The sequence below is a fragment of the Trachypithecus francoisi genome, unplaced genomic scaffold, assembly GCF_009764315.1.
Source record: "Trachypithecus francoisi isolate TF-2019V2 unplaced genomic scaffold, Tfra_2.0 Lachesis_group8, whole genome shotgun sequence".
Lineage (NCBI taxonomy): Eukaryota > Metazoa > Chordata > Mammalia > Primates > Cercopithecidae > Trachypithecus > Trachypithecus francoisi.
In genome coordinates, this window is record NW_022681473.1 from 100349672 (window position 1) to 100493850 (window position 144179).

At 40.7% G+C, this 144179-nt stretch overlaps 1 protein-coding gene across 4 annotated transcripts; it reads right to left on the minus strand.

The window, feature by feature from the left end:
* Window positions 1–17270: 17270 nt before the first annotated feature.
* RDX (radixin) lies at window positions 17271–119320 on the minus strand. 4 transcript variants are annotated; one of them, XM_033204414.1, is made up of 16 exons: window positions 118939–119320; window positions 101695–101770; window positions 93829–93912; window positions 85805–85900; window positions 84974–85248; window positions 79565–79648; window positions 79220–79366; window positions 76737–76833; window positions 75064–75227; window positions 62676–62806; window positions 51747–51907; window positions 50400–50492; window positions 47506–47748; window positions 46145–46305; window positions 21592–21689; window positions 17271–17876 (listed from the first exon to the last, which is right to left on the minus strand). In XM_033204414.1, exons 2-15 carry the CDS (start codon window positions 101704–101706, stop codon window positions 21623–21625), a joined length of 1815 nt encoding a protein of 604 aa, XP_033060305.1. In that variant the 5' UTR covers window positions 101707–101770; window positions 118939–119320; the 3' UTR covers window positions 17271–17876; window positions 21592–21622. The 4 variants fall into 4 exon arrangements, with proteins under 4 accessions (XP_033060305.1, XP_033060303.1, XP_033060306.1 ...); XM_033204412.1 differs by lacking the exons at window positions 17271–17876; window positions 21592–21689 and having other exon boundaries at window positions 40642–46305; window positions 118939–119086; XM_033204413.1 differs by lacking the exons at window positions 17271–17876; window positions 21592–21689; window positions 118939–119320 and adding an exon at window positions 118504–118865 and having other exon boundaries at window positions 45903–46305.
* Between the last annotated feature and the right edge of the window lie 24859 nt (window positions 119321–144179).

Sequence of the window (144179 nt, forward strand, 5' to 3'; positions counted from 1 at the left end):
CCAAGGATGTAATTATCATTCATTTGAATAATTCTTTCAAATATGCATGTGAAAAGATGAAGGGAGATGGCAAATACAATTTGGTAACTACATGAAAAGCCATTCAATAAACCCTGGAGATTTATGGGTTTGCTCTGTATGTTGCCAAATTAACAAGACAAGAACAAAGCACATTGTGCCATAGTGAATGCAATACACGTTAAAACCCTGCAAATTAGACAAGGAGGATTGGAGCAAGACGCCTGTTCTAGTCCAAGCTCAACTTCATTGCCTACATTGAAGGGAGGTGGGAAGCAGTGGGAGAGGCGGGAGTGGGGACTACAGGCGGCCCCTGGGCCAAGGCGGGTGCGGGTGAGGGCGCACCAGCGCCAGCCATTTTTTCTTTTTTTTTTTTTTTTTTCGAGGCAGAGTCTCACTCTGTTGCCCAGGCTGGAGTGCAGTGGCACGACCTCAGCTCACCGCACCCTCTGCCTCCCGGGTTCAAGCAAGTAACTGGGACCACAAATGCATGCCGCCACACCCAGCCAATTTTTGTATTTTTAATAGAGATGGGGTTTCACCGTGTTGGCCACGCGAGTCTCCAACTCCTGACATCAAGTGATCTATCTGCCTCAGCCTCCCAAGGTACTGGGATTACAGGTGTGAGCCACCGTGTCCGGCCTAGCACCAGCTTTCACAAACCACAGAGCCCATCCAGGCAGTACCCCTCCTGGCTCCTGCCTTCCACACCCCATCATCTCCTGGCTCTGAGTCATCCAAAAAAGTAAACATTCTCAACTCTGCCTCCTGCTCCCCACAGCCACGCGGTGCCTGGGGACATTGCGATCACCCTGTTAGCAGTGACTGTAGGCAGATGGGGAAAGAGGAAGATGGCAACTGACTTTAAAAGATCCTTCTCCATCTCTCTCACAACTTAATATACAGACTTGTGATACTGCTTTCCAGATCGGTAGCAGGAAATGCCAAATGGTGAGAGGGGTGGCACAGGAAATATTTGAATCAAGGATTACAATGATTGAGCAACGCCAGGCTCTGGAGGCCTAGCAGGAAGTTAGAAGGGGATTGTCAGGCCACAGCTTGTGCTTCTTGAACTCCTAAGGAGCCAAGGGCAGTGGGTGTGTCTCCTAACTCAGGCCTATCCTGCAGGGCTGTAGTTCTTCTGAACAGGTGGCAGTATCACCAGGCCCTTTGGGAGTCCTCTCTGCTGACCTGAAGGGACCAGAGCAACATTGCACAGTCGGCTGGCCTGCAGCCTGCCGAGAGCCAAGCGCACACCACCTCCCTTGCCACCATGACTAAGACTTTGCCCAAAAGACCCTCTGAGAGGCCTAGAGTTTCTGGGTCCAAATACATCTTCCAGAGAAAAGAAACACATTTCCAGAGACATTGGTTCTGTCAAGCTGTAAAGCACAATGCCTTGGGGCAAAGTAGAAAAAGCCAAGGCAAGGAGAGATGCTCATGGAGAAGAATTTCCCACCTCCCCCCTGGGACAGGAACGGTGAGACTCCAACCACTCCCTGGCTGAGGCCTGAGGCTGTGACAGCGCCAACTCCTGTGGGAAGCAGTGAGGTAGTGGGGTCCAGATCCAGTTGCTAATCTGGTGCCCCCATTGCCGCGCTGCACAACTTTGAGCAGGTCCTTAATCTTGAAGCTCAGCAACTTCCTCTATTGTGAAAGGGGATCTTTTAATCCACCACACAGGGTTGTGGTATGTCCAGCTCCAGAGTCCAGGACATGAGACGTGTCAAGGACAGAATTCCCTTCCCAGCTGGAGGCCTGCACCTAGGCTCCCGTTCTTCCCTCTCCCTCCCAGAGCACATACGCAGGCCCCCAAGTCCTCCATTCAGCCTCTGAATAGATCTCACTTTCATCACCTTTGCCTCACCTTCGTCCCTCTCTATGGCTCTGGCTGGGCCTTGGCGTGGCCTGGGAGCAGCTCTTTTGTGTGTATGTGTGTGTGTGTTTGGTAGAGACGGGTTTCGCCATGTTGGCCAGGCTGGTCTCCAACTCCTGACCTCAGGTGATCCGCCTGCCTCAGCCTCCCAAAGTGCTGGGATTACAGGCATGAGCCACCACTCCTGGCCTGGGAGCTCTTGTTACAGCAAACACTTCCTATCCAGTCTCCTTTCTGCTCCACCCTGCCTCAAATCCTTCTACCCTGTAGCTAGAGTTAACCGTCTCATGATATACTTAGAAACTTTGACCCATTCCCTGTGCCCTCCCGACACTCCCCCTCCTACCTCCCCAGCACACTCCCTGCCTCTCTGATCAGGCTGGGATGTCTGACCATAACACGCAAAACTCCCCACAGTGACATCTCAGGTCCACCATCTGCCTCCCCACCCACCATGGCCTCTAGACCCTTGGCCCATCTCACAGTATGCCTGGCAAGCACTCTCATTCCTCCAGGGTGTGTCCTGTAGACTCCTCTGCCAGGGATAACCTCCATCTCTGCTTCACCAGCAAAGACAAAATCCTTAGCTCCATGTAAATGTCATCCTCTACCTTCAGCTCTCCCAGTCTTTCTAACAAAAGCAAGCGGGGGGCCTCTCTCCTAGTGCAGAAGTCAACTGCATCCTGATTCTGAATTTGGGTTCAGTACTTTCCCCCTTTGCCCAAATCAGAGGTGCAAAAACAGTGGCTGTGTTGGGTTCATTTTCCCCTTTGACTGATCGATGCAGTTGCTAAGTTACATGCTGAACAAGAGTGTGGGGAGAGAACTAAGGATCACCACTGTCTACGTTACGTTTAGGGCTATGCTGTGGCTATTCCGTCCGTTGGCTTCTGCCCTGGAGAACACCATCTGAGTCAGGGCAGGGGGACTCACGTATGGTGCTTGCAACTAACGATCATGCTGTGGGAAGACGGGAGAGGTTCACAGAGAAGGTGGCCTTGGACCTATGTCCCAAAGGTTGATAACCTGAGTACAAACATGGCTGGAGGCATTCAGCGAAAAGAGAAACAAGTTGTGCTGGCCAAAGCAGACGCATCTGTCATCAAGTCAAGCCCTGGTGTTCCCTCTTCATAATCTGTAAAGGCCCAAATCCTGAGCTGCTCAAACAGCAGCCTCTGCAGCCTGGCCTCAGTGTCTCTAGCTTCCTCTCTGTGCACTTAGTACTTCGGCCGCACTATACCTCTGTCCCTGGAAGGTGCTCTGTCATGCCTCCTTGTTTCTGTACCTGGTTTCTTCTGACTTTTATATTTCACCATGTTGGCCAGGCTGGTCTCGAACTCCTGACCTCGTGATCTTCCCGCCTCGACCTCCCAAAGTACTGGGATTACAGGCGTGAGCCACTACGCCCGGCCACGGCTGCATCTTAGTGCTCCTCTAAGGTCGTGAGCTTCTTGAGGTTGGCCCCTTCTCAGTATCTTAAACTGCCCTGTGCCCTGGTAGGCAAGAGGTCAGGGGGCCTAGATGAGTTGGGCAGCAGAGCCTCAGGGCTTGGCTAAGAATGGGGGAATGGCCCGTGTGCCTTCATTTTACAATGTGTGGCTTTGAAGGAGTTCCCAGAAATGGTAAGGGACAAAGGCTAGTCCCAGGCTGTACAGTCTGGAGCGTATCTACCAACTTCCAACAGAGCAAGGGAAGAGAGGCGTCCAAGGCCATGTTATCACACACACACACCAGGTGGTTTACCAGGGCAGAGCCATTTTAAATCAGCTTCACTGTCCCACAGCAGCGGCCTGGAAAAAAAAGGGGGCAGCTTTTATTCTGAGACATTGTTACCACCTCAGACTCAGACTCAGACACACCCTGGAGTCACCAGCAACTCAGTCAACTCCTGATGACTTGGGTACAAGCACCCCCTCATCTGGCCATCTGCACACCCCTCACCCCTCCCTGTTCCTCCCTCGGCCACCCTCTCCCATGCCTACTGTGCTCCAGGGTCAGCACGAGAGAAGGTGGGGGAGAGACACCCAGCAGCTGCTTTAGCAGCTTTCTGAGTGGAAAAAGCTGAGACTTCCAATTCTACCCTTCTCCTTTGAGCGCTCAGCAAGTGAGGACTACTGAGCTCCACGGAGTCCTCACCCCAGTGCTGGGTGCCAAGGGAGATGCGGAAGAGGCAGGACTCCAGGAGGGCAGAGACGCCACTCATTCTGCAGCATCTCCAGTGCCCAGGACTTTGAGGAGGGTCAGAAATATTTGTTGAATGAATGTGGCCGGGCATGGTGGCTCATGTCTGTAATCCCAGCACTTTGGGAAGCCAAGGCCGGTGGACTGCTGAGCTCAGGAGTTTGAGACCAGCCTGGGCAACATGACAAAACCCCATCTCTACTGAAAATACAAAAACTAGCCAGGTGTGGTGGTGCACACCTGTAATCCCAGCTATTTGGGAGGCTGAGGTGGGAGGATGGCTTAAGTCTGAGAGGTAGAGGTTGCAGTGGGCTGAGATCTTGCCACTGTACTCCAGCCAGGGTGACAGAGCCAGCCCCTGTCAAAAAAAAAGAAAAAAGAAAAAAGAAAAGAAAGAAATACTTACTGAATGAATGAATAGGAGAATGGTATTCTCTTGGGTAATCCTGTTCCTCATTGCCATGGGCAATGGTTTCTCAGCACTTGTACCAAGTCTCTTCATTCCTGGCTTTAGGGCACCTTTTGACAACCATCCCTTAGGGCCGGGTCAGCAGGCTGTCCAGGGTGACAGGACATATGAATAGCATTGCTGCATTTAATTAAACCAGAAGGAACTGAAGATGGGTGCTGAGCATCTACAGATTCTATGTATTTGGGGAGGAATAAAACAAAATATATATGTTACAGAGAGCAAATCATTCTTTTACAGGTGTCAGAATTAAAATCCAGAGAGGCTAAATGATTTGCCCAAAGTCACGCAGCAGAAAATGGCAGAGTTGGCCTTAGAATGCGACTCATCTCAAACCAATGCTAGGCACAACCAGACCACAGGAGTCAGCACGCTGTGAGGACAGTGAAGGGCGATGATTCAAGCCTGTCAATGTGTGTTACCCACGCCTTGGTTCAATCACCAACTAAAAAGCAGGCACGGATGAAGAAATATGGTGGGTACAGGGTGCAACAGGCCTGAGTGTACACACTTAGGACCTGCCAGCTCCTCTCAGAGGTGGCGATGCAGCCCAGTGTCCAGTCAACAGGGAAGGAGGAGCACTCCAGGTGAGAAGCTCTACTCGGCTTGCCATCTGCTATTAATATATGTATATCTATATCTATAGATATTAGAAAAGTTCTTGCTCTGTCACCCAGGCTGGAGTGCAGTGGCACAATCACAGGTTACTGCAGCTACAAACTCCTGGGCTCAAGTGATCCTCCCACCTCAGCCACCTACATAGCTGGGACTACAGGTACACGCTACCAGCCCAGCCAATTTATTTTTCTGTAGAGAAAGGGTCCCACTATGATGCCCAGACTAGTCTCCAACTCCTAGTCTCAAGCGATCCTCCTGCCTCTGCCTCCCAAAGTGCTGGGATCACAGGCATAAGCCACTGCACCCAGACTACTTGCTGTATTTTTAAGGCTGGTGAAACCATTATAAATATCACTCAGATGACCTATTTTCTTTGCCACTGCTCCATAACCTGGTCACTTCTGTCCCTCATTTCTCCTGGAGTCATCAGGCCCACTGAAGGGGCCAGGGCAGCAGGCCACAATCCGTCACCAAGGCTGGCTTTAGGCCACCATTATTGTTTTCCCCAGAGCTGCAGTTCAGCAGGAGTAGGCAAGACCTACACCAGGTAAAATGGCACCCTGGACTACAGGGCTCTGGCCACGCTGCTACAGATGCTTAGGACTGGGCCATGCTTTGTGTTGGGAGGGCTGTCCTGTGCATGGATATTTTCCAACATCCCCAGCCTATCCCCACTAGATGCCAGTGCCACACACACCCAAATCTCAGCAATCACAAACGTCCCCAGACACGTGCCCTGGAAGACCACTGTTGTGCAAGGTATGGATACTGTAGAATAACGGGAGAGAGAGGGAGCACGTGAGAGCCCAAGTGCAGAGGGGATGATAGAACATAACCTGGCTTTGGAGACAGAGTTGATCTGAGCACTGTGGCAGCGACAGAGATGTTCACCAAATCTTCCCTCTGCTCCCCTGCCTTTCCCATCCCCCTTTGTAGCCAAGAGCTCACCACATGACTAGTTCTGACCATGAAATATTGGCAGAAGAGACAGGTGTCAATCCCAAGCCGAGGCGGTGAACAGCCCTGTGGGGTTCTCTAGCCTCCATCTCCCTGACATGGTGCCTAAGAGGTCGTGTGTTCCTCCTGGTCCAGGGAAATCCAGGTCCCTGAGGGACTGTGCAGAGCAAGATGCCCCCAGATGAACAGAGAGCAAGGCACGGGCCTCTAAGGTATAAACCTTGAGGGGTGAGTAGTGGAGCCTCAACTGTTCTGACTGAATGAAATGGGCAGAGGGGAGAAGGGAAAGCCCTTCTGATGGGGGTGGGAGGCCTGAAGGAAGCCCCGGAGATGGGAAAGCCCAGCTGCTGACACTTCTAGAGGGAACTGGCTCTACCGAACAGCCACACTGTGCCAGGAAGTTGCAAAAACTTGTGGCAGGTGGGAGGCGGGCTGTGCAGTGGGCAGCCCACTAACAGAGGTTGGAGTGAAGGATGTATGGCCAGCAACAAGGCTGATCAGAGAAGAGACATTTTTAGGAATTCATGCCTTTATGGAGTAAAAGAAAGCAGACATGAGATAGTACCTGCTGAATGATGTCAACTTTATAACGCGCCAGCCAGTAAAACATATCTACCTGTTAGAGTTTAAGATGGTGCTGACCTTGGAGGGAGGCCTAGGGCCTGAGAAAATCACTAGGGATGTCTGCGGGGATGCACACTCTGCTCTGGCCTTCTCCCGAATCCACTGAAATTCATCACACGGTTCCCTCACCTGCAAATGTTTGTACTTTTACACTTCAATGACAAGTCATTAAAATCCACCGGCTCCGTCATTATTAAAAAGTCTTTATTTGTGCACAGTGCTGTACAAGGTTTTATCCAAGGAGAACTGAGCCTGTCTCCAACTCTGTTTTAAAATAGCCACTTCAGGACTGACGTACAGCTGCCGTTGACTCATCTTGCTTTCCACATAGAACAGAAATGAGGATAATCCATAACCATTTGTTTCTCCCCAAGGCCGTGGGCTAGAAGAGGATATTGATTTGTAAGAATTAGTCATGCTGACCGAGGACTATTTGCCAGCCCCAGGTTAGCAAAGGAGGCCCAGCTGACTCAGACAGCTTTGAGAACATTGGGTTCTTCTGGTGTTTGAGGGAACAATAACAGAGCACCTTCTCTTAGCCAAGTGTTCCTTGGGTCTTCAGTGTGGTCTCCAGTCCAGCAGCCTCCGTTTCACTTGGGAACTTGTCTGAAATGTAGATTCTTGGGCCCCACTCCTGACATGCTGAATCAGAAACGCTAGTAGCAGAGCCCAGCTTGTGTGTTTTCACAGCTCCGGCAGGCAGTTCTGCTGCACATTCAAGTGAGAACCACGGTGCTAAATCCATTGAGAAGCAAAGCAAAAGAGTAAGGCAGTGAAGCTGTCAGACCACCTTCATCCTTGATAAAGCCAGCACTAGAGAATGTGGGCTTATGCCTGTGGCAACTGGGCGTTCTAATACTGAAGCCCAGACTTGCCCCTCCCAGGTGGGAGCCTGGCCTCTGTGAAACTATGGCATGGAAGAGCAGACTATGGCATGGAGGAGCAGACTATGGCATGGAGGAGCTTATGCTTCCTGCAGACAGCTCCTTCCCCAAAGGAAAATCTGGGAACAGGACTGGGCTACAAATCCACCAGTCACACAACTCATCCCACCTCCTTAAAACGAATGGGCCACCAGGGAAAGGGTATGGTGCTGACTGATGACAGTTGCATCCACGCGGGAGGAGGGAAGCCCCCAACCAATGCATTTCCTAAGTATTAGTGACTAGCTTCCCCGCTTTGTGTTGCTACGCCCATCAGCTTTGGGCTTACATAGTTGGGAATAGAACTTGACCAGGACTGACACCCAATAGTTACAGAAGCACTCTTCGTGGGCCACTGCCCAGCCTGACGGGTGTGGGGAATTCGTGGGTGAAGAGAAGTGGGTTCTTATTCTGAGGCTTCAGCTTCCCACCAGAGCATCCCCATGACAAGTGCATACCGCGGTCTTTCTGCCCTGTGCGGAAGATAGCCAAGAAGAAATCCAGCCAACAGGGCATGAAAAGTGAGAGCTGAGTATGTTCTCTTTCCTCAGAAAGGGTTTGACTAGGTGGTGCTTTGATCTGTCATTATCTTAATGCATCTTTTGGTATCTGAATATAAGCAATCTTCATCACATTTTTTTTTCCCCACAAGATGGTGAATGATAGGCTTCTAGCATGCCTCAGCCACTTGGAAATAGCAAAATAGTACATAAAGATCAATTCTGTGAACTTTAATTTAAGATGGAAAATGGGAATCCATCAGCATAACAAAAGACACCCCAGATCCCAAGGAGAAGGTAGGCAGGTAGCCTCCATGATGGCATCCAGTCAACAGAAGTGAGTGAAGGCCCCAGAACCTAGGAGGGTCAGAGAGTCCCTCATGGCCCATCTTTCCACAGGGGTTCCAGGCAACCCAGGCCAAGGGAGAGCATTTCATGTCTCCCAAGCCCTGGAGCTAACTTAGGGAGCAGCTTGGACACAGAAAAGTGGCAGATATTTTCCCAGACCTGGGATCAAGAGAAGGATGCCACTTTTAATCCGGGCTCATACAAAGTCAGTCATTTCTTGATGACCCTGGCAGTGTAGCCATGCAGGCATTTTAGTCTCAGGTTAGATATGAGAGCATTGCTCTGGAGCAGGGTAGGGCCCTCCATAGCCAGAACTGGGCAGCAAATGTGGAAGGTGTCCCAGCAGCAGGCACTGGAATTGTGCTCTCCTCTGTCACACGCCTGGAAGGGGAGGAGAGCTGCCACTGCCACAGTTTCTCCTGGGAAAAAAGATTTGTAGTCAGAGCCAACTTGGCACCCTGGAACTGTCTGCATGTGTCATTGCTTGGTGCCTTAGAGATCGTGGCACACCAGGGCCCTCTCCACCCCCAGACGTATCTCCAGACATTTGGAGCACCTGCTCACCTGAACTAACAGCCTGAGCTGCTCCACTCTTCCTGTGTGAATCCTCGGTGTAGTGGGGTCCTCTTTGCTCCACACTCAGGGAGACCGCCAGCCATTTGAAGCACCTGCTCCCATGGATTAGCAGCCTAGATCACCCCACCCTTCTTGTACGGAGTTCGTGGTGCAGGGGGCGCTCTCTTTGCTTCATGCCCAGGCAGATCTCCAGGCGTATAGAGCACCTTCTTACCCAGATTGATGGCCTGATTCACTCCACCCTTCCTGAGCAGAGATCATGGTGCAGGGGGCCATTTATGATCCTCCAGGCAGATCTCCAGCCATCTGGAGCACCCACTCGCTCTCCTGGAATAGGAGTTTAGGCTGCCCCCACTCCCTGTGCAGAGAACCTGGAGCTGAGAAGTTTCGCAGTTCCACACCTAGACACACCTCTGGGCGCTTGGTGGCTGCCCATCGGACCTCTTCCTCTGCACCGGTGCTTATGCTTGCCATTAGGGGACCTGTACGCAGTCCTTCCCCGTCCAGCCCCAGTTATCTTTGCCCCCACCCACCCACCCATCTTGGCTTCCCCCTCGGGGGCTGAGCAGGGAGGTCGGACCATGGCGCACTGCACAGATCAGCCCATTGCCTGAGGAAAAAGAGAGCTTCTTCCAGTAACAAGGATCAAGTATACGCCCATCTGTGTTGGCTGCAGTGGCTTTTACCCATAAGTGCCATCCACTGGCTGTAGGTCAAACCACACTGCCCAATATAAAACCTGCCAACAGAAGTGCATATGGCTATTCATAAAAAGAACAAAAGAATGGCACGCCTGTGATCCCAGAACTTTGGGAGGCTGAGGCAGATGGATCACTTGAGGTCAGGAGTTCAAGACCAGCCTGGCCAAGATGACGAAACCCCGTCTCTACTAAAAATACAAAAATTAGCCAGGCATGGTGGTGCGCCCCTGTGATCCCAGCTACTCAGGAGGCTGAGGCAGGAGAGGTTGCAGTGAGCCAAGATCATACCACTGTACTCCAGCCTGGGCAACAAGAGGGAGACTCTGTCTCAAAATAATAATAATAATAATAATTTAAAAATAATAATAGCGGCATCGCAGCAACCTGGATGGAGCTGGAGATCATTATCTTAAGTGAAAAAACTCCGGAATGGAAAACCAAACATCGTATGTTCTTACTTACAAGTGGGAACTAAGCTATGAGGATGCAAAGGCATAAGAATGATACAATGGACTTTGGGAACTTCGGGGGAAGGGTGGAATGGGTGCAAAGGATAAAAGACTACATTTTGGGTAACAGTGTACACTGCTCAGGTGATGGGTGTACCTAAATCTCAGAAATCACCACTAAATAACTTATTCATGTAACCAAACACCACTAACAGGCTAACAGGGAACTTCTCAGCAGAAACCTTACAAGCCAGAAAAGACTGGGGGCTCCTTATGGCATTCTCAAAGAAATTCCAACAAAGATGCTATATCCTGCCAAACTAAGTTTCAGAAGCAAAGAAGAAATAATCTCTTTTATAGACAAGCAATCACTAAGAGAATTTTTTACCACCAGACCAGACTTACAAGAGATCCTTAAGGGTGTTCTAAACATGGAAATGAAAGAACAATACCTATCACCACAAAGTGCTCTTACGCACATGGCTCACAGACCCTGTAAAGCAACTGCACAAAAGAAACTACAAAACAGCCAGCTAATAACTTCACAATCGGATCCAAACCTCACATATCAACATTAACACTGAATGTAAATATTCTGAATGTCCCACATAAAAGGCACAGAGTGACAAGTTAGATTTTTAAAAAAACCACAAGACCCATACATCTACCATCTTCAAGAGACCTACTGACATGTAATGACACCCATAGGTTCAAAGTAAACAGTTGGAGGAAGATCTATCATGCAAATGGAAAATAAATAAGAGCAGGAGTCACAAGTTTTATATCAGATAAAACAAACGTTAAATGAACAATAAAAAAAAAAAAAGGACAAGGGCATTACATAATGACAAAGGGATCAATTCAACAAGAGACTTAATTATCCTAAACATATATACGCACCCAACATTGGAGCATCCAGCTTAACAAAACAAGTACTTCTGGACTATGAAAAGACTTAGACAGCCACACAATAATAGTGGGGTCCTTAACACTCCACCAACAGCATTAGATCATCAAGGCAGAAAACTAAAAAACTCTGGACTGAAATTTGACATTTGACCAATGGGCCTAAGAGACATCTACAGACTATTCTACCCATCAATCACAGAATGTACATTCTTCTCATCTACATACAGAACATAATAGAAGATTGACCACACGCTCAGCCAAAAAGCAAGTTTCAATAAATTAAAACACCTGAAGTCATGCCAATCATACTCTAGAACTACAGTGGAAGAAAAATAGAAATCAATACCAAGAAGATCTCTCAAAATCACACAATTACATGGAAATCAAACAACTTGCTCCTGAATGACTTTTCAGTAAACAATGAAATTAAGGCAGGAATCAAAAAAAAATCTTTCGGCCAGGCGTGGTGGCTCACGCCTGTAATCCCAGCTACTTGGGAGGCTGAGGCGGGTGGATCACCTGAGGTCAGGAGTTCAAGACCAGCCTGACCGACATGGAGAAACCCCGTCTCTACTGAAAATGTAGAATTAGCCAGGTGTGGTAGCGCATGCCTGTAATTCCAGCTACTTGGGAGGCTGAGGCAGAAGAATAGCTTCAATCCAGGAGGCGGAGGATGTGGTGAGCCAAGATCATGCCATTGCACTCCAGCCTGGGCAACAAGAGCGAAACTCTGTCTCAAAAAAAAAAAAAAAAAATTATTTGGAATACATGGAAACAGAGACACAAATACCAACATTTCTGTGATGCAACAAAAGCAGTGTTAAGAGGAAAGTTTATAGCACTAAATGCCTACATCTTTGGAAGGCCAAGTTGGGTGGATTACTTGAGGTCAGGAGTTCGAGACCAGCCTGGCCAATACGGTGAAACCCCATCTCTACTAAAAATACAAAAATTAGATGGGCATTGTGGTGTGTGCCTGTAATCCCAGCTACTCAGGAGGCTGAGGCAGGAGAATTGCTTGAACCCAGGGGGCAGAGGCTGTGGTAAGCCAGAGGCTGTAGTGAGCCGAGATTGTGCCACTGTACTCTAGCCCAGGTGATAGAGAGCAAGACTCCATCTCAAATACATAAATAAATAAATAAAAATGCTTACATCAAGAAGATAGAAATACCTCAAATTAACAATCTAACATCATACCTAGAGGAACTAGAAAAATAAGAACAAACTAACCCCCAACCTAGCAGGAGAAAAGAAATAACTACAGTTCAGAGCAGAACTGACACTGAGAGCCACAAATCCATACAAAGGATCAATAAAACCAAAAGTTGGTTATTTGAAAGAATAAAAGTGACCAATAGACCACTACCTGGATTAACAGAAAACAAAAGAGAGAATATGCAAATAAGCACAATCAGAAATGAGAAAGGTGACATTACAACTGATCCCACAGAAATACAAAAGATCTTCAGAGATTATTATCAACACATCTGTGAGCACAAACTAGAAGATCAAGAGGAAATGGATAAATTCTTGGGCACACAGAACCTCCCAATATTGAATCAGGAAGAAATCAAAACTCTGAATAGAGCAGTATCAAGTTCCAAAATTGAATCAGTAATAAAAATCCCAGCAGCCAAGAAAAGCTCTGGACCAGATGGATTCACAGTTGAATTCTACCAGATGTACAAAGAAAAGTTAATACCAATTCTACTGAAACTATTCCCAAAAATAGAGGGAGAGGGAATCCCCCCTAACTCATTCTATGAAGCTAGCCCAACCCTGATACTAACACCAGGCAAAGACACACAAAAAAAGAAAACTACAGGTTAATATCTCTGATGAACACAGACACAAAATCCAAAACAAAACACCAGCAAATCAAACCCATTTAATTCACCATGATCAAGTCGGCTTTATGACTGGAATGCAAGGCTGGTTTAAAATACACGAATCAATAAATATGATTCACCAGATAAAAGAAATAAAAACAAAAACCATATGATTATCTTAACAGATGCAGAAAAAGTTTTTGCCTGTTCAGGTGGCTTACGCCTATAATCTTAGCATTTTGGGAGGCCAAGGCAGGTAAATCACCTGAGATCATGAGTTCAAGACCAGGCTGGCCAACATGGCAAAACCCCATCTCTACTAAAATTACAAAAATTAGCCAGGTGTGGTGCTGTGTGCCTGTAGTCCCAGTTACTCAAGAGGCTGAGGCAGGAGAATCACTCAAACCTGGGAGATGGAGGTTGTAGTGAGCCAAGATTATGCCACTGCACTCCCAGCCTGGGTGACAGAGGAGACTCTGTCTCAAAAAAAAAAAAAACAACCTAAAATAAATCGTAGATGATTCAAACAAAGGGAAAAACATTCCATGCTCATGGATAGGAAGAATCAGTATTATTAAAATGGCCCTACTGCCCAAAGCCATTTACAGATTCAATACTATCCGTATCAAACTAACAAGGTCATTTTTCACAGAATTAGAAGAAGCTATTCTAAGATTCATATTGAACCAAGAAAGAGCTCAAATAGCCAAAGCAATCCAAAGCAAAAAGAACAAAACCAGAGGCATCACATAACCCAACTTCAAACTATACTGCAAGGCTGCCATAACCAAAACAGCATGATATTAGTATAGAAACAGACACACAGACAAATGGAACACAGTAGAGAAACCAGAAATAAAGCTACACATCTACAACCATCTGATCTTTGACAAAGTTGACAAAAATAAGCGGTGGGGAAAGGACTCCCTATTTAATAAATGGTGTTGGGATAACTGGCTATCCACATGCAAAAGAATGAAACTAGACCACTACCTTTCACCATATACAAAAAGTAACTCAAGCTGGATTAAAGATTTAAATGTAAGACCTCAAATTATAAAAATTCTAGAAGAAAACCTGGCCCTAGCAAAGAATTTATGGCCAAGTCCTCAAAAGCAATTGCAACCTTGGCCCTAGCAAAGAATTTATGGCTCTTCTCTTCATTGGCCCTAGCAAAGAATTTATGGCTAAGTCCTCAAAAGGAATTGCAGCAAAAGCAAAAATTGACAAGTGGAACCTAATTTAACTAAAGAGCTTCTGCACAGCAAGAGAAACTATCAACAGAGTAAGTAGACAATCTGTAGAATGGGAGAAAATATTCTCAAACTATGCATCTGACAAAGGTTTAATATCCAGAGTCTCTGAAAATTTTAAATCATTCAAGAAGCAAAAAACAAATAACTCCATTGAAAAGTGGGCAGAGAACATGAACAGACACTTCTCAAAAGAAGACATACAAGCAATGACAAACATGAAAAAAATGTTCCACATCACTAATCATCAGAGAAATGCAAATCAAAACCACAATGAGATACCACCTCACACTAGTCTGAGTGGTTAGGTATTGAAAAGTCAAAAAAAAAAAAAAAAATCAACAGATGCTCGTTAGGTGTGGAGAAAGGGAATGCTGATACACTGTTGGTGGGAAGGTAAATTAGTTCAGCCGCTGTGGAAAGCAGTTTGGAGATTGCTCAAAGAACTTAAAACAGAACTATAATTTGATCCAGTAATCCCATCACTGGATATATATTCAAAGGAAAAGAAATCACTCTACCAAAAAGACACATGCACTTATATATTCACCACTGCAGTACTCGCAATAGCAAAGATATGGAATCAACCTAGGTGCCCATCAACAGTGGACTGGATAAAGAAAATGTGGTACATATGGACCATGGAATACTATGCAGCCATAAAGAGATCATGTCCTTTACAGCAACATGAATGCAGCTGGAGGCCATTAACCTTAGGAAATTAACATACGAACAGAAAACCAAATACCATATGTTTTCACTTGTAAGTGGGAGCTAAACACTGAGTACACATGGTCATTAAGATGGGAACATGGACATTAAGATGGGAGAGAGGGTCGGGGGCAGAGGCTGAAAAACGACCTATTGGGTACTATGCTCACTGCCCCGGTGACAAGATCATTTATACCCCAAACCTTAGCATCATGCAATAAATTCATGTAACAAACCTACACATGTACACCCTAAATCTAAAATAAATATTGAAATTATAAAACAAAATAAACTCTTTTCCCCTCTCAACTCCACATTTTTGCCATCTAATGACTTACCCTTTTAACATGAAAATTATGCTACTCCTTTCCCTTTTCCAAAGAAGAGACTCTAAGAGCAAAAAGAACCTTAGAAACCATTTAGTCCAAACACTTCATTTTTACAGCAGAAGAATCGGAGGCCCTGAGAGTTGAAGTGACTTGTCCAAGTTCCAACTACGAATTAGTGGCAGAAATGCAACAAATGCCCAGGTTTTAACACCCACAGGCTGAAAACTCTCAATCCCTCACAGCTCCATAAACTAAACTTTTGATTATACAGCATTATCTCTAATTGGGATTCTCTCTTACTGCACTATAAACCGAAGCAATTGGTAATTTGTCCCATATATTTTCTAATACTGTCCCTTCGTATCACCAGTCCTGGCTAGAAAAAGCCATGTGTAGAAAAGGTTTTTGCCCAGTGCATTGCACAGGAATTAGCTGTTGAATGCAGCGGTCCACACTGTGCTCTCTTTATCTTTTGACCTGAAGGCTCAGGTTCCCTAATATATCCATTAAAAGGTAAGAATAAGAACAGACGTGGCACAATTGTTCAGAGTTACTTGTTCAATGTTTTAAAGAGCTTGACAGATGATTTTCCTCAATTCTCTTCCAGACTATATTTTTTATTACACAAAAAGTAATCTCGCAAGTGCCGTTTGCCCCTGCCATGGGATAACAATAGGCTGGAGTGCAGTGGCGCACTCCTGACACATAGTAACCTCCGCCTTCCGCATTCAAGCGATTCTCCTGCCTTGGCCTCCTGAGTAGCTGGGACGACAGGCACCCGCCACCATGCCCAGCTAATTTATGTATTTTTAGTAGCGACGAGGTTTTGTCATGTTGGCCAGGCTGGTCTGGAACTCCTGACCTCAACTGATCCACCCACCTCAGCCTCCCAAAGTGCTGGGATTACAGGGGTGAGTCACTGCACCCAGCCGGATATTACAACTTTTCATTTCATTGCATTCCCAGGTCTTATGACTGAAAGATTTTATGCCAACTTCCACTTATCATCAAGGAGAGGCCTGAGAAACCATAATTTGATAAGAAACCACAACTATGTGGTTATCCTCTAAGTTATAAAAGTGCCTGATAACCAAAGATTTCACAAGAAAATTACAAGAGACCACTTTGGGAATAAATATTCCTTGATATTAGACAAACAATATTGTATCTGCCTAGTGAAAGGTTATTTTGTTTATGCGTCCCCTGTAGGAGGAGGTTGTCTCTAAAATAACTAGATTTAACACCCTTGAAAACCATCAGTGACAGATGGAAAATTCTATGTCATGTTGGTACATTTTGTGGGGTTTTTCTGAAAATCTTTAACGGGTACCTTTGTGCCCAGCAAGTACCAATCAAATAATCACAGCACAACATGCTCTTGAAGGCTGTAAGAGTGACTTTTGCTTTTTGTTTTGTTTTGTTTTTTGAGACAGAGTCTCACTTTGTCGCCCAGACTGGGGCGTAGTAGTGTAATTTCAGCTCACTGCAACCTCCACCTCCCGGGTTCAAGCGATTCTCCTGTTTCAGCCTCCCAAGTAGCTGGGACTATAGGCATGCACCACCACGCCCAGCTAATTTTTGTATTTTTAGTAGAGACAGGGTTTCACCATGTTGGCCAGGATGGCGCGTGACCCGCCCACCTCAGCCTCCCAAAGTGCTGGGATTACAGGCGTGAGCCACTGCGTCCGGCCAGAGTGACTGTTAATGCAGCTGACTCGTGTCACAAACTGTCACTCAATCCTCTAAGCTTCACTCCTTGGACATTCAAAACACCTCAAAGTGCTAGGACTAGTGCCATCTTATGAATTAATAATGCTGCTTCACGTCCCAGCTCTGCCACTGAACTCTCCTCAACACTCTTTCTCCAAACACTGGCCAGGTCTGAAGTAACTGTGAAATCAGAGAAGATGGGAACCTGAGGTGGGGCAGGCAAGCGATATTCACGATATTCACCGCCTACCACCAGGATGCAGAATCAAGTGTGCAGTAAGGCTCAGGCTGATGGTAGAATATATTTATTGCTACATTTATATACAATTATACAAACAGCCCAGACAGGAAAGAAATGTTGCATCGATTTCTGTAGGTTCCACCAACATGTGCACAGAAATGGAGCTGTTCACCACTGAGTTTGCTCTTGGATTGAAGCCAAATATAAGTCACATACATTTTTTGAAAAAGTGGGAAATTCTTGGAAATCCTCTCCATAGATTCGTCCATACAAGCTAGTCATGCAGAAAAAAAGTGGGTTCTCAGCAGCTGATGCCTTCCAGCATCTGTTTGGGGGATAGAGTCTTGAAGATGGGGTGCAGTAGATGCTGGCTTGGGACTGCAGGGTGCCGTGCGAAATCCCAAGTCCTGGCCCATCTTGCTAAGGTCTGTCTTTAGGAAAGGCCGTTGAGAGGGGTTTGGAGAGAAAGAGAATAGCAAGAAAGGGAAATCCAACAGTAAACTGAGAAGAGGAGAGACACGAGCCAGGGCCCTGGGTGAGGGAATACTGGTCCATCCAGTTCCAGCTGAGATTGCAGACTTTGGGGGATACACACATTCAGAACACCAGGTATGTCCTTATCCTAAAGCTGCCCGTATGTCAGTAGCCAGAGGCCTGCATGAACACACAGAAAGTGAATAGGAAAGTCAGGCAAGAAAGAAGAAAACTCAACTCAAATACTCGTATTATCAGCATTCAGTTGAAAAGGCATGACGCTGAATGTCTTTCCACATTTTGTAAGTTAACATTTAGTCACGGTTAGTTGATGGTTGAGTGATGAAGGGGAATGGAATGCCGCTGAGGAAATGCAATGATGTACAGATGGTACCAAAATAAAGGTGCGTCCACAAACGCTACACTCTGACCTCAGCCTGGCTAGAATTACTTTTGGCCGCAAAAGGAGTCTAACATATAGATTTTGCAATGTTCTGATCCAGAATTATGATGTGGATGTAAGATCATGGTATAAACACTCTCTCTTTCACGTCACAGTCACATACACCTTAGTGACGTGAATCCCAAGAGAAACTGTTGAGCAGCCACGGGGCGTGTGTGCTTAGGGAATGAGTTCATCTTATTTATACCAGCTTCATCTGACACACCTCAGGCTCCTTCCCACCTCGGGGATCCAAGAGGGAGGACCTGCAGACTGGGTCTAATCTGGTCTCCTCAGCTAAAATCAGCCCAGAGCCTGAGAGAGGTCTGAAGGTTGAGAGCAAAAAGCCCATGAGTCTAAAAACACCACACTGTGCCAGCCTTTGGAGTTGATTAACAATTTGGGTACAGTCTGGTCCCAAGGCTATAGGGATTCTATCCATGAGGAAACCAGTCAGTTCTATCTTGTTCATGGCTTTATTTTGTTTTTGAGACAGGGTCGCACTGTCACCCAGGCTTGAGTACAGGGGTATGATCTTGGCTCACTACAGCCTCGACCTTCTGGGCTTAAGCAATTCTCCCACCTCAGCCTCCCGAGTAGGTGGGACCACAGGCATGCGCCCCTATGCCCAGATAATGTTTTGTATTTTTTGTAGAGCCAAGGTTTTACCATGTTGCCCTGGCTGGTCTCAAACTCCTGAGTTCATGCAACTCACCTGCCTCAGTCTCTAAAAGTGCTGGGATTACAGGTATGAGACACAGCACCTGGCCTGTCCATGGCTTTAGATGTCACCTTTAATTCCTTAGTGTCACCATAATCCTACAGGTCCCTAGTCACGAGGAAGATAGGATGACAGTGCTGTGGAGAAGCCCTGGGGGCAGTGGGAGAAGGACCAGAACATCACTCGGAGTCTCTGTTCTTTCTCTTGGGTCAATAACTTTATAATCAACTCTGGAGGGGCCCAGCAGTTCTTCCAAGGCTGCCAACTATGTGATACCTCAAGCTGGAGGACGTGGCAATCACCAGCTCTACGGATCCCTGCATAAATTCATGGCTAGATAATTCAAAATCTCTTTCTGTCATTAGATCTTGACTTTTCATGCAGAAGCTTTCTTTTCCTGCTTCTGACAGCAATAGCTCAGAGTCAAACTCACTCAAAGGATTTGCTCTAAAAAGAACACTAACAGATGAAAATCAAGGAGGAAAAATTATAGAAGATCAGGTAGATTTTACTTTGGGGAGTTTTACTAATCAACAAACAAAATGCAAGAGTTATATCAATGAATTTCTGCACTGGAAGAAATGGCTAAAGATAAATAGCTAAGAAGAGTATTGTTTGCAGCAATCTATGGCACATTAAGAATGTGCTTTAACCCAGGATTTTAGCTCAAAGATCAGAAATGAGACCAGCTGGATTCTCAGCTAGACCCCTTTCGAAGCGAGTGAGAGCAAACGATGATGGATGTGTCGTAGCATTTCAAGTGGACTTGGAAACAATGAAAGTGCTTTGGTAATGTCATGACATATCAGAGAGAATATTGCATGACCTTAAACTCATTTCAGAGCAGGCCAAATTCAAGGCCAAAGGAGCAAATTGTTTCTAAAAGTTCTCCACCTTACATAACACATGTGACCATTTTTTGCCACATAAATAAGTCTAAAACATCATATTTCTATAAAGAACATTGGTTCTAAGTTTTTAAGTATTATCTCAAATATACTGACATTTAGCTAGAAGGAGGTTTAGAGAACTTTGGGAGGCTTAACCAGCAAGTTGGGGGAACTCAAGATTTACAACATAAACAACATTGTTGTGGTTTTATTCAGAAATGGGATGAGTCAAATAGTCTCTGCCAAAAAAAAAAAAAAAAGAATTTAAAAACAACCTGTTATGGTAATCATATTGAAAAAATGATTTTTAAAGTACATAGTACTATATTAACCTAGCTTATGAACCAATTCTTTACTTCTTCTACCCCAGGAATCCCCAACCCCTGGGCCGAAGACCAGTACTGGTGTGGCCTGTTAGGAACTGGGTGGCACAGCAGAAGCTGAGCGGTGAACAAGCGTCACGGCCTGACCTCTTGTCAGATCAGCAGTGGCATTAGATCTCAAAGGAGCGAACCCTATTGTGAACTGCACATGCGAGGGTTCCACGTTGCACGCTCCTTATGGGAGTCTAATGCCTGATGATTGGAGGTGAAGCAGTTTCACCCCAAAACCATTCCCTCCACCCCCCAACCCCATTCCCAGCCCATGGAAAATTTGTCTTCCATGAAACCAGGCCTTGGTGCAAAAAGGTTGGGGACCACTGTTCTACTCAATGTGTATGTATAGAACTTCATTTTTTTTTTTTTTTTTTTGAGACGGAGTCTTGCTCTGCCACCCAGGCTGGAGTGCAGTGGCCGGATCTCAGCTCACTACAAGCTCCGCCTCCCGGGTTCACGCCATTCTCCTGCCTCAGCCTCCCGAGTAGCTGGGACTACAGGCGCCCGCCTCGTCGCCCGGCTAGTTTTTTTTTTTTGTATTTTTAAGTAGAGACGGGGTTTCACCTTATTAGCCAGGATGGTCTCGATCTCCTGACCTCGTGATCTGCCCGTCTCGGCCTCCCAAAGTGCTGGGATTACAGGCTTGAGCCACCGCGCCCGGCCTAGAACTTCATTTTAAAGTAAATCTGAATATGTCTTTTTTCTTTCTTTCTTTCTTTTTTTAAATCGCTCTGTCATCCAGGATGGAGTACAGTGGTGCCATCTCGGCTCATTGCAACCTGTGCCTCCCGGATTCAAGCAATTCTCCTGCCTCAGCCTACAAAGTAGCTGGGACTACAGGCATGCACTACCACGCCTGGCTAATTTTTTTTTTGTATTTTTAGTAGAAATGGGGTTTCACCATGTTGGCCAGGCTGGTCTCGAACTCCTAACCTCAGGTGATCCACCTGCCTACACCTCTTAAAGTGCTGGGATTCTAGGCATGAGCAACCGTGCCAGGCCTGATATGTTTTTTTAAAAAATAAGAAAAGCCTCCCAGCAGAACATAAGTGTCATATGAGAACCTGCACTATAATACTTTCATTCTTAATGCTCCAGAGGGCTCTTTCTAAAGGTAAGAGAATGCTCTAAAGTAGCAGGTCCAATCCGCTCCCAAGATTACAGGTAAAACATCATTTTAATAAATTCTAACTGACCTCAAAATTATTAAATTGGAGGATGATGTTCTTGATTGGCAAAGAGCCCAATAGATGTAAACTATTGAGAAAGAACTCGGAGGGGATGCAATCAGAGGCTGTAAAGATAGAGACTGCTCTTGATCAGTTCCTTTGACTTGAAACCCACAGGTCCTGTGGATTAGCAGGTTCAGTTTTATGAGGTCCCACCAGCATCCTGGCAGTGGAAGGTATGGCAGGTCTAGGGGGCAAGTGGGCTGGCCCTGGCCATGGCTGCCAGTTGTACTTACCTAGTGAGGGAGGGAGCCTTCTTCCTAAGGGTTACATTTGCTTTATGCTGCTTTGGCAAGAGCGCATCTGGAACAATGCATACAGTTTGGGTCCCCACCTTTCAAAAGAGACATTAAGAGGTTAGAAAGCATTTAGAAAAAAAAAAAAAAACAGTAGGAAACTGAATGGGCAGGTTGACTGTTTGCTCAGCACACTATAATATCAGGGTGCCCTTGTCAGCCTGGATTATGTAAGGGCTGTTATTGTCAAACCGTCTGCCTAATCTTTAACTTCTTTTTTATTTTCCAGTCCACCTTCGAAACTCCATGATTAGAATGTGGAAATAAGAATAACTTTAAACCTTCCTTTTAAATAGATGCTAGACTTCAAATAGTGCAGCAACTCTACACAAGCTAACTAGTTTCTTTCAATAATAAGACCTATTATTTAGAATAATAGGTCTTGTCTTAAAGCCATAAACATCAGAACTTCATGTCATTCAGTTATGCATTCTACCAGATTTTATATTTTATTTGAAGTTCTCTTTTGATTAATCTAGACATGGTTATTTTCAGGTAGCAACTGGAGTAATGGGTCCAAAATACTTTGTAGTGCCTACTCTGAAATCAATAGTTGCTATGTTTTTGAATAAGCAAATTCTCAGTACCTGCCTAGTAAAAGACTGGATAGGTTAAGACAAACAAACCAGGAAAACTACCTCCTCTGCAGACACGTTGGCATTGCAGGAATTAAAGAGGTCAATTTCAGCCCTACTCTCTCTGGGCTGTCTTCCTCAGCTGACTTACCTGCCATTCTCCGATATATCCCTTAGAGATAAAACAAAGTCAGAATTAACTCAACAAAGAAACCGCTAAACTGGCCAAGCTTATCCATGAGTCATTTCCCTGACTGGGGAGAATACTGGTTACAGTATTTTCTAACCTTGTGAGTAAAACAATTAGAAATGCAGTTACTAGCAATCTCTATGTTACAAATGAGTTATGTACCAAAAGGGCAGCTGTGGTGGGCTGTTTCCCATGGAAAACACGTCATGAACAGTGATTCTGTTTCTAGGCAATGTAACTCATAATGAAAAACTGAGTCTTTGCAGTAAAATAAGTAGAAACTCCAAATTTGTCAAAGGTTGTAATTAAGGAACATAGAAACAATGACATTTATTAACAGTTTTATAATTCTTCCTTAATACTTGAGCTTGATGTTAACTTGGACAGAAATAATTAGATGGTTCAATAGTACCTGAAATTTAAGAACATTTTAAAGGGAATTTTAACTATTTTCAAGGACTTTGAAGGTTAGTCTAGCCGGCACTTTATTGTATGAAATGTCATTTCAGGCCAGACGTGGTGGCTCATGTCTGTAATTCCAGCACTTTGGGAGGCCGAGGCAGGCAGATCACCTGAGGTCAGGAGTTCGAGACCAGCCTAACCAACATGGTGAAATCCCATCTCTACTAAAAATAAAAAAATTACCGGGCATGGTGGTGCATGCCTGTAATCACAGCTACTCAGGAGGCTGAGGTAGGAGAATCGCTTGAACCTGGGAGATGGAGGTTGCAGTGAGCCGAGATCGCGCCATTGCACTCCAGCCTGGGCAACAAGAGTGAAACTCCCATCTCAAAAACAAACAAACAAACAAACAAAACAACAATAAAAGAAATGTCCTTTCAAAATATATAGCTGTAGTTTTTCCATAGTCGCTAGTAGTAGTATTCTCACTGTGATTAACTAGTAGTACTATTATTCATGTAGATTTAGACTCATAAAGGAGCAGAGAGAGCAAAGGAAGAGAATTACTTTTCATGAACATAATGAGAAAAGAGGATTTGGGAGTAAGGTTAATAGATGAAAGGCACAAGAGAAGGAATAGAACTGAAGGAGACAACTGCACGTACGAGTTTCCGTAATAGGGAAAGAAAGGTGAAGAGACGTCGGAAATGTCCAAGATTTGCCACCAGGTGGCGCCATGAGATTAGATGACAGTACTTTAGTTGAAGGCGGCAACAACTGAAGGGGAGTGAGGGTGATACATAAAAATCACATGGGCTGAATATTCACAACACAGGAGGCTCAGGAGTTGTGAAGCGGTAAGCCATGGGTTAGAATATATATCAAGTTATATTAAGAATATATATTAAATTATGGGTTAGAATATATAACAAGGAACGCAAACCTAGTTGAATAAGATGTTGTCTCACTCTATCACCCATGCTGGAATGCAAAGGTGCCTTGTTGGCTCACTGCAACCTCCGCCTCCAGGGTTCAAGCGATTCCTGTCTCAACTTCCCAGGTAGCTGAGATTACAGGCACATGCCACCACACCTGGCTATTTTTTTTTTTTTTTGTATTTTCAGTAGAGTTAGGGTTTTCCCATGTTGTCCAGGCTGCTCTCAAACTCCTGACTTCAGGTGATCTGCCTGCCTTGCCCTCCCAAATTTCTGGGATTAGAGGCATGAGCCACTGCGCCCGGCCTAGTTTAGCATCTTAAAGAATCGATTTACCTAGTACAGGCCATGGCTCACACCTGTAATCCCAGCACTTTGGCAGGCCGAGGTGGGGGGTGGATCACCTGAGGTCAGGAGTTTGAGACCAGCCTGGCCAACATGGGGAAACTCCATCTCTACTAAAAATACAAAAATTACCCGGGCATGGTGGCCTGCACCTGTAGTCCCAGCTATTCCGGAGGCTGAGACAGGAATCGCTTGAACCCCAAAGACAGAGGCTGCAGTGAGCCAAGATCATGCCACTTGCACTCCAGTCTGGGTGACAGAGCAAGACTTCATCTCAAAAAAAAAGAATCTGTCAGTTTAGTATATTAAAAATTTTTTTTTGACACGGTCTTGCTCTGTCCTCCAAACTGGATTGCAGTGACATGGTCATGGTTTACTAAAGTCTCAATCTCCGAGGCACAAGCAATCCTCCCACCTTAGCCTCTTGAGAAGCTGGGACCACAGGTGTGCTTCACTATGCCTGGCTAATTTTTTTCTTTCTTTCTTTTCCTTTTTTTTTTCGTGGGCAGGGAGGGGTGGAGATGAGGTCTCACTATGTTGCCCAGGCTGGTCTTGATCTCCTGAGCTCAAGCAATCCTCCTGGGATTATAGGCATGAGCTGCTGCACTCAGACAATTTTTTAAAAAAGTAAACACATACAAATGGCAGCAGACATATGAAAAGGTGCTCAACATCATTACGCATCAGAGAAATGCAAACCAAAACTGCAATGAGATGATCATCTCACCCCAGTTAAGATGACTTTTATCCTACTAAGACAGGTAATAACAAATGCTGGTGAGGATGTGAAGAAAAGGGAACCTTTGTACACTGTTGGTGGGACTGTAAATTAGTACAACCACTATAGAGAACAGTTTGGAGTCTTCTCCAAAAACTAAAAATGGAGCTACCATATGATCCAGTAACCCCACTATTGTGTATGTGCCTCCCAAAAAGAAAATCATTATATCAAAAACATACCTGCATTCCCATATTAACTGCAACACTACTCACAATAGCCAAGATTTGGAAGTAACGTTAAGTGTCCATCAACAAATGAATGGATAAAGAAAATGGTGGTACTTATACACAATGGAGTACTTACTCAGCCACAAAAAAATAATGAGATCCTGTCATTTGCAACAACATGGATGGAACTGGAGACTGCTAATGTTAAGTTAAGCCAGGCACAGAAAGACAAAAATTGTATGTTCTCACTGATTTGTGGGATCTAAAAATCAAAATAATTAAACTCATGGAGATAGAGAGTAAAAGGATGATTACCAGAGAGTAAGAAGGGTAGTGGGGAAGCAGGAGGTTGGGAGGTAGAATGGTTAATGGGTACAAAAAAAAAAATAGAAAGAATGAATAAGACCTAGTATTCGATAGCACAAGGTAACTATAATCAATAATAATTTAATTTTACATTTAAAAATAACTAAAAGGGTATAATTAGATTATTTGTAACACAAAGGAGAAAAGCTTGAGGGGATGAATACCCCATTTTGCAGGATGTGATTATTACGTATTGCATGCTTGTATCAAAATATCTCATGTCCCCCATAAATATATACACTTATGTGCCCACAAAAATTAAAACTGAATTTTTAAAATAAAATTTTTAGTAGCATCTACAAAAGTTTTAAAAATTAAAAAATTAAAGTACACACACATGATTACCTCAATATACTCAGAAATTGCATTTAACAAATTTAAAACCTTTTTTATTTAAAAAGAAAAAACTCTTAGAAAAATACGTATATGTATGTAAAAGGAAGTTTCATTAATCTGATAAAAATCATGTACTAAAAATTAGTCAGGCTGGTGCCATGCTCCTGTATATTCCCTGTATAGTCCCAGCTATTCAGGAGGCTGAGGTGGGAGGATCACTTGAGCCTGGGAGACGGAGGGTGCAGTGAGCCGAGATAGCGCCACTGCACTACAGCCTGAGTGACAGAGTGAGACCCCGTCTCAAACAACAAAAGAAAAGAGACACCACTTACATTCCACGTGGGACTGCAAGTTGCAGCCAGTCAACTCAGTAAGAAACAGAATAAAAGTTTTAAGAATGGAGAAGACTGAAAACTATAATTATTTGCAGAAAATGAAGAAAGTCTATGTAGAAAGCCCAAAAGACTTCACAAATTATTAGAAACGGTGAGAATGAAACAAGGTTCCTTAACTTAAGGTGAGCAAAAAAAAATCAACTGCATTCTCTACATCAGCCAGAAATAGTTTTCAAATGTAACTCTGAAAACGACAGCAAAAAATAAGATGCTTAATAATAAAACTAACAAAATAAATTCATGATCTTAATGCAAAAATTTAAACAACTTTACTGAATCAAGGAAGACTTGGTGGAAAGACATTGCATATTCATGATTAGGAATGCTTAATATTGTACAGCTGTAATTTTCTTTCTTTCTTCTTCTCTTTTTCTTTTCTTTTTTTTTTTTTTTGAAACAGAGTTTCACTCTTGTTGCCCAGGCTGGAGTGCAGTGGCGTGAACTTGGCTCATTACAACTTCTGCCTCCCAGGTTCAAGCGATTCTCCTGCCTCAGCCTCCTGAGTAGCTGAGATTGCAGGCATACGCCACCACGCCGGCTAATTTTTGTATTTGTGGTAGAGACGGGGCTTCACCACGTTGGTCAGGCTGGTCTCGAACTCCTGACCTCGTGATCCGCCCACCTTGGCCTCCTAAAGTGCTAGGATTACAGGCATGAGCCACCACGCCCAGCCGTGCAGCTGTAATTTCTTACCAAATTAATCTGTTAGTACATTTCCAAGCAAAACTCCCCAAAGTCTTGTTTCCCATACAGGTTACACAAATTTATGCAGAAGAACAAAGAACCAAAACTTGTCAGGAGCTTATTTTACAAACAAGGTGTAGCAACTTTTTAAGAAAGCTCAACCAGATATCAAGACTTGTTAAAAAGTAAAGGCTGTAGTAATTAAGACAGAATACTGTTGACACAGGGATAGAAATATTGACCAATGCAACAGATGAGAGTATAACAGAACAGAGTAAGAAACATGAAAGAAATGGCAATGGGATCAATAGGAAAAGGATGAACTGTTAAATTAAGTATCAAGACTAGTCATCCAGACAAAAAAATAAATAAAATCGGATCCATACTTCATACCATGCACAAAAGTTATTTATAGCTGTACTAAAGATTTCAATGTAAAAATAACCAAACTTTTAGAAGAATATATAGGAAAATATCTTCATGACAAGTGAGAGAATAATTTCTTAAAACAAGACACACACAGGAAAAAATCCCCACAAATTATGAGGAGAATAATTTATAAATTAAGCTACAAGAAAGTGTAAAACATATACCTATCCAAAAAATTTTTTAAAAACCACCATAAAAAGGCAAAGAAGGTAAGCCATGGAAGGAAATATCTCTAAAACATTTAAATGTCAAAAGATTAGTAACTACAATATAAAGAAATTCTCTGAATCAACTGGATCAAGATAAACAATCTAATAAAAAGCAGGCAAAAAAAGTCATTTCAAAGAAAATGAGACATGAAAGGCCTTTAAAGAAAAATTATCAGCTATATTAGTAATTAAGAAAATGTAAATTATTAATAAAAGCACAATATCATCTTAAACCTACCAAATTGGCAGAAATTGAAAAATCTAGTGATATGAAGTGTGGTGAAGACGTGGATATAGCCTTACTTTGGGAAACAATTGATGGTTACATAGTAAAGTTGAAGATGTGCATATCCCATAATGAGAGACAAATCCCTCCTACATAGTAAAGTTGAAGATGTGCATATCCCGTAACCAGAGACAAATCCCCTCCCTAGGTCTCTGCTGTAAAAATACTGTTGCACTTACTCACTAGAAGAAGACAAAAATATCTGTGGCTATATTGTTTAAAGATTTTTTAAAATACTGGTAACAATGCTATGGTCAGAGGCAGTGGCTCACGTCTGCAATCCCAGCACTTTGGGAGGCCAAGACTGGTGGATTACTTGAGGTCAGGAGTTCAAAACCAGCCTGGCCAAAATGGTGACACCCCCATTTCTATTAAAAATACAAAAAATTAGCCAGGTGTGGTGGTGGGTGCCTGTAATCCCAGCTGCTTGGGAGGCTGCAGCAGGAGAATCACTTGAACCCAGGAGGCGGAAGTTGCAATGAGCCAAGATCATGCCATTGCACCCCAGCCTGGATGAGAGAGAGTCCATCTCAAAAACAAAAAAAGAAAAAGAAAAAAAAATACTGGTAACAATCCAAATGTCCACCATCGGGGGAACTGATAAATTGTAGTGCACTTATAAAATAAATAAAGCGGTGAAAATGAACCACAGCTATATTCATGAAAATGGATGTGCATGTGTAATAAAACTGTTTTGAGAACTTCATCATCAATTACAAAAAAAATTATTTTCATAAAGTTCATGTGTGCACAAAACTAGACATTATATTGTTGTAGATACAAACACAGATAGTAAAAGCAAAGAAAAGGATGACAAGATGGGAGAGGAACATGCAATGCCAGCTACCGGCAATATACTATTTTTCAAACTGATAGGTGAGTATCTAGTATATATACATATATTCCTTCATTTATATTTCTACTAGATGCATTTCATTCTCTAACACTGTTATAAATCAATCTCCAGTTTTTAAGTGTTTAAAAATAGAAAGTAATGGAGGAAAAATACCACAATAGATGGGAAAGTTACAAATTTTGTTCCAAATATCTTTGGTCTTTGAACCATTCGAATTTCAATGGTCTCAAAGAAACTATGTAGTCAATAGTTACTCTAAGGTCACTGAGTAAAAGAAGCAACTGTGTTATTTCCACAGCATTGGATGCTCTCATTTCTCTAAATCAGCAATTCTCAAAGTGTGGTCCCAAAACAGCAGCATCAGACTCACCTTTAAGAAATGCAGTGTGTGTGTGTGTGTGTGTGTGTGTGTGTGTGATGGTCTCGCTCTGTTGTCCAGGCTGGAGTGCAGTGGCACTATCTCAGCTCACTGCAACCTCCACCTCCCGAGGTTCAACCAATTCTCATGCCTCGCCTCCCTAGTAGCTGGGATTACAGGTGTGCACCACCACACCCAACTAATTTTTGTATTTTTGGTAGAGACAGTGTTTCACCATGTTGACCAGGCTGGTCTCGAACTCCTGGCCTCAAGTGATCCGCCCGCTTCAGCCTTCCAACATGCTGGGATTACAGCCCTGAGCCACCGCACCTAGCACCTAGCCATAAATGCACATTCTTGAGCAGCTGCATAGATGATCTACTGAATGTGAAACCTGGGGAGGGCGCCCCGCAACCTGTGTTTTAACAAGCCCTCCAGGTGATTCTGATGCACGCTAACATGAGAACCACTGCCAAAAGTTGTTCAGATATCTAAGAAATCCCTTCATTATAACAAAATAAGACCTCCCTAGGGTCACATCAAAATGTTAATAGTCATCCAGACAGAAAGCCACAGCACTGACCCTTAGGAGAACATGTCTTTTTAAAAACCTTTAACTCAGGAGTTAGGAAACTATGGTTTGTGGCCCAAACCCAGCTTCCCATCTGTTTTTGTACAGAATGTGATTTAAGAACGTTTTTGACCTTTTTTTTTTAAAACAAATCAGAGGAAGAATATTTTGTGACACATGAATTATGTGAAATTCAGAGTTAAGTGTCCATAAATAAAATGATATTGGAACACAAACATGCTCATTCATCTACATACGCCTATAGCTGCTTGTGCACTACACCAGCAGAGTTGTATAGCCGGGACAGAGATGACTGGTCTGCAAAGTCCAACATGTTTAGTATCTGGACCTTTTCATAAAGATCATTTGCCCTATTTGCTCTAATTTGATAGAATCTACTAGTCTAAAAGCAAAATATAATTATAGTAATTTTCTGTTGAAAATGCAATTTTCATTTTAATTACACGCAGGCAAAAATCTAATAGTTTAAAGTATCATAAGGAAAATTAAATCAGATTTTTTTTTTTTTTTAAATAGAGATGGGGCACCATGTTGGCCAGGCTGGTATCAAACTCCTGGGCTCAGGTGGTGCTCCCGCCTCGGCCTCCCAAAGTGCTGGGATTACAGGCATGAGCCACCATGCCTGGCCCAGATCTATTTTTATCTACAAAGCCATTCAGATAACCCACATAAAGCATCTGAAAAATGTTACTAGTTATGCTTTCTCTCTTCAAATTTCTAGTAAGTGACAAAGGATTGCACAAAGAATTGACTAGTACCTTTCAATGAAATACTCATTCAGTTCTGAAACATTCTGTTCTGAAAACGAATGAAGCCTTCTCCTGTGTTTACTCAGGAGGTTGACCCAAACTATAAGCCTGTCTCAAATGCTGCCTGATAACTTCATTTTTCAGCTCTCACAGTGGCCACCCTCCTTGCTGGCTCTCTTCCACATGCTAAAACTCACTAAGTATGAGCCTTCTTCCCTTTGATCCTCAACCTCTTGAATTTTCTCCAGACTGAGTTCAGTTCCTATCACTGAAGACTTGCTGAGTCATTTTATTCAACACCTATTGGGTGGCTTAAAAGGCCTTCTATCCACATCCATCTTCGCTTCTCCAATTTCAACTTTCTTCTAGATTTCGAATATTTCTTGAGCACAGACTCTTCTTTGATTTCTAGGACTTTAACAGTCAATTATTAATTTTAAAAAAATAGCCAGGCATGGTGGCCGATGCCTGTAATCCCAACACTTTGGGAGGCCAAGCCAGGCAGATCACTTGAGGCCAGGAGTTCAAGACCACCCTGGCCAACATGATGAAACCCCGTCTCTGTAAAAATACAAAACTTACCTGGGGATGGTGGCTGCCACCTGTAATCACAGCTACTCAGGAGGCTGAGACAGAAGAATCATTTGAACCCAGGAGACAGAGGTTGCAGTGAGCAGAGATCACAACATTGCACTCCAGCCTGGGCAACAAGAGTGAAACTCTGTCTCAAAGTAATAATTAAAACAATAATAATAATGCTTTCTGCCAGGCGTGGTGGCTTACGCCTGTTATCCCAGTACTTTGGGAGGCCAAGCCGGGCAGATCACGAGGTCAGGAGATTGAGACCATCCTGGCTAACATGTTGAAATCCCATCTCTACTTAAAAGATACAAAAAATTAGCCAGGCGTGGTGGCGGGCGCCTGTAGTCCCAGCTACTTGGGAGGCTGAGGCAGAACAATGGTGTGAACCCAGGAGGCGGAGCTTGCAGTGAGCTGAGATCGTGCCACTGCACCCCAGCCAGGGGACAGAGTGAGACTCCGTCTCAAAATAAATAAATAATAATAATAATGCTTTCCCTCCAAGAGTAAATCATGTATTTCAACTTTAAATCTTTAAGCTATATTGACCTCATCTTGAAAGCAGGAGCACTAAACTGGACAGACTAGAGTTACAAGCCACATGCAGTGGTTCAAGGAGACTGGTCTTTAATCTAGTGGGTTTGATCAGGTCACTACCACTGTGTATTCAAGTTGAACTTAAGATTTAAAGCATTCTTCTTTGGCCTATAAATCAATCGATAAATTCACTTTGAGTAATGCAGACAAAATAATCCTTCCAAGAGCAAGTAAACATGTCTCAGTTGGCTTTCAACTGGAAAGGTCGTTTTGTAATCAAAAAGATAAGGGCTTTTGCTTCTAAGAAAACCAAAATCCAAATACGGAGTCTGCCACTGTGGTTGTCCTTGAGCAGGTTACCTAGCTGTAAAATGGAATACCTTCAAGGACACCTGCAGTCTTTATGATGTCTTTGTGTGGATAAGGAAACAGTGCCCCTTGCTCAGGCAGATGCAGCCCTGTTTAGACAATTACAATAACCTCTATAACCTTGTCAATGTTAGCAAGAGGTTGGTCACTACCTAGCTCTGAGTGCCTGTTACTTGTCTCATTGTCATAATTATTTTTTAACTCTTCTGTTTCTTCCTCTAGATGATGTTTTAAATTATTTATGATGTATTAAATTATCTATGAATCCTCAGAGCCTAACTTGAGGCATCTAATAAATGTTTAATGAATGAATAACATTATTTGAATGGATGACATCACTCAAGTGCTTCGTGGAGCCTATTTACTCTAGATGGCAAATACGGGAACAGATTTTCACCTTACCAGGCATAATCTCACCGACTTGAGCAGGGGTATGGAGTGGGGTTCATGCTAAAGTGTCAGATTTAGACACACGGAGTTGACAGAGGACACTGTTAGAGACATCGTTTTCCTGTTCTTGTTATTCTTAGAGCGTAAGCATTACGTGTAGATTTAGGGAAAACACTTTCCAGAAGACACACGGTGAAACTAAGTGACAACTATTCTAACTCAAAGAAATTGCTCTTTTCAATGATGTTCTTGTTGCTGAGACCAGTATACATTTTAAGTATCGTAATATTATTTTCCCCGTGTGGCACTGGTGGTCACACGCAGTCACCTTTCTGTCCTACACGTCTCTGTGGTCCTCTCTTGCTTTGGCAGTACTTCAATGTTGGCGCTCTCCAAGGTCCTATACTAAACCCACCAATTCTTTCCTTACACTTTCCCCTTGGGAAATTTCATCTGACATTCCATCAGCATTCCAAATTCAAATTGTCCAAAAAGAAATGTCACGGGCACACCCAAACCTGCTCTCCCTCATGATTTTCTTGTATTTTACGGCACTACCTTCTGAATCTCAAACTTTGTTTTCAATACAAATGGGCAGTCCCAGCACACTCCACGTCCTTTTGTGACTCAATGTATATGCATATGCAGTTCCTTCTTTCCAGAAAGCTTTCCTATCTTTGCCTCCTCGATTAAGAATAACTCGTCCTGAAAGACTTCGCTTAGGGACCATCTCCTACAGCAAGCCTTCCCTGGAGCTCTGCAGTAAGATCAGGTGCCTTCCTTCTGAGCTCTCAGAGCTCATCTATCCATTCATTTATTAAATAGCAAGCATCTATGGCATTCCAGGCAGCGCTCTAGGCCCTGGGCATATACCAGTGTACACAACGGTAAAACTCCTGCCCTTGGCCGGGCGCAGTGGCTCAAGCCTGTAATCCCAGCACCTTGGGAGGCCGAGACGGGCGGATCACGAGGTCAGGAGATCGAGACCATCCTGGCTAACACCGTGAAACCCCGTCTCTACTAAAAAATACACACAAAAAACTAGCCGGGCGAGGTGGCGGGCGCCTGTAGTCCCAGCTACTCGGGAGGCTGAGGTAGGAGAATGGCGTGAACCCGGGAGGCAGAGCTTGTAGTGAGCTGAGATCCGGCCACTGCACTCCAGCCTGGGCCACAGAGCGAGACTCCGTCTCAAAAAAAAAAAAAAATTCCTGCCCACATGGAGCTTACATTCTAGTGTAGTGAGACAGATACAATACAAATAGGTAAATATATAGTATGCTAGATGGCAAGTGCTATAGAGAAAAATAAAGGCAAGAAATGGGTACGAGATACTTGGGGAAGGTACAATTTTAAATAGAGTTGTAAGAGGCAGCCTCATTGAGGTGACATTTAAGCAAATTCCTGGAGGTAGCAAGGGAGTGAATCATAACAATGTCTGGGAAAAAGTCTTCCAAGCTAAGTAAGAGGAGTTGGACCAGCTGGCTGCTTTAAAGAATAACAAGGAAGTCAGTGTGACTTCAATTTAACAAGAGAAGAGGAAATCAGCAGAGGAGGCCCAAGAGCTTTGGCAGGGACCAGAATAGACTAGGTTGCAAATGACCGCTGAAAAGGACACAGCTTTTTTTTTTTTTTGAGACGGAGTCTCGCTCTGTCACCCAGGAAGGAGTGCAGTGGCCGGATCCCAGCTCACTGCAAGCTCCGCCTCCTGGGTTTACACCATTCTCCTGCTTCAGCCTCCCGAGTAGCTGGGACTACAGGCGCCCGCCACCTCGCCCGGCTAGTTTTTTGTATTTTTTAGTAGAGACGGGGTTTCACCGTGTTAGCCAGGATGGTCTCCATCTCCTGACCTCGTGATCCGCCCGTCTCGGCCTCCCAAAGTGCTGGGATTACAGGCTTGAGCCACCGCGCCCGGCCAGGACACAGCTTTTACTCGGAGATGCGAAACCTCGGAGGGATTTTGAACACAAGTGACATGGTCTGACTTACCTGTTGTAAGTTCTTAAAAGACTGTAATATGGCAAAGAGGAAATCAAGAAAACAGAATGGAAGGCTTTTGCAATAATCCAGGCAATCCTGTGGGTGGAACACTGATGGCTGTGGAGGATGAAGTGGTCATATTCTGGATACATTATGTATCTTGAATGCTGGGCCAACAGGTTTGTGATTGGACTGGATGGACTGACTGAGAGAGTCATAGGTGTGGTCAAGGTTTTGGCCTAATTAGCTGGAAGAAGGGACTTGCCACTTACCAACTGAGAAGGGCAAGACTCAGGCAGGAGCAAGTTTAAGGAGGGAAGATCTTGAGTTTAACATAGTAAGTTTGAGATGCTTATTAGATATCAAACTGGAAATGTTATGTAGAGAATTAGATATACACATCTGAAGTTCAGGGGAAAATCTGGTTAGAGATTTAAGTTTTTCAGCCTACAGGTGGTATTTAAAGCAATGACACTGGATAAAGTCACTAAGAGATCCAACTGTAGACAGAAGGAGTGAGACTTGGCAGACTATAATATTAAGGGGTTGAGGAGGGAACCTCACTTATTCATAACACACAAACACGAAAGATTTATTTTGTGTACCAGGAAAAACCATAAACTATTTACTGCTTAGGAGCATGTCTTTCTTATCTCCATATGCTTTGCATAGGCCTGGCACACACTCAACAAACATGGGGAGTGATACCTTCTAAGAGAATCATAACTAGAATCCTTAAAAGGTAAACAAAACATATTAAAAATGGAGCCCAAAGGACTTGGTTACAAATATGAATATTCATAATACTGACAGATGAAAACCAAAATGACACAAGTTACTATTTATTAACATTTCCAATATGCCAAGGCTATAACAAAGTATTCCATGTTTATTATTACAATCAACACTCACAAGATTAATAGTGTTACTTCTGTTTAATGGATGAGACAACTCAAGCTCAAATGGCTGAGTGGATTCCCAAGGTCTCAGAAGTGGCCAGGCCAAGATTTAAACTCGACGTGGAAATCCAAAACCCATGCAATTACCTCAACATCATGCTGCCTCACAGCTATCCCAAAGATTCTCTTATTTTTTTTGAGACAGAGTTTCGCTCTTGTCACCCAGATTGCAGTGCAGTGGTACAATCTCGGCTCGCTGCAACCTCCGCCTCCTGGGTTCAAGTGATTCTCTTGCCTCAGCTTCCCGAGTAGCTGAGATTAAAGGTACCCGCCACCACGTTTGGCTAATTTTTGTATTTTTAGTAGAGTAGGGTTTCACCATGTTGGCCAGGCTGGTCTCAAACTCCTGACCTCAGGTGATCCGCCCGCCTCGGCGTCTCTACTAAAAATACAAAAATTAGCCAGATGTGGTGGCACATGCCTGTAGTCCCAGCTATTCAGGAGGCTGAGGCAGAAGAATTGCTTGAACCCAGGAGGCAGAAGCTGCAGTGAGCCGAGACTGCACCACTGTACTCCAGCCTGGGCAACAGAGCAAGACCCTGTCTCCAAAACACATACACACATACATACACACATACACACACGAACTAAGACCAAAGTTTATAGGCACAAGAACAATATCTGATCTAAAATCTAAACTCTAAAAGAACATTTTCTCAGCTTCATCAAGAAGTATCACATGAATAAACACTAAATCAAAGTGACCTAAAGCTGAACGAAGTGGCCTCTCATTTCTCTATCTCCTGCACATTTTATCTCAGTCTTTCTTCTGGCACTTACTACCATACTTTCTATACCTCAATTTGAGTCCAGGACTCAACTCCCCAATTAACTACAATTCTCTTGGCAGAGTCGCAAAGTCTCATCGATTCATCTAGCTCCCATAATTCCAACAGTGCACAAACAGCAATTGCTCTGAAAATCACTGAATGAATGACTCTGCATGCAAATGTATATATATCTTATTTTATGGAAAAGGGAATAAACATCATGCCTTCTTTTCTCCTAATTCAGCATTCCTTTCATAGTACTATTACACTGAAAATCTTTTACATGTCTAATGTTTAAGAGCTAAAGCATAATGGATGAAAAATAAGAGGTGGCAGAGAACATTTTCCTATCTGTATACATCACACCAGTTATCTAGAAGACATACTTACTTGCAGTCTTCCCAATGCTTGAGAACATTCCAAAAATTTACATACTGTAACCTGTAGAGATGCAAACCTAATTTTCCAATGGATACATTTCATACAAAGTCTTTTATATAGCTTATGCCCCCCAAATTCATTTTAAACATCCTTAAAACATCAGTTGTACTGGAATACGATGTGGCATTCCAATATAACTGATTATAGTTTAATATAATACATTAAACTATATCCAGAAGATTAGGTTCTGGGTTCTAATTCCAGGTCTTATATTGTCTGGTACAAAGCTTTTACAAAATGGAAGTATTATCTCAGGTTATTTTAAGAATGCATCTAAATTACTAAATGGGTCGGGCACAGTGGCTCATGCCTGTAATCCCAGCACTCTGGGAGGCCGAGGCAGGTGGATCACAAGGTCAGGAGATCAAGACCATCCTGGCTAACACGGTGAAAGGTGAAATCCCGTCTCTACTAAAAATACAAAAAATGAGCTGGGCATGGTGGTGGGCGCCTGTAGTCCCAGCTACTCGGGAGGCTGAGACAGGAGAATGGCGTGAACCCGGGAGGCAGAGCTTGCAGTGAGCCGAGATCACGCCACCACACTCCATTCAGCCTGGGCGACACAGCGAGACTCCATCTCAAAAATAAAATAAAATAAAAATAAAAATAAAATAAATTACTAAATGACAGGGATTTATATTGTAACTATCAACAAAAACTACTTTTAAAGGATGTTAGTATTTCTTGAAAAATGATAAGCAGTTTAACCAACCTAAACGTTTTAAGAAACCCAAGTGAGCTACTATCAAGTACATTTGCAAATATTAATGGAACTAAGAAGTAAACTATTATTTACTTTTACATACAATGGAAGATTATATGTCCTTCAACAGCAAATGCTTTAAAAATACACAAATTTTAGGCCGGGCACGGTGGCTCACACCTGTAATCCCAGCACTTTGGGAGGCTGAGGGGGACTGATCACTTGAGGTCAGGAGGTCAAAACCAGCCTGGCCACATGGTGAAAACCCGTCTCTACTAAAAATACAACAATCAGCTGGGCATGGTGGCACACACCTTTAGTCCTAGCTACTTGGGAGGCTAAGGCAGGAGAATCGCTTGAACCCGAGAAGTGAAAGCTGCAGTGCACTGAAATCACACCTCTGCACTCCAGTCTGGTCGACAGAGTGAGAATCTGTCTCCAAAAAATAAATAAAATAAAGTCACTGAGGAGAAACTATCTACCTGTAACTTAAATTCTATCAAAAGATTTTATCTACCTATATTCGAAAACCTTTATGGCCTAAAAATTGAGAACTAGATTGTATTAGGAATTGCCTGAGAGAAACAATCAAAAGAAGGAAAAAAAATTTAAGATGTCATTTGGGTACAAGCAGATCAATCAACTCATGCCTCTAGCAAAAGCTAAATGGATGAGCATAATCAAGTACAGTTTTCAACTTTTAAAAAATCTAGGCCGGGCGCGGTGGCTCAAGCCTGTAATCCCAGCACTTTGGGAGGCCAAGACGGGCGGATCACGAGGTCAGAAGATCGAGACCATCCTGGCTAACAGGGTGAAACCCCGTCTCTACTAAAAAATACAAAAAACTAGCCGGGCGAGGTGGCGGGCGCCTGTAGTCCCAGCTACTCGGGAGGCTGAGGCAGGAGAATGGTGTAAACCCAGGGGGCGGAGCTTGCAGTGAGCTGAGATCCAGCCACTGCACTCCAGCCTGGGCAACAGAGCGAGACTCTGTCTCAAAAAAAAAAAAAAAAAATCTAGGCCAGGAGCAGGGGCTCATGCCTGTAATCCCAGCACTTTGGGAGGCCGACGTGAGCGGATCACCTGAAGTCAGGAGTTTGAGACCAGCCTGACCAACATGGAGAATGGAGAAACCCCATCTCTAATACAAAAATTAGCTGGGCATGGTGGCACGTGCCTGTAATCCCAGCTACTTGGGAGGCTTAGGCACGAGAATAGCTTGATTGAGGCGGAGGTTATGGTGAGCTGAGATCACACCACTGCACTCCAGCCTGGGCAACAAGAGTGGAACTCCATCTCAAAAAAAAAAAAGAAAGAAAGAAATCTATAGAAATTTCCAAAGTGAGTTGTTAAGGGTTATCATAGCCAGGAAATAATTGTGCCTGTATGTTCTGAGATAACCTTCTCTGAGTTGTGTTTTGGTGAACATAATTCTTTCATAATGAGCTGAAAGAATCATTTTACTAACCTCAAACTGTTTAAAAAAGAAAAAAAAAAAACCCTTCAAATTTCTTCTAAAAGCCAGTACATCATGAAGGTCATCTGAGAGCAAAAAGAAGTTTGATAAACTATTGTTATAAGCATTACTCTGAGGTAATGGTTTTCAACTATAAACCAGTATTAAAACTTCAAACATACACAGATATTAAGCCTCGGTCAGGCATACATTTTTGTGAAGATAATGCATCTAGAATGGAAGTGACCATAATCTGAATCCAGAGAAATGCTCTGAAAAAGGACAATCTGATTCAGAACTATAAAATCAGTTATAAAAGCTAGAGTACAAGAGTATAAGACTTGGAGTTAGAACCTAGAACCAAATCCATTTGTTCTTGCATGTCTTTAATTTCTACTTCTTTTGTGCCACTAAAGAACCCATTCCCAAAAAGTCATGGATAAAAGAAAAGATACTGAGGTTTTAAGTGTCTTAAAAGAGGTCAGCTGGAAAGTAAGTTCAGAAGAAAATACATTACCACAAACATGAACAATATAGCAAACATGACAGCAAATTACACTTAAACATTTCCTTTATCAGAATTTCCTTTAAATTCATTCCCATGGCCATGGTCTTTCTTAGGCTAACTACAGTAGACAAGCTCTTCTATTATGCTGTATCCTCTGCACTTTCTAGTACACTTTACATCACAACATGAGTTTTCTTTTTCAAGCAAGGTTTAGTTATTGTGCCTCTCTGTAGCTGTGCCTTTCCAAAGCTACCAGTTGTCCTCAAATCAAATTAAACCATCTAAACATAGGATTCAAGGCTCCATAAATTCCTGGGCCCAACCCACTCTAGCTTTATCATCCTACAGTCAATGCCCACTGTCTATCTATTTACTTTCATTTCTACAGTCTAGAGACTAACCACTATACGTATTCTCTTCTGCTTTGCCTTTCTGTAACACCTTCTTCATTAAAAACTATTTTTCCTCTTCAAAAAACACAAACACCAAAAGCACAGGCAACAACAACAAAATTGGACTTTTTCAAAATTAAAAACTTTTGTGCATCAAAGAAAACTACACTACATCAAGGGCGAAAAGGCAATTCACAACGGGAAAAAAGATTTGGAACTCCTACCTGAAAAGGAATTAATATTCCAAATCCTGGGATAATGGATTAATATTCTGAATCCCAAATACAAAGAATTCTTACAACAGAAAATTAAGCAATTTTTAAAATGGGCAAAACTGGAATAGACATTTCTCCAAAAATGATATACAAATGGTCGATAAACACATTTTAATTTCTTTTATGATTTGAGAAATGTATCAAAGGAAAATGCAAGTCAAAACCACAATGAAGTACTCCTTCGCCATTAGGATGGCTATTATCAAAATCAAGCAAGCAAGCAAATAAGCAAACAAACAAACAAAAAACCCAGAAAATAACAATTGTTAGTGAGGATGTGGCAAAATTAGAACCTTGTGCACTGCTACGTGAATGTAAAATGGTGCTGCTGCTGTGGAAAATATTATGACAATTCCTCAAAAAATTAAACACAAGGCCAGGTGTGGTGGCTCACGCCTGTAATTCCAGTACTTTGGGAGACCAAGGAGGGCAGATCACCTGAGGTTGGGAGTTCAAGATCAGCCTGACCAACATGGAGAAATCTCATCTCTACTAAAAAGAAAATTAGCCAGGCATGGTAGTGCATGCCTGTAATCCCAGCTACTCGGGAGGCTGAGGCAGGAAAATCTCTTGAACCCAGGAGGCAGAGGCTGCAGTGAGCCAAAACTGTGTCACTGCACTCCAGCCTGGGCAACAAGAGCAAAACTCCATCTCAAAAAAAAAAAAAAAAAAATTAAACACAGAATTAACAGATGACCAAACAATTCCACTTCTGGGTATGATGTATCCCAAAGAACTGAAAGCAGGGACTCTAAGATATTTGTACACCAATCTTCAAAGCAGCAATACTCACAGTAGTCAAATGATAGTGGTAATTCAAGTGTCCATCAATAACAGACACGTGGATAAATAAAATATGATATATGCATACAATGGAATATTGTTTAGCCTTAAAAAGGAATAAAATTCTGATACATACAACATAAACAAACCTTGAAAACATTATGCTAAGTGAAAGAAACCAGACACGAAAGGACAAATATTGTATGAGTTCACTTTTATGAGGTACTTAGAAACATCAAATTTATGGAGACAGAAAGTAGAGAAGTGGTCACCAAGGACTGGGGAGGAGGGAGGAATGGGGGATTATCATTTAATGGGTACACAATTCAGTCTGGGAAGATGAAAACGTCCTGGAGATGGATGGTGGTGACGGTTACACAACAACCTGAATGTACTTAATGGCACTGAACTGTACACTTGAAAATGGTTAAAATGATCAATTTTATGTATATTTTACCACGATAAAAAAAGATTCAACTGTAAACTTTTAACTTTATTAATCTTCTCAATATTTAATACAGATATTACCAATTAATCACATTTGACTGGTTTGTCAGTTGGGTCTAAAATGAGTCTTCCTAGGTTAGAAAAACTTTTAAAATTAGAGACTCTTTTAGAATAACTTTATTAACTGGTGTTTCAAATTTGGCCTATGAAATGAAAATTAAGTAATTTATCAGAAAATAAGCATACCTGAGAAACGTACACTGAGTATTCATTCATATTCCCTGTCAGTTACTAATTTTCCTGCTTATTAATCTTCCTTTTAAGTTTCATCTCAAAACTGTTTTTATGAAAACAGCTAAAATTTAAAAGTAAATAATTATGTAAATGCAATGAAAGTATATAGAATTCAAATGCCAGACTTGAATTCCATAGACTTCTCAATATATATAAAAGGAAAGGGAGGGAGGAGATATATATTCCCTTATGATTCTAAAAAACACATGACTTCTAGGTCTAAAATAATACAAAACATCATATTTAAGTTGAAAAAAAATAAAAGGGATATCATAGCACACATTGTAACACAGTGCAAGAATTTCACATAATAAATCCATGTTTTATCAAAAGAAACTTTTCCAAAAGTAGTCACATAAATAATCTCAGAAATTCTGATTGCATATTACCACTAGGAAGATGGACATTTGGCTATGCTGATTTAGTAATAAAAAACTAAAACCAGTATCACTATTTTTAGGAGCAAACTAAATGGCATGCATAAATATAAAAATGAATCCAAATATTTAAAATAATGATTAAATAAAAGTGAAGAACAATTAGAATAGGGTGGTAAAAATAATAATTTGCACTGATAGAAGCAACTAGCTAGTTATAAACATGGAGGAATCTGGGCATACAAGTAACAGGAATCAATAATATGGCACTGCCATTTTAAAAGAAATGATATTATAATAGATAAATGGAAGTGATCTAAGAGCTAAAATAAATTAATATTTGAAGTCCCCTACATAGGCCAAAACAAAGGGTCACAATCATCCTAATCTTGCTTCTAAGTCCTTGAATATAGCCAGCACTTAATAAAAATGTATTGGCTAAATGATGACCATTAAATAAGAATCTGGAGCCACTGAGTAGCTAGGGATCTCCACAGCCAAAACATAAACCTGAATGCAAAGGATGTGTCATGGGGTATCACCTTAGTCAAGATCTTTAATGCAAAAATTGTGTAGGAAATACTTTAACTCCTAAAGTAGTATATATAACCCCAAATCAGAAAACTCTTGTACCACGGAGGTTAAGGGAAGTCAAAGTATTGAGGAGATAAATGGCAATTTTAACAGATAAATGTAAATCTGAGTGTCTATTATCCACAAATGGAAAGTAGCTGAACCACACAGCCATGATCTTTCCACAGGGAAAATGGAAGTTCTTAACTCTTGATAGATGGACATAGTAAGAGGTAGGTCTACTAAGGAAAAATTGGGAGTTAAAATTATTTAATTGGAAAAGCTAAGGAGAAGAATGTGGTAAGCTTTAACATATGGAACATGATAGGGAGCCAGTTTTTCCTAGTTACTAGTGTAGACTGTGGGGAGTCAGGCTGCCTGAACATTTCATAAAGTTATCAAAAACATTTGCAGAATCCAAAGAGCTTTTGTATGAGTTAGAATACTGTCATTCCATGTGACAGACCACATTAGAATATTTGATAGGTTAAAAAAATGGAAGTGGTACAAAATAAGAAAATGCTAAAGTTCTGTTCGTTTAGAACAGACTTAAGAGAGGAACCTAACAGTAGAGCTCCACACTGAATTGTTTTCTCTTATTCTTAATAATGGTATCTAAGCTTTGGTTTACTCATTAGTTCAGTATATTAATGCTAAAGTTAGTAATCCCTTAGACTTTAGTTTCAAGCTTTAACTTTTAAGACTAATTGTTTTTACTGTGCATATGTAAAATGGGATGCCTGTGAATTAAAAAAATTTTTTCATTTCTAAAATTACATTAACAATCAACAAGGTGATCAATACTGGAACAGAATACAGTGGGATTTAAAAAAAAAAACACAATAATATTGAAACACTTCTAATGATAAGAGTGACTTTCAATAAAATCTAACATAATTTTATAAGGGGCCATTCTAGCTCTTAAAAACTCTAGACATAAAGCAAAATATTATGTAAAATTCCATTTTCTGACAGGATCAGAGTAAAAAAATCACTATGTGTCCTTGAGAACAGAAATAAAAGTGACAGTTAAATATTACTATCAACAAAAAAATCTGGGCTTTTACTATTTTTATAGATTTATCACTTATTTAAGTAAAAAATTAGTAAGAAGACTTGAAAAAGGCAATCAACTTCTAGATTTATAGTAACTGCTCTATAATATAGCTTCAAAATAAGAATTTGTACTTAAATAAATATACTTAGCATACAGTTCTTTAAAGAATGTTGAAATGTTAATAGTGAGATGAATCAAGGACAAAAAACTGTATCTTCCTCAGGCAAAAGAAACTAACCACTATACAATAAATAAAGGCAATGACTGGAAACCCTAAATTACATTTTGCTGTCAAGAAAGTCAGTTTAATTTAATAGTTTAACTTTTCCACAGAATTAATCACTATTACTTCCATACCAAAGAGGTATCATTTTGGGGAAAGAGTAGATCTATAAGGATTTAAAATTATTTCCTATCTACTTCTTACTTTTAAGATGTGGTGATTCATGGCTCTGATAAAGATTGTAATTTTCAAGAAACATACAAGAAATCCATGTTAAATAACAACAGTGGACCTTGAAGGCATGAGCTTTTGTCACTTTATTGTTAACCAATGAATATTATCCAAAATTAGAGATGTAATTGTAACTTAATTGTACAACACAAAATTATGCTAATGGTAAAAGCCTACTGGGATTTACCAAATACTCATTAGTGTATTTTTACATTGACTATATGAACATGTGCTCGCGACTGCTAATGATAAGTTATAATTGGTTTAATCTCTATGAAGTCCATATTGCAAATGGTTCTTGTTTAGAAAAATTCACACAGCCTTTTAAAAATGGATTAAATCCATTTTAATCCTAATCTACAAATAGATCATAAACAGCAAAATATAACTGATAATTTTTCAATACTGTAGCAAACTGATGTAGCTATGGTAGTGCACATAATTCAAAATGAGGAAAATTAACAAAAATCCAATGAAAGTTCAGGTTTTTATCTATTATGGCAATTGCTTTAAAGTGAACATTTGTGTTTCAAAATATGAATAGCAGGGTCCACCATCCATTCCTTTGATGCACACTGCAAGTAGGAACATTGTCTTCCATAGGATTCTGAAGCACGTGCACAACCATGGTACAACAGTCACTTCAAGGTTAACCAGCTATGTTTTGTCCTACAAAGCTCAAAAAATATATTAAACGCAACCTTTCTTTTTCATAATGTCTGCCCAGATTAATCCTTTTAAAGTCAGCAAAATCAAAAAAACACAAGAGATATTTTCAGACACAACTTGAATCTAGTGTGCATGAAAATGTTTAATAAAATGGCAATTTTAATAAATGTAAATTTGACTGTGTAATACCAAATGGAAAGCAGCTGAACCACACAGAGAAAACAAGGCTTTATGTATCTCCAAATTTAGCTGTTTTACAATAAACAAAGTATTAGAACATGTGAATATTAGAACCTCCTTCTGACTGGAAAGATTTCTTCAGTAAGATATAACTGAAATTAATATAAACTAAAATTATAATTTCTAAAATAGAATTAACAAACAAAATTTAAGTATTTTTAGTCAGAGATTGAAAAAAAAAAAATAAGCACAGTGATCTAGAAGCCAAATATAATGATTATGTAACTATCATATCAAGGTACAGACATTCTTCATGTTACAAGGTTAGCATCTCTCTCTCATACACACGAGTGTACACACACACACACACACACACACAGTCTCTCTCTCTGTCTCATTCCCCCTCTTACTCAGCCATACCACAGCCCTCCAGGATGATAGTATACCAGTGAGGAGCTTACAATTTTAATATAAATCAGAATCCCACAGTTTGACTCAACAAAAAGGCAGTTAAAAATTTAGCACTCTAAGATATTATGAGGGAAAATGAAATTTCAAAAGTATTTCTTGATGATCAAGGCTATCATCATGAATTATAAAACATATAGCTTACACCCTCCATTGTGTTTGAACAACCAGTCATCGCAGGTGGTAGTAGTGAGGTAGTCTTGTTGTCCCCTCCTCGGGACTGATGTTTTTATATGCTGCCCTTCCAGAAAGGTCCAGGTTTTAAAAAATAATTAAAATCAGTTACCGACAAATGTATATTTTCTTTTTTTACTAATCATCTGTTTTTCTAAATCAGTCTATAAAAGAACAAAACTTTACAAATCTTGCAGAGGCTGTTTAATCAGTAAACTCTCCTAGGGAGCTATTACTGCTGTCTAAACCTCTGTGAAATGGCAGGCAAAAAAAGCCATCAAAGGATTAGAGGAGATAAAACACCAATCAATGTAAGCTGTTAAAGATGACTGTGATTAAATAACCAAATATCAAATATCCAATAAGGCAATTAAATTTGGATTTAAAAAAAACTAACCACCAGCTGTACATACATTATTAAATGTTCTAATCTCTTTCATGATTCATAGCCTTATTCTACATAATGATCAAAGACTGTCCACTGTGCTACCTACCATCATTTTAAACACTGCCTGATCTGTATGATGGTGGGATTATGGCTATGGACACGGCAGATAAGAGAAGGGCACGCTAAGAAAATGTGAGAGAGAATGTGGAAATACACACAGGTTAAATGGAAGGGACAAGGGAAACCCAAAAAATGTTCATCACCATTATCCTTTAAAATGTACACAGAACTGAAACCACACATACACATTTGTCAGACATGATAATTAGTGTTAATCTTCAACAGAAAAAAAAAAAAAAGAAAAAGAAAAAAAAATGTGAAAGGAGGCAATGGAACACCATTCTCCATTCCCTGGACCAAAAGAAAAAGAAAACCAAGCATGATATCATACTGCCTTCATGCTGAAGAGCTCCCCTTAAATCTGTCTTTTAGCTAGCACAGTCAAATCGGTGTAAGTGCTTTGGCAAGGTGGGATGCATTCCATCATATCTGCAAAGGCCTGCTTTTCTCTGTTGGTGGTTCAGCTTATGAAGAACATATATGCAAAATAACAGCTCTCACATTGCTTCAAACTCATCGATACGCTGCTTTGTATTGCCTTGTCGAATCTGTCGCAGAGTCTTGTACTTATCACGGCCTGCTTTAACATTCTCAGCATGAAGAACATCATTTTGTGTTTTCTTGGTTTCATCTCTGGCTTGGGCTAATTCTGAACTTAATGCCTATATTTAAAAAATAAAAAGTACAACAATTATTTTCTAAGATTTAAAAAAATTTATGAAAATGGCTTTAAGATGCATAAATACATATACCAAATCATTCCCACTGTGAAACCTTTTTCTTTAGTGTATAAGTTTGCTTTAGCAATAGTGGTGGCAGTGGTAAGGGAAGAGTACACATGGCCTTTCCTTTCCACATTTATCAACCGTGGTATTTTGTACATTATTCTAAATGTCCTTAACTTTCTCATCTAATATTTGAAATGGCTAAAAAGTTCAATGCAGCCATTATAAACTAATATTACTATGAGATTTAAAATCTATACCTCAAGGGAAGCCTTCTCCAAAAGTCTTAATATATTTATTGTAACTATCACCTTATTTTAATATTTAAAGATTTCAACAATTAAAATATTAGATAACTTACTGGGAAAAAAGAAAGCTCTCATAATATTAAAATCCTCTACTTTGACCTAGTTATGTCCATGTAATATACTGACCTTTTGCCAATATAAAATCTGAATAATTAAGATTATGCAATGTCTTAAACATAGTATATTAACTATCATTCTTTCCAATGTACATTTTATTTTATTTTATTTTTCTGAGAAAGAGTCACTTCTATCATCCAGGATGGAGTGCAGTGTCATGATCTCGGCTCACTGCAACCTCCACCTCCGAGGTTCAAGCAATTCTCATGCCTCAGCCTCCCAAGTAGCTGGGATTACAGGCTCATACCACCATACCCAGCTAATTTTTGTATTTTTGGTAGAGGCAGAGTTTCACCATGTTGGCCAGGCTGGTCTTGAACTCCTGGCCTCAAGCGATCCACCTGCCTCGGCCTCCCAGAGTGCTGGGATTACAGGTGTGAGCCACTGCGCTTGGCCCTCAACATACATATTGCTGATTAAAAACTAAATTCATTTGTTTTTCAACACATTACAATACTTTATACCTTTTAAAATGGGTCAAGCTGTAATTAAATAACCACTAATTAAGGTCTGTTTATTCAAAGCTAACAGGTATTTGCTAATGGGTTCACACAATGGAAGAAATGAAATAACGACTATAGGCCAAATACCCACAAACCAATCAAAGGCCAGTCAGTATTAAAACTTCTATGTTCTTTTTAACTAAGTTTGTCTAAGATGGGGAAATGCAAACTATATTTCTAATGTGCATACAACTGCAAATTTTAAATACCTGAAGTTGCTTCTTAACACGCTCATTTTTCTGTGTTTCTGTTACACGTTCTTCCTCGCTTCTATGGTTCATTACCCCTTCATTTGATAATTCAGCACTAGCCTCAGCATTATTCTCATCATGTTCATCATGTTCGTTTTCTGTTGGAGGAATGACAGGTGGTGGTGGAGGTGGAGGGGGCGCAGACATCACAGTTTTTAACTCTTCTTTGGTCTTTTCCAAGTCTTCCTGGGCTGCAAAAGCCTGAACATTAAAAATACGTTTATGAGCAACTTACTTCAAAAATTAGTAATTAAAACAATCAAGTTATACTGCTTTTTTAACAGAAACTATATTTCAAGGTAATGAAATAAGCCCTATTTATGAAAGCTCTATTTTCATAAAAGAATGCCAACAGGTAAAGGAGAAAATCAAAAGCATTATTATGCAAATCCTATTAGAATTCCTAATTCTGCAAGCTTCAAGTCAGTGACAGGTTAAAAGAAAAACAAGCATACATGCAAAAAAAGAAGTACTAATTCTGGCAAGAATTATCAACTGTTTGCTAAAATTGTTGTGCAAATAGCTGATGAGAAATGGATATTCGTATAATGCCGAAGAATCCCATACCCAATAGATTTTATTTGAGCCACAAGGGGAAAATGTAACCGAAAAATGGAGGAATGAGACTGTCGTTACTCAAATCCAATGATCACTAACAAATACTAATGGTGAATTAACTAAATACTGTCTTCTGATACGATACAATCTGAAATATCTAACATCACCAATTATTTGGGTGATCATATTATCTTGGTTTACCTGGAAAAGTCCTGTTACACTGTTGTCCTGGTGTAATTATGAACAATATCCCCTTTTTCTCAAAAGTGCTCCAGTTTAGATGTTAAATTATATGGAATTCTCACCTCTGATGCACTGTAGTCAAAAACATTTAATTTGAATTCCCCAGGTTCTAGATCTAACTTCCGGTTCACAGGAAATACTGGAGTTAAAGGATAAGGTCGATGACACAAGGAAGGAACTAAACAAATACAGGAGCTGGGACATTCTGTAGGTCCCTTCAATAAATCAAAATAATACAAAGAGAAACTGCCCTCCATTAAAAGAGACTTACAGCAAATAGAGATAATGCAAAGTCCTCTGAACACTTGTCTGGCAAATTAGCTATGAGACTTTTTGGGAAATTCTGAATATAGCCTAATATTCTATGAGGTGAAAATACACTAAAATGAAATAGTACATACAGTAAGATTTCATGTTGACTATATAAACAGGAAGTATCCTGGAAGGATATGTACCAAGGTTTTGCAGTACTGCCCCTAATTTATGGGAATACAATTGTCTTTTGTGTGCATTTCCTAATTTTCTATAATTCACAGACTTGACCTCTGTAATATGCTAATTTTTTTAAAGTTTACGTGTCTCTAAATTTCACAAATCATCCCTAAAAGGGATCTAAAAAATTCTAGTAACAAAGTAGAGTAACTGGGAAATTAACAGTGGAATTCCTTTTGTAGTTTTATTTATATACAACTAATTTTCAATACATCTAAAACTTCCCAGTGAAATTTAAACCGCTACTTACTTAAAATTTACTTAAGAGTAAAAGAAACCTTATGATTTACTTAAGAGTAAAAGAAAACTGTTTTCTGTATAAGTACATTTTATTGTAGAAAAATCATCTTCTACAACTAAATATCTTTGGGTATATCTTTTCATTTAAGAGTTACTGTCATTTGAATTAAACTCTCATTATCTTATAGTCCCCCATCCCTCCAACCAAAGCCTGATTTTACAACTGTGTGCTACTTTAGACAATAGTAGTTTCATCTACTTAGGACTCATATTAGAAATTTCAGTATCAGCTGCGCACAGTGGCTTACACCTATAATCCCAGCACTTTGGAGGCTGAGAGGGGAGGGCTGCTTGAGGCCAGCAGTTCGAGACCAACCTGGGCTACACCACAAGACCTCCATTCTCAACAAAAATAAAAATGATGGCGCATGCCTGTAGTCTCAGCTACTGCAGAGGCTGAGGTGGAAGGAGCCCTTGAGCCCAGGAGTTCAAGGCTGCAATGAACTATGATTGTGCCACTGCACTCCAGCCTGGCACACAGAGTAAGAGCATGTCTCTAAAAAAATAAAAATAATTCAACTTCATATCCAATCACTGGTTGCCATGTCCTTTTGTGTCTACCACAAAATGTCTCTTATCTCTTCCCATTCCTCTTTATTCTCATTTCCACATCCTCAGTTTGGGTCTTTATCTCTTAAGTATCCACTATCCCAATCCTTTCTTCACACTGATCACTACATGGTTTTTAGAAAATCATATCTGATCATGTTACAATCCTGTTTTAAAATCTTCTAAGCCCCAAGTCAATCGATACTCCCACTGCCTTGCTGTAGCAGAGCATTTATTTAAAGCCCTTCACAATTCCCTATTATCTAACTTGAGGGCCACATCTTCCAACATTTCTGAACAACACGAAGCTTCGGCTGCTTATTGGTTATCCTCAAATCTATTACATACATTCATACTTCATATACTCATTCAGTTCCCTCTGTCTGGAATGGCCACCTCTTCAGTCTCTAACTATTCCCAATCTTACGTCCCAATCTTTCGTACCCCCAAAATTTAATTCATTATTCAAGACCGAGCTTAAATGTATATGGGTCTCCCAACAACTCTCTGGTCCCCACAGAAATTAATCACCTCTTCTGTGTTCCCAAAGTACTTGGTTTATATCCGTAGATAAATATTTACAATACACATACACAAGTATTTTTCCCACTCTAAATTATGACAGTAACTTATATTCATCTCTATAAAGTCAGCATAATCCTGGGTACAAAAGCTATCCAATAAAAGCTAGTAAATGAACAAATGATTACTTTGTGTTGCCATTCAGTAGCTTCCTCTTCCTTTTTCTTCTTGGCTTCTTCTAGAAGTGCAATCTTGGCAGTGAATTCAGCAAGTTCTGCTGCCTAAAGTAAATAATATAATTCCAAGATTAACATATTTTGAATAATCTTGTAAGTCAACAAAGCTTTAATGTACATGCTTAGGCTGTTTATGTTTTTCTTAGACAGTCTTCCATTTAAAAAAATACAGTATTTCTTAAGATCTCAAATAGCTTATTTACAATATGTCCTTGAAGTAATGAGCTAAGGAGGAGACAAAATTGAAAGATTACTATTATTCTACAGACAAGCAGTTAATCCTGCTTTCAGTAGCAGGAACTTAAAATGTGTAACTTAAAAGCTTTTTTAAAAAAACTTTCATCAATAAACTATTTGTTAAAGTCTACAAAAGAGAAAATATATTTATATAATACTATATAATTTAAATGGCACTTTATCAAATCATCTCATTTAATTCCCCAATAATCCTAACAGGTAGTATCATTCCTTTTTTTTTTTTTTTTTTTCCAGACGGAGTGTTGCTCTGTCGTCCAGGCTGGAGCCCAGTGGCACGATCTCAGCTCACCGAAAACTCCGCCTGCTGGGTTCAGGCAATACTCCTGCCTCAGCCTCCCAAAGTAGCTGGGATTACAGGTGTGCACCACTGTGCCTGGCTAATTTTGTATTTTTAGTAGAGACAGGGTTTTGCTATGTTGGTCAGGGTGGTCTTGAACTCCTGACCTCAGGTGATCCTCCTGCCTCAGCCTCCCAAAATGCTGAGATTACAGTCATGAGCCACTGCACCCGGCCATCATTCCTCTTTTCAAAGGGAGGGAACTGAGGCTCAGAAAGACCCAAAGACACATACATAGCAAGTAGCATGTGTGAACTAATATTTAAATCCAGGATCTTTTAAGTAACATGCTTATACCTTGTTATTTGCAAGTCCACTACATAAACAAAAAACCCCAACCAATTATGGCCTATAGTTATCTCATAGGAACTATAACATATTATATTAACTTATCTAAAGCAAAAGATGCCAACTGACTTACTGTGGAACCTGTCCAATGTCAAAGTGAATCAGAACCTTTTGCTGACAATAGACTCCATTTACAAATAATCTACAGAAAAATATCTTATTCTTTTGTATTTTTAGGTTTTTGTTTAGGCAGAAATAAAATTTTTAGGTTTTTGTCCACACTTTGTTATTAAGTTACATGTTATTTTCGGCTTGCTTTCCAGAAAGCACAAAATGGTTGCTTTTTGTTTTTTCTTTTTAGAGGGTTCACTCTATGCTTTTATTTAAACTTTTTCTCTAAGAAGACAGTTCCTTACTAGCTGCTCCTGATTCTTCATCTGGTCGGCAGCTTGTTTTGCTATGGCAGACTTCGCCTCTTCAGCAGCTCGACGCTCTTTTTCAAGCCGTTCTGCTTCTTCTTTTGCTCGTTTTCGTTCTTGATCCAGTTCTAGAGCTTTTCGAGTCTGTTCTTCTAGTTCTGTGAAATATATGTATTCCCCCAACAGTGATTAATTCCAAACATTCTCATTATCAAAAGAAGCTAAAATAGTAGCAAGAAATCAAATCTGTTCAGTTTCTAAAAATTAGCATATATGTAAATACGTATGTACCTCTTTGTTTTCTTGAGACAGGGTCTCGCTCTGTTGCCCAGGCTGGAGTGCAGTGGCACAATCATAGCTCACTGCAGCCTCTAACTCATGGGCTCAAGCAATCCTCCCACCTCAGTCTCCCTAGTAGCTAGGACTACACAGGCGCTATACCTCATTTCTAATTTGGCAAAAGCCTAATAATTTTTAAAGAGAAATGAAAATCTTTTGCAATTCAAGTTATGTAAAAAGGCTACAAGCACATAACTTTATTTTATTTTTAAAAAATAATCTCTCCATCTAAAGTTTTGACCTCAGTAAACAAATTGCCATGTTTCAGAAATCTATAATACATTTTTAACACTTCCATTAAGTTTTTACTTACCTAAACTAATAAGTAAATCCAAGAAATTAAGATTGAAAACAGTATTTACTGACTCAAAAATAGGAATTTTGATGTGAATTATATGAATTATTGAAAAATGTGAGTTACTGGTATATATCACTTCCTACAGCATGAAGATAAGTAATATTGGGAGATAAATAACATGAATTTTAATCCTTAAGTGTATAGATCACTAAATCAAATCTCTTCTCTTATTCCAATGAGTTGAACAGGAAAGGAAAATAAATTTTTAAGAGAGTTTAAAAGTTCTAACTTTAAATATTATTTTGACAATTATTTAAGCCCTGTGACAGAAGACAACATGTCACCTACTAAGACAGTACAAGGTCCTACAAAGAATGATTCTCCCTTACTGTATACTAAGAAAATCTGTATGCCATGAAATTTGATAGCTAACTGTAACTTATGAGCTTTTACTTACTGTCCTTAATTTTGTTGGTCTTGATCAGAACTAGTTAAGTAATTGCAGTTAAGACTTGGAAGGTTTTAAGCCGGGTGTGGTAGCTCATGCCTGTAATCCCCAGCACTTTGGGAGACCGAGGTGGGTGGATCACTTGAGGTCAGGAGTTTGAGACCAGACTGGCCAACCTGGTGAAACCCCATCTCTACTAAAAATACAAAAATTAGCCAGGCGTGGTGGTGGGCGCCTGTAATCCCAGTAATCCTAGCTACTTGGGGAGGCTGAGGCAGAAGAATCGCTTGAACCCAGGAAGCAGAGACTGCAGTGAGCCACGGTTGCACCACTGCACTCCAGCCTGGGCAACAGAGCGAGACTCTGTCTCAAAAACAACAACAACAAAAAACAAAACAAAACATTTGGAAGGTTTTGAGAGGGTTGGAGAAGAATGACTCATTGGTTAGGTTTTAAATTCTTAATAAAATAATACAAAAAACACAGCAATTAGGCAAAAAAAAAAAAAAAGAAGAAGAAGAAGAGGAAGAGGAAGAGGAAGAAGAAAGAAGAAAGAAATAAAGGCTATCCAAAGTGGAGGGAAAGAAGTCAAATTAACATTATTTGCAGATAACATGATCTTATACCTAGAAAAACCTAAAGATCCCACTAAAAAAAAAAAAAAAACTGCTGGAACTGATAAATGAATTCAGTCAAGTTGCAGGTTGCAAAATCAACATTAAAAAATCAGGGCTGGACATGGTGGCGCATGCCTGTAATCCCAGCACTTTCGAAGGGCAAGGTGGGAAGATTGCGTGGGCTAGGAGTTTGAGACCAGCCTGGTCAACAGAGTAAGGCACCATCTCTTCTTAAAAACTAAAATTTAAAAAAATCAGTAGCCGTTTATATACACTAACAGTAAACAATCTGAAAAACAAACCAAGAAAGCAATTCCATTTACAATAGCTTAAAAAAAAAAAAAAAAAAGGTAAAACACCTAGGAATCAATCTACCCAAAGAAGTGAAAAAAGGACATTGGTCTAGGTAAAGGTTTTTTGTGTAAGATCTCAAAGGCACAGGTAAAGAGAGATAATGGGTATTGTATCAAGCTAAAAAGCTCTGTACAGCAAAGGAAACAACCAACAAAATGAAGAGATAAACTAAAGAACAGAAGAAAGTGTCTACAAACTATCTAAAAAAGGACTAATAACCAGAATATATAAAGAGCTCAAACTCGATAGCAGAAAACCAAATAGTCTCATTTACAAATGGGCAAAACATCTGAACTGACACTTCTCAAAAGACGAACAAATGGCCAAAAGCTATATGAAAAAAATGTTAAACACTATAATCACGGAAATAGAAATCAAAACCACAATGAGATATCATCTCACCCCAGTCAAAATGGCTTGTATCAAAAAGACAGGCAAGGCTGGGCAAGGTGGCTCACATCTGTAAGTCCCAGGACTTTGGAATTTACAAAAATTAGCTGGGCATAGTGATGAATGTAATCCCAGCTACTTGGGTGGCAGAGGCTAAGAATCACTTGAACCCGGGAGGTGAAGGCTGCCTGGGCGATAGAGGAAGACTCTGTTTAAAAAAAAAAAAAAAAAGGCAGTAACAGATGCTGGCAGGGATGTAGAGAAAAGGGACACTCATACACTGTTGGTGGGAATGCAATTTAGTAAGGCCGCTTTGTAGAACACTATAGACAGTCCTCAAAAAACTAAAAATACAGAATTACCATAGTATCCAGCAATATCACTACTGGGTGTATATATCCAAAACAAAGGAAATCAATACATTGGAGATAGTTGTACTCCTATGTTTACTGCAGCACTATTCACAATGGCCAAAACATTAAGTCAACCTAAGTGCCCATCAATAAATGAATGGATAAAGAAAATGTGGTATATACACACTATGGAATACTATTCAGCCACAAAAATAAATGAAATCCTGTCATCTGCAGCAATATGGAACTGGAAGCCATTACGTTAAGTGAAATAAACCAAGCACAGAAAGACAACTATTGCATGTTCTCACTCATATGTCAGAGCTAAAAAGGTGGATCTCATAAAGATAAATAAACTGGTGGTAACCAAAGGCCAGGAAGTGGGTGGAGGGAACTGAAGGGAGGAAAAAAAGAATATAAATGTATTTATTACTACTGAACTGTATACTTAAAAATGGTAAAGATGGCTGGGCGTGGTGGCTCATGCCTGTACTCCCAGCAATTTGGGAGGCCGAGGTGGGCAGATCACCTCACGTCAGGAGTTCGAGACCAGCCTGGCCAACATGGCAAAACCCTGTATCTACTAAAAATACAAATAATTAGCCAGGCGTGGAGGCGGGCGCCTGTAACCCCAGCTACTCGGGAGCTACTCGGAAAACACTGAAACTCAGGAGGCGGAGGTTGCAGTGAGCCAAGATAACAACACTGCACTCCAGCCTGGGCGACAGAGTGAGACTCTGTCTCAAAAAAAAAGAAAAAAGGAAAAAAAAAAGGGTAAAGATGTGTATGTTCTGTATTATATACGTACATTTTACCTCAATAAAAAATAAATAATATAAAAATTCTATGTGGCCATTTGGCTATAAAATGTACACAGCACTGTATGTTACCATAGCTAAATTCTAGGATTACTCATTTTAGAATCTGCCTTCTAAAATTTAGACAATCAAGCTGGCCTATCAAACTTTTCTCTTTTTTTTGAGATGGAGTCTCACTCTGTTGCCCAGGCTGGAGTACAGTGGCACAATCTCAGCTCACTGCAACCTCCACCTCCCAAGTTCAAGCAATTCTCCTGCCTCAGTCTCCTGAGTAGCTGGGATTACAGACGTGCATCACCACACCCAGCTAATTTTTGTATTTTTAGTAGAGACGGGGTTTCACTATGTTTGCCGGGCTGGTCTCAAACTCCTGACCTCAGGTGATCCACCTGCCTTGGCCTCCCCAGCTGCTGGGATTACAGGTGTGAGCCACTGCACCCAGCCTCAAACTTTTCTTATGATTAATTCTTTTCATCTGATTGACTGATATATAAAACAACACCCACAAAGCTCATGGTTTTATCTTCTGTCTAAACAAGCAAACAAATAACTAAATAATTGAAAGCAGGGTCTCAAAGCAGTATCTGAACATCCATGTTCATAACAGCATTATTCACAATAACTAAAACACAGAAGCAACCTGAGTGCCCATCAACAGATACACAGGTAAGCAAAATGTAGTATACAAATAGAATATCATTCAGCCTTAAAGGAAGGAAATTCCGACATATGCTACAACGTGGATGAACCTTGAGGACATTATGTTACGTGAAATAAGCCAGTCACAAAAAGACAAATACTGTATGATACCACTTATACAGGCAGAATACTCAAAATCATAAAGACAAAAAGTAGAATGGTGGTTGCCAGGGGCTGTGGGGAGCGGGGAAATGGGGATTGTTTAATGGGTGCAGAGTTTTAGTTTTACAAGATGAAAAGAATTATGGAGCTGGATAGTGGTGATGGCTGCACAACATTCCCAATATATTTTGTATCAACGAACTACATTACTTAAAAAGGCAAAAAACTGGCCAGGCACGGTGGCTTACACCTGTAATCCCAGCACTTTGGGAAGCTGAGGCGAGCGGATCACATGAGGTCAGGAGTTTGAGAACAGCCTGGCCAACAAGGTGAAACCCCGTCTCTATACTAAAAATACAAAAATTAGCCAGACGTGGTGGCAGGCGCCTGTAATCCCAGCTACTTGGGAGGCTAAGGTAGGAGAATCGCTTGAACCCGGGAGGCAGAGGTTGCAGTGACCCAAGATTGCACCATCACACTCCAGCCTGGGGGACAAGAGCAAGACTTTGTCTCAAAAAATAAAAAATAAAAATAAAAAAAATTGTTTTAAAAGCCAAAAACCTCAATGCTTTATTTTCTCTCATAATAAAACATAATAAAAATTGTTTCTGTTCTATGAGGCAAAAGAGAAACAAGTCTGGGTTACAAAGTTAAATTTTGAAACATTCCCCAATATTCATTTTTATCAGCTTTTTGTAATAAAGGTCCATTTGAAAAATGACAGATAAGGCATAGTATTTTGTGGTATATTAAGAATTGTATAAAAGTGTAAGTTTCTGGCCGGGTGCGGTGGCTCAAGCCTGTAATCTCAGCACTTTGGGAGGCCGAGAGGGGTGGATCACGAGGTCAGGAGATCGAGACTATCCTGGCTAACACGGTGAAACCCCGTCTCTACTAGAAAATACAAAAAACTAGCCGGGCGAGGTGGCGGGCGCCTGTAGTCCCAGCTACTCGGGAGGCTGAGGCAGAAGAATGGCATGAACCCGGGAGGCGGAGCTTGCAGTGAGCTGAGATCTGGCCACTGCACTCCAGCCTGGGCGACAGAGCGAGACTCCGTCTCAAAAAAAAAAAAAAAAGTGTAAGTTTTAAAAAACATTTAAAATGAACTCTGAAAACATCAGGTCTACTCCAGTCTCTTCTAAAAAAGGAAGGTTTTTAACAGTCATATATTCCATAAATGGTTTCTGCTGTTTCCTCTCCAATTAACTGAGTTAATACAGGAGTTAGCAAACTATGGCTCATGGAGTAAACCCAATCTAATGCTTTTTTTTTTGGTAAATTAAGTTTCACTGGAACATAGCCATCCTCATTTGTTTAGGTATTATAGTACACGGCTGCTTTCACACTGCAATAGTAGAGCTGAATAGTTGGGACAGAGACCACGTGGTCTGAAAAGCATGACATACTTATCATCACTGGTAATCAAGAAAATAACTACAGACAGAGTATCCTAACCCAAAAATCTGAACTCCAAATTACTCCAAAATCCAATTTTTTGAGCATTTGCATGACACTCAAAGGGACAGCATTTCAGATTTTGGAATCTTGAATGAGGGATGCTTAACCAGTAAGTATAATGCAAATATTCCCAAATTAAAAAAAAAAAAAAAAGAAACCTGAAATCTAAAACACCTCTGGTCCCAAGTATTTCAGATAAGGGTTACTCAACCTGTATATTCACTATATATGCACCAGAATGGCTAACAAAACCAAACCCTAACAATAAACTAGTGGAACAAGTGGTAAGGGCATAGAGCAAACGTACTTTCAATCATTAGTAACAGGAATAAAAACTGATCCATGGCTGGGTGCAGTGGCTCAGGCCTGTAATCCAGCAATTTCGGAGGCCAAGGCAGGCAGATCGCTTAAGGCCAGGAGTTGGAGACCAGCCTGGCCAACAAGGTATAACCCTGTCTCTACTAAAAATATAAAAATTAGCCGAGCGTGGTGGTGCACACCTGTAATCCCAGCTACTCGGGAGGCTGAGGCATGGGAATTGCTTGAACCTCGGAGACTGAGGCTGCAGTGAACTGGGATCATGCCACTGCACTCCAGCCTGCGTGACAGAGCAAGACACTGTCTCAGAAAAAAACAAAACAAAAGGGACACATGCAATATGCATGTCCAAAAAGCACATGGAAAGACACTCAATGTCACCAGGTATTAGAGATATGCAATAAAAACTAAGATACCACTTCACACCCATTAAGATTACTATAACCCAGAAGACAAACATTAACAAGTATTGGTGAAATGTGGAGAAATCAAACTTGCTGGTGGGCATGTAATATGGTACAGTCACTTTAGAAACCAATGTGGCAGTTCCTCAAAAAGTTAAACACAGTTACCTCATGACCCAGCAATTCCATTCCTTCGGTATACACCCGAAAGAAACGAAGACATATGAAAAACAAAAACCTACACAACAAATGTTCATAACAGCATTAGTCACCTTAGTCAAATAGTGGAAACAATCAAAAACATCAGATTTCAAACAAATAAATAAAATATACCATATCCGTAAAACGAGTTCGAGACCAGCCTGACCAACATGGGGAAACCCCGTCTCTACTAAATATACAAAAATTAGCTGGGTGTGGTGGCAAGGTGCCTGTAATTCCAGCTACTCAGGAGGCTGAGGCAGAAGAATTGCTTGAACCTGGGAGGTGGAGGTTGCAGTGAGCCGAGATCACGCCATTTTGCACTCTAACCTGGGGCAACAGAGCGAGACTCCGTCTCAAAAAAAAAAAAGAAAAATAGAGTGGAGTGCTGATAAATGCCACAATATGAACGAACCTTTAAGATGTTATATTAAACAAAAGAAGCCAGTCACAAAAGACCACATTTTGCATGGTTCCATTCATATGATTGTCTAGAACAGACAAGTCTTTAGAGAAAGATTAGTGGTTGTCTAGAGCAAAGGGAAGGGGTAGTGAGAAGAAATGGGAGAGACTGCTAATGGGTATGGGATTTCTTTTTGGAATAATGAAAATGTTCTAAAATTGACTATAGTGATAGCTGTACAACTTTGTGAATACATTAAAAACCCTTAAAACCCTTAAACTGCATACTTCAAATGGGTAATTACATGGTATGTAAATTATAAGCTATATCTCAACAAAGCTATTAGAAAACGATAAACAAAACTAAGCTCTATATGATGGTATAAGTCAGAATGACAGAAATCACATTTGGGGTTAAAAGAAAAAAGGAGACTCTGAGGGCAGATAATTTCTCTATCATGTTCAGGGCACTTATGGGAATAAATTCACTTTGTAAAAATTGAGCCTCATACTTGAGAAATATGTATATTACTCTCTCTCTACTTCAATGATTTTTTTTTTTTTGGAGACAGTCTTGTTCTGTCATCCAGGCAGAAGTGCAGTAGTGCAGTCTTGGCTCACTGCCAACTCTGCCTCCTAGGTTCAAGTGATTCTCCTGCCTCAGCCTCCCTAGTAGCTGGGATTACAGACACCCACTAATTTTGTATTTTCAGTAGAGATGGGGTTTCACCATGTTGGCCAGGCTGGTCTTGAACTCCTGACTTCAAGTGATCTGCCCGCCTCAGTCTCCTACAGTGCTGGGATTACAGGCATGAGACACCACGCCTGGCCAAATTTTTGCTTTTTAAAAAATACAACTATAAGGCTGGGTGCAATGGCTCATGCCTATAATCCCAGCACTTTGGGACACCAATGCAGGAGAATCACTTGAGCCCAGGAGTTTGAGGCTATAGTAAGCCTTGATCACACCACTGCTCTCCACCCTGTGCAACAGAAAAAGACCCTGATTAATTATGAGACCCTGATTAATCATTAATTAATGATTCACTTAAAATAATGACTTCAAATTTAAAAATTTAAATAAAATTACAGTAAGTATAAAAAAGTTTCTTCTTAAATAAAAAATTACAAATTGGTCTATTAAATCACAACTGAGATATGGCCAAAGTTACTGAATTTGTATGAGAATTAGCATAAATTACAAGACAATCGTGCAGACTTTAGGACAGCCTGGGCAAGCTTTATTAGAAGAAATTTTTTAAAAATTGGATGTCCTTTGCCTTAAGATGACTGATTTGAAATTATCTTGGTAGGAATGCTCTATATTCTTTCTTCTATTCTTTCTTCTTTATATTCTCTAGTGCTTCTTAACTTGTAAATCATTAACATTTTTATTATATACCCTAAATGAGATTGAAAGATTTAAATAGCTATTTTCTCCAGAAAACATATCAATGATAAAGTGCCATGATTTAATATTTTCTTTAAAATCAGATCAGTAATGTTTTTAAACTTTAACATATTTCAGTACAATCCACATTTTTTACAGCATTCTTCCTCTAGGAGCATTGCCTATACTATTCACATGGCACTTAGCACACATTATCTCACTTTATTAATATGTTTATGTATGTATTTCTGTCAATTACAGGCTTTACTCCCATCTATGCTAAATCTTCGTATTCCTAGAATGCAGCACAAAGTAGGAACACTTCATAAATGTCTTTTCTGATCGATTTTTTTTAAAAAGGTACCTAGGGTGGCAGAAACAGCACCAAGTGCAATTCAAGAAACGAGTTCTGCCCCTGAGTTGTGGTTTGAAAACAAATGCTTTACTACCCTTGGGCATTGAGCTGAATTAGTTTCTAGGGCTTTCATGGCTCTGAGAAGTGAGTCTTCCAATGAGTGAGAATAAAACCTAGGTTATTACTAACTATTTATTCTCCTAGAAGTATTTTTCTAATCCTCTTGGAATTGAAATGATCAGTCAGCTTGTGCATTTATAGCAATTTTTGTGGCTTTCCCCTCTAGCTACTCTCCCTTACAATTATTCTACTCATTGCTCAAGAGTATGTCTCCACCACAGCAGGCTGGTGTTAGAAATCAAAATATATCTTAAATAAGACTAAAGACTGAGTATCCCTAATCCAAAAAATCTGAAAGTTGAAATGCTCCAAAATCTAAAACTTTTTTTTTTTTTTCAGATGGAGTCTCGCTTTGTCGTCCGGGCTGGAGTGCAGTGGCCGGTTCTCAGCTCACTGCAAGCTCCGCCTCCCGGGTTTACACCATTCTCCTGCCTCAGCCTCCGAATAGCTGGGACTACAGGCGCCCGCCACCTGGAGACGAGGTTTCACAGTGTTAGCCAGGATGGTCTCGATCTCCTGACCTCGTGATCCGCCCGTCTCGGCCTCCCAAAGTGCTGGGATTACAGGCTTGAGCCACTGCGCCCGGCCTAATCTAAAACTTTTTAAGCACCAACATGACATTCAAAGAAAATGCCCAGGGTCACGCATGGTGGCTCACGCCTGTAATCCCAATACTTTAGGAGGCCTAGGCAGGTGGATCACTTGAAGTCAGGAGGTCAAGACCAGTCTGGCCAACATGGCGAAACCCTCTCTCTACTAAAAATACAAATATTAGCTGGGCCTGGTGGAATACGCCTGTAATAACAGCTACTTGGGAGGCTCAGGCAGGAGAACAGCTTGAACCTGGAAGGCAGGGTTGCAGCGAGCCGAGATCATGCCACTGTACTTCAGCACGGATGACAGAGCAAGACTGTGTCTCTCAAAAAAAAAAGCTGAGATTTTGGATTTTCAGATTTGAAATGCTCAATAGGACAATGCAAACATCCCAAAATCGGAATACTTCTGTTCCCAAGCATTAAACAAGGGATATTCAATCTGTGTTGGCTATTTCCAACAGAACTGAATAGCTTGTTTTACCAATTGCAGGAAAGCAGGTTATTAAACAGAGCTTTTATAAATAGTGTAGGCTTCATGTTACCTCTGAGAGCTTGCTGCTTAGAGAGAAGAACATTTTATTCATGCAATACTTTTTTTTCTTGCTTTCTCCACTATTTGCTGAGTGAAAGTAGTATATCCTAAAGTTACTTAATATAAACCACATATTATAAATCCAGTGTATCCTTTCTATATACAGTAACACTTTGGTTATATATTGCCTAAGAAGTAAGTTCTTCCAAACATATTACCAAAAACAAACAAACAAAATAACATGTCTCTGTGTTGTGTATTTTCTAGTAGAATAAAATAAAACCTTTTTAGGAACTGAGTTCCAAAAAAGTTCATATAGTCAGAATAGCTTATATTACGTTAAATTACTTAAATGCCTTATTTATACAGCCATAAAGCATTGCATATTTTTGTTTAAATGCCATAATGTATTGGATATGTGTTTTCTGTTTATAGAGCCCATATATACAGTCATTTACAATTATTTAAGAATACATATGAAAAATATTTGCATGTTTAAAATAAAAAGCTAAGAAAAATATTTGCGTGTTTAAGAGTAACATCAGCACTATATTAAATGAATCTGTCTTCGTGAAACATGTTTATGAAGTGATTCTACTAAGTATTAATTTGGCAATTAAATACACAATTGTCCTATATAACAAATAAAGTATAAGAGTAGTAAAAAAAATACCACCATCTGACAACAGAGCAATAATAATTTTTAATCCATTCTCAAAAAGAAGCTTTTACCTTTCTGGGCTTTAATTGTCTGCTCTTCAATTTGCTTCAGACGTTCCATTAGCTCTTCCTTTTCACGTTCTATTCTTTCCTTTTCCTTTTCTGCTATTTCTCTTTTCTTCTTTTCATTCTCTAATTGTGCCCTTAAAAGGAATTGCAATTGCTGTTACAAACTAATAGAAATATTATTCATGTGATGGAATACTACTCTGCCATAAAAAGGAACAAAATAATGTCTTCTGCAGCAACTTGGATGAAAGTGAAGGCCATGATTCTAAGTGAAGTAACTCAGAACACACAAATACCATATGTTCTCACTTATAAAGTGGAAGCAAAGCTATGAGGATGCAAAGACAGAGTAATATAATCAACTTTGGGGACTTGAGAGGGAATGGTTGGGAGTGGGGTGAGGGACAAAAGACTACATATTGGGTATAGTGTACACTGCTCAAGTGACAGGTGCGCTAAAATCTCAGAATTCACCATGATAGAACCCATTCATGTAACCAAAAACCACCTACACTCCAAAAACTATTGAAATAAAATAGTAATAATTGGAAATATTATTCACGTGAACCCTAAGAACTAACTGAATCGACTAAGAAGAAATGACAGCATAAATATTTTAACAGAGTTTTCATTGTATTATACTTGTGTTCAAAATAGTATATATAGTTAAAAGTACAGGACTACAACATACATACACTCATGTATGTATATAATGTGCTGGGTTCCAATGTATTACTTATTGTGGGTTCACGATAAAGACCACTGAGACTATTTTTTAAAAATATTAAAAACTTAGACATTTAGGAACATCTTCAAAGGATGAGTTTACAAAACTGCTAGTAAAGTATAACTGTCAAATACATCCCTGTGTATAGAACATGCTTATATGGCACACTTTAGTGGGGGAAAAATTAGATTTTACCATTTGCATATGGGATGAACTCTGACAACAAATTAAATGTCAGCACCAAAAGAGTTAATCACACAGTTGCCATGCCCCCCAAAAATGCCATCTTTAGATTAACAGGAGCCCTCCACTGGGGAAATAATAAAGGACTGAAGGGAGCAAACAAAGGCATGTATCTTACAACAGGGAGGGCAACAATTTTCAATCATTAAAAACGAATTAATCCAAGTTAGTTTCTTGGGTAGTACCCATTTATGCCTAGATACAAGACGACAAATCAATGTCACTTCCTTTCACAATTCCATTAGAATGATAGTAGGTGGCTAATGATCTTAAAAAATATCATCAGAGCTCAGTAGGAAAAATGCCTTGATCATTTAGCGGCATCTGCCATGGGCCTGATGAGAGTGTTTCTTTTAAATAATACTGCCAAATTCATTCATCAAACATCTACCAAGAGACTACCATGGGTCAGAATCTATGTTGGGGGCCAAAAATATAAACAGAAATGAAAGTCACGTGGGGAAACTCTTATCAGACAATATTATTTACTTAGGTTGAATCAATATTCAAATCACTACTTTAATAACTTAAAAAATCAGTTATGATTCCATCTCTGAAACTTACCTGAGTATGCTTTAATGTTCCACAAAAAGACAGCATTGCCAGCTGCTGTCAATTCTGAATTTCAAGCACAAAACCCTGTAGTTTCTCAAGTTGTAGTCTCTGATAAACTTATCAGCAAAGTTTTGCTATCAAAGATTTCTCCCTTATTTATAAACCTAAATTTTAAAATTCCTGCAGCTCCTAGATACCCATTTGCCCCTAAAACAGAAAGAGAGCTCCCCTTTGGGGCAAACAAGTAGAGGTGTCACAAGTCAGCAAGAGGTCAGACACTGATGGTGACCTCTTAGTGCACCAAGTCAAAACATGAAGGGTCACCACACCTCACTGCTAGTTTAATGAATCCTCCCACCATTTAGGAATCTAGAGGGGCTGGGCATGGTGGTTCATGCCTAAGATCCCACCACATTGGGAGGCAAAGGTAGGAAGACTGCTTGAGGTTAGGAGTTCAAGACCAGGGCAACATAGCGAGACCTCATCTCTTCTAAAAATAAGAATAAAAAATTAGCCAGGCATGGTGGTGTGTACCCACAGTCCTGGTTACTCAGGAGGCAAAGATGGGAGGATCACTTGTGCCCAGGAGGTCAACGTTGCAGTGAGCTATGATCACGCCGCTGTGCTCCAGCCTGGCAGGCAACTGAGCACGACCCTGCCAAATAAAAAACAAAAAACTAGGGCCTGGTGGTCATTCATGCAAGGGAAGCTCCATCTCTGTTCTGGAGTTCCCTATGCCTATGAGGTACTTTCTCAACAGCAAGGAGGAAGAGCCAATAACTATTCCTAACCCCAGTACTTGGGCTCACTCTGCAGGACATTCACCTCTTTCTCTTCGTCCTATTTCAATTGATAAAGCATATACAGGCAAAGAGATTTAAGGAGTTACAAGCTTCCACACTTCTCGAAGACATGAGTTTAAGGGAAAGTTTGTGTTTCCCAATCTCTCCGGGCAAAAGAGAGGCCTGGTGGCCCCCACAGCGGCTGCTGACCTTTCTGTATTCTTCAGATAGCTAAAACATCAGGCTTTGTATGAAAGCTAAAGAAGCAAAAGCACAGTACTTTTCAAGTAATTGCTAGTATGGCCAAAAGCTATTCTTTTCCATGCCAGGTTGTCTGCCACCCTAGGATGTTGATTAGACTACCCAACCACTCCCCAGCCTCTATGCAAACACATCCAGTTCTGCCACAGTTCCCAAGCCAACTATCTTCCCCCTACTCCTTTCCCAAAGTCCCAAGACAATTCTCGAGGACTTAACACTGCAAACCAGATCTCAACCAGAAGGCTACCATCATATTCCACCAACTAAGAGCCTTTCAGATCCAGCTTTGGCATATATGGCCCTTTCTGGAGATGGATGTGCTGGTTTTATTTACCTTTTCCCTACTGATGTTTCACTTGTTCTTCAGGGATGGAGGTGAAGGAGATATGGAAGCACAAAAAGAGAATCAAGATAATCTGGCCACATGCAAGTTGGGATTGGGAGGGAGTGGTGAATGGTCTTCCTATTGAAAAATGCAGTATGTATGTAGCAGATACTTAACCTGATAATAATATTTAAAACATGTTGTAGTTTACTGTACTCTGTGAGGCTCGTATCTCACATTTTACAAGAATCCTACCCTGACTATAGCCATCTCCAGCCAACACTTCATTCAAATAATACAAATGCCTTCAACGCTTTACATTACTCAGTGATACCTAGTTTTTGTAGGTCTGTCTTGTCTCCTTTACGAAACAAGAAGATCTTGCTGCTCCCCCAAATGCTGTTCATTTGAGAGGACCTCACTGGCCCATAGGCACATCACAAATATTTTTATCTCTACATATTCGTCTATACTGGCTGCTTCTTCTGAACATCTCTCCCTCTCTCTAACCTTCAAGCCTTAGTCCCACTTTCCTCACAAAGTCTTTTGTGATTATTCTAACAATAGATGCGGATATTTTTATTTGGAGTTTGGGTTTGAAAACACTCATTTCAACGCAGTTGTTCTATTTCAAGGACATAAATAACATTAATAAACTATTATTCCTTGTATTAACATGCAAAAAATTACTTTAGGATACCTTACTTTTTAAAGATCAAGCGGGTTCAATTACATTTTTCTTCCGTGAATATTAAAAACATATCCAACTTAGTTTATAATAATATTAGGAATTACTATAATGTCTACTTTTTATTATATCGGGTACTTTGCTAAATGCCTGTATACCACTGTCATGCTTTCTTACGAAAACCCTTAAAGGTAAAAATATTATTTTCATATTAACAGCAAGGAAACACAGGCTCAAAATTACCTGTTTGATGAGTGTTAGGAGAGTAGTCAAACTCAGATTTATCTAGTTCCAAAGCCTGTGTTCTTTGTATGACACTAGCCAGCCTTGATGCAGAAACTCCCACAACTAACCTACAATTGGTGCCTGGGTATGTAACTCTAAACTGTAAACTTGGGGCTTTCAGTTTTTACATGTGGAAACAATTTTAGCCATACAAAAACGTGCAAAAATTATGAGTCATAATTCAATTAGGATGCAAATAATTTAAGAGCAAAGACTACATGTAATAACCACCCATCGTGTATAAGGTCATTTTCATTGCCAAAAAAACCCCAAAGTTATGAAAATTATAGGGAGTAAATATAGCCAAATATACCAAAGTATTGTAGGGTAAGAGGTCTCTTTGCTACTCTTTCCCAACTATTGTTCTTCCCCAAGAGAGTCTAGCAGCACAGGCAGCATACCTCTGAGCATTCTCCCAGGTATGTCTGCTGGCTACTTTGCCAGTGGGCTTAATCCAAATTGTTTCCACACATACAGTTGCCATTTCTCTCTCTCTGACCCATAAAGCAGGGAATAAATGACTCAGCATGTCATTTCTGAAAGACTGCCAATTCCTAGGTGACCAGAATAATGTACCTCCTAGGCTTTCAAACTGAATAAAAGTTACTGAATTGCAACTGAGTATAAAGCAGCCAATAAATGCTTACTAATGAAGAACGCTAACATTTATCCGGGCTATGGATTATCGTGCCAAAAAAGAACCTTAAGTCTTCCACTTCCATCTAAGCCTTAGAGTAACTAAAATATAGCACCATTACTAAATGATACTAAGTAAACTCACTACCTGTACTAGAAGCCACACAGTACTCCTCTATAAGCCATGAAATAGAGGACATATAAATATAGTAAGTTGAGAATGTAAATAACATACCAACATTATGAATGAGCAAAACAGTTAGGCATAATACAGAGTGATGAGTATGAGATACAGGAACTGTACAAAAAGTAATTCCTCATTTATCTCATGCTAGAAGACCTTAAAGAGACAGTGAAAGCTTTAAGATGATTTTTAAAAATTAAGTAGAAACTGGCTGGACGCGGTGGCTCCCGCCTGTAATCCCGGCACTATGGGAGGTCGAGGCAGGCAGATCACAAGGTCAGGAGTTCGAGACCAGTCTGACCAACATGGAGAAACCTTGTCTCTACTTAAAAAAAAAAAAAATTAAGTAGAAACTAAAAGAAGTCTTCCCTTTGACAGAGCAAATGCAAGGCTATGATGGATAAGAATTTACTGTATAGAAAGTAAAGCCCAATAAAGAGTATTTTTAAAAAGCATTTAAGATTAGAACCACAATGTAATGCTAAAGCACATGACCACAATAAAAAAGGACAGAGCCCATCAAAGTTAACAACCCAACTCATTACCTTTTTTTTTTTTTAAGAGAAAGGATCTTACTATGTTGCATGTTGCCTGTTGCCCCAACTGTCTTCAAACTCCTGTGCTCAAGCAATCCTCCTGCCTCAGCCTCCCAAGCAACTGGGACTACAGGCACATGCCACCATGCTCAGCTCACCAACTTAGTATCTTTAATAGTGGGATCAGTAATTACTGACAAGCTTCATACCCATATAAAAAATGTTTTGTTATGTGGTTAACTTCTCCAAGGCAGATAATTTGAGTTAATATTACAAAATAGGTAAAAATCAATAAAATCTCTTAATTACACATAACAGTTGTTGAATAAGAAAAAAAAAATCATTCAATATAAAACCTAAAAATATAGTAACAAAACGGTATCTAGCAGATGGCTTCCTTAATTACTAGATACAAAGTACCTTATATCCAATATTTAAAATATGTATGTTTAGGGCTCTTCAATTTGTTTTTAAGGACCTACTCTATTTCTAAAACTATCACGTTGTTCCATAAAGATTTTGTTTGGATGAGCGGAGGCAAGATGGTGCACTTCCGGGTTCTTCATCCCCCCCCCCCCAACTTTTCCCGCGCGCGCGAAAATGCAGCCGACGCCCGGGAAGGTGCAGACCAACTGGGCATGCGCCAGGTGACGTCAATCTGAAGAGACCAAGATTTACCTGGTCGCACCTGCGGAACGCCCCCGGACACGCCCGTGCCCCGCCTATCGCCCTCCCACTCCCAGAAAAGCCGCTGCGGACCAGTGCCACGCGCGGACTTCCCAGCTTCCCCACTGCGGTCGGGACTGCCGGAACTCCGTCCGAGGGCAGCATGGAGAACTCTGTGGGCCTCAGTTGCCGGAGGCCAACAGACCTCTCCTTACCCACCTTCTTCCCCTGAAGCTAGGTGACCAAAATAAACTTGCAGTTTTGCTCCTACCCTTGCCTAGTCGCTGGTTCCTTTGCGCCCGCTCTGGTGGTCTTAGAAAAACAAGTCAGTTGGTGCCGAACCGGGAGGAGACCCCTCCTCGGGGCCCCCAGGGCCTGGGGAGCCTCCTCCTCCTCCTCGCTCCACGCCACAGACGGACCAGGACCTGAGACCCGCTTCCCTCACTCTCACGGCCTCTCTGGGGTAAGTGCCCTTGTCTCCTCTTTACCTCCCTCGGCCAGAAATCCTGCGCAGGTCCGGGGTCCATTTGGAGCCACCAAGTGGCTCGGGAGACCCGTTCAGGACGGAGACGTCCGCCTGAAGGTAATCTCCACTTAGGCTTCAAGAGCCTCTCGTCTGTCTCTGCTGGTTCCAAAGGACGCTTTGAAGCCAGGCAGGGATCCATTCCCATGTCCATTGGGTCCATTGTTGTCGGTAAAGAGGAAACAAATGGGAAACCCCCAGTCCAAATTTCCAAAGAGCACTCCCTTGGGGTGCCTCCTAGCCAATTTAAAAACCTTACAGCTTGAACAAGACCTTAGGAGGAAGCGGTTAATTTTCCTTTCCACTGTGGCGTGGCCCCGATACAAACTAGACAATCAGTCTCAGTGGCCACCGGAGGGCACCCTAGATCGCAATGTTCTGACCGACCTCAGCAATTTCTGCCAGCGGTTAGGCAAGTGGTCTGAAATTACGTACATACAAGGCTTTTGGGCCTTACGCTCTCGTCCCGACCTGTGTAGCCGGTGCTCTTCGGCCAAGTTATGCTAGCCAAGGACGCCGGCTCACAGGAACCCGAAAAAGAGGAGTCTTCATTCCTTTCTGTTCAGCCGGAGGATCTAGGGTTTCCCTCACTTCCGCCCTATACTTCTCCTCCCTCCGCCCGGACTCCTCCTTCCTCTTCCTTACCTACTAGTAATCCACTCAGTCCCGTGCTTCCTTCGGGGCACCCAACTGGCTGTCTTGAGTCTCCTGTCTCTGCACACACCCGCTCTAAGTGCCCTGCTGATGCCTCCACTCCTGCCCCACACCCTCCTACAGTGTTAGCACCTTTGCGAGAGGTGGCTGGGGCGGAGGGGGTAGTCAGAGTACATGTCCCTTTTTCATTGGCCGATCTTTCCAAAATTGAAAAGCGTTTAGGGGATTTCTCAGCTAATCCCACCGTTTACATAAAGGAATTTAGGTATCTTTGTCAGGCTTATGACTTAACTTGGCATGACCTCCAGGTTATCCTAACCTCCACCCTAAACCCTGAGGAGCAAGAGCGCATCCTAGCGGCCGCCAGGCAGCACGCCAACCAACTACATTTAACTGATGCCACCATCCCACTAGGGGAGCAAGCAGTCCCCTCGGCAGACCCAGACTGGAACTACCAAGCAAACCAGCCTGGGCGCCGTAGGCGAGACATAATGGTTCAGTGTTTGTTGGCTGGTATGCAAACAGCCTCAAACAAAACTGTAAATTTTAACAAATTAAAAGAAATTATACAAAATCCAGAAGAAAATCCAGCCGCATTCTTAAATAGGCTGACTGAGGTTCTAACCCAATATACCCAGTTAGATCCGGCCTCCCCCACAGGGGCCACCATTTTGGCGTCTTATTTCATTTCTCAATCAGCTCCTGACATTCGTAAGAAACTTCAAAAGGTAGAGGATGGTCCTCAGGCACCAATACAAGATCTGGTTAAATTAGCCTTTAAGGTCTATAACTCCAGAGAGGAGACGGCTGAGGCAGTGCGACAGGCACGCCTCAAACAGAAGGCCCAGCTCCTAGCAGCGGCTTTACAGCCCAGTCGTAACCCCAGGCCAGAGAGTGCACACTCCGCAGACTCCAAGGCTACGAAAGGAGCCTGCTATAAGTGCGGCAAGGCAGGACACTATGCCAACAGGTGTCCGCAAGGTCCCCGAGCCCCAACGCAGCCTTGCTATAAGTGCAAGGCGTCAGGACATTGGGCCAATGAATGTCCTAAGCCTCGTCCACCAGCAACCCCCTGCCCTGCTTGCCAGCAGGGAGGACACTGGAAGTCTGATTGCCCCACCCTGAGAACAGGTGCTGCGTCTCCACGTGACCCCCTTTCCCAGGATCCTGGGAGCTCCTTCCAGCTCCTACATCTGGACGACAACGACGACTGAAGGTGCCGAGACTCGGGGACCCCCATCACCTCGCCGAGCCGCGGGTAACTCTCCTGGTAGCGGGTAAGACAATTAATTTTTTAATAGATAGCGGGGCTACCTATTCTGTTTTGCCGTCCTTCTCTGGACCTAGCCTTCCATCCGATATCTCTGTAGTAGGAGTAGATGGAAAGCCATCCACCCCACGAAAAACTCCACTCCTTAGTTGCTGCCTGGCCAACAACTACTTTGCGCACTCGTTCCTCATTATACCCTCATGCCCTACCCCCTTACTAGGCCGAGACATCCTAAGCACCTTAAAGGCCTCCATATACATTCCCACCAACTCATCCACTCCCCTTCAACCCCCTCATGACCTGTTGCTCATGCTTTGTGCAAGTGCACAGGCTCCTCCTATGTCGCCCCCACCCCCCACCTTCCCTATTTCTGTACACCCTCAAGTGTGGGACACTTCCACCCCGGTCATAGCTGCCCACCACCCACCAGTTCTCGTCAAGCTCAAAGATCCCACTCGTTTCCCAAACCGCCCCCAATTCTCTCTCTCTCCGACACATCTACAAGGTTTAAAGCCAATTATCACGCGACTACTTAGCCAACATATTCTTGTCCGCACACATTCCCCCTGTAACACTCCAATACTTCCAGTTAAAAAGGCAGACGGAACGTATAGGTTAGTACAGGATCTTAGGCTAGTCAATGAAGCCACCCGTCCCACGCACCCTGTAGTTCCCAACCCTTACACCCTTCTGTCCCATATCCCCACCAATTCTACTTATTTTACTGTGCTAGACCTTAAGGATGCTTTCTTTACTATACCCCTACACACAGACTGCCAGTTCCTTTTTGCTTTCACATGGGAGGACCCAGACACACATACCTCCACTCAACTGACGTGGACAGTCCTCCCACAAGGGTTCCGGGACAGCCCCCCATTTCTTTGGTCAGGCCTTAGCGAAAGACCTTGCCTCTTGCCCTCTCACAAAGAGCAAAGTTCTGCAGTATGTAGATGATCTCCTAATCTGTAGCCCTACCAAACAAGACTCTCTTCTAGACACTGCAACTCTCCTCAACCATTTAGGCTCATTAGGTTATAGAGTATCTGAACACAAGGCCCAAATTTCTTGCCAAACCGTCATATACTTAGGAATTGAAATCACCCCAACAACCCGGTCACTAACTACTGACCGCATGGCCCTAATACGTAACCTTCTTCCCCCTCAAGATGCAAAAGAAATTCAATCCTTCCTAGGTCTAATAGGTTTCTTCAGACATTGGATCCCCAATTTTGGAATCCTAGCCAAACCTTTACACGCTGCAGTTAAAGAAACCCCACATGGGCCTTTGTCCAACCCCAAGTTAATCTCGACTCATTTCACCCGCTTAAAAGCTTGCCTTCTCTCACAACCCACATCTCTCCCTCAGTCCTGGAGACCAAGTATACATAAAAGATATCCAAGCCAAAGACTTACAGCCCAGGTGGAAAGGCCCATACATTGTCCTCCTGTCTACACATACAGCCGCAAAACTCCTAGGACACACGCATTGGATTCATATCTCCCAGCTAAAGAGGGCCCCCACCGGGAACAATCAGTGGACATCAGTTCAACTTTCCCCCACTCGCCTCAAACTTACAAAACTTTCTTAACTAGTTCATGCTCCCTGACCCCTGGCGCTTAGCTCGCTTTCTCACCATCTTCTACATAAACCTATCAGACTTTCAATACATAACCCCAGATCCAGATCTACCTCCAGACAATAGTCCAGAGCAGTGGTTCTCCCATCTCCTAACCTTCATTGAACATCTCCAGTGGCAAGGGACACTCCGTGACTACACGGAAAATGAAGTCTCATTTTATACTTATATTGCTGTTTCACTCATTCACTCAGACCTTTGCTAGTCCGCCTACTGTATGGCAATTTTTTTCTCATCACTGAAACTTGGCCACAAGACAGCCGAACACACTCAGTAGTACATAGCTCTGCCAGTTGCCTTCCTTAAGGCTATCAAACTTCTCTCCACACAATAGAGACCTCTTTCTCATGGCTCGCACTTATCTGCCAAAGGCTAGACTTAACCTACACTGTGAATATAACCAATCTCTCCCACTGCTTCCTCTGTGAGGCTTTAGAAGGCCCCCACCTAGTGGCAGCCCCCTGCCCATGGCCTTCAACACAACTGGTCAAACATCCCACAATTCACTTACACTCCAGGCGCCACTATACCAGAAATCCAAACTGCCCAATCCTTCCTTTCCGTTATTCAACTCCAAATTCATCCTGAGGTAATCATGCTCAGGCACCCAATGGAGGCCACACAGCCCCCATTGAAGGCTATATCTCGTGCAACTGATCTCTCTCTAAAACTCTTAACCATACAGCCATTAACTGATCCCTCTATGTCCCCGTGTCCTTGGTCCTCAGTCTAACTTTATACAGCCAGGCAGAAGTAGCAGAGCTTTTCCAGCAACTTTCCATGCCACTACGCCACCCCCGTAAAAAAAAAAAACGGGCTGTTGTCCTCCCTCTAGTTATTGGAATCAGCTGAAAGCCTGGCCTCCCTGCAGCGCCGAACTACCTCAATAGCCTAAGTAGCTGCCCAAAACAGGCGAGCCCTAGACTTGCTTATAGCTGAAAAAGGAGGCACTTGTCTCTTCCTTGGAGAAGAGTGCTGCTATTATGTTAGCAAGTCAGGCCTAGTAGACACTAACATTCAAACCCTCAATAAAATAAAAAACTGAGATACAAAACCTTAACACCCCAACCTTGCCAGGACCTTCCTTCTGGGTTTTGCCCATATTCTGACAAATGCTTCCATACCTCGTTCCTATACTAATACTGTGTCTTATTTTATTTTTCATCCGTGCGTCCAAATGCCAACCATGGGCCCCGACCTTAACGACGCCCCTTAACAGCAGGAAGTAGCCAGACAGACCACGGCGCCCCTTTATCACTATTACCAATAAAAGGTTGGACTGTTTGGATGAGCGGAGGCAAGATGGTGCACTTCCGGGTTCTTCATCCCCCCCCCTCCAACTTTTCCCGCGCGCGCGAAAATGCAGCCGACGCCCGGGAAGGTGCAGACCAACTGGGCATGCGCCAGGTGACGTCAATCTGAAGAGACCAAGATTTACCTGGTCGCACCTGCGGAACGCCCCCGGACACGCCCGTGCCCCGCCTATCGCCCTCCCACTCCCAGAAAAGCCGCTGCGGACCAGTGCCACGCGCGGACTTCCCAGCTTCCCCACTGCGGTCGGGACTGCCGGAACTCCGTCCGAGGGCAGCATGGAGAACTCTGTGGGCCTCAGTTGCCGGAGGCCAACAGACCTCTCCTTACCCACCTTCTTCCCCTGAAGCTAGGTGACCAAAATAAACTTGCAGTTTTGCTCCTACCCTTGCCTAGTCGCTGGTTCCTTTGCGCCCGCTCTGGTGGTCTTAGAAAAACAAGTCAGATTTATGCAATACAGGTTAACTTTAGTTTGGCCTCTAAATTTTTTCAATAAAGCACAAAGTTGAAATTAATCTAAAACCAGATTTGGGAATAAATGTTACTGGACCCAGTAATCTGATTCCAGGGTTGATATGAATTTTATTCACTATCATTCAATTTTAAAAATTATCAATCTAATATATTTAACTGTTTCTTTTTTAAGTCTAAGAGAAACAGAGTTAAAAAGATTAGGGTCTTTGGCAGGGAGTACTGACGTTACCCTACTTGGCACAGTGACATTTCAGTTGTGTTCTACAATGTCACTGACATTGTTTCAAAGTTAAATATTCAGCACACTCTTACCCTGAAAAAATTAAGAAATACAAGTCACAAGTAAAACAATTTTGAAAATTTCAAACTACTATACCTAAAACAATGTCTATCAGTGAAAAGCAAGAAATGAGTCACAAAAAGCTATTTTCTCCAAGATATCTGTCAAAGATTTCTAACTTGAAAAGTATACATACTTGTGTTAAAGGATAGAGTGATAGTACTGTCTTTGAATTTTAATATAATGAAAATACTAAAAAATACAAATTTAAGGTACATTTAAAAAGCTGAGCAGTCTTAAATTTTAGATAGTTTACTCCGATCAATTAAAAGTGAAAGGTCAAAAACTCCATACCTTTCCAACTGCTTTTGATGTTTCTCCTCCCTAGCCTGAGCCTTCATCTGTTGAACTTCAATAGTATCAGGCTTCCTTCTTCGCATGTATAGTTCATGGTTTCCCATACATAAGGCCAAAATCCGCTTATTGATTCTCAGCCGAGGTGCATAAAAAACAAAATCCTAAACATAAAGTATTCTGAATTTAAAATCTTCCTGAAGGATACTGTCTCTCATAACAATCTGTACTAAATTTTAACATGAGGTATGAATTTTAATGTCATATTACATATAGTTTAGAAATCAAGAAATCATACAATTTCATAACTCCCAGTGTGTATGACATACTTTCACGTAACTGGTTCCTCACCTTTTCATATCCTACCAGTTTTGTAAAGAGGCTAATATTCTTATCCTTGCAATACATTAAATGTCATTTATTCCTTTTCGTTCTCCAAAGTAACTATGAGTACCTGTTCCTTATACGCTATTTGCCATTAATGTCTAAATTGGTTCTTCGTTCATGGCTGTAGAGCTTTTCTTAACCTAGAATTGGTTTTTTTTTGGTTTGTTTTTTTGAGACAGAATCTCACTGTCACCCAGGCTGGAGCGCAGTGGTGCAATCTCAGTGCACTCCAACCTCTGCCTCCGGGGTTCAAGCAATTCTCATGCCTCAGCCTCCCGAGTAGCTGGGACTACAGGCATGCGCCACTACATCTGGCTAATATTTGTATTTTCAGTAGAGATGAGGTTTTACCACGTTGGCCAGGCTGGTATCGAACTCCTCACCTCAGGCGATCTGCCACTCTCAAGCCTCCCAAAGTGCTGGGATTATGGGCCTGAACCATTGCACCCAGCCTGTTCTCCTTACTTTTATCTTTCCAATAACTAACAGGGTTAGGATACTAGAGTATATTTGACATTAGAGGAACTTTAAAAATCTATTTAAATAGGCCGGGCGCGGTGGCTCAAGCCTGTAATCCCAGCACTTTGGGAGGCCGAGACGGGCGGATCACGAGGTCAGGAGATCGAGACCATCCTGGCTAACATGGTGAAACCCCGTCTCTACTAAAAAATATTAAAAAAAAAAAACTAGCCGGGCGAGGTGGCGGGCGCCTGTAGTCCCAGCTACTCGGGAGGCTGAGGCAGGAGAATGGCATAAACCCGGGAGGCAGAGCTTGCAGTGAAGTGAGATCCGGCCATTGCACTCCAGCCTGGGCGACAGAGCGAGACTCTGTCTCAAAAAAAAAAAAAAAAAATCTATTTAAATAAAAAGATTTCTTAAGTTAAAAGTTTCAAGATACAAAAATACAAAGTTCATAAAGCAAAAATGTATAAACGAAGTTAATTTAGAACAGGGCTACCTCTACTAAATTCTAGTCACCAATGAAGAAATGCTTTAAAACTGCTTCTTAGGAATCGTGATGTTTTCATTAGCCTAATAAATATTGCCCATTTATAACTGAATCTCAAATAAAATAAAATTCTAATATTTACATCTTACTTTAAAAAATTAAAGCTTTGAATTTTTATTAACATATATTATTTCGTCACTGGGAAAGCCGACCTATGGAAAGAGAGTGTTCCTCAGAAGCATTTTAATAAATGAACACTGTTATTCTTCAAGTGATATCATGGGCAAGTAGCAGATGCTAAACAGTTAATACACAAAACATTAAAGAAATTACTTACAGGTGCCTTTTTGTCGATTGGCTTTATAACAAATTTTTTGTCATTAAATGAAATATTTCTGATTTCACTCCAGGGAAAACCAATTTTAGGTGTTAACCTTAAAAAATGAGAGCATCTACTTAATTAAAGGCAGGAAACAATGAATAAAATTCCTGTTTAGGACCTAAACTGTCTGAATGACCAATCTTAAGAGTTCCAGATTTTCAAAATGTATTAACTAATTCATAACTACTGTCGACCTTATCTTTTAAGGGGAAAATTGATAAATCACATAAAACAAATAACTGTCCAAAGATTTCATAAAGGTGTCATGAACCTTAAAAGTAGTATATTTTCCTAAAATTATCTTAAAAAACTACCTGGTGACCCGAATGTAGAACTGAGACTCTCGGGGTTTGAACTAGCTGTTCGGTTTTTATTCTGTTTGGATTCAAGCTACAACTACAGTTTAAACATGTGTAAGAAGGGGGCAGAAAAAAAAAAAAAAGGCCTTTATACCTTCTCATGTGAATTATGGGCAAGTTACTGAAAGAAAAAAAAAAAAAAAAAGTACTTCCTTCCTGTGTTTAATTTGAAAATGTCTGGATATTCATGAATATACTAAAAATATTTAATTTTCAGTATATTTGAAAGAATCTTATGGTATATAAATTATATCTCAACTTAAAAATTTTAAACACTCACATACATAAATATTTGCATAAAGGGTAGAGATGGCATTTAAACTCTTGAGACTATACATAGCAGCTGCCTCCTTTTTACCACTCTACACACAAAGACATAGGGAATCATATTGGAATAAGTGATTTTATTTCTGCCTTTTCATGTATTTTACTGTTTCAGACTACCCACCAAACGCATCACTATTGTCCTACTGTCCTAATAACTAAGACTGAGAAATGATTTCGACACCCATACTAGCCAGAAGACATCTTTTAGCCAGGCTTCTGACAACACGGCATGAATTTTTACCTATTTATATTCCTTTTAGTTCTCAAGCAGAATAGGTATTGCAGCACAGCAAAGTCTTTACTACGTAAAACATTCTTTACTCAATATGCATGTGTTATACTGCCCTCTCGTGGCCCCTGATATAAGTCAAAGTAAGCTGCTTAAAACGAAGACTGCAGGAATGCAACATAGTATTTTAGATAACACTATGCTACATTTATATGCTACTTTGAAAAATTCTAAAGCAATTGCCTCATATAATTCTCACAACAATCTTGTGAGGTAAGCCTGGAAGCTAATACAAGAACATTTTTAACATTTAAAAAAAACTGCTCCAATATGTGCCTGAACAACCACCACCAAAAAAATGAAGAAGCCAGGCACAGTGGCTCGTGCCTGTAATCTCAGCACTGGAGAAGGCAGAGGCGGGAGGATTGCTAGAGGCCAGGGGTTCAAGACCAGCCTGGGCAACATAGCAAGATCCCATTCTCTAAAACAAAAAAGAAAGATTCAGTTCACAAAAATTAGTCTTGAAGTCATTTTTCCTTTTCAAAAATTTCTCTTCTGAATGACATAACATTCTAACTTGCTTTGTAATAAAAACATGAGAAGATATTAGGGTAAAAATAGTAAAATGCTCTTGTTTGGAATAACATATGCTTTGAAAGTAGTATTTTATTAGATATCTGTAATAATAAAAACTAAAATTCTGGAGCCAACCTAGAAAAAAGAATAATGCCTCAGGAAAAGGTATTAATTACTGGCATACACTTGGATGCTTATGTGGTATGGTAAATAAATTAAAGTCTAAGACAACTGTAGTTTTAATCCTGAAAAGAGTCTGATGTATTTTATATTGCATGTGCATGTGTATAATATACTGTCTCTATATAGTATTTACCCATGTACTTATATAGTACATACATAATATGTATATGTAAATGTTATATATAATATTGATGAATTATATGCATATAATAAAAAATATTTGGTAAATTTCAAGATATAATTACAGTGTTCAATATGCATAATACAGGGATATTCTATTGTATTAATGTCCAAACATATTCAAAACAATTCCTATATATAAATGTTCAAAAAAATCCTCTAAGATATAACAGACATATTTATTGAATTCATTCTCTCATTGCTCCTGATTTCTTATGTATGTTCAATTTCAACCTATTTGTCAAGCATAATAGCATTTTACAGAATTATTTCTCATCTGTCGAGAGAGCAAATTTTAATAAAGTTACTAGACATAACTGACAAGAGCTAAAGCAGCACAATACAATTAAAAGCAAATCATCTCATTTGATAAATACACTGAAAAGTAAAACTCAGAAACTGCAAGGTGATAAGAAAATGGAGATAAAATATCTACAAGTCTATGTAGCATTAACTAACCTTTTAGTTTACAAATAGTAGTAAGGGTAATCAAGAGAAGAAACTACTCTGAAAAACAAGACATAAGATTAAAGTCATTTAGACCACTAACAATGACTAGTTCACTACGCAACTAATTTACTTACTTGTCATCATGCTCATAAATATTCAGACCCAAAGCATCAACACCTAGCCACAATTCAGTTCCCTTTTTATTTTTTATTTCAAAATAGTTGACTCCATACATTTCTAGATCTTGTGCAATCTTCAGGTATTCCATCATAGAATCCTCCCTGGTGAAATAAAACTAAATGTAATATATTTAAGTAGGAGCATATCAAACTAAAGTTGCAAAAATACCTGGAATTAAAAATTAGTACTTTACAAAAGTCAAATACTCTTTTGCAAATAATGTAATAATAATGAATGTAATGACATGAAATTAATTTGAGGGGGAAAAAAAAACCCATAGAAAATAGCTACCCATATACCTTAACATTCCTCTATGTTCTTCATGCCAGTTCTGTATTCTTTCTTCCCACTGTTCTTTTGTTAGTTTATGTTGTTCCAATACACTAAAAGGACAAAAAAAAAACCCCATTATAATGACTTTATGATTCAAAAGCATACACTTAGTAGAGAATCCTTTCAGTAACTTGACTGTGGTAGTTGTCAGACAAATTAACAAACATGACGAAATTGCATAGAACTAAATTACATACACACACAAATAAGTGCAGGTAAAACTGATGCAATCTGAATAAAGTGGCTAGATTGTATCAATGTCAGTATCTTGTTCGTAATATTGTACTGTAGTTACACAAGATGTTACTATCAGGGAAGGCTGGGAGAAGGTTACTAGGGATCTCTCTTAAAACTGCATCAGAATAATCAGTAATTATCTCAAAGTTAAAAGTTTCCAGGATCCTTAAATTCTCTGGAATAATACTTGCTCCAAAAAGTGATTATAAAGATAGCTTATAGCAATCCAAATATTTCAAAGGAATAAAACATTAAATAAAAAAATGGCTCATTGATAACAGAAAAAGTAAAGACCAGACTGAAAACCAGAATTCTTGGGCCCTAATTCTTCCTTTATGTATTTACTTTTTTGCTACTAATTTTGTTGTTTTAGGTAGGTAATACTTTCAATTAAAAAGTAGAGTAAAAAGTCATACTCCAGTCCAATACTCCCCAAATAACTTGTTTTTGTATCCTTCCAGTGTTCTTAATTCAAACGTGAGCAAACACAAACATTCTTTTTTTTTCTTTTTTTTCGAGATGGAGTCTCACTCTGTTGCCCAGGCACAATCTCAGCTCACTGCAACCTGTTTCCTGGGTTCAAGTGATTCTCCTGTCTCAGCTTCCCAAGTAGCTGGGATTACAGGCGTGCGCCACGATGCTCTCAGCCTCCCGTGTAGCTGGGATTACAGGTGTGCGCCATGATGCCTGGCTAATTTTTCTCTTTTTTTGGTATTTTTAGTAGAGACAGGGTTTCGCCAAGTTAGCCAGGTTGGTCTTGAATTCCTGACCTCAAGTGATCCACCTGCCTTGGCCTCCCAAAGTGCTGGGATTACAGGTGTGAGCCACCATGCCCAGTCAAATACAAACATTATATTCCACTACTATTTTAACACCAAATCAGCAAAGTCAACATGCTTATAAGTTACCTACTATGCACACTACAGATTATGATTTCTATTCTCTTTGGCTCATATGATAATTATTCACCTTTATTTACCACATCCTATTTTACTGACAGCAGAAGCTCTGGTGTTAAAATATTACTTTTTTACTACAAATCTTGCATGAAATCTGGGGATTTCTTGGCAGTATAAAGGAATGATAAAATCTCCCCCTGGACAAGTTACACACTACTTAGAGTACATTGCTTACTGGGGTCTGGGACATACTATTATGTTCTTATTATACTCTGCTCCTTTCTCTAGGCATCTTTTCCAAGCTCTTGCTTTTGGGGAGAAGAGTTTTATCTCCTTCTTAGAGCTTAGGTTTCTAGTTTCTCATCTTTCTTGCTGTCTGGCCTCTGGGCTTGCAGAGAGGCATGCAATCAGCCTCAGAGACATAACCCAGTGCAGTCGATTGCTTACCACAATTATATGCCCAATGCCAGTACTAAAGAGGGCCTCAAACATTTGTAGAGTGAATAAATGAATTAAAATAATCAATTTTTCCCAATCCCTAGTTTTTCTTTTTCAGAGACAACTTTCCTTTATGCGCTGTCCGTTACACACTAACCTCAGTTTCCATACTTGACATTCACTGCCCCCAATCTACCACTATCTGGCTCAAACACTCAAAACTCTATGGAAACTGTTCTTTTTCTTTTTCCAAGACAGAGTTTCGTTCTTGCTGCTTAGGCTGGAGTACAATGGCATGATCTCAGCTCACTGCAACCTCCATCTCCTGGGTTCAAGTGCTTCTCCTGCCTCAACCTCCCGAGTAGCTGGGATTACAAGCATGTGCCACCACGCCCAGTTAATTTTGTATTTTTAGTAGAGACGGGGTTTCTCCATGTTGGTCAGGCTGGTCTCGAACTCCCAGCCTCAGGTAATCCACCTGCCTTGGCCTCCCAAAGTGCTGAGATTACAAGCGTGAGCCACCACACCGGCTGGAAACTGCTCTTTCTAAGGTCACTACCAACCTCCTTATTCCAACAGATACTTCAGTTCTCCTCATACTTGACCTCGTGGTACTATTTGGCAGTGCTGACTGTTCTCTCCATAAAAGTATTCTTTTTCCTTGGCTTCCATGACATAATACTCTTCTGGTATTACTCTTGTTTTCTGAGACGGAGTCTTGCTCTATCACCCAGGCTGGAGTGCAGTGGCGCCATCTTGGTTCATTGCAACCTCCACCTCCCAGGTTCCAGTGATTCTCATGTCTCAGATTGCCGAGCAGCTGGGATTATAAGCATGTGCCACTGCACCCAGCCATCTTCTAGTATTGTTCTTGAATCTCTGGCCATTTTGTCTCAGTACAGTTGTCCCTCCATATCCATAAAGGATTGGTTTCAGGATTCCCTGTGGATACCAAAAACTGTGGATGCTCAAGTCCCTGATATAAAATGGTGTAATATTTGCATATAACCTATGCACATTCTCTTGTATACTTTCAATCATCTCTAGGCTAATAATACCTAATATACTACAAATTCTATGTATTGTTATCCTGTATTTTTAAAATTTTGTACTTTTTCATTGCTGTGTTATTTTATTTTTTCAAATATTTTCAATCTGTGGTTGGTTGACTCCGTGAATGCAGAACCCAAACACAAAAGCTGAGGTCCAACAAAGTCTGTTCCAGGTCTTTTTCTCATTTTGCATGTACTTGCAGGTTGATCTCTTTCATTCTCATGGGCTAATTACCATCTATTCACTGATTATTCCCAAAACTGTATCTACAGACCAAGACTGTTCTAAAAGGTCTGGACCCGTGTATGCAAATACTAATATCTCTCTCGGATATACTGTACATGTTTAAAACTCAAAAGGTTCAAAACTGAATTTATCTTCCCCCTCAAATGTATTTTTTTCTCTCATTTTGATAAACGTATTACCAACTATCCAGCTGCCCAGGTCAGAAACCCGGTATGTAAAAATTTATGTATATCTAGCTCTTTTTTTTTTTTTGAGACGGAGTCTCGCTCTGTCGCCCAGGCTGGAGTGCAGCGGCGCAATCTCGGCTCACTGCAAGCTCCGCCTGCCGGGTTCACGCCATTCTCCTGCCTCAGCCTCCTGAGTAGCTGGGACTACATGCGCCCGCCACCACACCCGCTAATTTTTTGTATTTTTAGCAGAGACAGAGTTTCACCGTGTTAGCCAGGATGGTCTCGATCTCCTAACCTGGTGATCCACCCCCCTCGGCCTCCCAAAGTACTGGGATGACAGGAGTGAGCCACTGCGCCCAGCCCTATCTAGCTCTTTTCAAAGGGAAGCAATACTATCTGGTGAAGCTAATTATCTATATACCACGAGAGCTAAACTTTTCTATAGTAAGAACAGATTGTTCATTTGGGTTTTTCAATACAAGAAATCAGAATGTGTCAGAATCACTAAATTATTTTATTTGATTTGCCATCACCAAATAACCTAATTACTCATTTCCTCCCCAGGTTGTACTTTTAAGATACTAAGAAAAAGTGTGCTATATATACCACACTGGAATAAACCAATCACTGTGAAAATATTCTCTCTGTTCTAAACAGAAAAAAAAAAATGGTATTCTAACTTTATGACTAAGTCTCATTTAAGATTAGATTGCTTGAATTAGTCCTTCATGGAATATCAACTCTGAAAGAACAACTGACCTACAAAATTAAGGAACGAATCTTGAAGTGGGAATTTGCACTAGCAACCACAAGCAATCTTATCTAAAGCATTTAGCCACCTTCCTTCTTTCTAAACAGAGTGGGTTAGAGCACACATGTATTTAAAATAAACTGTGCTTGAGTGTGACTGTAGTGTTTAAAAGATTTTTTTAATCACATGAGTTATGAAATGTAAGCCAATTACTTCATCTGCTGTCCAACCAAACAACAATCTGGCTTAACAATGAAAGATTGACACTGTACTTGTTTAGATAAACCATTCTTATTCTTTAACATTGAAAATTTTTTTAAAGTAATTCTGATTATAAAGCAAAAGGTAATCCTTATATGAAATGAAATTCCACCATAATAGTCTGATTATTCAATTCAGTACTTTAAATCTAAGACGAAGGATGTTACGTTAGAATAACATTCAAAACCAGAAGAATATAAACAGATTATCAAATATCTCATATTCCTGACTCTCTTGGTGAACAACTTAACATAATTCTATCCTCTTCCACGGTGACTACTATTGCTAGAAAATTAAAGGGCAGAACACTGTAACATTTAATAACTAAATTTTGGCAGGGCATGGTGGCTCACGCCTATAAGCCCAGCACTTTGAGAGGCCAAGGCGGGTGGATCACTTGAGGTCAGGAGTTTGAGACCAGCCTGGCCAACATGGTGAAACCCCGTCTCTACTAAAAATACAAAAATGAGCTGGGCGTGGCGGCAGACGCCTGTAACCCCAGCTACTAGGGAGGCTGAGGCAGGAGAATCACTTGAACCTGAGAGGCGGACTCCAATCTCAGTGAGCTCAGATTGCACCACTGCACTCCAGCCTGGGTGACAGAGTGAGGCTCCATCTCAGGGGACAAAAAAAAAAAGTCAGGGAATGCTATGAAGAAAACACAGCCTGCCACTTACTCTCACTTATTAAGCACCTGCCTGTGTTAGAATTTGTACCAAGCAGCAACAGTCACATCCTTTCCTCAAGTTCAAATTATCACTGCCTCCATGTATTGCTTACCCTACGGGAATGAGGAAAGAAGAGATAGATCAACCTTAGGTAATTACAGAGCATATAAATCTACAGAGGTGCTAGGTAATGATTTGTAGAAGTATACCTTGTGATCCAACTGGCAACTTAAAATCTGAAAAAAAAAAAAAAAGGCCAATGCTGTGGCTCACACCTGTTATCCCAGCACTTTGGGAGGCTGAGGCAGGCAGATCACTTGAGCTCAAGAGTTTGAAACCAGCCTGGGCAACATGATGAAACCCCATCTCAATGAAAAATACATTAAAAAAAAAAAAAATTAGCAGGGCACAATGGCATGTGCCTATAGACCCAGCTACTCAGGAGGCTGAGGTGGGAGGATGGCTTGAACCCAGGAGGCAGAGGTTGCAGTGGGCTGAGATCATGCCACTGTACTCCAGCATAGGTGACAGGGCCAGACCCTGTCTCCAAAATAAAAAATAAAAATAAATTAAAAACCTGAAAAACATTTTATTTATAGACTTCTGGAATATAATTTTCAGACAATATAATGTAAACACATGTCTCACTTACCGCTGGGGTAGGAGTCTATCATTAGCCAGGTAGCCTGGCTTATGAATCTCTTTATTATAATCTCCATACTTGGCTTGGACAGCATAGGAAGCCAAAAGAACTGCAGTTTCTGGTGGGCAATATATCTCATCATTTAAGATGGCTTCTTTAACTTGCAAGAAGAAGAGTCTCTGGGTTATTTCTTGAATTAATTCCTCAGAAACATCTTCAGGAAAGAATTTAGCTCTAAACTTGAACTGTAAAGGATTCTCTTTTTTAACATCTTGCTGTGTCACCTGGAAAAATAATTTCAAGTATAATCAACAAAAATCTTAAGTTTACAATACTTACACCTAGTCATATCAAATTCTTTTTGGACGAAAATGAAAAGTGAAATAGATTCTAAATCTATGAACATTTTAATGTGTAATATTGTAAATCTATAAACAAATGTATGTGATAAAAGATTCTATGCTCTTAAATGTGACCTATAACTCAGCTTCTAATAACCAAATTGAAAACTTTTCCTCATATTCTTGAGAAGCTTATCCTACAAGTACTTACATCACAATTGAAGTACTTAGTATGCCATTTGTAATATCTGCTTTAACATTTGTTATAGGCTAAGTTTTCAAATAGGAAAAGTAAGCATTTCTTTGTTCTCTTTCTTCTTTTCTGAGATGGTAAGCTGATGCTGCCCGACTGAAGTAAAAAAGGATGGCAGCTCACAATGATTAACAGACAACTACAAAAGGAAGCTTACAATCAGTCAGACTTAGCTTTTCCAGCACAAATTCATGCTAACTTCAACTTAACATAATTATTAGTTTAATGTTATTGTACATATTTTACCTTTTTATTTAGTTTAAGCCATGTAGAATAACCTTTGCTGTCTACATACTGCAGCCCAAAAAACCAGACCTCACGCAAACCAACTGTTTTCACCACCTAAAACACAACAACAAAAACAATTTCAGTGCAACATACACATTGTGTCTAAATACTACACTTCCAAAGGAGAACAAAACTACATAAGTATACGTACATTCCTTTGCCGTAGAAAAGGCTTTTCCTAAATTTAAGATATTAAAGGAACATTTTTGAAAACTCAAATTCAAGTTTTCTATACTTTTTTTTTTTTGAGAAGTTTTTTTTTTTTTTTTTTTGCTCTTGTCACCCAGGCTGGTGTGCAATGGCACGATCTCGGCTCACTGCAATTTCCGTCTCCTTTCAAGTGATTCTCCTGCCTCAGCCTCCGAAGTAGCTGTGATTACAAGCATGCACCACCATGCCCAGGTAATTTTTTGTATTTTTAGTAGAGATGGGGTTTCACCATGTTGGCCAGAATGGTCTCGAACTCCTGACCTCAGGGTGATCTGGCTGCCTCGGTCTCCCAAAGTCTTGGGATTACAGGCATAAGCCACTGCACCTAGCCTCTATCCTCGATTTTGTAGTGTCACTTCAATCCTCTTACTTGATCCACTTTTTCATACCTCCTTTTCCTTATCTATCATGACCTCAAAAATAACAAGGGTCTCGAATATATATAGTTTTCATAATCCTACATTCCAATTTCCATTTACCCCCACAAGTACCCTATTGGTATATTTAAGGCAAATAGTATCATTTTGGTGATAAGAAAAGTTTCTGATATATTCTGTGCTCTACCTTCACTGAGCAAGAAACCATTCTTAGAACATATCATCAATTCCACCATTCTACATTTTTACTCATGTTTTTTCCTCTGCCTAGAATGGGTCTTCTGTATTTTTATGAACTATTGAATAAATTATTCTTTTTTTTAAGAAAAATTTATTTATTTTTTATTATACTTTAAGTTCTAGGGTACATGTGCACAACATGCAGGTTTGTTACATATTTATTCTTTAAGGACCAGCTCAACTAACATGCCTTCTGTGAATAAAGCTCTCCTACCATCTAGATAAAATTAATCACTTCTTCCCTGATATTCCCACAGGACTTTATCTATCCAGCTATTAGAACATTTACTCTATCATAATTGTGTTATTAGCAGTGTGTCTATTTACCCTCCTTGACTGCCTAATACTTATGGACAGAGATTATTGATTTGTGTGTCTTAAAATCCATAGCATCTCACAGAATGATTAGCCTGTGGTATGCACTTGAAAGTAAGAGTAAATAGGCTGGGCGTGGTGGCTCACGCCTGTAATCCCAGCACTTTGGGAGGCTGAGACGGGCGGATTACGAGGTCAGGAGACACCATCTTGGCTAACACAGTGAAACTCCATCTCTACTTAAAAAAAAAAAAAAAAAAAACCCTTAGCCGGGCATGGCGGTGCACACCTGTAGTCCCAGCTACTCGGGAGGCTGAGGCAGGAGAATGGTGTGAACCCGGAAGGCGGAGCTTGCAGCGAGCCAAGTGCTACTGCACTCCAGCCTGGGTGACAGAGCAAGACTCCGTCTCAAAAAGAAAAAAAAAAAGGCAAGTAAGAGTAAATAAAGTGGTGAAGTTAGGATACACATCCAGCTTGCCCATACCTAACAAAAGCATATGTTTTTTTAAAAAATCTGTATTTAAAATAAAATGAGGAAAATGATCCAGGAGAGGTAAAAGTTCATTAACATTTTAAAAGCTTTACAGAAAGATTCAATATGAGTTCTTAAATAATAAAGTCTTGGTTTTTTGTGGGATTTTTTGCTTATTTTTTTTTTTACAGACAGGGTCTCACTCTGTACTCCCAATGGAGTACAGTGGTGTGATTCACGGCTCACTGGAGCCTTGACCTCCTGGGCTGAAGCAATCCTCCTGCCTCAGCTTCCTGAATGGCGGGGACTACAGGTGCATTCCACCACACCTAATTTTTTTTTTTTTTTTTTTTTTTTGAGACGGAGTCTCGCTCTGTCGCCCAGGCTGGAGTGCAATGGCCGGATCTCAGCTCACTGCAAGCTCCGCCTCCCGGGTTTACGCCATTCTCCTGCCTCAGCCTCCCAAGTAGCTGGGACTACAGGCGCCCGCCAACTCGCCCGGCTAGTTTTTTGTATTTTTTAGTAGAGACGGGGTTTCGCCGTGTTAGCTAGGTTGGTCTCGATCTCCTGACCTCGCGATCCACCTGTCTTGGCCTCCCAAAGTGCTGGGATTACAGGCTTGAGCCACTGCGCCCGGCCCACACCTAATTTTTTTTGTTTTGTTTTTTTGTTTTTCTGTAGAGGCAAGGGTCTTGCGATGTTGCCAAGGCTGATCTTAAACTCCTGGCCTCAAGTGATCCTCCCACTTCAGTCTCTCAAAATGCTGGGATTATAGATGCAAGCCACTGCGCTTGGCCCTTGGTTTGTTTTTTTTGTTTGTTTTTCTGTTTGTTTTGAGACAGGGCCTCGCTCTGTCACCCAGGCTGGAGTGCAGTCGTGCAATCGCAGTTCACTGCAACCTCCAACCCCACCCCGGGCTCAAGTGATCCTCCCACCTCAGCCTCCCGAGTAGCTGGGACCACAGGCATGCACTACCAAACTCAGCTAATTTTTTATATTTTTAGTGAGATAGGGTCTCACCATGTTGCCCAGGCTGGTCTTGACCTCCTGAGCTCAAGTGATCTGCCTGCCTCGGCCTCCCAAAGTGTTGGGATTATAGGTATGAGCCATCACGCCCAGCCTGTTTTTTAAAAATAATCTTAAAACATATGGTGGGGCAAGGTGGCTTGCGCCTATAATACCAGCACTTTGGGAGGCCAAGGATGCTAGATCACTTGAGGCCAACAGTTCAAGACCAGCCTGGCCAAGATGGTGAAATCCCATCTCTACTAAACATACAAAAATTAGCCGGGTGTGCTAGTGCACACCCATAATCCCAGTTACTCAGGAAGCTGAGACAGGAGAATCACTTGAGCCCAGGAAGCGGAAGCTGCAGTGAGCCAAGTTCACGCCACTGCACTCTAGCCTGGGTGCCAGAGCGAGACTCCGTCTCAAAAACAAACAAAAAAAAAGTCACACACACATACACACAAAATAATCTTACAACATTCCAGGCTTTTGGTTTCAACACAGCAAACTGAACCCTTCCATTTACTTTCCCACTCTTGAAAATTTTCACTGAAATGACAGAAAAAAAAAAAAAAAAACCACTGGCTGGGCACAGTGGCTCACATCTGTGATCCCAACACTTTAGGAGGCCAAGGCAGGAGGAGCTCAGGAGTTTCAGAAGAGCCTGGGCAACATAGGGAGATCCTGTCTCTTTAAAAAAAAAAAAAAAAATTAGCTGAGAAGTCATGCAAATCTGTAGTTCTAGCTAATCAGGAGGCTGAGGTGGTAGGATCACTTGAGTCCAGGAGGTCAACACTGCAGTGAGCTGTGATTATGCCACTGCACTCCAGCCTCAGTGACAGAGCAAGACCCTGTCTTTAAAAAAAAAAAAAGAAAAAATTAAAAAAAAAAAAAGCATTTAGAAAATGTTATCATCAAAAAAGCAAAAAGTGAGAAATTTCTAGAAGATGTGGAACATAAAGTCTCATATTGATAATGCACGAGCTGATCAATGTCAAACAATGAAAAATTCAATGTAGACAAAAGGAAATTCCAAATAATCTAACTTTGATAAAAGATAGGTTGCCCCAGCAGTGCCATAGAAAACATTCAAGCTTGGAGTGGCAGGAGTAGGAATGTACAGGTCAAAAGCAGCAGAGAGAAGTATAACAAAGCAGCTGGGCTCAGCTTCTGCCTCCACACTCTGTAAGATTCACAATGGTGGCTAAGTAAAAGAGAGATGCACCACAGTGGGCACAAGGGATAACAGCTTAACTAACTTTAGACTATTACACAAATACAAGGAACAAGAGAGCTCAGCTATGAAATTCCCTGAAACGCCCTATCTCCCCTAAGGTTCTTCCCTACTTCTTCAGAAGGTGCTTCTAGAATTTTTTTTTTTTAATTAATATATTTTAGTGAGGCTGTCCTTTGAGCTCCCATAAACTTTTGATCACATACTTTTAGACCTGAAACTGCTTGGGCACATAACTATAACATATGTATATTTACTTACAAGTTAGTCTATCATGCTAATACACTATAAAGCATACTTTTTTTAAAATTTAAAAAATGCATATATAATATATATTTTTTGTTTGTTTTTTGCCCAAACTGAAGTGCAGACTGAAACCTTCACCTCCCAGGTTTCAGCAATTCTCCCACCTCAGCCTCCTGAGTAGCTGGGACTACAAGTGCGCACCACCACGCCCAGCTAATGTTTGTATTTTTAGTAGAGACAAGAGTTTTGCAATGTTGGACAGGCTGGTCTTGAACTCCTGACCTCAAGTAATCCTCCCACCTTGGCCTCCCAAAGTGCTGGGATCACACGTGTGAGCCACCACGTCCAGCCTAAAGACATGGGTATGAACACTCTGTACACTTTAATCTCACAAGAAGCAGCTAAAGGAGGAGGCTAGTCAAGAAAAGAGTCAGCAAGAAGCAAACCAAAGGACTTCAAGCACTCAGAGTCCTCAAATACAGAGCAGCTGGCCTCGATCTAACATCATAATCAGACATGGGGCTTTACTACATGTACATGGACTCATGTAGCTATGTGCTCTCATTTTAGAGGACCCAGTTTACTCCCGGCTTGACCTGAACCTGTCAGCTCATTCCACACTACATACAAAAGTAAAGTCTGCATTTTTAGATCCTTGCCTTTGAGTTCAAGGAAAGCTCATCATTGCATTTGAGTTCAAGGAAAGCAGTCAGGAAATAGAATAGGGACTAAAGAACTGCTGAGTAGAGTCCATAACAGATAACAATACTCAATAATCTAGACCAGGCTGGGCAGTGGCTCACACTTGTAATCCCAGCACTTTGGGAGGCCGAGGCAGGCAGATCACTTGAGGTCAGGAGTTTGATCAAGACCAGCCTGGGAAACATGACGAAACCCCATCTCTACCAAAAATACAAAAAAAAAAAAAAAATTAGCCAGGCATGGTGGAGCGCACCTGTAGTCCCAGCTACTCAAGAGGCTGGGGTGGGAGGATGGCTTGAGTCTGGGAGACAGAGGTTGCAGTGAGCTGAGATCACACCACTGCATTCCAGCCTGGGGTGACAGGAGTGAGAGCTTATCTAAAAAAAAAATTTTTTTAAATAAAGAAATATATAATAGTCTAGACTATTTACATTATGAATTTTGTGTGTGTGTGTGTGTGTGGTGAGGGTTGCTTAACGATGGGGATACATTCTGAGAAATGCATTGTCAGACAATTGCATCATCGTATGAACATCATAGAGTATACTTGAACAAACCTAAATGGTATAGCCTACTACGCACCTAGACTATATGGTACAGCCTGTTGCTCCTAGGCTACAAACCTGTACAGCATGTTACTATATTGAATACTGTAGGCAACTCTAACACAACTGTTAAGTATTTGTGTATTTAAACATATCTAAACATAGAAAAGGTACAGTAAAAATATGGTATTACACTCTTAAGGGACCACTGTTGCCTAAGTGGCCCATCATTGATCGAAATGTCATTATGCGGCACATGACACTGTATTTTAATCTATATAAACAGAAAGATATATACATAAAACTATCAAATACTGTTCAAGGCACTTTACACAGATTTTCATTTAACTCTCACAACCTCTGAAGAAGTAATGTTACCATCATCATCCTAATTGTACAAATGAGAAAAATAAGGCAAAGAGATTAATTTGTCCAAAGTCAAACAGCTACAACTGGAACTAATGCAGGCAGTGTGGCTCCAGTGCCCACACTTCTAAACCACCACACATTACTGCCCTATAATAAATGAGGTTTCTTTTTCCTGTATCCAAGTGAAAGTAATTCTACTTAATAAAAAACAAGTTTTGGCCGGGCGCGGTGGCTCAAGCCTGTAATCCCAGCACTTTGGGAGGCCGAGACGGGCGGATCACAAGGTGAGGAGATCGAGACCATCCTGGCTAACACGGTGAAACCCCGTCTCTACTAAAAATACAAAAACTAGCCGGGCGAAGTGGCAGGCGCCTGTAGTCCCAGCTACTAGGGAGGCTGAGGCAGGAGAATGGCGTAAACCCAGGAGGCGGAGCTTGCAGTGAGCTGAGATCCGGCCACTGCACTCCAGTCCGGGCGACAGAGCGAGACTCCTCCTCAAAAAAAAAAAAAAAAAACAAGTTTTATTTCTTAGTATCCAATACCAAAAAGGATAACTTCCTGATTCGTTTTTGGCTGCCACAAACATTTCACTTACTATAAATAACATTTCAATTTGCTATGAAGTACAATAAATGCTAACTCTACTCACATTTTTTTTCAAATAAGATAGACTACATATTCATAAACAGGAGGCACAGAAGAATCAACAGAAGTGAATATTATACCAGAAAAAAAGTGGTTTGGAAAAAAGAAAAAAGTGGAGATTGGTTCACAAGGTATAGTGAACTTAGCTCTTTATGATTTTGCTTTAAAAATTTGCACATCCACACAAAAAGCCTTTCATCATCCAAAAAGACCTTATCAGACCTTTTAAATTTATGAATTACTGAATCAGGAGATTAAGTACAGTATTTGTCAGAAGAAACAACTTTCCAGAATTTAAAATTTTTATTTCATCAGATTTGAATCTGTATTTGACAGAATGACAACTAACAAAACCAAGGTATCTAGTGTTACTTATTTTGCTGAAATGCTGGAAACTCTTTCATTCTTTAAGATCAAGTTATTCTGACTACAGGCTACTGCTCTCTTGCTCCTAAGAAAAAGTGTATGTAAAGTTTATGTAAAAGTTATCCTCCTCTAAGATATATACCACCTTCCTCTCTCTTTGCAATAGTTTCTTCATGTTCTTTCTTAATCCCTGGGGCCAATCTCTTACCTCATTTTCTCAGTAAAACTTGCTTACATTGCAATACAACATTACCTAGGAAGCTTAAATTTTAAAATATTGATGATTTAGAGTAGGCCCAGACAATTAAATCAGCATCTCTGGAAGAGGTTTCCAAGCACTGTCTCCTCTCCCTTTTTTTTAAGCTCCACAGGTGACTCTAATGCGCACTCAAGACTGAGAAGAAAGATAAGATGAGTAGTCCCAGTTCCTTAATATACCGGATACCTGACCTCCATATCCCAACCTTTGTCTCATACATTATGAACCTATGACACCAAACTGTCGTTAGTAATCTCCATATAATCTACACAGGTTGAGCATCCCTAATCCAAAACTCCAAAATCCAAAATGCTGCCAAATCTGAAACTTCTTCAGTACCAACATGACTCTGCAAGTGGAAAGTTCCACACCTGACCTAACATGATGGGTCGCAGTCAAAACTCAGTATACATTTTATTTCATGCATAAAATTATTTAAAGTATTTTATAAAATTACCTTCAGCCTATGTATATAAGCTGTACTCAAAACATAAATGAATTTTGTGTTTAGACTTGGGTCCCGTCCCCAAGATATCTCATTATACATATGCAAACATTCCAAAACCTAAAAAAATCCAAAATCTTAAACACTTCTGGTCCCAAGCATTTTGGATAAGGGATGCTCTCAACCTGTAATTCCCTATGCCTTTCGCTCCCGCTGTTCCTTCTGCCCAGGATTCCTACTCATTTCACTCAACAACTTTGTGGATTATCCTTGAATCCCTTTTAGTCACCATCACAATGATTCTCACAGAAGTTAAACAGATGCCTGCTGAAAATTATTTTCAAGAAGTCCTCGCCCACAAATGTAGGAATGTGAAAGAATAAAGAATATCCCTACTGCTGCAGTAGGGATATTTGAATAGCCAGTATGAAAAATTCGAAGTGGTACATTGTTGGATTATCAGCAAAAGTACAGAAAAACAGAGAAAGTATGCAACAACATTCACACTATGGTGTCAAAAGTTGCATATTTCAAGCAGTTAAATGATACCTGGTCAAAAAGTTGTTTGCCAGTTGTATTGGGCTGAATGGCAAATTCCAGCTCAGCATCCATTGTAGTTACTCTTACGTTGATCTGCAATAAAAAAAAAGGAATAATAAGTAGAAAAGAGAAGTCATCAGGCATGAGAAAACTTCTATGATTTTCTTTATTAAAGTGATAAAGTTTTATTTTAATCATAAGAAAATCTATTTGAAAAACAAAGAGCTTATAAAGTCCTCATTTAGGAATATCTATTGAATACTTAACATATACTGGACACTAAGCTATGGCCTTTCCATACTCTCATTTAGCGCTTGCTATAATACTAAGAGATATTACTTTTATTTCTATAGAAATGCAAAGAGTTTCCATTATTCACCTAAGGACACATGGTTATTAAAAGGCAGAGCAAGAGCTGGATATGGTGGCTCACACCTTTAGTCCCAGCACCCTGGAAGGCCAAGGTGGGAGGATCTCTTGAGGCCAGGAGTTTGAGACCAGCCTGGGCAACACAGCAAGACTACATCTCTATGAAAAATTTAAAAATTAGTTGGATGTGGTGGCATGTGCCTGTTATTTCCGGGAGGCTGAGTCGGGAGGATCACTTGAGCCTAGGAGTTTGAGGGCTGCCGTGAGCTATGATTGTACTACTGAACTTCAGCTTGCCAAACAGAGCAAGACCCTGCCTCCAAAAACAAAAAGGCAAAGCAGGTATTTAAATTGAGGTCTAACTCCAAATTCTTTGAATGTGACTCACTATCCTGTATTTCTTTCAACATAAAAATCAGATTTCATTTTATTCATACTGTAAATACATTCTTCACTTTAGGAAAGCATTTATCTACAGTGCTTTATTTGCTAGACTCTATTTTTTGTTCTTTTTAGAGACAGGATCTCACTACGTTGTGCTCAGGCTGGACTGCAGTGGCCATTCATGGGTACAATCACGACACACTGCAACCTTGATCTCCCGGACACAAGCCTGTACTCCCACCTCAATCTACCAAGTAGCTAGGAGCACAGGCGTGTGCCACCATGCCTCGCTTCAAACTCTATTTTAAATAATAATTTTATTGTGTAAATACCTTTCTAATATCTCAAAAACTTAACATGCCTTACCAAAATAATTTTTACCACAGAATAGCATCTTCACCTAGAATTCTTCACGTGATCCAAATACATCTTTTTCGCTTTTTATTTTATCTTTTATTAATTTATTTCTCCTTTAATTCTCCCATACTTCCTTTGCTGTTTCTGTATCTATTTTCTAACAATCTTTACTTTTCCCTTAACCAGTATAAACCTGTAGCGATTTCTACTGACATTGTTTCTGTAACAACTGTATTTAAAATTTTATATTAATATGTATTACTGTATTTGTTTTTATGTATCTTTTTCCATCAGCCTGTAGGTTTACTGAGGACACAGCTTGTGCCATTTTATCTTTCTAACTTTAACTCACACTATAAAAACTCTAAATCAGACTTATTTCCCCATATGTCTAACAATCACAACCTCAGCACGTTATAGCTTTTACCTGGAATAACTTCTGTAATCAAATCTTACAGATTCATCCTTCTTTAAAATCATCCTTTTTTTTTTTCTAAAACTGTATCTTATTAAGAAATGATATATACAAAACATGTATCATATGTAAACAATGAAGAAGAATAAAATGAAACCCATAAATCTACCACCCAACTGAATAACAAGAAATGGTAAATAATGTTGCATGTATCACTGTATTTCTTCTTTGTAAATACCAACAGGTAACCACTAACCTAAATTTCGTGTTATTCTCTTGCTTTTTTAAAAAAATGGTTCTAACATAAATATATGTTATCTATATGTAAAATAGCTTCATTTTTCCTGATTTTTAGCTGTATTATAACTGTACAATATTTGTTGATCAAGTTTTCTTTCCTGATGTGGGCAATGCTTACACGGGTATATTCACTTTACGAAAATTCATCAACTACACACTTTTTTTCCCTGTTGCCTAGGTTGGAGCGCAGTGGCACAATCCTAGTGCACTGCAGCCTCAACCTCTCGGGCTCAAGCGATCCTACCGCCTCAGCCTCCTGGGTGGCTGGGACCCCCATACCATTTGGTATGTGTATTTTATTTCAATAAATTATTTAAAATTGCACTATACTAGTTTAATTTTTCACAATATGTTTCTAAGATTTACTGATGCTTTTGTAATTAGAATTTTCACTGCTATGCAACAGTCTGAATGTGGCCAAACAAAAATTTACTCACCCATTTTACTGTCAATGAACACTGTCTCCAATTTTTTGGCTATTAAGAACAATACTGCTATGAACATTCTTGTACATGTCTCCGAGTGTCAGAATTTCCCCAGAATATAGTCAGAATTCTTGAGTAATAAAGTGTGTACACCTTCTACTTTTACCACATAATGCTGAATTGTACAATGTAACTGTGTCAACGTATACTCCCGTAAGCATTGAATAAGAATTCTTGCTGTTCTATATATTTCCAGGAACAGTAGGCATTATCAGATTTATTATCTGACAATTCAGTTAGCAGAAAATGGTATCTCAATATGGTCTTAAAGTGGGATCCTCGATTGCTGCTGAAGTCCGTATTTCTGTATATGGCACGTGCATACAGAATTTTAAGATGGCTCCTGTTGTCATGCTCACGATTATGGTGCATTACATGATTAAAGGGATTTTGCAGAAGTACTTAAGATTACTCATCAGCTGACTTTAGAACAGGAAGATTATCTAGGAGGACCTAAGCTAATCAATTTATCTGGCTGGTTGCAGAGTAAGTTGCCTTATAAGACTCTGAAGCAGGGAACTCAGTCACATCACCCCAGACTTCTAACCTATAGAACTATGGGATAACACATGGGTGCTGTTTTATAACACTAAATTTGTGGTAATTTGTCACAGACCAATGGAAAACTAATACAATATGTTTAACTGACCACCCATTCTCATCTCCGAATGTTCACACATATGGCTTATTTTCCTATTGGGTTGTTTTTTCTAACTTTTACTTAGGAAGTCTTTATATATTCTTGATACTGATCCTTTGTCAGTTATTTCTTACAAAAAAACCTCCCATATTGTGGTTTGTCATTTTACTGTCTTCATAGTGTCCTTTATGATAAACTGACATACTTAATTTCAATGTTGAATTTATAAATATTTTACACACAGATATCAATTTTTTACCATCTTTTTTTTTTTCCAAGACAGCATCTCACTCTGTCGCCCAAGCTAGTGTGCAGTGATGCAATCTCAGCTCACTGCAACCTCCACCTTCCAGGTTCAAGCAATTCTCCTGCCTCAGCCTCCCAAGTAACTGGGATTACGGGTATGCACCACCATGCTCGACTTTTTTTGTATTTTTAGTACAAACGGGATTTCACCATGTTGGCCAGGCTGGTCTCGAACTCCTGACCTCAAGTGATCCACCTGCCTCAGCCTCCCAAAGTGTTGAGATTACAGGCATCAGCCACTCTGCCTGGCCAATTTTTTTTGTCGTCCTTAAGAAATCCTTCCATACAGGCGGGCGTGGTGGCTCACACCTGTAATTCCAGCACTTTAGGAGGTTGAGGCAAGCGGATTATGAGGTCGGAAGATCGAGGCCATCCTGGCTAACACAGTGAAACCCCGTCTCTACTAAAGAATACAAAAAATTAGCTGGGCGTAGTGGTGAGCGCCTATAGTCCCAGCTACTTGGGAGGCTGAGGCAGGAGAACTGCGTGAACCCAGGAGGCAGACGTTGCAGTGAGCTGAGATTGCACTACTGCACTCCAGCCTGGGCGACAGAGCAAGACTCCGTCTCAAAAAATAAAATAAAATAAAATAAAAAAGAAATCCTTCCATACTCTGGAGTCATAAGGATATTCATATATTTCCTATTTTGATTTTCATAATTTTCAATGATTTTTGTTTATGATGTTAGAGGTCCAATTTCATTTTTTAATCTCCATATGAATCAAAATATGGGTTTTTTTTAAAAAATCCAATATCATTTATTAATCAGTCCATTTATTCTCCAAAGTCTGTGCTGTCACAAATCAAGTATCTGCATAAATGTGGATCTAATTTTGTTCCACTGGTCAATTAAACTACTCTTAATATCATATTGTCTGAATTAGTATTTTTTTAAATAAGTCTTGATATCTGGTAGGGCAAGTCTCCATTATTCTTCAGAACTATTTTGACTAGTCTTGGATCATTATCTTTGCTCTTGGCTCCACATAAAACTGTGAACTTGGGCTGGGCACAGTGGCTCACACCTGTCATCCTAGCACTTTGGGAGGCTGAGGTGGGAGGATCATGAGGTCAGGAGATAGAGACCATACTGGCTAACATGGTGAAACCCTGTCTCTACTAAAAATACAAAAAAATTAGCCAGGCGTGGTGGTGTGTGCCTATAGTCCCAGCTACTCGGGAGGCTGAGGCAGGAGAATGGCGTGAACCTGGGAGGAGGAGGTTGCAGTGAACCGAGATCATGCCACTGCACTCCAGCCTGTGTGACAGGGTGAGATGCCGTCTCAAAAAAAAAAAAAACAAAAAAACTCTGAACTTTACAAAATACACCATTTATGATTTAGCATTGGAACAACGTGAAATTCTTCAGTATCTTTGGGTAAGAATTAACATTTTTATTAATATAGACTCTATACACGACTATGGTTTTCTCACTGTACATTGCCTTAGATCTTCTTTAATGACTTTCAAAATCTTTTGAAAGAAGCGCTTGTAATTTGCTCCATATAAATCACTTTACTCATTTGTTAGATATTTTCTTCTAGATCATTATGGCTTTTTGAGTCTTGTACATATGGGTCCACAGTTCCTATTCCATAATTTTGACATCTTAAAAGCACTGACACCTGAAGATGAGTTAATTTTGAGCAAAAATCTGACATGAAGTGATACAAGACTATCACTTGTAGTGAATTAATTTATTGCATTTCAAGTGACTATTCACCCATTAAACTATAAAAATATCAGTGTTTTAGAGGTGATGCCATAGACCTTGATGGGAGTTTCATGATATAATGACATATGCACATAATATATTATATATTCATTGTTCTAAAATCCAAAAACTTCCACATTCTGAAACGTATCTAGCTTCAAGAGTTGTTTCCTCTGCAAGGCAAGTTCTATACTTCTAGAATCTTTAATGAATCAACAACACACAATTGATATCCAACTGCGTATAATAATTTTGACTCTTTAAAGAACAATAAACATTCTCCACTCAATTATACTGGCAAAGAGTTTTCCAAAGTAGCTGTCAACGTTCACATTCCTAACAAATACAATAAAGTCACAGCTGCTCCACATCCTTACCTACACTGGATTATATCAGTCTTTTTTGTTGTTGTTGTTATTTTTTTGTTTTGTTTTGTTTTGAGACAAGTCTCACTCTGTCACCCAGGCTGGAGTGCAGTGGTGCGATCTTGGCTCACTGCAACCTTCGCCTCCTGCATTCAAGCGATTCTCCTGCCTCAGCCTCCCGAGTAGCTGGGACTACAGGAACGCACCAAAATGCCTGGCTAATTTTTGTACTTTCAGTAGAGATGGGGTTTCACCACGTTGGCCAGGCTGGTCCCAAACCCGACTTCAAGTGATCCTCCCACCTCGGCCTCCCAAAGTGCTGGAATTACAGGCATGAGCCACCATGCCTGGCCTACCAGTCTTTAATATAGCTTCTTTTGTGAAATATCTGCTCAAATATTTTGCACACACACACAAAAAAAATCTGAGTTGTGTTATTATTGAACCGTAAAAGAACTTTATATGGCAATTATTTTCTCCCATTGTCTTGCCTTTCCATGTTCTTATTTCTATCTTTCAGGAGCAAAAGTTTTTAACTTTGATTAAGTCCAACTTTTTCTAAATGGTTCAAATTTTCTGTGTATTATATAAAAAATTTTCACCTACTCCAAGGTCACAAAGATTTTTTCCTATGTTTTCTTCTAGATGTTTTACAGTTTGGGCTTTTGCATGTAGGTCTATAATCCATTGAGTTTATGTTTGTAAATTGTAAGACAACAGTCAATGTTCATGTTTTTCTGTATGGATAACCCTTTGTGCCAATACCATTTGTTGAAAATAATTATAGTTCTCCATTAAATTGTGTGACAGCATTGTCAAAAATCTAATGAATACATATGTGTATGTATGTGTGTTGGTGTATTTTCATTTCACTGATTCTATTAATCTATTTATTCTTTCATCAGTACCTCAATGACTTATTTAGTGGCTTAAGAACAAACCTTGAAATTCAGGAGTGTAAGTTTTCTTTTTTTTTTTTTCATTGCTTTAGTTATTCTGTACACATTTTGGCATATCCATATATTAATATATTTTAGAATCAGCTAGTCAATTTTAATCAAAGAAGACTGCCTGGATTCAACTGATTGGAACTGAATTTCATTTATGAAATCTTTTATGGAGAACTGACATCTTAATACAACTTTATAAAGACCTCTATACATATTTTACAGTTCTCTACATATTTAAATCTTTAATTTCTTATAGCTAGTTTTCAGTGTAGAGATCTTGTACAGCATTTGTACCTTTATTACTAAGTATGTCATGTTTTTTAATAACCAAACTAAATAACCAAACTACTTTTATATTAAAAAGGCTATTTTTTAAAATACAATCTTGTATTTGGCAATCTTGATAAATTCAGTTATTGGTTATAGTAATTGTTTTGTAGATTTATAAGGATTTTCTACAGAAACAATCATGTCATCTGCAAATAGGAAATTTTCTTTTTGATCTTTTTTTTTTTTTTTTTTTTTTTGAGATGGAGTCTTGCTCTGCCGCCCAGGCTGGAGTGCAGTGGCCGGCTTTCAGCTCACTGCAAGCTCCACCTCCCGGGTTCACGCCATTCTCCTGTCTCAGCCTCCCAAGTAGCTGGGACTACAGGCGCCCGCCTCGTCGCCCGGCTAGTTTTTTGTATTTTTTAGTAGAGACGGGGTTTCACCGTATTAGCCAGGATGGTCTCGATCTCCTGACCTTGTGATCCGCCCGTCTCGGCCTCCCAAAGTGCTGGGATTACAGGCTTGAGCCACCGCGCCCGGCCTTCTTTTTGATCTTTATGCCTTTTTTAAATTCTTCTCTCCCTCTAACAAAGCACACTTTGCGACCTGCTGAGTCTTTCAGTCATTCCAAAGTGTTATCCATGCTAGAAAATCCCAAAAATGATAACTAATGACTTTCTTTAAAATTATAACTGGCCAAAAGAAACATTCCAGAAAACAAAAATAACTTACTTTATTAGATTAAGAAAAGAACAATTACACCTTAAGAATAAAGGAATAAACTTTAGTCAAGAAGAACCAAATAACTATAAAACTAAGTAAAATAATCACAGGTATACCTTTAAATAAAAAAATCTAAGACTATATAATATCAGTATGGGTATCAATTGCATCTAAACTAGAATTATGAGAAAACTAAAATTCATAGATCTTTCTGACCTCTCATTACTTCCTCCCATTTAACAATGTTACCATTTACTGGGCACTAAATATATATATCAGATTCTTCTAACCCTTACCATACTCCCTTGGGTAACTAATTATATTCCCATTTTATACGTAAGGAAATTAAAAATTGGACAGATTGAGCTAAATTAACAAAAGTCACCCAGATTAGTGGAAGAACCAAGGTAAGAACTTAGTTTGACCTTAGAACTCATGACCACATAATACTATGCTCTGGTCACATTAATTTAAAAACAACAGTAATATCAGTGCCTTTTTCTTCCAACAACTCTACCAACATTCTTTGCCTTGTTCCAAAATGAATTTAATGATATCTTATTATGTAGATACTGTCAAATGTAATAAAATACACTTACTGGTTTTGGCATTTTCTTTCTCTTTTTGTTACCTTCTTTAAAAATTCTTCACTTCTATGAATTATGTTGTCACTTTCTGTTAAAAAAAAAAGCATAATGTATTATCTTTTTATATAAGGTTTCTGTTTTAACTATAATTTGCATAAGATATAAATTAAAATATTTGAAAAGGTGGATTTAAAGTAACAAGGAGTGATTTCATTCAAATTTTCAATGTCTTCTCCTAGCATTGCACATTCCCTAAAAAGACTAAAATCCAAGATTAAAAATACCGCACATCTCAAATAACTTGGTATAAACACATTGATCTACCAGAAGTTTTAACTTAATTACAGACAACAAAGAACAAGGAAACATCACTGCTTAGGGCCCAGAAGCTCGCTCTCTGAGTCAGGCTCATCTCTGTATCCAGGATGTGAGAGAAAGGAACAATAAAAGTGAGGACAGATGGATTCAGATTCTGAAGAGCTCAAGAATACTTTTTCAATGTTTTTTTTCTGTACTGCCAAAAACAAAAGGAAATTCTGATTAATGTAATCTACAAAAAAATGGAAGAAACTAATTTTTATTTTTTTAAAGACAGGGTCTCATTCTGACATTCAGGCTGGAGTACAGTGGTGACATCACAACTCACTGCAGCCTAAGCCTCCCAGGTTCAAGTAATCCTCCTGCCTTGGGCTCCCGAGTAGCTAGGATCATGAGCACATGCCACCATGCCCAGCTAGTCTTTTTATTTTACTTTTTCGTAGAGGCAGGGTTGCCCTATGTTGCTCAGGCTGTCTCAAACTCCTGGCCTCAAGCAGTCCTCCCAACTGTGCCTCCCAAAGTGCTAGGATTACAGGCATGAGCCACCGCACCTGGCTTATTTTTTCTTCTTGTAAGTTTGAAAATATGAATAAAGAAAAATATGAATGGCTTATTCACCCAATGTGTATGAAACAGGCAAAATTCTGCACACTAACAACATGCATTCAGCTAGACACGGCGGCTCACATTGGTAATCCCAACACTTTGGGACCTGTAATCCCAGTACTTTGGGAGGCCAAGGTGAGAGGACTGCTTAAGCCCAGGTGGCTGAAGCTGCAGTGTGCAGTGATCATACCACTGCACTCTGGCCTGGGCAACAGAGCAAGGTCCTGTCTTAAAAACAAACAAATAAACAAAAAAAGTTACTGATTGCTGTTTAAGATGCCATAACTAAGGCTGGGCATGGTGGCTCATGCCTGTAATCCCAGCACTTTGGGAGGCCGAGGTGGGAGGATCATATGAGGTCAGGAGTTTGAGACCAGCCTGGCCAACATGGTGAAACCCCATCTATACCAGAAATACAAAAATTAGCTGGGCATGGTGGCAGGTGCCTATAATCCCAGCTACTCAGGAGGCTGAGGCAGGAGAATCACTTGAACCTGGAAGGTGGAGGCTGCAGTGAGCCGAGATTGTCCCACTGCACTACAGCCTGGGCGACAAAGCAAGACTGTGTTTCCAAAAAACAAAGAAAAGATGCCATAACTAATAAAAGAGAAATTCTCTATAAGTTGTAATAAAAATGAAATTTAGGTAAGGCCATTTCCCAAATTCTACTCAATCACAAGTAATTGATTACCAATAAACCTCTTCAGAGGAAACTTCCTCCTGAGATTTTTTTCTTTTTTTTTTTTTTTTTTGAGACGGAGTCTCGCTCTGTCGCCCGGGCTGGAGTGCAGTGGCCGGATCTCAGCTCACTGGAAGCTCCTGCCTCCCGGGTTTTACGCCATTCTCCTGCCTCAGCCTCCCGAGTAGCTGGGACTACAGGCGCCCGCTACCTCGCCCGGCTAGTTTTTTTTTTGTATTTTTTAGTAGAGACGGGGTTTCACCGTGTTAGCCAGGATGGTCTCGATCTCCTGACCTCGTGATCCGCCCGTCTCGGCCTCCCAAAGTGCTGGGATTACAGGCTTGAGCCACCGCGCCCGGCCTTCTTTTTTTTGAGATGGAGTCTCACTCTGTCACCCAGGCTGGAGTGCAGAGGTCGCAGTGGTGCAATCTTAGCTCACTGCAATCTCTGCCTCCAGGGTTCAAGCGATTCTCCTGCTTCAGCCTCTGCAGCTGGGATTACAGACATCCACCACCACACTCCGCTAATATTTGTATTTTTAGTAGAGAAAGGGTGTCATCATGTTGGCCAGGCTGGTCTCAAACTGAGCTCAAGCGATCCGCCGGCCTGGTCCTCCCAAAGTGCTGGGATTACAGGCATGAACCACTAGGCAATGAAATTCTGTTGGAGGTATAAATCCCTCATTTCTTAATTCTTATCATTTCCTAGCTTATTCCCATCTACACTCACCTACCTTCATGAACCTAAATGTATTTCAGTCCAATTTTTAAATTCTATACCCTTTTTTCATCCCAACGACTATTACTGCCTTAGTTCAGGTCTTATCATCTCAGGTCTTGATTAAAATAGCCTCCAGGCCAGGCGCAATAGCTCACGTGTGTAATTCTAGCAATTTGAGAAGTGGGAGGATCACTTGAGCCCAGGAGTCTGAGAGGAGCCTAGGCAACAGGGCAAAACCCATCTCTACCAAAAAACAAACAAACAAACAACAACAAAAAACTAGCCAGGCATGGTGATGGAAGGATTGCTTGAGCCTGGGAAGTGCAGGCTGAAGTGAGCTGAGATCACCAATGCACTCCAGCCTGGGTGAGAGAGCAAGAACCCGTCTCAAAAAACAAACAAAAAATGAGCTATAACCTATTGGTTCAGCAAAATTGCTTCATCTCACATTTCATAGAACAATTTTATTCAAATTCTTCACACATATATAAGACATGTGTGTCTGCATCAAAACTTTGGCCATTTTTTGAATCATAGTAGTTTAGATTACATAAGCATTTGTTTCAATCAGTAATACGATCACTAAAAGTTTTATCCCAAGCTAAAATGGTTTGTCCTAAGTTATATGAGCAATCAACAGCCAAACTACAAGTCTCTTGACACCTAGCATCCAGAGTTCTACAATATTTCAGCCTGTCTTCCTCTTTTTTGATATGAAAAGACTGCTAACTAATTTCATTTGTAGAAATATACTTGAAGAAAATATTAACAAATATGTATAATGCTACAACTACAAAGACTAATTATAGTACAATTTATAAAAGTATATATAAAACTGGGAGTTTAGCTAAGTCAATCATGGTATATCTTAGGATCCACAAGATCACAATGCAGCCCATTAAAATGTTATAGAAAAATACTAAATGACATAGGAAGATATTCACAAACCACCAAGTATAAAGGTAGGTAATAAAACCATCCATAGTAGCCAGGCATGGTGGCTGACACCTATAATTCCAGCACTTTGGGAGGTCAAGGCAGGAGGATCACTTGAGGGCAAGAGTTCAAGACCAGCCTGGGCAACACAGAGAGACAGTGTCTCTACAAAAAATAAAAATAAACCAGGCATAATGGAGTGCACATGTAGTCCTAGCTACTCAAGAGGCTAAGGCAGGAAGATCGCTTGAGCCCAGAAGTTTGAGGCTGCAGTGAGTTATGATCATGCCACTACAATACAGCCTAGGCAACAGAGCAGGACTCTGCCTAAAATCTAAAAAATAAAACATTAAAAAAAAAAATCCATAGAATATCATCACTTTAAAAAAAGGAATGAATGAAAAGACCAGAATGTTTATATTCTAAAATATTAACAGGCTCGAAGAATTAAAATGAAATCTGTAAACTTGTAAAATGAAAATGTAGAGGTTTTGTAATAAACTAATTTCTTTTTTTTGGAGATGGAGTCTCGTTCTGTCACCCAGGCTGGAGTACAGTGGTGCGATCCTGGCTCACTGCAACCTCCACCTCCCAGGTTCAAGCGATTCTCCTGCCTCAGTCTCCCCTAAGTAGCTGGGATTACAGGCGTGCACCACTACATCTGGCTAATTTTTGTGTTTTTAGTAGAGACGGGGTTTCACTATGTTGCCCAGGCTGGTCTTGAACTCTTGACAACAGGTAATCCGCCTGCCTCAGCCTCCCAAAATGCTCACAGATATGAGCCACCGCGCCCAGCCTAAAAAACTAATTTCTTACAATGAAAAAACAGAATTATTCTAAATAAGTAAACTAAAGTTGGACCCATAACTTCACAATGTCATTTAATAAAATGTAAGTAAGTTAATATTTTTCTCAAAAAGAAAGCAGGAGCAGTGGCTCATACCTGCAAACCCAGCACTTTGAGAGCCTGAGACAGGCGGGCTGCTTGAGCCCAGGAGTTCAAGACCAGCCTGGAAAACATAGCAAGACCCCCTATGTTTTTTAAAAAATAATTAAAAAAAAAAAAAAGAGATACTTGAAAAAAATTCTAGTTTTGGAAGAATAACACAATATGACTAAGAAAGATATATAGGTTATAATAAAAACAGATAAATATATTTTATTTTAAATCTCTACACAGGTAAAATAAATACCAAAATAAAAACCAGCAGAAAAATTTGCAACTAAAGCTGTTATGCAAAGTAATCAAACGGTTAAACATATAAAGATATTGCTCAGATTCCACTCCATAAACAGTTCAATAAGAAGCTTCGCCAACAAATCTTACGTTAAAAAAACACACAAATGTTCTACTGATTAAAACTACAAGTGTTTTACCAATGATATACTCATTAAACCAGCAAAATAAATATTAATTATTCATGGCAAGGTTGACAAACAACGTTGGCAAACAAGTAGATAAGTATTGTAAGTATCACCATATATTGGCTCCACATTTCTATAAAGTAGAGAATACATAACGAAAGCTATACAGCTTTTTTCAATATGAAATTCTGCTTTTGTAATAAATCTCCTAGAAGATATTTCTTCCCCCAAACTAAATATAAAAGAAAGTAGTCTGTATCAAGATATTCACAGCAGCATTCTTTACAATAGCCAATGATTACAATAACCAAAGTAATGTTGACGCTATCTGATAACATTATGGACTACTCCGGGGTTGTGGGAGATTTTTTATTTGTTTTTTGGTATTATTAAAATAAACTGTGTGAACATTTAGGTAAGGAAAAGTGGAAAGGCAGAATATGTAACTACCCATCCATCAACACAGAACAACACAGGTATTATTAAAAATGGTTGTCTGGATACACAGACACTTAGTACTTAACAGAGTTTTGTTAAGTTTCTAATTTTAAAAATCAGAGATAAGAATTTCAAAAACGTATTTCATGAAATTGCTTATACGTATTTTTTATTAGCTTATATAACACACAGATGTAAAAACTCTACCTTAAATTTTTCAGGACAAAGCTATGTACAAATGGTATTAAAACCTAAGTTTTTATACCAATTTAGTTATTAATGGAAAATATTTATATCAAGAGAATATTGTTGCTGGGTGCAGTGGCTCAAGCCTGTAATCCCAGCACTTTGGGGGGCTGAGGCAGGCAGATCACGAGGTCAGGAGTTCGAGACCAGTCTGGCCAACACAGTGAAACCCCGTCTCTACTAAAAGTACAAAAAATCAGCTGGGTGTGGTGTGTGCCTATAATTTCAGCTACTCAAGAGGCTGAGGTAGGAGAATCGCGTGAACCTGAGAGGTGGGGGCTGCAGTGAACCAAGATCGTGCCACTGCAATCCAGCCCGGGTGACAGTGTGCGACTTCATCTCAAAAGAAAAAGAGAATACTGTTTAACCTCAATGAGACATTTCTGGCTAGGCGTGGTGGCTCATGCCTGTAATCCCAGCACTTTGGGAGGCTGAAGCAGGTGGATCACTTGAGGTCAGGAGTTCGAGACCAGCCTGGGCAACATGGTGAAACCCTGTTTCTAGTAAAAATAAAAAATTGTCCGAACATGATGACGCATGCCTGCAGTCCCTGCTACTCAGGAGGCTGAGGCAGGAGAATCGCTTGAATCCAGGAGGCAGAGGCTGCAATAAGCTGAGATCACACCGCTACACTCCAGCCCGGGCGACAGAGTGAGACTTTATCTCTAAAAAAAAAAAAGACATTTCTAGTCTATGAATATATTAGTATGCTTTTAATTGAAACTGGCATCTATCTATTAGTAGCAGAATAGATAATTTCATAAAATGTCACATGTAAAACAAAGAAACCTAGATGCATATCCTGGGGTTCCATCTCTAACTTGAAACAAAACCTGGTCTTTCAAATCTTTCCTTTCCTCTATTAAAAAAAAGCATAAAAATAATAATAATAACTAAGTTGCCTAAACCATTATATATCAAAGACATATTTATATATCAAATATTTGTATACTTCCACTCTTCCCTCATAAAAATAAAAATTTACTCCCTCCTCCCCACTCTTACTTCTCTTAATTTTAATCTGCAAGTTTATTGGTTTAAACTTAATTAAACCAATTAAATTAAATTCTTAATTTTCTCCCACTCTTAAATGTCTTAAAGTGGTTTTGCCCTGCCTCTTTTCCATACCTACTCCTCCAAAAGCAACAAAAGTGCAGTCATGGCAGCAACAAACCCAGCAAGTCGTGAGAGGTGCTGCCAGCCAGCAAACACCTCCCATTTCGAGAAAACCACTCATATGAATAAGTACTCAAACACACTGCCACACATTAGAGACAAAATAGCAACAATAAACATTCTCTCCTTTGTCTTTTAACTCTGAGGGTAACCCTCAAACAGTCTCCTTTCTACCTAACACAATGGAAAAATAGCCTCACGCTTAACACATTGAGCTCTGTTAAGTCAGTGGCACAAGACTCCCACCTGTCAGGTGGTAAAACAGGTGTTATAAAGTCTAGTCCATGCAGTGCCTGCACTGAAGCATCAATAATTCATAGCAGATTGCCTGATTTTACTTTTGAGATACTCTTTTTCCTAAGCCTAATTTTAACTATTTTAATTTTTTTCTGCCTTTTTAGACTTAGAAATGACCTCTGAACATAATTGTTATCTCTCCAGAGATCAAAACATTCCAAGAGAACTCCTCTGCCAATTTACTGGGAGAAAGCAGCACAACAAAGAACAGTATAAACTGAATAAGGCAACTCTGGCAGTCCAATCAACACAATAATGGAATCTACTAAAGAAGTTCTTAATCATTTTATTTTTCCTGCATGGGCCCTGCTGGTGAAGCCTATGAACTCTTTCCAAGAAAAGTATTTTTAAATGCATAAAATACACGCACAAAATACAGAAAATTACAAAAGAAACCAATTACACTGGAATATAATTATCAAAACATAAAAAACACACTAATATATATTTCTTTTTTTAATACTTTAAGTAACAGTAACTTATTTTGAGACAGCTTTAACGTATTACAAAAGTATCTACTGTTTCTATTAGAAACAGTCTCTGGGCTGGGTGTGGTGGCTCATGCCTGTAATCTCAACACCTTGGGAGACCAAGGCAGGAGGACGGCTTGGGGCCGGGAGTTCAAAACCAGTCTGGGCAATCTACAAAAAACAAAAAAATTAGCTGTGTGTGATGCGCATGTGTAGTCCCAGCTATTCCAAAGGGTCACTTGAACCCAGGAGTGATGGTGCCACTGCACTCCAGCCTGGGCAACAGAGTGAGATCCCATCTCTATAAAAAACAAAAATTAAATTAAAAAATAGACACAGTCTCTGGTACTGTACTGCTAATGCTAATGTCGTCTATAATATAATAGAAGAAAATGTAAAAATAAAGATGTAACTCTTTCCCCATTCAAGGTCATAGGTTCCCAGGTTTAAAGCCTTTAAAACACAAAGAATTATGATTATTATGCTGTTAGCTCAGTGTTAATAAATTTAATAACAAATAATAATGCACTTTTATCTATATAATGCCATGTCTTCCCTAAGTGAAGCAAAGAAGACAAGAATTTTTAGCTCCATTTTGCAAGTAAAGAAATAAGGCCAAAGCAAGGGTAGTGAATACAGGGAGCATTTGTAGAATGTTCACTCTCCATTCTGCCTATATTTCCTAATCTTCACAATAACTGCCCTCCCCCTTCCTGCCCAAGACAGGTGTTACAATCTCTCATTCTTCTAAAAAAGAAATTAAGATTCAGATAAATGACTTGTTCAATGTCAGGGGGCTACTTAACAAAGACAGACGTTCATTTAAATCCTAGTCTTGGGCTCTTTTGATTATCTTACTCTACTTTTCTCAGCTACCATTCTAGACAAGTTCATACCAAACAATTACTAGGGCTTTTCAAGAAGTAGGCTACTAAAGCTCTCTCCTCTATTGTTATCAGGTCAAGAGACTACCTCTAAAGATGTTTTAAGTGCACATTAATAACTGGTATGATCATCTCTGTAAGTGGAATTCCTGTACGGCTGAGAGGCAGTTTTAAATAAGATATTAAGTCTTGCTCATGTAGAAATGATTTCTGGTTTAATGATATTTTCAAGGAAATGAAATATTCAACATTTGAGTAATGTACATGTTACCAAAAATGCATAGCAAATTTCTAAAATTTATAAAGCTGAACTGCAATATTAACATCAAAGTTTTACACTGAATTTAGGATCTCTTCTAAGAATTTTGTACATTTAAAAAGCAAAATCATATCTGTATGGTTCCTAAGATGAACAGAAAATAAAATAATACCCTATCATTTGCAATTATTAAATACTAAAAGGTAAGAAAGCTAAATCCAGTTCAACTTCCTCATTTCACTCTTAAGAAAACATTAAACGTTCACATAAAAATGTTTAGAAATGGGAAAACAAAGATAGGTTCATGAAAGTCATTTATATAACAGGAAAGAAGCAAACACAAAATAATTCTCACAACTAATTTTACCCTTGATATACTTTGAAACATCAGATATTATAGCTTATTTTCAAAACAGAACAAAGTCAATATGTTTCTTACATGTCTTTATAATTAGACAATATTCTCTAATACAGTCAATGAGGCTATATGGAAGTTCTATTACCATAAAAAAATTAAGCTTCTAATTTTCTAGATATTAACGCCCTTTTCAGAAAAACTGATACAGTGCCTGGTTCAGAGTTGGGCCTCAAAATGTCTGTTGATCTTGTTGAATTAATCTTACATATAATACACATTTAAATTTTTCTGCTGATTAGTGTCAAGGGCAATAGTTTCCTCTCTTTTTTTATGTTGTAAAATGACCGAGCTAATAAGCATCACTAAGAAGAGAGAACCAACATGAACATGGGGAGAAAAAAAGCTCTTTACGGCTAGGCACGGTGGCTCATACCTGCAATCCCAGTACTTTGGAAGGTCGAGGCAAGCGGATCACCTGAGGTCGGGAGTTCAAGACCAGCCTGACCAACATGGAGAAACCCCATCTCTACTAAAAATACAAAATTAGCCAAGCGTGGTGGCACATGTCTGTAATCCCAGCTACTTGAGAAGCTGAGGCAAGAGAATCACTTGAATCTGGGGGGCCGACGCTGTGGTGAGCCAAGATCGTGCCACTGCACTCCAGCCTGGACAACAAGAGCAAAACTCTATCTCAAAAAAAAAAAAACTCTTTACAACCAGGCCTCCCAAATTCAAGCCTTAACCATCTCTATCCAAAACTGTTTCAATAATTTCAATTAAGTTGACAATCAAATTAAAGGCCAGATAATCTGACATACTTAATGATAACTGTAATTACCATGCTGCTTGTTGATTAGATATAAATAGTAAGCTTTCTGGTGATATATACGAACTTTGCTAAATAACCAAACTAAGTTTTTACAGTTTTTCTAAGTCTAGAACCTATAAACAGCTTAACTATCAGGTGTCCTCACAGTGGCTAAGAAAATTTAATCCAAGCCAAAGGGATCTAAAGTCAATTAACCACAGCTGAGATTTTCTATGTTCCCATTCTCCCTTTCACTCAGAGTCCTTATGTTAGCTGGGTGTGGTGGCTCACACCAGAAATCTCAGCACTTTGGGAAGCCAAGGCGGGTGGATTACTTGAGATCAGGAGTTCAAGACCAGCCTGGCCAACAAGGTGAAACCCCGTTTCCACTAAAAATATAAAAATTAGTCAGGCGTGGTGACCTGCATGGTGGTGTGCATCTGTAGTCCAACCACTCGGGACGCTGAGGCAGCTGAATCACATGAACCCAGGAGGCAGAGGCTGCAATGAGCTGAGATCATGCCACTGCACTCCAGCCTGGGTGACAAAGTGAGACTCTGTCTCAAAAAAAAAAAATAAGAGTCCTAATGTTGCATTCATGTATCCACATTATTCCATGTACTCACCAGGACATTTTGTTATAAACACACCCACTCTGGTTATTGAAAGATTATCGGCCGGGCGCAGTGGCTCACGCCTGTAATCCCAGCACTTTGGGAGGCCGAGGTGGTCGGATCACGAGGTCAGGAGATCGAGACCATACTGGCTAACACAGTGAAACCCTGTCTCTACTAAAAATACAAAAAATTAGCCGGGCATGGTGGCAGGTGCCTGTAGTCCCAGCTACTCGGGAGGCTGAGGCAGGAGACTGGCGTGAACCCAGGAGGCGGAGCTTGCAGTGAGCCAAAATCCAGCCACTGCACTCCAGCCTGGGAGACAGCGAGACTCTACCTCAAAAAAAAAAAAAAAAAAAAAAAGATTATCAATTTACAAAAACAACACGAAGATTTAACAAAGAAGGGAAAAAAAAGGCAAGAAACATCCAGAACTCACATCACAGAAGACTGTACTTAAAACGCTGCTGCAATGAGTATTAATTCACTTATACACACTACTGTGACAACACTTAACAGGCGCGGTGTGGTGGCTCACACCTGTAATCCCAGCACTTTGGGAGGCTGAGCCGGGAGGATCACTTGAGTCCCGGAGTTTAAGACCAGCCTGGGCAACATGGTGAGACCCCGTGTGTACAAAAAATAAAAAAGCTGGGAGCAGTGGCAAGTCCCTATAGTTCCAGTTACTTGGGAGGCTGAGGTGGAGGGATCACTTCAGCCTGGAAGGTCAAGGTCACAGTGAGCTATAATCAAGCCACTACACTCTGGCCTGGGCAACAGAGACACTATCTCAAAAAGAAGAAAAAAAAAAAGCACTTAACACACTTTATGAATACAATATGGCACATCTATCTTCCCATTAGCGTGAGAACGCCTCAGCATTTTACTCATCTTTCCATTCTCAAATGCAAAGAGTATGTGGCATATAATAACTGTCTGAATGTATGACTGACACCTTAAAGCAGTGGTCACCAAACTTTTTCTGCAAAGGGCCATTTAAGTAAACATTATAGACTTTGTAAGCCATACAGTCTCTGTGGAAACCATTCTACTGTTGTAGCAGGAAAGCAGTCATAGATAATATGTAAACAAGTAAGCTATGATGTGTTCAAATAAAACTTTATTTACAAAAACAGGCAATAGGCTGGGTTTAGCCCATGGACCACAATTTGCCAAGTATTTTAACAGGAATCAACACTTTTCCTTTCATAATTTAACTGAAGTTGGTACCTAGAAAGATATGAGCTCACTACATATGACTATCTGTGTAAGGATCAATTTCGGATATGACTTTGGATGGGGGTAAAAAAGAACCAAAGACATGTAATATAGACGAATAATGAAAATAACGGGGCTGGGTGCGGTTGCTTGCACTTTAGGAGGCTGAGGCAGGAGGATCACCTGAGGCCAGAAGTTTGAGACTAGCCTGGGCAACACAGTGAAACCGTATCTCTAAAAAAAATAAAAATCAGCCAAGCATGGTGGTATGCACATGTAGTCTTAGCTACTCCGGCGGCTGAGGTGGGAGGACTGCCTGAACCCTAAAGTTCAAAGCCCTGGAGTTTGTGGCATGGTGCTATGATCATGACACTGCACTCTAGCAGCAGAGAGGTGACAGTGAGGGAGAGGAGGGAGACAGGGAAAGAGGGAGGAACGGAGGGAGGAAGGAAAAAGAAAAAAGAAGTAAAGAATCTATTGGGAACAGAGTTGGAAGAAAGAGCAATTCCATTACCCTTGCCAGTTGACTGGTTAGGTATGGAATGTGCCCCAATCCTGGCCAATGAGACTCAGAAGACATCTGCTTGGGGGTTTCTAGAAACAGTTCCTCTTATTCCTTTGGATATTGATCTGTCTGGATGGGATGCAGCAGCCAAACTGGGACAAGGGGTTCACTGTAGGCTTGACCTCCCAGGCTCAAGTGATCCCCCAACCTCAGCATTCTGAGTAGCTGGGACTACAGGTCCACACCACTGCTCCTGGTTCCTTTGCAGAAGCCAAACCGATATGGGGAAGGGCAGTCTTAATATGAAGTTGATGGGAAAATCACAAGGAAGAGAGTTGGAAAGAGAAGGAGTTCTTGATGTCATTATTTAACCATTCTTGAGCCTCTGGACTTCTAGCATGTAAGACATTAAATTCTGGCCAAGCATGGTGGCTCACACCTATAATCCCAGCACTTTCGGAGGTCAAAAGTCCAAGGCAGGAAGTCCCAGGCAGGATGATCATTTGAGCCCAGGAATTACAGACCAGCTTGGGCAACATAGGGATACCCCATCTCTACGAAAAGGTTTTTTAAAAAATTAGTTGTCTGGGCACGGTGGTTCACACCTGTAATCCCAGCACTTTGGGAGGGCCAAGGCGGGCAGATCACTTGAGGTCAGGAGTTTGAGACCAGCCTGGCCAACATGGTAAAACTCTGTCTCTACTGAAAATAGAAAAATTAGCTGGGCCTGGTGGCATGTGCCTTAAATCCCACTTACTACGGAAGCTGAGGCAGGAGAATCACTTGAACCCTGGAGGCGGAGGTTGCAGTGAGCTGAGATCACGCCACTGCATTCCAGCCTGGGCAACAGAGGGAGACCCTGTCTTGGGAAAAAAAAAAAAAAAAGCTGGGCAGGGTGGCACACACCAGTGGTGGCAGCTACTAGGGAGGCTGAGGTGGGAGGAACTTAAAGGATCACTTGAGCCCAGGAGGTCAAGGCTGCAGAGAGCTGTAATAGCACCACTGCACTCCAGCTTGGGTAATGGAGGAAGAGGCTGTTTTTTAAAAAAAATTAAGAAAAAAATGACATTAAATTTCCTCATTGTTTAAACCGATTGGAGAATTTTCTGTTACTTGATGCCAAAGCATCTAAAATGACCTAAGGGCTCAAAACTGAAGAGTGCTCACTTGACAAATTTACCTGCAGTCAGTCCTAGTTGACTTAAACTTTTCACAAATAAATTTTTAAAAAAGCATTTTAACATCCTGAAAGCCATAGAGATTATCTACAACTCAGAAGAAAACAGTCCATTATCTCAGTTACTAATACTGAAGTTCATAGCTTTATAAATTCCATAATCTTAGAAAAAATAAACAATGCAGTACCTGTTTCTTCAATACTGTATCTAAAATATCCTTTCCTTTTTTTTGAGACAGAGTCTCACTCTGTTGCCCAGGCTGGAGTGCAGTGGCCGGATTTCAGCTCACTGCAAGCTCCGCCTCCTGGGTTGACGCCATTCTCCTGCCTCAGCCTCCCGAGTAGCTGGGACTGTAGGCGCCCGCCACCTCGCCTGGCTAGGTTTTTTGTATTTTTTTAGTAGAGACGGATTTCACCGTGTTAGCCAGGATGGTCTCGATCTCCTGACCTCGTGATCCGCCCATCCCGGCCTCCCAAAGTGCTGGGATTACAGGCTTGAGCCACCGAGGCCGGCCCTAAAATATCCTTTCAACAGGATGTTTTTTCTAAGGAGTTGGCAAACTTTTTTTGTTAAGAGCAAGATGTGGATATTTCCCACACCAAATCATAAACCTTTTGTTTTTAAAAGACACCATTTCTCATTGTCAACTATATGCCATATGCTAGAAAAAAAACAAATAGTAAACTTCATCTTCAATCATTAATCAAGAAAATCTGTACACAAATCTGCACATACACGCTTGGGAATTAGCATAGGGAATTCTATTGTGTGCTTTTATTCAAATGATGAAAACATGAGAAATATGATTTACTCAATGTTTAACACAAGTTAATAAGCACCCTTTCAATGTCTGTTACAACGTAACCCTATTTTAATAAGACTTTAAAATCACAAATAAGGGATATAAAGTATATGTTTATCCCTGCATACCTACTGGCATTTTCCGTAAACAAGGAATTGCCAACAGCAGCTACCTATGGAAAACAGGACTGGGAAAGGGGCTGGGGTGTTCTAGGGAGTAAGGAGAACTTTGACCTTTTCCTTTACATTTTTCTGGGTTTTTAAACTTTGCCATAAAATATATGACTTTTATAGTTTTTTTAAAAAATGGCTTAAACTATACATTCAATATAAATATTAAGATATATACCAGAAACTTACAAAGTAGGAAAAGCAGGATTTCTCTAAAATAGGCTAGAAATTCAGGAACTCTCTGGGGCCAGATTGGACACCTCTACCACCAAAGAGGTGTGCACACCCTGGCTGCAGCAATCAAGGAAGTTACCAGAACAGCCTTAACTGGATCAATAATGCCATGAGACTTACAATAAGGGTGGAGTCCATAGCAACCCAATCCAGCTCCACTGAATCTTGCACCCCAGGGACAGTATCAGTTAAGTACCACCTGCCAGCTCGTGGTCTGCAGGAAGGTCCCTGACACCCAAGAGTGACTTGGTTGACTTCCCAGATTCACAGAAGTAACATGAAATTATATTTAGCTACACCTTACAGATAAACTCCACCAGCATGGCTCAGTCTTCACAACCTCAATAAAACATATTTTTTTAGACTTTGGTCTACAGGAAATATTGGTTAAAATTTGACCCCGTTTTTAAACATTAATAGCATAAATTAAAATGCATTAAATTAAAAATGGATGAAAAAACAAGATTCTCACCATCATTCACCATTTCAGACTCTACTATATCAGATCACACAGAGTAGGTTAAAAGATTGAGAACTGAAAGCAAAATAAAACCATATAAAGACTTTCACTTCAACAGCCTGCCAAAGATAAAAAATGAACAATAAAATCCAATTCTGGCCGGCACAGTGGCTCATGCCTGTGATCCCAGCACTTTGGGAGGCCGAGGCAGGCAGAATACCCGAGGTCCAGGAGTTCCAGACCAGCCTGGCCAACATGGCAAAACCCCGTCTCTACTAAAAATGCAAAAATTAGCTGGGCATGGTGGTGCACGCCTGTACTCCCAGCTACTCAGGAGGCTGAGGCACGAGAGAATCACTTGAACCTGGGAGGCAGAGGTGCAGTGAGCCGAGATCACGCCACTGCATACCACCCTGGGCGACAGAGCGAGATGGGCTGACAGGACAACTGGATTAAAATAAGCATCAGTTTCATTAAAAAGGAGTAACTTGAAGATAAATCTTTTGACTCCAGCTCTTTAGAGGATCTAAAGTGAACTTGATGGACAGTGGAAGAAATCACAACATGGAATTCCTGGAGTAAAAATGTATTGACTCCAAACAAACAAAAAAAAATCCAATTCTTCTCTTGGGAATAGTAAACCAATAAACAAAAAACAACGCGTTCCCCATCCCGGAGACCAATAAGACTCAGCAAGGGAGGGAAAGAACAGCAAAGTCTGTCATTTCTTAGCATCAAAAGAAAAGTAATTAAATTGAGTTTCAGTTAATTAATCACAATTTCCAGAAAAAAAAAAAAGGACAGACTCAACGTATTTTCCCTACACCCAAATTAATTACATCTATTGTACAACTACTTCTGAGCCTCTCCTACATACTCTTCCATGTGTGTGGATACAGGAGTGAACAAAACATTTTATGTGTTTCCTAAGGTCAAGAACTCAACATTTTTTCAGTGCCATAATCAAATTCTGTCTCATTTAAATAAAACTGTAAAGAATGCCAATGTCTATTCATTCCTTACTAATATACCAACTGTTTATTAAATTCCATCATATATAAAAAAGCGATTAAGCAAAGAAATAAAGTCATTGCAATCCTCTTTACAGTATACGATTAACTTCAAAAGGAATGCTTTACATGTTGCTGTATTTGAAGTATTATTAGTCTCTGGAAGATAAAGTACACTGGGGAAAGCAAAGGAATTCTGAAAATAAAAAACTGCAATCCTGAATATTAGTCTCCTTTCTCAAATCCAGTGATGCTGTTTTGGCAAATGGATCAAGCCATTATTTATCCAGCAACATGAACGGGGTAATTGTTCCTTCTTAGCTCCATCAGTCATATAAAAGAGTATTTAGTGTTCCAAAAAAAAAAAAAAAAACAGAAGTATGCTCCGTCAACAATAGATTGCAATGTCTATGTCAAAGTACTCGTTTATCAAATAAGCCCTTATCATCTTAGGCTTTTATATTTACATCCTGCCAGTGTTAGTGCCACAAGACTGCCATCGAGCTCCTCACCAACGTGTCTTCCACCAAAATCTCAACTGGATTTTAAAATATATTTTTATGAAGTTGATTTTTAACACACTTCCAACCTAATAATTACTCCTTAAGAAAAAAAAAAAAAACACCAAATATTGGGAATGTTTGAAGAAACATGACATCAGTTTAGGAAGCGATGTAGTCTGTTTAAATTGGGAAAAAAAAAAATTGCACTGCCCCCTTTCAAACTTAGTCCGGGAATTGAGCTTAGAATCCTTTAAAGGAAAAGAGGGCTATCATGAACTGAACTTGTCTGGTGGGGTCTGAGACGCTAAAACTGACCGGCCTCAAGGGCCTGAGAAAGTTACGGGGCTACGAGAGCTGCAACAGCAGCAGGGAGAGCTGTGGACTGGAACCGTGGCTCTGGCCTGGCGGGTGCTGGCGGTGGGAGCGGCTGGCGCCCCAAACCCTGTCATGCAACATCCCCTTTGCCACTGGGGCGGAACGCACGCTGTCTAGTAATTCAACACCCCTCCTTTCAAACCGGAGGCCGGGGAACAAGTTCTAATAAATGCAAAATCGAATTCTACCTACGCTGAATATCTGGATTTTCAAACAACCCTTGGGACGACGCCAGCCCGGGCCCGGGGCCCAGTCCAGGCAGCGGTAGCCCACCGTCTCCAGGGCGTCGGGGTCCGAGGCCGGCGCTGAAGGCAGACCCCGCGCCCCGAGCAGAGGAGAATCGCGCGGCGGCAAGGGTCGACTTTGGCCCGGCAGGCACGTTCGGGCCGCGGCTCAGCCACGACTCGGGCAGGGCCTCGCGGCCCCCGCCAGCCCAGGTAGGAGCCTGGCCGACCGGGCCATTACCACGGTGGCGCCTCGACCAGAGGGGCGCGAGCGGAGGCGCGCCAGGCCCTGGCGGCGGCGCCACGGCCAGGCAGCGCGGGCCCCGCAACTTCTCGCCGCCACCTCAGCGTCTCCGGAGGAACCGGAGCGGGGAGTGGGGAAAGGGAGGGCGCCGCGGCTTACCCGGAGAGCGGGCGGCTTCTGCCCGCCGGCGTGTGGCTGGGGCGCTGCGCGGCGGCGCGGCTGCGGCAGGGAGGGAGAGGCGGTGGTGCGAGCGCTGGGCCGCGGGAGACGAGAGGCGCCGCCGCCACCGCAGACAGCTCCGCAATATGGCCGCTCGGCGCCTCCTCGGGGAAAAGGCGGGGCTGCCCGGCGCCCCCCGCCTCCCTCTGCCGGCCGGCCGGCCTGCCTCGCGCCGCGGCCTGAGCGCCAACGCCGCAGCCGGGGGCCGCCCGCGCCCCGCCCCTCCCGCGGGCTCGCAGCCGCAGGCCTGGCTCCGGGCGTGGCCGGGGGTCGCGGTCTAGGGCCGGCCAACGCGAGGAGGGGAGGCTGAGGCTCGGGAACCTCCAGGGAAATAGGACGAACGCGCCGAAGGGTCGAGACCTTCTAGAGAGCGCTGGGCTCGAGGGAAGCCTGCGGTCGAGGGAAGCGGAGCCGCCCAGCCCAAAGCTCGGAGTGTGCCCGCCGCCTCCCCAACGAGTGGAAACTTGAAACTCCCGCTGGTGCCAGCAAACTCACTGAGGGCGTTGCCGTCGCCCCCAGAGGAGGAATTCTTCCCAGAGGGAGCCGGGGACCAAATGGAGCGTGAGACTTGGCTGTTAGGTTTGAAGATCCTGGACTGGGAGAGAGAAAAGGGCCTACCTGAGCGGAATTTAGATTTGCAACAAAGAACGTTTACATTATTTTGGCAGGTTTTAACCAACTAGAAAAACTTAATTTTTCAGCGACAATTTTAAAACTTCACCAGAACCTCAATGGATAAGACCCCAAATCAGGAGTGCAGATTTTAATCCAAGCAAGGAGGTGTGATAATTTTTTATTATCAACGACATGCTTTGGCAGTTGGAAGGAGTGGGTTAGCAAGAAAAAGTTGGAAGTAGGGCCCCAAAGCGCCGCCAAAGCTACATAATTCTAGATTTAGAGAAAGTTAGGCATTCAGTCTTAAGACAGTCTAACCCACTCACTTTAGTTAGTGGCTGGGATGAGACAGGAAGCTCCTGATTTCTGGATCAGTCTTCTGTCATCTAATCCATGTCCCCTCAGCATTGTCGGATGGGATGATTCAGGGAGCAAAACTTGCTATGAATATACAAACAGCAAGCGCACAAAATCAGATTCGCCTGGCTTGCCCTGTTTGCAATAGTTTTTTTGGCTTAGCTTTTGTGAACAAACCTTAGATTCAAATTACAAAACTGAGTATATGTACTTTTATAGGACAAATAACTCCTATACTTCCTGCCTTAGCATTTACCTTAGGTGAGACAGTAGCTTTTCCAGGAAATATCTGCAAATCACTTTCACTAGCCTGCCTCTCCAGGGAGTTTCCACCATTGCCCTTTGAGACCTCTCTGAACAATTAAAAGCCCCCAAGAGACTCACGGGTTAAACTCAAGGGCCTTTCGATAGCAAATTCCTCAAGGATGAGAACCAGGTGTGTGCTTTGTAACAAAATAGGTTCTTGTGGTTCTTAGGGACCACCAAAAGATCACGCCCTACCTTCTCCCTAGGGTGCAAGAATTATCTTGGTTATTGTTCAGCCTACCACATCAGGTTGCAGGCATAGTCAAACTATTATGTAATACTTCCCATGAATTAGGTAAGAAAAAAGTATTTTGTAAATTCCTACATAGTACACTAATCAAATGAAATTATATAACACACTTTTGCAACTGAAAGTGAAGGATTCACTGTTGTTGATCAGGTGCCAGACATTGGTGTGAAATTTTTACATGACTGTCTCTTTCAATGGTTACAAAAACCCTCTGGGATAAATACTGTTATTGGCCCTTTTAAAAAACAATACATGAATAAAAACAGCTTAAAAAGAGGTAATTTCCCCAATGTAACAAAACTAGGAAGTGGCGGAGTGGTGACCAAACCCAAATGTATATTTGACTCCAAAAGCCTTGATTTTATCCTATCCTCTACAACAGCAAACAGACCAAAAATTGCAACATTTTAGTTGGGTATCATATTAGTAAATATTTAAGTAAAAGATAACATTCAAGGCTGGTGAGATAAAAAGGGTACTCTCAGACATTGTGAGTGGGAGTGTAAACTGAAATAATCTCTTTATAAAGCTATTTGGCACTGTGATTCAACCCTTAAGAATGTTCATGGCAGGGCGCTGTGGCTCACGCCTGTAATCCCAGCACTTTGGGAGGCTTAGGTGGGCAGAGCATAAGGTCAGGAGATCGAGATTATCCTAGCCAACATGGTGAAACCCCGTCTCTACTAAAAATACAAAAATCAGCTGGATGTGGTGGCACGCGCCTGTAATCCCAGCTACTCGGGAGGCTGAGGCAGGAGAATCGCTTGAATCCAGGAGCCAGAGATTGCAGTGAGCCGAGATCACACCACTGCGCTTCAGCCTGGCGACAGAGCGAGACTCCGTCTCAAAAAACAACAAAAAAAGAATGTTCATAACTGGCCAGTGCTGAAGCTTACACCAGTAATCCCAACACTTTGGGAGGCTGAGGTGAGAAGGTCGCTTGAGCCCAGGATTTTCAAGACCAGCCTCAACAAAACAGTGAAACCCCATCTCTACAAAAAAAAATTATAAAAATTAGCCAGGTGTGGTGGCATGTACCTATAGTCCTAGCTACTCAGGAGGCTGAAGAGTCAGAAGAATCCCTTGAGTCCAAGAATTTGAGGCTGCAGTGAGCTATGATTGTCAGAGTCGTTGACCACAGAGCGACTCCATCTTGAATAGGGGCTGGGTAAAATAAGGCTGAGACCTGGCCTGCATTCCCAGGAGGTTTGGCATTGTACGTCACAGGATGAGATAGGAGGTCAGCACAAGATACAGGTCATAAAGACCTTGCTGATAAAACAAGTTGCAGTAAAGAAGCTGGCCAAAATCCACCAAAACCAAGATGGCAATGAGAGTGACCTCTGGTCATCCTCGCTACTCATTTTATGCTCATTATAATACATAAGCATGCTGAAAGACACTTTCGACAGGACCATGACAGTTTACAGATGCCATGGCAACATCAGGAAGTTACCCTATATGGTTTAAAATGGGGAGGAACACTCAGTTCTGGGAATTGCCCACCCATTTCCCAGAAAACTCATGAAAAACCCAACCCTTGTTTAGCATATGATCAATAAATAACTATGGGTAGTTTTAGTCCAGCAGCCCAAGCTACTGCTCTGCCTATGGAGTGGCCATTCTTTTATTCCTTTACTTTTTTGTTTGTTTTTTGAGACAGAGTCTGACTCTGTTGCCCAGCTTGGAGTACAGTGGCCCAATCTTGGCTCACTGCAACCTCCGCCTCCTGGGCTCAAGCGATTACCCTGCCTCAGCCTCCCAGGTAGCTGGGATTATAGGAGGCTGAGACCACACTCACCTAATTTTTTTTTTTATTTTTAGTAGAGACAGGGTTTCAACCTCTCAGCCAGGCTGGTCTCGAACTCCCGACTTCAGGTCATCTGCCCACCTCGGCCTCCCAAAGTGCTAGGATTATAGGAGTGAGCCACGGTGCCTGGCCAATTCTTTACTTTTCTGTCACTTTATGGATTCACCTTGAATTCTTTCTTTCTTTTTTTTTTTTTTGAGACGGAGTCTGGCTGTGTCGCCCAGGCTGGAGTGCACTGGCGCGATCTCGGCTCACTGCAAGCTCCGCCTCCTGGGTTCATGCCATTCTCCCGCCTCAGCCTCCGAGTAGCTGGGACTACACGCGCCCGCCACCACGCCCGGCTAATTTTTTGTATTTTTAGTAGAGATGGGATTTCACCGTGTTAGCCAAGATGGTCTCGATCTCCTGACCTCGTGATCCGCCTGCCTCGGCCTCCCAAAGTGCTGGGATTACAGGCTTGAGCCACTGCGCCTGGCCGAATTATTTCTTGCATGAGATCCAAGAATGCTCTCTTGGGGTCTGGATGAGTACTCCTTTCCAGTAACATGATGGCACCACTGCACTCCAGCCTGGGCAACAGAGCGAGACCCTGTCTCAAAAAAAAGAATGTTCATAACTCTTGGAACCTGTAATCACATATCTGGGACTCTTTCTGAAGGAGATAATCTGAAATACAGCAAAAGCTTTATTCATAAATGCACAATATTATTTATAAAATGCAAAAATTAAAAACATGAAAATTGGCTGGGTGTGGTGGCTCACACCTGTAATCCTAGTACTTTGAGAGGTGGGAGGATTGCTCAAACCCAGGAGTTCAAGACTAGCCTGGGCAACATAGTGAGACCCCATCTCTACCAAAAAAAAAAAAAATGTCTGGGCATGGTGGTGTACACCTGTGGTTCCAGCTACTTGAGAGGCTGAAGTGGGAGGATCGCTTAATCCCAAGAAGTCAAGGCTGCAGTGAGCCATGATCAGGCCACTGCACTCCAAACTGGGCAACAAAGCAAGACCCGTGTCTCCAAAAAGACCAAAACTAAAACGAAACAAAACCTTTTTTTTTTTTTTTGAGATGGAGTCTCGCTCTGTTGCCTAGGCTGGAGTGCAGTGGTGCGATCTCAGCTCACTGCAACCTCCGCCTCTCAGGTTCAAGCAATTCTGCAGCCTCAGCCTCCCGAGTAGCTGGGACTACAGTCGTGCGCCACCATGCCCGGCTAATTTTTTTGTGTTTTTAGTAGAGATGGGGTTTCACCATATTGGCCAGGCTGGTCTCGAGCTCCTGACTTTGTGATCCACCCACCTTGGCCTCCCAAAGTGCTGGGATTACAGGTGTGAGCCACCGCACCCAGTCCAAAACTTTCTAAGTTGAGTTTTACTCCAATATGGATTGCCAATTACACAAAAGCAGCAAAGCCACTCTTTCCTAAGAATAACTGTGGAAAGCTGAGCTGACGGAATTTTATGGTCAGGGGTCAGGTTTACTATTGATTGTAGTATCTACACACATGTAGAAACAATTTTGTTTCTTACATCAGATACATGAACTTTTAAATGACATATTAGAGATTTAATTAACAATTTTCTTTCTTATTTTTATTCCAACACCTCAGGTTTCAAGGGTTAAAACCATACACACTTGCTACAACTACTTTTCATTTAAGAAAAAATAATATTAATCATTAGTTACAAGAAATTTTCTAGTCTGGCATATAATGTACTTAAGAAATGCTCGGCTGGGCACAGTGGCTCTCATGTCTGTAATTCCAGCACTTTGAGAGGCTGAGGTGGGCGGATCACTTGAGCCCAGGAGTTTGAGACCAGCCTGGACAACATGGCAAAACCGTGTGTCTACAAAAATAAATAAGTAAGTCAGGCGGTGGGGGGGCGGGGGAGCGCGCACCTATAGTCCCAAGCTACTAGGGAGAGTGATGTGGGAGGATTGCTTGAGACCAGGAGGTTGAAGCTGCAGTCAGCCATGATGGGGCCACTGCACTCCAGCCTAGGTGACAGAGCAAGACCCTGTCTCAAAAAAAAAAAAAAAAGCCGGGTACGGTGGCTCACGCCTGTAATCCAGCACTTTGGGAGGCCGAGGCGGTGGATCACCTGAGGTCAGGAGTTCTAGACCAGCCTGGCCAACATGGTAAAACCCCATCTCTACTAAAAATACAAAAATTAGCCGGGCGTGGTGGCAGGCACCTGTAATCCCAGCTACTTGGGGGGCCAAGGCAGGAGAATCGCTTGAACCCTGGAGGTGGAGGTTGCAGTGAGCTGAGATCACACCATCGCACTCCAGCCTGGGGGAGAAGAGCGAGACTTCATCTAAAAAAAAAAAAAAGATTTAAAATTAAGATACCCCACTCAAACCAATCTGTTGCTAACAGTTCTGTGCTACAGTCCTAATCTACTTCACCACAGTATATTGGCTAATTCTAAATTCTGGAATTCTGATGATAGTTAACAAAGCATTTGTCTCCCTATCACATATGAAAGTACTTCTTGAAAGTGGAAAAAAAATCATTTTTCCAAGAATGGTTTATACATAACAGTTTTTTTTTTTTTTTAATCTAGAACAAACATTGACTTGCAGGCCCCTTGCTAGTTTGAATAAGAGCTGGTTCCTGCCCTTTGGTTCAGTAATGGGAAAAGCAAACAATGCTGTGCAATAGGAGCTCTAATAAAGATAGACACATAGTGTCAAGGGAGACAGAGAGGAGGGCAATTCACTCTGCTTAGAGAAGAGAACACCATGTGGAGGAAGGGACAGTAGAAGTAGAAGTTCTCTAAGACAGGGGTCCCCAACCCCTGGACTATGAACCTGTCCGTAGCCTGTTAGGAACCTCATCTCAGCAGGAAGTGAGAGTTGGGCAAGGAGTGAAGCTTCATCTGTATTTACAGCTGCTCCCCATCACTCGCATTACTGCTGGAGCTCTTCCTCCTGTCAGATCAGTGTGGCATTAGATTCTTAGAGAAGCACGAACCCTATCATGAGCTGTGCATGTGAGGGATGGAGGTTGCATGCTCCTTATGAGAATCTAATGCCTGATGATCTGCCACTGTCTCCCATCACCCCCAGATGGGACATTTAGTTGCAAGAAAACAAGCTCAGGGCTCCCACTGATTCTACATTATGGTGAGTTGTATAATTATTTAATTATGTATTACAATGTAATAATAATAGAAATAAAGCGTGCAATAAAGGTAATGTGCTTGAATCATTTTAATCATCCCCAAACTATCTCCTGCTGCACCTCCTTACCCCCGCAGCCAGTCTGTGGAAAAATTGTTTTCCACGAAACCATTCCCTGGTACCAACAAATGTAGGGACTGCTGCTCTACGAGGAGAAGCAGAGGAAAGACAACCAACCAGCTTTGGAGACTGAGTAGGAAGATGGGATTGATGTTTAGATATGAAGATGTGTATAAGCAGAGGCTTCAGAAACGTAAGTTGAGATCCATTCAGGTACTGCAGAGTTTGTCCTTCACCCTTGAGGAAACAGGAATGCACCTATAAGCGGTATTAAGAAGAGGAATAATGTGATCTGATTTATATTTTAGTAAGGTAACTTAGCAGCCACATGATTGCCTGGTTCAGTGACAGTGAGCGTAGATGGTGAGATCAAAACTGTCTACCTTAGATAGACTTTTGCTATAAAGGCCCAAGCAAGACAGGACGAGGGTCTGAACTTGGGAGTTCGTGAGGATGAAGAAGAGAAAATAGAATCCGTTCAAAGATTTGGAGAGAGACTTTGAGGGGTAAGAGAAAATGAAATGTGAAAATGACTTCAAGGTTTCCAGAAGTGCCATTAAGATAAATGAGGAGAATAAAAGAAGTAGAACTAAGAAATCTGGATAATTAGGCAGGTTGAGAACATACTGAATTTGAAACATCTATGGACAATCTAGAAACAAATATGTATTCAGTAACTGGAAATATATGAACTATTACTATTAAAAACTATGGCAAATGAGACATGCAATAAATACTTGTTAAATAACATAGCATGCTAAAACAGACCTTTCATTTCCAACTATTTCTTTGGAAAATACAGTTTCGTATAAGCCAATAATTTTACAACAGTATAAGATACTAAATTAACTGAAAACATCAAAATATACTAAAATGCTTTTGCATCAAAAATTTTATTCACTTTTTTTTCTCTTTTATTTTGAGAAAAGGCCTCAGTCTGCCACCCAGGCCGGATTGCAGTGGCACAATCATAGTTTACTGAAGCCTCAACCTCCTGGGTTCAAACAATCCTCCTACCTCTGCCTCCCAATGTCCTGGCATTACAGGCATGAACCATCACATCCAGCACTATTTTTAAAAAGCTATCCTCCAGGCGCGGTGGCTCACGCCTATAATCCCAGCAATTTGGGAGGCCGAGGCGGGTGGATCATGAGGTCAGCAGATCGAGACCATCCTCGCTAAGCGGTGAAACCCCGTCTCTATTAAAAATACAAAACAAATTAGCCGGGCGGGGTGGCGGGCGCCTGTAGTCCCAGCTACTCGGGAGGCTGAGGCAGGAGAATGGCGTGAAACCGGGAGGCGGAACTTGTAGTGAGCCAAGATCACGCCACCACACTCCAGCCTGGGCGACAGAGCGAGACTCCGTCTCAAAGAAAAAAAAAAAAGCTGTAATTATGCAAAATTACAACTACTTTTTAAAAAACCTATACATACAGGCTGGGTGTGGTGCTCACATCTGTAATCCCAGCACTTTGGGAGGCTGAGGTGGTGAGGTGGAGGATTGCTTGAGCCCAGGGTTACAGTAAGCTATGATTGTGCCACTACACTTCAGCCTTGGCAATAAAGGGATATCCTGTCACTTAAAAAAACAAATGACAAACAGACCTCTACACAGAAAGAAATGCAAGAGAATTTTCAGTTATAAACCAAGATATTTCATACTATCCACATTATCTTGCACATTTAATTAAGTACATATTCACAATGTGTTCACCGATATAATGGCTCTCAGTTAAAAAAAAAGACAAAGTAAATAAAACTATCTTATCGTTTACTTTGTATGCCTAGTCAGTCATACAAATTTAATTGTTGATAAAAGCTATAAAATTTCAGTGCAGTAGATAGAAGTTTGATGGTTAGTGTACCTAACCTAAGAGTCAGGAAACCACAGGTCTATTCCTGCCTTTATTCTCTCCCTATCGAAGATCAAATTACATAAGTACATAATTCATTATGTGTTCACAGATATGAGTGTATATTGGTCTTCCACAAAGACAAGGTAAAGCTATTACCTAATCCTCTCTGCATATATAATAAAGCCAATTTAGTTTGTGATAAATGGCAATAACATTTCAGAGGTAAGAAATAAATGAGTGGAAAGAATCTAAACAAATGAATCTGTAACCTTGGCTTCATTCCCAGTTCCTACAAACAAGTTACTAAGTGCCCTTGAAAGATCCAATGGACTATTCTGTAACTTACTTGCAAACAATGTTAAAATAGGGAGAATGTTATGCCTTTTGTGCCTTTCCTGAAAGTTGTTTTAAGACAACATAGATTTTTAGGACTGGAAAAAACAAAGATCTCAAAAGACCACTGAATTCCATTTCTAACATTATTACCAAAAGACCCTCTGTGGTTTTCTGCCACAAACTGAGTGAGAACTCTAGAGGAAAAAAACTGTTTGTTTGTTTATTACAGACTCACGTTTTTTCTTTTTTTTTTTTTTTTTTTTTTTTTTTGAGATGGAGTTTCGCTCTTGTTGCCCAGGCTGGAGTGCAGTGGCGCTATCTTGGCTCACTGCAACCTCCGCCTCCCAGGTTCAAGAGATTCTCCTGCCTCAGCCTCCTGAGTAGCTGGAATTACAGGCATCCACCACCTTGCCTGGCTAATTTTTTTGTATTTTTAGTAGAGAATGGATTTCACCATTTTGGCCAGGCTCGTCTCAACCTCCTGACCTCAGGTGATCCACCTGCCTTGGCCTCCCAGAGTGCTGGGATTACAGGCGTGAGCCCCCACACCCAGCCGTTTTTTCATCTATTAAATGAGAAAGTTGAACTTGACTATCTGTAAGCTTTCTTCAAGCTGTAAAATTCTTCAGCTCTGACTCAGATTCGCATAAAAAAGATTTGATTCTCATACAAAGCAATACGTAATTTACAGAATTCATTGTGTATTTTACAACATAGGTGGAAAGCATGTATGCACAGATAATCACTTATTATAGTATTTTATAATTATAGATACAAACATCCACTAGTGGCCGGGAGTGGTGGCTCATGCCTGTAATCCCAGCACTTTGGGATGCCAAGGCAGGTGGATCACTTGAGGTCAGGAGTTCGAGACCAGCCTGGACAACATGGTGAAACCCTGTCTCCATAAAAATATAAAAATTAGCCACGTGTGGTGATGCATGTCTATAGTCCCAGCTACTCAGGAGGCTGAGGCAGGAGAATCCCTTAAACTCAGGAGGCAGAGGTTGCGGTGAGCTGAGATCACACCACTGCACTCCAGCCTGTGTGACAGAGCAAGACCTTATCTCAAAAAAGAAAAATCCACTAGTTTATGACTCAATAGCTTTGTACATTCGTAGACTGCCCTGATCTCATTATAGAGATAGAGAGAAATCTAAATGTAAATATATAAATGAATAAATATTCATCCAGGATGTTGGCACTAAGTATTCTAGGCAGCTGTTTTCTAGAAGTTCATAACACTTTAATTGTATTTAACAGTGTTATTTACTATCAAGAAAAGTTGCCCAGCACTTTCTGAAGTGTCAAGCATATGAGTTTTTTTTTTTTTTTTTTGAGATGGAGTTTTGCTCTTGTTGTCCAGGCTGGAGTACAATGGTGCAATCTCAGCTCACTGCAACCTTCACCTCCTGGGTTCAAGCATTTCTCCTGCTTCAGCATCCCAAGTAGCTGGGATTACAGGCACCCGCCACCATGCTCGGCTAAATTTTAGTAAAGACGGGGTTTCACCATGTTGGCCAGGCTGGTCTCGAACTCCTGACCTCAGGTGATCCATCCACCTCGGCCTCCCAAAGTACTGGGATTACAGGTATGAGGCACTGTATCCAGTCTCTGTTGTGGTTTTAAAATATGTCCACAAATTGTTTGACACTCCTCCTGTCAAATGATAGAACCTGATTCCCCTCTCCTTGGTGTGGCCTGGATTTAGTGACTTGCTTCTAACAAAAAGAATAAAATGGAATTGACAGTATGTACTATAGTCTGAGTGTGTGCCCCAAAATTCAAATATGAAAACTTAATCATCAATGTGATAGCATTAAGAAGTGGGGGCTTTGGGACGTCGCAAAGTCACTCAGGAATGGGATTAATGCCCTTATAAAACAGCCTTCACCCCGCCTTTCTCCCTTTTCCCTCTTCCACCCATCTCCATGTGAGGACACATAACAACAAGGTGCTGTATCTGAAGCAGAGAGAGCCAGCCCTCATCAGACACAAAATCTGCCAGCACCTGGATCTTAGAATTCCCAGCCTCCAGAACTGTGAGAAGTAAATTTCTATTATTTGTAAATCATCCAGTCTAAGATATGTGACTTGTGACTTGTGACACCAGATCACCAAAGGCACGGCTACATCCTCCTTGTTAATCTTTCTCAGATCACTTGCTTTGGGGCAAGCCAGATGCCATTGTCCTGAGGACATTCAAGGAGCCTGTGGAGACGCCCATGTGGTAAGAAATGGAAACCTCCTGCCACCGGTAAGGATCTGAGGCCTTCTGCAAACAGCCTGTGAGTGAGCCATTATGGAAGTGGTTAGATGTGGCCTCAGTCAAGCTTTCAAATGCCTGCAGCCCCTGCCAACATCCTGAATGCTCCCCCTAGGAAACTCAACCAGAACCACTCAGCCAAGCTGCTCCTAAATTCCTGACCCACAGAAATTGTGAGATAATGAATGTTTGTTGTTTTAAGTCACTAACATTTGGGGGTAATTTTTAAATGTAGCAATAAATAAACAATACATTTACCGATAAGCAGTTCCCACTCGAGATAGGCCACTCGATTTTTGAAAAATGATGGAATTATATAATACAAGCATACAATTTTAGAACTAGACAGAACTTCAAAATAAAGTTTTACTCATACTTTGCAGAAACAGAAATTAAGACCTCCAGAGTTTGTCTTGCTCGAATCTGGTCATCTATCATTGTTCTCTTTCTCAGTTAGAGATACAGGACTCATCCTTAACACCCACTGCCTCTTTCACGCATCCTATACCCAACTTATTACTGGATGCTATTATTAATTACTTAATGCTATTTATCCTTTTGCCTCTGCCTACCTCTTTTTTTTTCTTTTTTTGTTTTTTGTTTGTTTGTTTGTTTGTTTAATCCACGAAGCCACACACTGTTATCTTTTCTGGACTCCAGCAATAACCTCCTAACTGGTCTCTTGTCGATTTGTGCCCCTACGATTAGTTCTCAAAACTGCATCCAGAGTTAATGTATTGAAATACAATTACAATGATCTCCCCTCTCCTCCCATCTCCCTCACTCTCCAGACCCATTTCTTGACTTCCAAGTGCTAGTCATTGGATTGCCCTTGTTGTCTGAGCTCAAGTCATTCTGACCTTCTATAATTCCTAGAATACAATTATTCTGCATCCAAGTCACTAGGACTTTGCATATGCAGTTCCTGCATCCGCATTCACCTAGCTGACACCTAATTATCCTGCAGATCTAAATCACAGTTCAAGTCTGTACTAACTTCCCTGGTACAATCTCCAGGTTAACTTTTCTTTGTAGCACTAAATCTCAGTTACATTGTTAATGGTTGCATTTTCAAAAATCGATGTCTGTCCTCTCTAACAGAATAAAAGTCTTTAAATGCAAGGACAATGTACATTTTATTTGTGTGCTTTAGCACTTAGCACAATGCCCAGGGTATTATAAAATGTCTCATAACTATTTGTTAAGTGGCTGTATGAATGAACAAATGCACGAAAGCATCCAAGAAGTGAATGGGGTACTAAAACCTAGGGTTTCTGACTCCACTTTTAATGTTACTTACAACCCACCTGATGTTCTCAATCTGATATACTCAACTCTGAGTATCAACATAATGCATTTATCAAGTGCAAAGAAAATCACTGGTATTCCTCAAATACTGTATTTGGCAATACTAGTGGAATACAATATCTAGATAAGGCTACTGTATTGAAATGACAAAGTTGTACTGTGGACTTGTTTACTTTGTGACTCTGCCACTTACTTCCTAAAATACCACCATTACTTAAAACAATTCAAGAGCAGCCTACTCCTCCAAAATAAATTGCTTTATAGAAGTTGAGATTCAATAAGTTACTAACTGAATGAACTAGGTGAGGCGGTGTGCACTTGTCGTCCCAGCTACTCAGGAGGCTGAGGTGCGAGGATCACCTGAGCCTACGAGTTTGAGTCCAGCCTGAATATAGCAAGACCTATCTAAAAAAAACCAAAAAAAACAAAAAGACAAAAAAAAAAGTCAGTAACAATATATGAATGCTTTTTAATATAATAAGTTAATGTATAAATGTAATGATTACAGTTAAATTTGGAGAGACTGTCTGAGTCACAGTTGGCTGTTACTGGCAAGTATTTAGGAGCTATTGTGAAAAAGGGTGGCAAGCTCTAGGCTTTTTGTAAATCTGCTTGGGTCCTTGACCCAGTCTGACTGTTAGTCTCTGGAGTTCTTGTCAAGCCACTGGGCTATTCCTCTGTTCCCTGTCTCAAGAAGCCTTCCCTGGTCTGTGTAATGACCTGATTCCAAAAGAGTGAACAAGATGGCACTGAAACATTGAGATAGTAGCCACCCAATGCTCTGCACCCCTTTGGTGGCTTACTGTCAGTTGTATGTAGACCTGATGGCTTCCAGGACACACGTGCAGGTGTTATAGTAAGTTCTTCAGGGGAAACACAAGAGTGACATTCTCAACTAGTGAAGGGCCTTTTGGTCCAAAGATGTGGTATAGGCCAGGCACAGTGGCTCACACCTGTAATCCCAGCACTTTGGGAGGCCAAGGTGCGTGGATCACCTGAGGCCAGGAGTTCAAGACCAGCCTGGCTAATATGGTGAAACCCTATCGCTACTAAAATACAAAGTTAACTGGGCATGGTGGCGGGCGCCTGTAACCCCAGCTACTTGGGAGGCTGGAGCAGGAGAATGGCTTGAACCTAGGAGGTGGAGGTTGCAGTGAGCCTAGATCATGCCATTGCACTCCAGCCTGGGTTACAAGAGCGAAACTCCATCTCAAAAACAAAACAAAACAAAACAACAAAAAAGATACGATATAAATGACTTTGGAACTCAGAAGGTGTTTTTCCCCCACTATGGAAATGAATTTGAAGGGTAGTTCAGTTCTGAGGCTGGCCTGGATATAGCAGACCAATATACTCTGCAACCAGCAAGTCCTGTCTGTTTAGATCTTTCTTGGCATTCCCATGGAGCAATCCTTCTTCCTGCATACAGGACAGACAAGGTAGGTCAGATAATGTCTTTATGGCCAGCTCTTATACAGAAAGTCATGGGAAAGTCAGAGAAATTTTTCCAGGTTTTATGACTGGCTTTGGTAGAGAGGGGTTCTAGTTTCTCTGACCGGCCTCAGGGAAAGGGAATTTAATTTCTATGGCTTGTCTTGCTGGAGGAAGAGCATGGGAGACAGGAAGGCAAGAGAAGGACAGAGAGAGACTTTGCTTCTAAAGCTACTTCTGAGGCCTTCCAATTTCTGTTATTTTAAAGTGTTCAGCATGCCAAAGCACCATATTTTGGGGTATCATTTTCTGAACCCCAATAGCTGACAAAGGCTCAAGTGTGATTTATTTAAATTTCAAAGGTAACTCAAACTTATCTTCCCATTCATTTCTTCATTCTTCTCACAAATAATCATCTAAGGTTATTCTGTAACATCCAAATCCAAAGTGTCTCTCCTTTGTTAGCGTTCTTTTATTTTCTGCTTTTTTTCTGGATTTCAGGATAACAACCATTTGTTTTCTTTGGTTGATAACAGAAGTTTGCTATGTAAACAAATGTTATCAACCATTTGTTCACCTAGCAAACTTTTGTTAAGACCTATGAAGGACCAAGCACCATGAAAGCACCAAAGTTAAGATACTTGCACATATTATTTCAATATACTCTTCATTTTAGTCCATTTGTATAACTTACTGTAATTGCTAATGCATACGCACATGCTTTACTTCTAAATCACATTTTAGATAATTTCTTTCTGCGCAAGTTCTTGTAGACCTAATCCAAAGTATGCTCATTCCCTCTTCGGTTTCAAATAATATAACTTGTCTGCTTTTTAACCATTTTTCTTCCCAAATATCCCACCGAAAGCTGATCTAACATTGGGCCTATGGACCTTGGCCCTGCCTGAATTCTCTTGAGGGCCAAGGGCCCTCCAGCATCACAGACTGTCTGAGACAAAATAATTCATTTGTGCTAGCCCAGGAGGGGCATATGAATCACTTGGGTGATGGTCAGAATCATCAAAAAAAAAAAAAAAAAAAAAAGACCCAGATGACTCAGCATTTTGTATTATAGAATGCACAAACTTGAAAATCCACTTGATCTGTGTCTTGTTTTTTTTCCAGGGCATAACACAACAATTAGAAACCAGAAAATCTACTTAGACTGTAGGTCCTAGAGTGATAATAGTTTTAATTATTCATAGTCTATAAAATTATACTTGATATTTGTAGCTAAGTGTATTAGTCGGTTCTCACATTACTATGAAGAAATACCTGAGACTGAGTAATTTATAAAGAAAAGAGGTTTAATTGACTTACAGCTCCGTATGGCTGGGAAGGCCTCAGGAAACTTACAATCATGGCAGAAGGGGAAGCACAAACGTCTTTCTTCAGATGATGGCAGAAAGGAGAAGTGCTGAGCAAAAGTGGGGAAAGTCCCTTATAAAACCATCAGATCTTGTGAGAACTCACTCATTACCATGAGAACAGCAGTATGGGGGGTAACCATCCTCATGATTCAGTTACCTCCCATGGGGTCTCTTCCATGACACGTGGGGATTACGGAAACTACAATTCAAGATGGCATTAGCAAACCAGATTGCTAAGTAATCACCATTTTTCACCAGGTGACAATTTCTACCAAAAACCTATAATAAAACATTAAGCTAAAAAGAAAAGTGAACTCATCATTTCACAAGCTACGCCTTAAAAGTCTTACAAAAATTTCACTTGCTTATATATTAGAATCAAAGACTATTTATGGCAGAGAATTTGTATATTAGAAAAGAAAAATAAAATTATTAACGTGCTTTTTAGAGTAAGAAATATATGACTTACAGTTTAATGCAATGTTAATAAATATGACACTGCTCATCTCATAAAATTAATGCTCTGGTTTTTACTTTTCCATAAAGCTGAGTCATATATTTTAAATAGGATGTCAAAATAATAATTTCATTCAAAGAATTTCCTTGTTTCCTTAAACGGAGAGGAAAAATGGTGTTAAAATGTAAGAGCTCCATGACATTCAACGCTTTGAAGAATATGGTAAGACAGGCTATCTTATATACTTTTATATACTTTCAATAGGAGTGCAAATTGGTACAAAATTCCTAAAAATCAATTTGGCATTATGTATCAGAAGTCTTAAATATATTTATACTCTTTGGTCATTTATCAATTTCTAATAATCTGAACTAAAAAATAAGAACATGGCTTAACAAACATACAGATGTTCAACACAGCATTATATACAATAGTGAAAACTTGACAACATACTAAGCATTCCCCCAAAATGTTAAATTATATTATACAATGTGTACCACAATATAATAATGTATATAATGAACAACGTAATGTTTCTTATGCAAAAGAAAAATTGCATTAAAAATTATGTCATTACATGTAAAAGTGCTTATAATGTAATGTTAATTTAAAATCAAAATACAGGCTGGGTGCAGTGACTGACACCTGTAATCTCAGCACTTTGGGAGGCCAAGGTAGCCGGATCACTTGAGGTCAGGAATTTGAGAATAGCCTGGCCAACACAGTGAAACCCAGTCTCTGCTGAAAATACAAGTTAGCCAGCTGTGGTGGCATGTGCCTTAGTCCCAGCTACTCAAGAGGCTGAGGTGAGCCGGGCATGGTGACTCACCCCTGTAATCCTAACACTTTGGGAGACCAACGCAGGCGGATCATCTGAGGTCAGGAGTTCGGGACCAGCCTGACCAACATGGAGAAACCCCATTTCTACTAAAAATACAAAATTAGCTGGGCATGGTGGCGCATGCCTGTAATCCCAGCTACTCAGGAGGCTGAGGCAGGAGAATTGCTTGAACCCAGGAGGTGGAGGTTGTGATGAACCAAGTTCGTACCACTGAACTCCAGCCTAGGCAACAAGTGCGAAACTCCATGTCAAAGAGAAAAAAAAAAAAAAGAGACTGAGGTGGGATAATTGCTTGAACCTGGGAGGCAGAGGTTGCAGTGAGCCGAGATCATAATACTGCACTCCAGCCTGGGTGACACTCCATCTCAAAAAAATATATAAAATAAAAAATAAAAATAAAATAAATAAAATAAAGATACAAAATACTACATGCAATATAATCCCAATTTCAACAAATTATTGTGTTTATGTGTCGATTAAAAAGTTGCCTTCTTATTAATTTAGAAGAGATATTTTTATTTTCAAGATAAAGTCTTTGTCTGATAAAAGTTTTGTGAAGATTTTCTCCTAGTTGTGGTTTGCTGTTTCATTTTCATAGCAATGTCTTTTAAAAAGCAAATATTTTAAATTTTGATGAAGGGGAATTTATTTTTCTCTTTTATTTCATGATTTTTTTGTGAACTCTTTAACAAACTAAACATCTATAAAATTTTCTTCTAAGACCAGGCAATGGTGGCTCATGCCTGTAATCTCAGCATTTTGTAAGGCCAAGGCGGGCAGATGGCTTGAGCCCAGGAGTTTGAGACCAGCCTGGGCAACATGGAGAAATCTCATCTCTACAGAAAATACAAAAATTAGCTCGGAGTAGTGGCACTTGCCTGTAGTCCCAGCTACTCAGGAGGCTGATGTGGGAGAATCACTTCAGCCCAGGAGGTGGCTGTTGCAGTGAGCCCAGATCTCGCCACTACACTCCAGCCTGCACAACAGAGTGGGAACTCGTTTTTTTTGTTTTTTTTTTTTAATCTTTTTTCTTCTATGTATTTCTTCTAGATCTAATCGTTTTGACTTCTACAGTGAGGTCTGTAATGTATTTTTTTTTTTTTTTTGGAGACAGTCTTGCTCTGTCACGCAGGCTGGAGTGCAATGGTGTGATCTCAGCTCACTGCAACCTCTACCTCCCAGGTTCAAGTGATTCTCCTGTCTCAGCCTCCTGAGTAGCTGGGATTACAGGCACATGCCACCATGCCCTGCTAATTTTTGTATTTTTAGTTGAGATGGGATTTCAGCATGTTGGCCAAGCTGATCTCGAACTCCTGACCTCATGATCAACCCACCTCTGCCTCCCAAAGTGTTGTGATTACAGCCGTGAGCCACTGTGCCCGGCCAGTAATGCATTTCACGTTAATTTTTGCATATCACGTGAATCAAGTGTTGAGAATCACAGGGGATGGGTAATGACTAATTTTTCTGGCACCATTAATTGAAAAGATTTTTTTCCTCCTTTGAATTGACTTGGTACATTTGTAGAAAATCAGTTGAGTCTATTTCTGGACTCTGTCTTCCATTCTGTTGCTCTAAATGTCTCCTTTATGCCAATTCTCCACTCCTTTGATACTGTAGATTTATAATAATTTTGAATATAATAATTTGAAACCAGGTAGTATATGTCTATCAACTGTTCTTTTGACTATTCCATGTACTTTGCATTTTTATATGAATTTTAGAATCAGCTTTTTAATTACTACAGAAAAAAATGTTAAAATTTTTGTCGAAATTTTATTGGATGTAAAGGTCAGTTTGGGAAGAACTGACATTTTAACACTACCGAGTCCTCTATATTCATCAACATACTGCATGTTTGCATTACTATGTCTTCCCTTATTTTTCTCAGCAATGTTGTCGTTTTCAAAGTTTGTCCCTAAATATTTTCTATTTTTATGTTATTATAAATGGTATTGCTTTTAAAATTCTCAAGTTTGGTTTGTTCATCACTAGTTTGTAGGAATACAGTTTATTTTTGTATATTGACCTTGTATTCCACAACATTGCTAAACTCAATTATTAGTCCTAGTAGCTTTTTCGGTAATTCCATAGGATATTCTATAGGTGATCATATTATCTGCAAATAAAGACAGTGTTACTTCTTTCTTTCCAATCAGTATGTCTTTTATTTCTTTTTCTCGCTTTTCTGTACAGCCTGAGATATCCAGTACAATCTCAAATAGAGATTGTAAGAATGGTTATCCTTTGCTCATTCCCAATATCAGGGGAAAAGCATTAGGTCTTTACCATTACTTATGAAGTTAACTGTAGGTGTATCATAGGTGCCTTAGTCCATTTTGTGCTACTATAACAAAATACCTGAGATTGGGTAATATCTAAAAAACAGAAATGTATTTTCTTTCTTTTTTTTTGTTTTTTGAGATGACGTCTTGCTCTGTCACCCCAGGCTGGAGTTCAGTGGTGTGATGTCAGCTCACTGCAACCTCTATCTCCCAGATTCAAGCAATTCTCCTGCCTCAGCCTCCTGAGTAGCTGGGATTACAAGCATGGGCCACCATGCCTGGCTAGTTTTTGTGTTTTTAGTAGAGACAGGTTTTGCCATGTTGGCCAGGCTGGTCTCGAACTCCTGACCTCAGGTGATCCACTCGCCTTGGCCTCCCAGAGTACTGGGATTATAGGTGTGAGCCACCATGCCCAGCCCAGAAATGTCTTTTATTATAGTCCCAGAGACTGGGAAGTACAAGATCAAGGTTCTGGCACCTGGCGAGGGCTCCTCTCTTCTTCCAAGGTGGCACTGTGAACTTGTCATGCTCTTATGAGGAGGAATGCTGCGTCCTCACATGACAGAAAGTGGAAGGGCAAAAAGGGGTAAACTCAGATAAGCCCTTTTATAAGAGCAACCAATCCCATCGATGAGGATGGAGTCCTCATAACTCAATCACCTCCCAAAAGCCACACCTTGAAATACTGATGTGTTGGGATTGAGTTTTAACATGAATTTTGGTTGGGACAAAAACATTCAAACCTTAATAGTGCCCTTTATCAGCTTGAGGGTGTTCCCTACTATTCTTATTTTTGCTGAGAGTTTTTGTTAACAGATATTGGATTTTTGAACATTATAACCATTATTTGAAATTTAAGCAATTAATTTAATATAGTTTTTAAATTTGTACCAAATACAGACAAGAGCAAGTCATGTTTTAATTTTGCTAGGAAATATATTAATGGGTATATAATGTCTCCAGTTGCTAAAAATTAAGAATGTCCCTATTAATATTAAAAACACAAATGCTTGACTTCTTTATGACAGCTTACTAATACAACCTTTAATGATTTGAGTTTGAGGACTATTTTCTCTTCACAACCAACAATTTAGATTTTAGTTATAATATGACAAGGCAGTTAAAATTGGAGGTGTGTTAATGAAGCTGCAATTGCTGCCATGTGCTAATGAATACAGATATTTGGTTACAAAGATATATATATATAAGCCTTAAGTTACACATTGTAGATGATGTTTGGGTATCAGGTTACCTCTGCTCCTCTCTCTTCTTTGAATGAATGGAGACCAGGCTGCTGTATGGGCAATGTGTCTCTCCTTATTTAATATAGTGCAGCCTCACAAGCATGTATTTTAGGAGATTTGGACTGAGGTAAAGTCAGCTTTGATACAGACTAACAAAGTCAAAAGAGAACCACCAAAAATAAAATTCCCCAAACACCCCCAAATCAGAAAGCTGATGCCAAAGACCCATTGTTTATCATAGGTGCATAATGTACCATTTTATGAAAATATACAAAGATATTATTATAACTTCTAGACAGGTTGTCAGGAAATTCTTTTTTAAAAAAAGAAAGAAAAGAACCACACCTAATTTACTATTACTTGGAAAAATCTATTGGTTTGTGTGATAAACACTAAAATAGACTGATTATACATCTGGCTAGGTGCCAAGCGGTTCTTCTGTGAGCTCTAAGATAATGGCCCTTCATTGTTCTGTGTGTTATCGTTGCCAATTCCTGTCAGACTGGTCCTCAGCCGTTAGTCGGCTTCTGTCATTTATCAAAAGTCTGAAGCTTAAAAGTCTCTCTCTCTGCTTGTCTGAAACAGCAACTCATTTGTTTATTAAACATGCATTTGATGAAATTTCCAAGGTTCCCATGTGATAAAGTAAACTTCCACTATTTGTAAATTGAGGAAATGTGTAAAACCATATTGCCTTAGGAAAAATTATACAGTCAGCTGCCGTTATCTTTGGGACAGCCATCTTCTCTAGTTTAGCAATGAATCCTTTTAGTTTTATTAAAATAAGAATTTTCTGTAATTTAAAAGGAGTCATATTTGATAAAATATAAGCTAACAGACAGTGTTAGTAATAGTGTTATAAAATTATACAACCTTAAAGACCTGATTTTATTTAAGAATACATTCTCAAAAAATTCCTGAGCTGGCTTTGTTCCTCTGGAGATAAAATATTTCAGCTTTGTTCCTTTGGAGATAAAGATTTCACTGTGTCTTTCAGTCTTCTTCACACTATTTAACTTCTTCTTCTTCTTCTTCTTTTTTTTTTTTTTTCAGACGGAGTCTTGCTCAACTGCCTAGGCTGGAGTGCAGTGGTGTAATCTTGGCTCACTGCAACCACTGTCTCCCAGGTTCAAGCAATTCTCCCATCTCAGCCTCCCGAGTAGCTGGGATTACAGGCACCTGCCATCATGCCCGGCTAATTTTTATATTTTAGTAGAGACAGGGTTTCGTCATGTTGGCCAGGCTGATCTTAAACTCCTGACCTCAGGTGATTCACCCCCCTCAGCCTCCCAAAGTGCTAGGATTACAGGTGTGGGCCACCACATCCAGCCCCACTATTTAACTTCCATGCTACAGAAGCTAAAAAATTTGCCGAAAATGCTTCTTGCATGTTAATTACATAGTCCTTCAGTTATATCTTTTGTAGCACTGGGAACTATTTTGTCATTTGGACTCTAAACCATTTAAACTGCATTTTTTACAACTCTGCAGAGGTAGGTTAATGAAACAAAGATAATATCAACTCAGACATTATCTCACAAACTTATGAATGTGCTCTCTTTTGATAGGTGCGTAAGTGTCATATAGACAAGACTGCAAAGGAGACCAGTGAAATTAGGGAGACAAAGACATGAATCATGCATTTACTTCCGAAATTCACTTTGGAAAGCTATGTTGGAAAGTAAGCATCAGAAAGAGAAAAGAGAGAAGGGAAAGATAGGAAGGAGGATTGTAAAATGCTTAATGGACACAGAAAATAATGAGAGAGTCTATTAATTTAACACTTTATTTGCAAAGATTCTGTAGGAGAGATTAAGGAAAGACCATGTATAAATCTTAACTCAAAGGAGGAAAGTGTATTTAAAAAAATAGAAATAGTTTTTTTTGGGGAGGGGGGATACATTTTTAAAAATGCCTCAATCTGGGCCATTTCAGAGTTTTGAAAGCAGCTGGGTGTCCCATAAGGATATCCGGGCACTTTCTGTCAGCAAGATAGAGTGAGCTAGAGAACAAGGCTGATTGCTTGCACAGGCGTTTCCTGGCTTCTTCACAGCTCTTAGATGTACTAGGGGTTCCCTGCACAATCAGCCTGTGAGTTCATTTCTCATCTCTGGTGTTGACCTCTGTTGCTCTACTCAAGGTTGTAGCCATTCTGTTCTGTGGAAAGAGTGAAGGAAGGAAGAAAGGACAGGGCAGGAAGCTAGATAGCCATCAAGTAGAGGGTTTGATTTTAAGGTCATTTTAATGGTCTGAGCAGTTGTAGGGGTTGATTTTGAACTTAAGCCACTGCCCCTGGATGGGTACCCTGGTTAGGGCCTGCACTCCTGGTTGCCCCTTACATTAAAGACAGTGGAGACTATGTATTTCAAGAGCAGTGCTAAGATAAAATGACAGGATTTCCCCCCCGTGAGAGAAGACAAATGCTTTTCTTCAGGATAACAAACATTCCACAATTCCACAGAGGTAATCCTTTATTTGTTTTTCTTGCCCTGACAGTGGGAAGTCACAAAACCTCTTTCACCTTATGCCCAAGGCCACTGTGTAAGCACAAACCTCAAGGAAAAGCATAAAGATAAGGTAAGAATCTCTAGGAAGGAAGGTATTAGTGTGCCCTACTGTTCAGAACTCTGCCCCATCCTACTTCCTCAGGCTTCTCCCAGCCTCGGATTCTCTGGCTCTCACCCACCTTATCTGCTTCTGGAGTATTTCCATTATTTTTCCCGATGTAGGTGTAGGAAATCAGTTTTCCTTTTGGTTCATCTGGGACTTGGATGGAATTAAAAGAGAAAAACAAACCCCAAAATAAATAAACTAAAGGAAAAAGAGAGAAAATATCAGAGCACAGAAACGGATAGGTTTACAAAACCCAGATTTGTTTTCTTTTATCCTAATCTCACTGCGGTCTAGTGGTAGTCTGGTTGGATTAGCAGTTTGTAAAGTGCACAGCTCCAATTATTTCTGGCCTCCACACTCTCTGGGCTGACAGGGTGGAGACTGAGCTCCTTGGATTTCTGGTCCAATGTTACATTAAACAAATCATCTCTGGTGGAATCTCAGGAAAAATGTTTGGGTCTTTTTGGAATTCGGTTCTGTGTCTATTCTCTGGGATTAGCCTTCAGATTATCTGTCATTCCCAGGTTGGGACTCAGCTGATTTTCCTTCAAATAGACCCCTGACTCTCTGGGCCCAGCTTTCTTCTTCTTTCTAAATAAATTTTTTAAAATGCCCTCTCTGCTCTGTCTGCTCTGCAAGGAACCTGCCCTCAATCCCAAGGCCTTCATATTCAGCACTGGCAATCCAGTTAGTCTTTGTGGCCCTGATCCCCAGAAATACTGCTCTTGCTCTAATACTGTGTTGCCTAACTTGGTTAGTTAGTCTAATGGATACTCTTTCTTTTCTTTTTTTGAAGTAGGATCTCACTCTATCACTCAGCACTATCGTGGCTTACTGCAGCCTCTACCTCCTGAGCTGATCCTCCCACCTCAGCCTCCTGAGTAGCTGGGACTACAGGCATGTACCACCATTCCCAGATAATTTTTTTGTGGTTCTTTATTTTTTTTTGGAGACGGAGTCTCACTCTGTCACCCAGGCTGGAGCACAATGGTGCGATCTTGGCTCACTGCAACCTCCATCCCCCGAGTTCAAGCGATTCCCCTGCCTCAGCCTCCCGAGTAGCTGGGATTACAGGCACCTGCCCCCACACCGGGCTAACTTTTGCATTTTTAGTAGAGACAGGGTTTTGCCATGTTGGTCAGGCTGGTCTAGAATTCCTGATCCCAGATGATCCGCCTGCCTTGGCCTCCCAGACAATTTTTTTATGTTTTGTACAGACAGGGTATTGCCTTGTTGCCTGGTCTGATCTCAAATTCCTGGCCTCAAGCAATCCTCCTGCCTCGGCCTCCCAAAGTGTTGGGATTACAGGCATGAGTCACCACACCTGGTGCTAATGGATCCTCTTGAGTACCAGATTCTCTGAAACAACTCGTCACTCAGAGATCTCCCCCTTCATGGGAGTGGGCTTACTGGAGCTGACCACTTTCATTACGCAATTTAAAAACACAAAAACAAACATACTTATATACAGCCCTGCTCGCCACCAAGGAAATAGGAGGGATGTTTTTACCGCAATTCTTAGATTTCCCAACCCCAAACTTCTTTTCTTTGGTCAGGTGTAACACCCCTGACCAAAGAATTATGGGGCCCTGGCTATAGTTTTCACATTAAACAGCTGAGCTTCGAGGGGCAGGATTACATAAAGGTCAAGTACATAGGCTCCGGGGGCAGATCACTGGATTTGAATCCTAACTTTGCTGCTTATTAGCTGATTGACTATTGGCAAATTACTTATTAACGCCTTGCCTTAGTTTTCCCACCTGGAATAGGGAGAAAAATAATAGTGACTACTTTTATGGCTATTGTAGCAATTTAATTAATACATGTAAAGAACATAGAACAGGGTCTGGTACATTGTAAGTACTCTGTGAATGTCAGACACATCATTGCTACTGTACAGGTCTCTTGCTTAATGAACACAGAAAATAATAAAAGAGTTTGTTTAAAATCTGTTAGATTTTTAAAAGCAGTGGTTGGTGTAGTGGTATTGGCAGTAGGATTGAAACCAAAATTTAGATATTAGTTAAGGGTAACTAACTCCAATTTTCCCTACAATAATAGTTGAGTTAAAACAATGAACAAGATGGACTATGAAACAGTTCATTGAAACGGTAAACAACATTGTTTCTGTTATAGGGTTCAGGAACCATCCAAGGGGTCTGCAGCCTTTTGTATTTGTGCCAGTGTTCACCTTTTCAGGAAAGTATCCACCAAAGTCATTTCTTTTTACGACTAACTCTTCTTGTCTATTGATTTTCTTGTCCAACTCTCCAAGCTCACTATGTATCTAGATTCTATCTTACATGGATTTTAGGGTGAAAACAGTCAACCTTTTGCTATTAAGTCTCATGTTAGCTGTGTGTATTTTATAAAATGCCATTCATCTATTTAAGTTCCCTTCTAGTCCTAGTTTGTTGGGAGTTTCTATCATGAAAGAGTGTTGAATTTACTTGATTGTGTTTTCTGTCTATTGAAATAATCCTATAGACTTTTGAAACAAAATTTTTGTAGAGACAAGGTCTTGCTACGTTGCCCAGGCTGGTCTCAAACTCCTGGTCTCAAGCGATACTCTCACCTTGGCCTCCAACACTG

What these genes read in the sequence shown, in the direction of transcription:
- RDX (XM_033204414.1), bottom strand. An exon ending in GTGTTAAGAAGCAACTTCAG is followed by an intron (nt 46,306 to 47,505) that starts GTATTTAAAATT and finishes TTTTAAATATAG; the next exon opens with GCATTAAGTTCAGAATTAGC. An exon ending in ATCGATGAGTTTGAAGCAAT is followed by an intron (nt 21,690 to 46,144) that starts GTGAGAGCTGTT and finishes CTCTTTTGAAAG; the next exon opens with GTGGGGACCCAAACTGTATG.